The sequence below is a fragment of the Symsagittifera roscoffensis genome, unplaced genomic scaffold, assembly GCF_963678635.1.
Source record: "Symsagittifera roscoffensis unplaced genomic scaffold, txSymRosc1.1 SCAFFOLD_115, whole genome shotgun sequence".
NCBI classification, from domain to species: domain Eukaryota; kingdom Metazoa; phylum Xenacoelomorpha; order Acoela; family Convolutidae; genus Symsagittifera; species Symsagittifera roscoffensis.
This window is the reverse complement of record NW_026971050.1, coordinates 31,151-153,059: the sequence shown is the minus strand read 5'-3', so window position 1 is coordinate 153,059 and position 121,909 is coordinate 31,151. Positions and strand designations below refer to the sequence as shown.

The 121,909-nt window shown below is 38.0% G+C and overlaps 1 protein-coding gene across 1 annotated transcript; it reads right to left on the bottom strand.

The window, feature by feature from the left end:
- Window positions 1-1,234: 1,234 nt before the first annotated feature.
- Window positions 1,235-108,303, bottom strand: LOC134856136 (condensin complex subunit 3-like; the record flags this gene model as incomplete). The annotated part of the gene is made up of 19 exons (XM_063872499.1): window positions 107,853-108,303; window positions 107,498-107,681; window positions 20,305-20,500; window positions 20,014-20,238; window positions 19,667-19,943; window positions 18,914-19,147; window positions 16,686-16,878; window positions 16,207-16,350; window positions 14,973-15,092; window positions 14,323-14,665; window positions 12,128-12,335; window positions 11,201-11,316; window positions 8,897-9,121; window positions 7,447-7,561; window positions 6,908-7,044; window positions 6,574-6,672; window positions 4,976-5,157; window positions 3,486-3,669; window positions 1,235-1,408 (listed from the first exon to the last, which is right to left on the bottom strand). Coding segments are annotated over exons 1-19 (3,807 nt in total), but the record flags the coding sequence as incomplete, so codon positions are not given.
- Window positions 108,304-121,909: the final 13,606 nt, after the last annotated feature.

Here is a 121,909-nt window from a genome sequence, read left to right as displayed (position 1 = left end):
AAAAAAAATTCCTAAGAAAAACACATGACCTCAATAAAGGTCTTCACTACGTTCATTCACACTTAATCACCCGGGATTCAAAACAACAACACAATATTAAAACCAAAAAAAAATTCGTGACCTATCGTCGATTGTTTCAACTCTAAAATCGATACACACCGGAACATTGAGATAACTGAGATATCTATCCGGGTAAAACTTACGGGATCTCAAGCCAATAAAAAAGCCCTCACGATAGACTAGATGCTTACTCGCAAAAATCCTTTCTGGCTACTCAGCCTTGATGAAAAGAAATCGAAACATATAACAACCCCTAAGATGCTATCACGCGCCATAATTGTGATTTAGTTCCACAATGTACAAAATTATTTCAACTACTACTGTTTTTACTAGACCGACCCTTTCTGATCTAATTCAGTATGAACGCTAGCCCATTAATGCAGCTGAACACCTTACGCTGACTAAGCGACTAGCAATCTGAGCTTCACTCAAGAAACATAGCCAATTGACAATGGCAGAGTCAATGAACGTAACTGACTTATTTCAGAAAAATTTTCAATTTTCGAATTTCAAAGTAAAAACTACTTCGCCTTTACCCACTTTGAACTTCAATTCAAGGCAAATATATTGACAGAGTTTTTTTTTATAAAACTAACTCAATTTACGAAAACTGGATCAATAGTCCAAAATTTAATCTTCCGCTGTGAAATAAAAAAAGTAAATTCCACTTAAGAAAATAGTAGTCGTTCAGTTTTTTTTATAACTCAAATTGAAGTCAAGGAAAAAAATACAGATAGCCAGCAGCATTGAATAATATCATGAGCTATGATCAAAACCACTAAATAAACAAAAATCGTACCATTAATCAACTCAAAAAAAACAGCAACAAAAAGACGAAACAGCCAACGCAAATTTGGCAAGTGAGCAAACAGACCAAACATTACTGACTTTTAAAAAAAACTTCATATTTCGAGTTTAGAAAAAAAAATCATTTTTAAGCTCTTCGAAATTCAATCTTTCATTATAATTGAAACTTTTTTCGAAAAAAAAACTGATTAAAATTGAGAAAACGCGATAAACAGGTACGCAATAGCCCCCCCCCTCGAGAAAATCGCAGATCCGCCCCTGTCGAAAACAATACCAAATTTGAGCGTAAATACGGTTAAAAAAACTAAATTAGTGCCTTCAGTTCGTTCATTGACAATTTAAAAATGGTCCCTAGTAGAAAACTAACCAGTTCAATTTGGTTGAGATACTCGCTGAACTCCTGTTGTGTGAATATAGTAGACTCTGGAGTGATCTCCAACTGAGACAGAGCCTTGGCCAGACAGGGAACGTATCTCTCTTCAGGTCTGGTCAAAATCTCCTCGCACAACTGCTTGCCCAGTTGTTCGTGGGCTGCTGCTTGCTGAAACAATTGACCACCAAAAATTATTATTTTTTTAATTTTCAACAAAATAATTAGAGAAACACGCAACAGGTAAGAATAAGTGAAAATTTTCATTTCTTTCAGTAACATTTAATATAACTTCAATTCATTCAATTCAGCGTCCAATTTAAATTTAACAAACCATTTCAATCCTATTGATCACAAATGAACAAAATCAAATTCTCTATATTCAATTTTTTGTACATCACGAGGACTATGGGCCATCTTGGATCGTTTTTTTCACAGATGAGTTCATTCAGAACGAAAAATTATACAGCAAAAAGACAACAGAATATAAACTAAATATCGACATTTTGTCAAGTAAATGTCGTTTGTACCTGGATGTTCTAAAAAAAGCACTGGGGTTTAGTTTATGATGCTTGTACTTGTCTTTGATATCGGCCGAATTAAACTGACAAATATTGATATGTAAAGCAGAATCTTTGTGAAAAAAATATCGAACATTCAACTGCAACTTAAACAGTCAGTTGAAATCCGGATCGAGCCTCAGGTTAGATAGATGTCTTACCGATATAATTTACGCAGAAAATTGTGGACGCGTTAAACACATGACCAGGTCTAGGAAATAATCGAAACAAAAAAATAACTAAAGGAAAGTTGAATTATAGAAGTAAAAGTGACCAAAAAAGACCATTTTTAGTTTCGTGTTTCATTCGCCAAATTACATCGTTGTAAAATTCTAATTTCAAGAAACTTGTGCCTTCGATTTTTTATATGAAATTAACCCAAAAGGTAGCCAGTTAAGCTTGCTCACTCGCTAAAACCTCTCAGCCTGCTCAATCGCTTTTTTGAAGTCTCAGCCTCCTCACTCGCTAAAAAAATTCAATTTTCGAACTTTTGTTTTCCGAAAATTTTCAAAATTTTGAAGTGTTTGATTCCTAAAATGGCGCTAAAAACACCAAAAACTAACTTTCCTTAAGGAAAACAAAATTTTCAAGGCTTAAATTAAGCAATAACATAGAGGCGAAGCTTCGCAAACATTAGCGAGAACACGACAAAAGCAACAGTGCAATAAGAAAAAGTAGAAATAAGCTTCGAACGAGTAAAATTTTGGCTAAAACTCGGATACGATCTACGACAGAGATTATGAGTCTCACGTACTAACCAATCGGCCACGTATGCTTACTTAAGCACAAACACTAGCCACAAATAAAGCTGAGAACAGATGCTTTGAAGTTTGCAATGCTAAAGATCGTGATTATAGCAACAGCGCCGCCGAAGGACCATTTTTAATGAACACTTATTTGCGAGTTAGGTTAGAAAAAAAAGGTTCGTACTAATACGCTATGCGTAAAACTCGAAAATTTCAAACCGGTTTTTCTTGACACTAGGGAAATTTTTTTAATGTCGTTCGATTCACGACTTTACGGGCTTTAAAGTCCGATGATTATTTGTGGTACCTGATTTTGCATGCAAATTAAAAAGCTGAAAAAAACTAAGATACCGACTAAAATGTTCCTCCCCATTTTCAATGATCGCAACAAAAAACTGACTATTCCACCATTTCTTTATCATGCCCGCTGCGATTTGTTTGACAAAGATATCTTACTTTGAGAGTCCAATGGGTTAAAAAATCCTTAAAACAAAAATCAAGCTTCCCAAAAATTAGGAGAGTGAAAAAATGTTTATCAGGAGGACTTAAGAACAGAGGACAAACGGAGCTTCACAACACTCGAAATACAACGCAAGCATAGCATTGCCCGCTCGCGAAAAAAAAGAGAGGGACACCACCAATATAAAAAAGTATAAGGAAACATGTTGAAAAAAACTTCATCTGCAAAAACTTCATTGTATGACTTGTAAGAAATAAAATGAATACTTAAACATGGCGCATGCATAGCTAGCCATCGAAAGAAAAAAGACGGGAACCACTAATTTACGCCAGTATAGCTACGATACAACGCAAGCACAACTAGCTATCGAATGGAAAATGAGACAGAAAACACTTGAAAAAGTTCTCGAAAAAGTTGCAATCAATTATTTTATATTTAAACTATTTTATAATTATTTTACATGTCAGCTGCTCTTCTCTTACCCTGAGAATGTCAACTCCTTCCGGGTTCTGAAGAATGAGTCTTTCATTACATGGAGACATGATGGTGACTAGATACTTGGTCAGCAGCTCACAGTCAATCGAGGCGAGGGGAGAGGTGAGAGGCGCCTTGTAGATTGTCCTCACCACAGGCAGAAATGATTTCCTGATGCAGTCTTGGTGTGCTCTGAAACCAACATTGCTATCCAAGAAAAGAAATTAAAGAAAAATGGCAATCAACTAAAACAAGAAAGTAGCCTTAAAAATTGATGGTATTAAGAGATTTACCTATTGATGGAACGAAAACATAGCCAACAGACAGTTGGAAAAGAGACAATGACTTAGTTGAGTTAACATAGCCAACAGACAGTTGGAAAAGAGACACTGACTTAGTTGAGTTGAAAACATCTCAACTTTCGAATTTCAAAGAAAAAAATAGATGCCCTTTACGCTCTTTGAAATTCTAGAACAATTTATGACCAACTTGAGAAAACTGGATCAATAGGTAAAGTTTTTATTCCGCTGGAAAACTTAAAACTAAATTCATCTTTCGAAACTAGAAATTAGTCACATTTTTTGCGCCATTTCCACGTTCTTATTTGGAGAGTGCTATTTGCGTCACTTTCAGCAGATGAATTTCAATTGCACTCAAAAAGTGCATATACACCTAAGTGCATTCAAAAATGCATCAGTATGTATGAATCCACATCTGTAGTTATTATAGCATTTTAAGACTTTTTCCTGAAAAAAAAAACAAAAAACACAAAGACCTATATAAGAATCTTCACTAGGTTCATTACTCTAAAAAATTTCAAAAATCGGCAAGGAAAAATGATCAATTTCAATTCTGGTGCTTACAACTAAAAGTTTCACCTTTGAGTTGCTATAGAAGATTTACTTTCCATTCAGTGGACAGATTTTTTCAGTCAAAAACCTTGTTTCAAATTTGAATTAACAAAAACAGCCAACATATAGCGAGAACACGACAAAAAGCAGCTGTGTAAAGTGCAATAAGAAAAAGTAGAAAATAGTCTCAATTAGTAAAAATTCGGCTAAGTCTCGGATTCGATCTCCGATCGATCGCAACATAGAGATTGAGTCTCACGCACTAACCAATCACTGAGCCACGGACGCTTCATTAATCACAAACACTAGCCAAAAATAATGCAGAGAACAGATGCTATGGAATTTCTAATGCTACAGATCGTGATTATATCATGAGTGACAAAAGTGAACACTTTTAATGAACATTTTATTTGCGAGTTAGGTTTAAAAAAAGTAGTAAGGTTAGTGCAAATATGTGAAAATGAACTCAAGGAAACCAAAAAATGAGCAATTTTTTGAGAGTATTTAATCAAAATCAAACCGCAAGAAAAAGAAGTTTGAGCGTGAACATCTTTTAAAATTTAACTGAAAAAAAAAACGGAACTAAAAACGGCTTCAACCAGTGTCTTTATTTCGTTTATCGACACTTTAAAAACAAAGGGACTGACTTTGATCCGATGGCGAACAGAGGGAAGAACTGTCCTAGACACTGTTTGAGGTATCCCTCTTGTTTGGAGGTGGGGCTGAACCAGAGAATACACAGGCGGCAGAATATCTCGGGCGACGTGATTCGGTCATGCAACATCAGTTTAGACAGCCCCTCCACAGCCGCACATCTCATCTCAGAATTCTACAAAATAACCGGTTTGTATTTATTTTTTGTAATAAAAAGTATTAAGATTACTGCCATTATTGTTGAATATTCACGATTATCACAATATTTTATTTTCAAAAACATATAAAAAAAGTTGTAAAGCTATATTTGATCTCAACCCACCAAGAAAAAACATAGCAAGCAGGCAGTTCGAAAAGAGTCAGCAACGCAAAGAACTAGAAACTGAAATGTTTTTTGAAAAAACTAAAATTGCGAAAAAAAATATATAGCCACTGGAAGATCGCAATCGGGTCATTCTGTAACAAAAAAAAAGAAAGGTTGAATTTCGAAAAAAAAGATGGCCTTAAAAGCTCTTTGGCCTTAAAGCTCTTTTATGACTGACAATTTTCGATAAAATTAACCCCAATTGAGAAAACTATCAATAAGTAAAATTTTTAATTCGCTGGAAAATTTGATAATTTAATTCTTTTTTTGAAACTAGAAGTCGATCACGTTTTTCGTGACCTTTACTGTTCGATAATGGAATTTGCCATCCTTTTCACAAAGGAAACGAACTAAAGTTAAAAAGAAATCAAATTCAAACCGCGAAAAATCAAAATTGAGCGTGAACAAATTTTAAGACTTTTTAAGAGTATTCACTACGTTTATGACTTTTAAAAAACAAAATTTGAATTTCTTGTCATTAAATCTTTGCTTTTTGTTCCAACCATTTTATGAAGTTGGAAGAAACTATAATATTTAATTCAGTTGATGATTATTACAATACAATATGTATATTTACAATCATCAACAAGGATTGTCTAAAAAGCCTACGGCTTATCTAGTAGACTATGGCGTAAGTGCGTTTGTTATGCCTCAGAGAAAACTCATAGAGGGCCAAGTGTTGAAGCATATTAAAAGCGGTCTATATACATCTCGCCAATCTTCATGAAGAGGATCATTTCACCCCTCACTAACTTGGCATGACATTGGTTATGGGATTTTGTGTAAAAGATAATAGGAGTGAAACATGCATCTAAATTAAAGCCCTAAGCCCTACTTGTATACAACTGACTTATCTTTGTTTGCAATTATAATATAGTGGTGAATACGCGCCACACGCACAGAAAACGGTATGATTAGTCTACCGAGCACACACGGAGAGAGGAGAAAATTTGAACTAATATTTTTTTGTATTCAATTTCAGGAATCTTGAAAATTCGCACGAGATTAAATTAAATCCCTTTGAGTCTAGATTCAGATTTTACTAACGTTTCAAACTTTAAAAATTTCCAGAAAAAACGAGTCTGAATTTTATTCAGAATCATAATTCAGTTTTTCGGAATAATTTATTAAAAATAAACGAGCGTCGGAAAAAGAAACGTTTCAAAATGTTTCCGTTTTCTCAGTAAACTTCAAAAAAAACTAGAAATTATTCTCGCTTGCACTTACAACACTGTCTAGATATTTGACGAGTATATTGATGAGTCGCTTTGAGTTCGGCGAACTCTCATCATCCGCCAACATTCTGTCTCCTGCAGATTCTCCGTCCTAAAAATAAACACTGAATAATTTTTGATAAAGAGTTCAATTTTGATACTGAAAATTTGAAAGATACAGAAACCCGGAAAAATAAACCATTCATATTCAAAGTAGTAGTTAACCCACAAAAAGCTTTCATTGGTAAGACATAGTACAAAATCCGTAGAGTGGAGACAACGACTTTCGGAATTATTCGGGGATTCTGATCCAATTGGCAAATTTCCACACAATCTTAGATTCTGACCTGATCCGAGGCGTGATTGGACCCCGTTGAGCTGTTGAGATCAGGCGAAGTGACTATTCTGTTGTGGTTGTGATTTAGGAAAGTTTCATTCAGTGACGTCATCTCCAACACTCCTCCACTTGTTGTGTCTCCGTCGGCTAAATGAAACACTTATGCTGTATGGGCTCACGGACTCAAAAAAACGCTTATACGAAGATGAAACTCTTAGACGAAATAATAGCATGTTCACAGTGATCGAACTCTTCTTTCACTGCAGCGAAATTTCTTCCCAAGGGCCAAACTGATACCACTTAAACTATTTGAGTGAGAAAAACTTTCAATTCTTTACTGATCCTTCTTTATAAGCTCTAAAATACCATTTCTGAATTTCCATTCGCAAGAGTTTAAACCGCCAATAATTTCTACACACGCCATTAAAAGTGAGGCAACTATACTAAGATGACAGCAGTACTATTGCAGACAAAATTTCTCTACTATTAATAAATGTTTTTTTTTTGAAAAAACTTGAGCATGTAAGTAAGCATTTTGATAAGACAGACTGTTTTGATCGTTGGTGGATGCAGTTACGGCAGACAGTCCATGACGAAGGAGGATATCGAAGAGAACCCGAAAAGCCACAAGCTGCACCTTCTCCTTGCGATCCATGAGAACCACCTAAACACAAACAGAAGGAGACATTTATCCAAGAGTGGAACTATGAACCTAATTTCGTAAATGACACTTCGAATGCATCTGAGACGCCTGAAAACAGGCCTAATTTAGTCTTACGGCGCTCTCTCAAGTGATGTTTTTGTAAAAAAAATTCTTCAATTGTAATTCTGTTCGTGTAATGACTTCACTTGGAAACAATTTTTTATTATTATTATTATTATTATTATTATTATTATTATGATTATTATCATGATTACTTTGAAGACACATATCTAAGTGTCTTATACATTTACATATGCCTTCATTTTGGATCTCTTTTTTATTCTCTTACGGGTTTCTATTGTGCTAAGAGAGATGTCTATTGCAAAGATCTTTACGACAAAATAATCGATAGATGGTTCAATTATTTCCAAAAAATTGACTACTCAAAAAAAGCATGATATTTAGAGCGATTGAAGAACTCGGGGTCACCGATATTTTCATCCAGTTGCTTCAACTCTAATCAGCTAACATAATTATACACAGTCGCCAAGATTCGCTTCGCAAACACTTGCGGGAACACGCAGCTCTTATAAATTAGAAATAATTTTCGAATTAGCAAAAATTCGTCTATCGTTGAGATTGAAACCGGCTACTGTGATTTCCAATACTACAGTGAAACTTTCAAATAATTGCTCACTTTTAATGAACACTTTTATTTCCGAGTGAGGTTAGAAAAAAAGAAGGTTCGTAATAACACACTAAGCTGATCGCAAGTGTAACAAGACTGCTCGTATCAGAGCGAAGCCCTGAAAGTTCCGACTGCCTTTTAACGTTTATGGAGCAGTGATAACAAAAACAACATAAAAAAAATAAATGAAATAATTTTTTTTCTTCTAAAATTTGAAAAATCATCCCCCCACACGCCATATAAGTACAAAACAATAGATTTCGCTCCTAGTAACAAATCAATTATGGCAAATAAGCTTCTTTCCACCAATTTGGAACGATTTCTAAGACGGATCAAATCTCCGTTTACGCGTTAATAGCGCGAATTATATCGCGCGTTAATTGTCCCAAATTGGTCAAAATGGCAATCTTTAAATCCTCATAACTTTACGAAAAATTATCACAGGTGAAATATCTTTAGAATTCAAGCTCAGGACAACAATACCTTTTGAATGATAAAAAAAAATCCGTCAAAAATTGCTAGTTAAAAAGTAGAAATTTGTCTGAAGAAAAAAAAAACCCACCCCGAGCACAAATATTCCGTTACTTTCGTATCGAAAGTCGGAACAATTAACACAGAATGTGGGATAATCCCAAAAGGCGATAAAAATCACAGGGTCAAAAATGCACCTGTACAATCAGTGGCAACATCTGGACTGCATATTCTTTATCAAACACAGAGTACACTCCGATGCACTGGACTGTCTTCAGCCGCACAGCATCCACGGGAGTGGCCAGTCTCTGGACCAGAGTGGTCCTCAGTTGCTGCAGAGCCAGGGGCAGACTGTTGAATCGCACCTGCTGAGGGATCCGGTGGGCGATCGAGAGCCACTGGAAGATCGCAATCGGGTCCTTCTGTAACAAAAAACAGAAACATAGCCAACAGACAGTTGAAAAAAAGTCAATGAGCGCAAGTGCACAAAACAAACTGAATTGTTTATGTAAAAATATCAATTTTCGAAAAAAAAGATGGCCTTAAAGCTTTGGCCATAAAGCTCTTTTATGATTGACACTTTTTGCTAAAATTAACCCCATTTAAGAAAACTGGATCAATAAGTAAAACTTTAATTTCGCTGGGAAATCTGAAAATTAAATTCCACTTTCGAAACTTTTGTCGTTCGATAGTGGAGTTTGCCTTCCTTTTAACAGAGGAAATGAAGTGAACTTAAAATGAAAACGCGAAAAAGTAAATTTGAGCCTGAACAAATTTTAGGACTGTTCTTGAAAAAAATCATCGAGATTTATCTAAGAGTCTGAACTACGTTCATTGACTCTTTAAGAAAAAATCAAATGAAAGCAAAGGATTGACGGAACAAAAATGTTGCCTTATGACATAATTCTTAAGTGACGCATGCCAATTATGACGCATTAGCATGTCAATTAAAAAAAAGAAATTTACCAACTAACAAGCCTTAATTTATAGAGCAGTAACAACATGAAACAATTAAATGTTTAAAAAAAATGAATTTTTTTTAATTTGAGATTTTTAGTGAAAATCATCCCTTCACACGTCATATTAAGTACAAAAAGATAAACTTCGCACCTAGTACAAATCAATTATGGCAAATAAACTTCCTTCAACCAATTTGGAACGATTTCTATGACGGATTAAATCTCCGCTTACGCGTTAATAGCGCGAAATATATCGCGCCTTAATTGTCCCAAATTGGCAATTTATAAACCCTCATAACTTCACGAAAAATGATCACAGGTAAAATATCTTTTCAAATTTAAGCTCAGGACAACAATACTTTGAGAATGATATTTTAAAAAATCTCGTCAAAAATGGCTAGTTAAAAGGTCGCAGATTGTCAAAAGAAAAAAAACCACGCCGAGCACAAATATTCCGTTACTTTCGTAACAGAAATTGGAACAATAATAGTGTGTTAAAATCCCTAGCATTGGCTGTACTTAATAGTTGGTTATTGGTCAAAATGAACACATTTTATCGCAACAATATTTGCAACTTAGGTTGGAAAAAAGATAGTTCATACTATAACACAAGCATTGCTTGTGCAATCAGATAACAATTCTAGTCTTATGGTTTTTAAAAAATGAGCATCGTCTGAAATATGACAAAAATAATTCTAAGCTGCCAATACTTACCGCAAAAGCGCAATTTATTCTTTGAAAAGGAGTGTTTTAAGCCACGCAGTAAGTGTTTTCCATGTCTTTCTGTAAATTTATATTTCACTGCTGGTTCGAAAATCGAACAAGAATGCTCGTATCAGGGCGAAGCCCTGAATGGCCCGACTGCCTTTTAAGGTTTATGGAGCAGAAATAATATACAAAAAACTAATGTAATAAAACAAAATGAAACTTTTTTTTGTATATTTTGAAACTTTTTATGAAAATCATCCCCCCACACGCCATACAAAGTACAAAAGAATAGATTCCGCTTCTTGTAACAAATCAATTATGGCAAAAAAGCTTCATTCAACCAATTTGGAACAATTTCTGAGAATGATTAAATCTCCGCTTACTCGTTAATAGCGCGAAATATATAGCGCGTTAATTGTCCCAAATTGGCAATCTTTAAACCCCCATAACTCTACGAAAAATCATCACAGGTGAAATAACAAACATAAGCTCAACAATACTTTTGGAATGGTATGAAAAAAAAAATCCTTCTAAAATGGCTAGTTAAAAAGTCGAAATTTGTCTCAAGAAAAAAAACCCACCACGAGATCACATATTCCGTTACTTTTGTATCGAAAGTCGGAAAAATAAAAAATTTCTGTTCATGCTCAAATTCTTTTGTTCTGATCTAGTTTCAAATAAGAAGCAAACAAAGATTTCGAAACAAAATATTTAGTATACTAAAAAATTCTTTTGCTATTAGCATTTTTGGGCTACTCACACAAAAAGATTTTATCCAATAGATTTCTAGACGTTTCGATCTTAAACTAGTCAATATATCTGAACAAATCGTACCGTTTCCTCTGTGCTCTCTCGATTCTGACCCGATCTCATCCCATCATTTTCGTGAGAATCACTAGCATCGCCTTCTCCGCACTTTTCTCCGACCTCGTCTTCTTTGTTGTTCTCACCTGTTAAAAATAATTTTGATTAAATAAAATGGGTCCCGAGAAAAATGGATAGTTAAGTATCACAATAAATATTACACGATACACGACAATGAAAATTTCACCCCTTTTACATGCGCAATTTCGTCAACTTAGAACAACGAAAGAGCGTTTTTAATAAATTTTGCGCCCTTAGTTCCGTCACTTTATTTTCAAGAAATCCCCAGGAAGAGCCCATTTTCATAACTTAACAGTCGAAGTTTTCATGACAGCAAGAAAACTAAATATGGAATTTACGCGACTTCGCACCCAGGTTATCTCAATCTGCTAAGCTTCATTATTTTTCGCTGGAAATGACACTTCATCTTTTAAATTTCAGCCAAAATTTTTGAGGTGATTGAATTCTTAACGCTCCGGTACGATAAATTAAATTATAAATGTATTCTAAGGCCAAATAAAATCAAACAAGATTGGTTTGTTGTTTTGCGTTCAGCTCAATTTCTGGATCTACCACCAAAAACACCCTCAACACAAGATAAAAATCTTTTGCATTCATAACTGTCATCGGGTCAAGAGCTGGCAAGCACTTTCTATGCTTCTTGCACAGAATTCAATTACTTTTGAGGATGACACCCCCTCGCCTAGGGGGGCCTTGCAGTGGGCAAATCAGGAAATTTAAAAAAATTTCCCCATGAATGCAAAAGATTTTTTCTTGTGTTGGGGATGTTTTTGGTTGTAGATCCAGAAATTGAGCTGAACGCAAAACAACAAACCAATCTTGTTTGATTTTATTTGGCTTAAACACATTTATAATTTAATTTTTCAATTCGATTACCTTCCTTCTGTTTCTTATTCTTGTCCTTGAGGCCTCTTGTGACCTTGACGTTCTTCAACTCATCTATGCTCTTCTGTATCTCATCCTTCTGCCTCTCCAGCTGAGTGAGAGTCTCCTTCTCCTCCTGTGCCCTCATGAAATCCCTCTCTGCCACAAAAGAATCCATCACATCTCGACACTTTATAATCTCCACGCGCAGTTTGTTCAACTGAAAAAGAAGATTGAGAATACTACTTGAAGCGCAAAAAGTTTCGGTTCTTGTCAGATCTCATCATGGCTCTTTCTGGTCTCTAGAAGATTGCTATGCTTTTATAGGAACGCTCTCCAAATGACGAGGCAAGTTTAAGAGGCAAGGGAATTTAGGGATGTGACAGTTCTTTTTAATTATAGCCCTCACGCCTAGTAAAACACAGATGCAAAGCTGCACTTCACAAACACAAGCAAGAAAACGGCAGCTACAGGTGCTATTACATTGCCAATGCTAAACAGCACCTGATACGTACCACCAAATAAAATTAAAAGTAATTCAATGATACGGATTTAAACCTCGCACCTGTAGATTACACGTATAGCGTCCTCGCATCTGCCGCAAGGTCACTTGTGAAAAAAACTGTGGCCCAGCTGAGGCTATCTATTAGACAAATTTTCCGAAAAAATTCAAAGGCGAAAGGTAAAGCGTAATTTTGCAAATATATAACAAAACTTTCAAAAATGGACACTAAGTCCACAGCAGATTCCCTGTCAAATTTATTGAGAAAAAACCTTTGCAGAGGAGATCTTTAAAACAACTCAATTCGATTGATATCCTATTTGAGAATAGGCACACTACTTTTGGGAAAATTGACTGAAGTCAAAAAATGTCAAAAGGTCAAAGACCATTGCAAATTTCGTACCAAAACTGAGAAAACTTGCAGGCACAAGGGATACCCTTAAAATTTCATCTTTCGATTGAAGTCCATCTCAGATTTGGCACCGAATTTTCAAGAAAATAAAAAAGCCAAAAATGAACAAGGTTTCGAAAAATTGACTTTCGCTAAGTCTAACATTGATTCCTACAAAAAGGGCGTAGCCGCTATGCAGAAAAAGACTAGCGACAATCTTTCGATTGTACCTGTAACCCTCGGCTTACAAGGAGAACCGGTAAACAAGAAGTAGACCTTTTCTAAGTCAAACTTGTTTTTGTAAAAAAAAAAAATCTTTCGATTAAACCCTTAATCTTAGATTTCGCACGGTGGTTCAACAAAAGTCAAAAACTTCTAAACTTTCCGAAAAAAGTCAAAATTCCACAATTAAGACATTTCTTAAGTCAATATCTTTTTCTACACAAAAAGGGCGTATCAGCTTATGCAGAGAAAATTCCATGAACATGTTTTTTAAATGAAGTTTTGGCAGAGTAATTTTTGATGAAATGAAAAATCCAAAAATGGGTTAAAAGTCCCAATCCCCTCCCCACTCGGAGTTTTTAAGGCCGTCGAGTACGGGGTAAAGAGGCTACCGTAATATGCGGCACACAGTTAGTAGTCGGTTTTTTCACCACTTTTGTGAAAATAATGGTTCCACCAAAAGTAGCAACAGTAGTTGCGAATTAGGCTGGAACAAAATGGAGGGTAGTATATTGCGCACGTGTAAAAAATAAAACATAGCCAACAGACTAAGAAAAGAGTCAATAAATGCAATGAAATAGAAAAACTGGCTGTTTTTTGAAAAAAAATTTCAAATTTTGAATTTAAAAGAAAAAACATGGCCTTAAAGCTCTTCGAAGTTCAAGAACAAATTATGATTGACACTGTTTTGATAAGATTCGAGAACTCAATTCGAGAAACACTGAGCGTTAGGTAAAGTTTTTATTCCGCTGGGACATATGAAAAGAAAAACCTCTTTTAAATTAGAAGTCCATCACGATTTTTGTAAAATTTACACTTTTGATGTTCGATATTGGAGCTTCCCTCCGTTTTAACTAAAGAAATGAAATGAAATGCATCATTTCTTAATAGTTATTAACGGATGGAACACATTATTTTTTTCTAAGCAAATATTGAACGCAAGCTCCTTTTTCATTTAAACCATTTTTCATTAATTTGGTGAATAGTCACGAACGAAGACAGCCGCATTGAGGCTCATTCAATGAATCGGTTAAAGCTTACAATAAAAACTTTTACAAATAATCTTAGATTCAAACATTGCTTTAAATGTACCTGAAACTGTTGCTCTCTTAGCATACTGGTTTCCAAATCTACTATCTGCCCACTCGCGTCCAAAGACGATACTGATGATTCATTCGCACTTCCCGCTACTGACTGGTTTCCCATTTCAGTCGCCGACTTATTCATCGCACGGCCTTTCTGCACTTCGAAGTCGTCGCTGCTCGTGCCTCCGAGAGGAAATCGCAACTCGTCGATGGCGTCCAAAGAAGCGTGAATGAATTTCTGTTTCCCGAGTAGCTTATAGAGCAATTTCAACTCTTGTGTCACAAGTCGCGAGTACTCGTTGTTTGAAGCGTTTCTCAGGTTACATTCCAACACTTGCACGAGATTTTTCCTAAAACAAACCCAAGCAACTTCAATCCAGAATATGATATTAAAAAAAAACATTTTTCCATTTTAAATGAAATCCACAACGGATACCCAAAATGACTCTACAAACTGATGCAACTTGATTTTGTGCAATTAAGCAGACTTTTAATCAGTAGACTTATATAATTCAGATTGGAAGATATCCCAGGTAATAAATAAATAATAAATTCTTTTATTTATTTCCTGGGATATCTTCCAATCTGGATAATTTCCACTTGGGATATGTTTCAGATTGAAAGATATCCCAGGAAAAATGAAAACAAAATTCTGACCTTCCCACTTCGTCCATGGACAGATCCAGGAGGTCTGCGATGTCCAGGAACTGCTGCAGCACGAACGTCCGACTGATCAATTCGTCTTCCACGTCCGTCTCGCCAAGTTTCTTCGAGTGGCTGAAAAAGAAGATCATATTAAATAGACATCAGTACAAAAACAAGTCAATGAAGCATTTGAGCAAGTTAAAACAAAAACAAAACACAGGCGTCCAAAGAGTAATTGAGCTGCACATTCGTCAATATCGTTTAAGTAGGTATCAAAGCTGACACAAAAGAGTTTGATCCTGAAAGATTTTCAATTAAATCATCGTCTTAATAAATATTCTCTACTAGAATCAAATGTAAGTCTCATAGAAAAACCGCGATTGATTAAAATTCTAGGATGAAATATATATATTTGATTCAAATATTTCTTAAACGTTGTTTATCAATGTTGCCGGAAGAAGAGAACTGTACCCTTTTATATTCAAAAATAGTAACTAAAAACTTCAGAAAACAAAGGAAACAGATGCTTGGAAGTGTAAGATAACTCAAGGGAACCAAAAACATTGATTAAAATTTTCTGAAATTTGTATTTAAGAAAACATAAATCAAGTTAAAGCTCTTGAAATTTTAAGGTTTAACTTGATTCATATTTTTCCAAATACAAAAAAGTAATTTTTCAATCATTTTTTTCGATTCCCGAAGTAAATTTGAGCCTGAACAAATTTTAAGACTTTTCCTGAAAAAAAATCATCACGACATATTTAAAGAGTGATACTACGTCAGAAGTCAAAAATTAAATTGATCTTTTTATTCAACGAAACAACTTCAATGAACTGAGATTGCCAAACAAGCATTATCAAATTGGTCTCTTTTTCCTTTCCCCCACCCCACCTGCAATTTTTAACTAAAAAAGCTACTGTTGACATTGTCCTATCGTTTTGAAAATTGACATGCGGACTAATTAGGCTGTGCCAAACATATTTGGTCTCCCTAATTAACCTTGTAAAACCACTCGTTACACCATAAAATTGATAGTTGTGTGAGGGGTTGGGTTGGGTTTGGGGGGGGGGGGGGGGGGGTAGCAAAAAGAGCTTTAAATTGAAACCATTTTTTTATATTTCTTTGATTGATTTTTGACGTAGTATCAGACTCTTTAAATATGTCGCGAGGATGCTTGTTTCTCGCAATCGTAATTCATTAAAATGGCCGTTTTAAATTCGTTTCACTGCGTATTATAGATGCTTACTGAGCTAAGAAGTGAGCGAACTCTGAGACATTGGGCGTGTTCTTATCCAGCAGTTCTGTCTGGTGTTGGTCCTTGAGGAACTCCAGCAGTTTGCTCCACTGGAACGCATTCTCAGGAGAACACCACTCCTCGCTCAACAGTTTCCTGCAAAAAGTAACACATTTATATCATTGAGTACATTCATTAGAAATAGTAGGTTAATGACTTACGTCCTGGCGGTTTGAAATTTGAACAAAAACACAATGTATTGATAAATAACCTTAAATTTTGCTGTTTTTACAATATAATTGAAACACTTAAAAAATCTTTGGTTCAAAATCATGTAAAAGAACCTTCTTAAATAAGTTCAAGAAAAGTCCATTGAAAATGATACTTATATTTTAGTGAAAACCCAGATACAGGACAAAATGATTCCATATTGGCACTTAAAATCAACCATTATTCACGAAAGACGTAGAAGAAAACTGCAAAAAAATTACCGCTCGTCTAAAACATCAAAACTGTCCAGAGCCATTTGTGGATTGGGGAGGGAGATACAGATGGTGTGGACCAGTTTGGAGCAGAGAAGAGGATTCAAGACAGGGTCGATGACCTTGAGGAAGTCAGAGATGCCCCCTCCCACCTGGGACAGCCAGCTGTTCAGAAGACTCTTCACCGCAGCTTCCATTGCAGCTGTTAAACAAATCACACAACTTTAGTAGCAAAAAATCTCTATGCCAGTTTGCACCAATATTTGAATTTCGCGTTGTCATATTACAAAGAAAACTTTTATAGCACCATCGTGCATTTAGCCATATTAACACTTGAAACGACTATGACAATAGAAAATTAGAAAGCAAGGAAAAGTGTAAAGAGCCAAAAACGGACGGAGCCAATTTGCAAATAGAATATTATTAGATGAAATTTAGTCCTTGTAATCAATTGATTTTTTTTTCGAGAGTTTTCGGTCTAAAGGAGTTCAAGTTCCTTCTATAATTAGTCAAAGCCGGTGTCAGGAACGATACATTCCTTATTAATAATCAGAAAGACCAAATTTTCTTTCTGCAATATAATATCAGTATATGCAGCTACTTCTGACTGATATAAAATGCACGAACTATTTATCATTTAGCAGTATGCGATAACTATACACCAAGTATTTCCCTTTAGATGCACAACACAGTTTTCAATTCACCCTCAAAACCAGTTAACCTAGAAAATGAGCAGAAAAGGATCGCTCTGATCAAAAACAGACACGCACCAGAAAGTAGTTATAATTGGTTTAGTCTTTTTCGTGGAATGAATATATAATGTGTTCTATGCATCAGTTTAGAAAAATCTCGCCGCAAAAAACTAGACAAATAGAAAATTTCCATGGCAAAGAATAAGTAGGCAGCACTCGAGATATAAAACCTGTCAATTCATCAACATTCTTCAAAACTCAGCCACTATTATGACTTTTGGGTTCTGCTTAGAATCGTGAACAAACAAAACTATTTGAAAACCAAGAACAACGAACCATACTTCACACAGAGGCGAAGCGGAGCTTCGCGCCACTTGCGATTAACACAAACATAAGTAAAAAAACTGAAAAACCAGCTCTGCCAAAAATGAAATTTTCGCATGTCTCGATAAAAGTTCATTCTAGACTAACATACCAGAAATTTGAAAACGACTGCTCGTATAAGGGCAAAGCCTTGAATGTGCCGACTGCCTTTTAAGGCTTATGGAGCAGCAATAACCTAAAAAAAATTAAATGTAATAAAATAAAATGATTTTTTTTTTGAATTTTACATGAAAATCATCCCCCACACGCCATACAAAGAACAAAAGGATAAATTTCGCTCCTTGTAACAAATCAATTATGGCAAATAAGCTTCTTTCAACCAATTTGGAACGATTTTAAGACGGATTAAATCTCGCTGACGCGTTAATAGCGCGAATTATATCGTGCGTTAATTGTCCCAAATTGGCCAAAATGGCAATCTTTAAACCCTCATAACTTTACGAAAAATGATCACAGGTGAAACATCTTTTCAATTTTAAGCTGAGGACAACAATACCTTTTGAATGATATAAAAAAAATTCCGTCAAAAATAGCTAGTTAAAAAGTCGAAATTTGTCTGAAGAAAAAAAAACCCACCCCGAGCACAAATATTCCGTTACTTTCGTATCGAAAGTCGGAACAATTAGAAAGCAAGGAAAAGTGTAAAGAGCCAAAAACGGAGGGAGCTAATTTGCAAATAAAATATTATTAGATGAAATTTAGTCCTTGTAATCAATTGATTTTTTTGGCATGAAAGCATCCTTGAACCAATTTGGAACGATTTCTAAGACGGATTAAATCTCGCTGACGCGTTAATAGCGCGAATTATATCGTGCGTTAATTGTCCCAAATTGGCCAAAATGGCAATCTTTAAACCCTCATAACTTTACGAAAAATGATCACAGGTGAAATATCTTTTCAATTTTAAGCTGAGGACAACAATACCTTTTGAATGATATAAAAAAGTTCCGTCAAAAATGGCTAGTTAAAAAGTCGAAATTTGTCTGAACAAAAAAAACCCACCCCGAGCACAAATATTCCGTTACTTTCGTATCGAAAATCGCAACAATTAGAAACGGAACAAAACTTGCGAAGATTAAATTAAGCCGGCAATCTTTGAGCAGATACAAGTTCTGAAATTTACCATTCGCAAGGGTAGAAGGGAAACAAATATTGGCTTACGATGGGATGAGTTTCTGAACGCAATCGTTAGAACATCCACTCGTTGCTGGAACGAGAGAGCCTTAATGGTAACAAACTGAGACAGCGTCTGAACAGCAATTGCACGACAACCCATGTCCACGTCACGGCAGTGTCGCAGAATACACTTCAACACTGTGTTGTTATTAACCACGAGAGAAGATAGAACCACCTTGCGTATTTCAGCTGATTCAGCTCCCAATAAAAAGGCCAATTCTGAAACGACAAAGTATAGCCTAGTTTGACTCAATTAACTTTGTATAATAGTGTTTTATACTTTGTATTAAGTTTAAACAATTAACAATGTTTTATACTTTGTATAAGGGGGTGCAGATCGCTACGCAAAGTTCAATTGATCGACAACTCCATAAGCGCTATTGTAGAGGAAGGACTTCTAAGATAAATTAACATTACGACGATGCATTTAATGCTGATTTATGACTTTATTGCTGATATATATGCATTTTTATAACGCTGGTATGGCCCTATCCAGCTTGTGCACTTACCGTAACTAAACGGAAGGGCCCCTTTTGTAATTTAGTTTTTTTTAAAATCAAGCTGCCTTTTAAAGAATTGTCCAATTCATAATGTTTGGGTTGAGTAAAAACTGCAAATTAGGAAATCGCGAAAAAAAATAATAAAAGTTCGATACGAGCTTCCATTTAAAGCGTTAAATAGTAAAAACCTCTTTTCACACAATTTTTTAAGCTTCATTCAATTCTGCAAATATCTCACGTTTCACGACAGCATCTTTGTCCAATTCCTGAGTGCGCGTAGCTGCATCGTCTTCCATATCTTCATCATCTAATTGAGGCTGAAAAAACACGAGTGCCTTCACTGCCATCAGTCGCGCCTCCGAGGATTTGTCTCTGCTCCGAACCAGCAGAATATTGCGGAGTTTGTTCCAGAGGTCAACGCTCAGGTCAATTTCTTCGCTCGCGCACAGGGTCATGATATTCAGTATAAGTTGACATGTTTTCAGACGAAACTGTTTTCGCTGATCGTCGTGAAACTAAATGCATTTTCAATGATAGCAGATCTAAACTCTATACAAAACAATATAACAAAAATTGCAGACTAACCTGTTCAATTAGCCATGTTAATTGATCCACAAAAGGCAACTCTTCGCCTATACAGTAGCAAGCAAATGAAGCAAAAAGTTTTAGGCTCTTTTCCACGGGAAACGATTTTTCAGGTATCTCATAATTTTGTACCAAAATTCCACTGATAAAAGTATTGAAATCTTGGATGTTTTCTGCGAAGTCTGGAATATTTTCAATTTCATTCTGACCAGTGACTCCTCTTGCCTAAACATCAGCTAATTTTCATTAATCAACAAAAAATAGTTCAACAAAATGAAAGAAACACTAAACCTTTTCATAATAACGTCTGAGAATCGACACTGCTGTTTCATTGTCTAATTTTCCATTTTGCACTTTATCAAAAAGATTTATCAGTTCATGTTGAAGCTTCTTCTCATTTTGCTTCAACGTGGTGATAGCTTCTTTTCCGTTTCCATTGCCACCAGCTGCGAGAGCTTTTTTGGTACCTTTTTTAGGAGGCATTATTCTGAAAAAAAAACCAACAAAATGGAAATGCCCTACTCATGAAGTTTACTGGGAAATTGATATTTTATATTCCAGCACCAGCTTCGTTCCTCATACTCTAATCAGGCATGCTAGGTACGGATGAAGTCATTGAATGCTGGAATAATTCAGGACTACCAGCTAGTCACAATTATTTAGGGGTAAAGCGGAGCTTCGCAACACTTCCAAAACAATTTATAAAAATGATGATGAAAATTTAATGATGAAATAAAGATGCTGAAAAGAAAAGGAGATTTTAAGAAAAAGTTAAAGGTGCAAAATCTCCTAAGAAATTGAAAAGTACACAAGAAATCGCAGAGCCTTTGGGGTTATTTTTCAAGGATGCGTTATTCTGAAAAAAAATTGACAAAGTGGACAGAGGCGAATCGGAGCTTCGCACAGCTTGCGATACAACACGAAAACATGAAAAAATAAACAGAAATTTTGCATGTCTCGATAAAATATAACAACTAGGGGCCCCAGCTAAAGCTGGAGGTAGGTGTTTTGATAACTTTGTTATACCAATGTGTGATGAATGGGGCAGTTTCAACAAAAAGACTTTGCCCAAAACTGTAACATTCGTCTACTGCAGTCACACATGAGGCTTAAGAAAAATAGGCCCTATAACCACTGGCTCAAGGGTCAGGGACACTATCTCTTGTGTTTTTCTACCTCAAGAACGGTCGGAGCCAGTTCGGTTCGTTTGTGACATGAGACTACGACCCGTTACAGCTTAAAGGCTATGTAACATTCGCCCGGAAGATACATATCGACGGATAACAAAACTAAGTCTTAAGACGACTGGCTAGCGTCTAAACAGAGCTTTGCATGTTTTTCACCGTCTCTACCAAGCCAGTACTTTTCGGTGGTCTTTCTTACATCAGGCTGACAAAAACGTTACTGTTCTCCGGCTTCGACCAGAACGCTCAAATTAACTGAATTACATGCAAAAATAGTGAGCTCATGGCTGGGTCTCAGTATCCCCAGACCACGAGGTCACTCCTAAAAACAGGGCTACTACTTATTATATTACTATTGTTTTTGTTCAGTAGATAAAAATCATCATCTCCATCGAAGATGGATCAACCCTTTCCCCCAACTCCTAGCACCTCATCCTTGTCAAAACTAATCAAAATATCAGTTAAATTCAAGTCAGGACATGACAGGATGCTAAAATTCAATACAAGTTCATAAAAGTTCCCGTCCCGAGACCCTTCCGGATTCTTGAATCCGGCGAATCAAGCTCCTTAACCTCAGGTTCACGCTAACTCGGAGGGCTGGTTTTTACCCTTCACCGTTGTTCGCAACGGCCTTGCAACTATTGTAACAGCACAATAGTTGCAACTCGGAACGTCCTCTGCTCTTCTGTATTTTGTTGTCGTTCTCTAATCTCGATTTTCGCACTGTTCGCAATCGCAGATAAAAGTTGTTCTGTTTCTTCCTGCTATTTTAGCTAAAATGGCCGTCTCTGACGTTTCTCAGAAATATGACGTCATAATTCGAATTTTTAAAAATTAGAATTCCAGAATCTTCTAGCCTTCACCGTTTGGCTAATCGTTCAAATAACGTCCTTATCCGTTCTAAATCGCCAATTCGGAAGGCTTGCTGCTAAAATACCGAATTCTGCAGAGACTGCATTTTGGCCATTCTGGTCGAATGTCACATACTCCCTGGACAGTCCGGTCAATGTCCTCATTGAATCGCGCAATGTTCTAAATGGTTACAGTGTCATCGAACAGAATTTACAAAATGCACGAAATTACTTTTACCTACGTCACATCGACTCACTGCAGAATATAAATGGCATCATACTACATCACTATAGCCTTCAAATTCTTTCATTAATCTGCACATTGAGGATATGACTTAAGATAAAACATATTTTCTGACTTCCAGTGTCAATATCCCGATTGAGACTTTTTCTCCTAGATTTAAAAGGTGTTGGCTTGCAGGACAGTCCTGCCAACCAACAAGCTAAAATTATCCTACTATGCTCCTTCCCTTCGGAAATCTTGCTTGTTTATTGTCCTGAATATTAAAACTAAGAAACTTTGTGGTTAGAAAGAACAATGCAACAACCTCCCTCCTCAAGAAGTTACTCCAGTTTTTCATGTCACCACAAAGTGATCAGTCTTCCTAAGTGATTAAAAACAATCATGCAGGCTGGAATATTTAAATATACTCTTCCCTCAAGCCTTTCTAAATAAATAATAAGTGAGTGTCTCTAAAGCCACTTCAACTAAAACCAAAATGCAAATTTATAAATGCAACAATTTCCAAACTCAACTTAAATGTTTCAGTTTTCAATTACAACTTGGTTGCTTGGTTTCTCACTTGAGTTTTTCACACACATAAAACAATTTTGAGTTTTAACTTTTCTTCATCATCCCTTTGTTCTCTTCTTTTTTCGTCGTTTAGAAGTTCTAAAACTTCTAAATTCTTCTAATTTTCTTTCTTGTTGCCTCTTGTTTTCTCGACCATTCATCAATGCTCCATTTCCTCCTCCTGTGACACTGACTCCGCACTCTCGGTTTCCGTGTCTTGTAGCACGTCATTGACTATCCTGACGCTGTTGGAAGCCGTCCTCCAACACTTCTGCTCTTCCACCCTCTGTTTACAGCAAAGTAGGGGATCCACGTTTGATTCTCTGTTTCTACAGAAGCTGTTGTGGAGACACAACGCCACGTTTCTTTCCAAATCTTCTTTCAGCATCTCTGCCTTCTCATTTCCACTACGCTCGCTCGTCCTGGAAATTCTTTTCACAGCGGTGGTCACTGCATTCCGATGGGTCACGAAAGTTCGCTTGAAAGCTCCTGCCCCAATGTCCAGCTGATATTCACTGTACACTCTGCCATGTTTCGACATATGCTTTTTCGCATACTCGTACAACCATGCAGTCATGTTAGCTCTGAACCATGGCATCAATCGTTTTCGTGCCCATATCTTCTTCACTTCCATCGGAATGTTTAGAACTTTGCACATTGTCTCAAAAAGATCTAAATCTTTTAGACAATCTAATTTCTGCAACTGTTCTCTCGTCGGTGCCTCCTGTCTATTATTTTCTCTCACATGAGCTTCCAGCCATCGTATCGCCATCATAACTCCCACTATCACTATTGTTATGGGCTGTGATGAATCTGGTAAACCCATGGAGAGCAGCTCTCCAGAGTCCCAGATCAACACCAGATTACTACGCTTGGGATACCACCAGGTCTGCAGCAAGCAGTGGCAAGGAAACTCGTCATGTGTCAACATGATGCTCCTCCAATTCCGTTTTCCCGAAGCTTCCAGCAATGGCTCCACTTCCATCATCACTCGGTGGATCTCATCATTCTCATCTACTGCATTGTAATCTGTGACAGTTGATCCTCTCTGTTTCTGTTTTTCAAAGTCACTGAAGTTCCCGCTCACATATCCCATGAACTTCTTTCCTAGTATTGACTCCAACTCCTCTTTGGTTCTTTCTGGGACTGCTGAGAACATCTTACATAGTAACTCGTAAGACTTTTCAGACATTCTCGCCAATCTCACGCACTTTGGCACTGAGAAAGCTTGATCCACGATCGTTCTTGTACTCTTCACGTCCACAGCCACGAAATGTACAGGGTATCTGCTCTTGCACATTGGAGCCAACGTTGAACCCACCAAATATCGTGCTCCTGATGGTCTACAATAAGTTTCGCCGTGTCTGATGTTCATCTCCGTTTCGATTGCTTCCCTCCATTTTCCTATATACTTCTGCTCAGTCTGCAGAACTCCTGGGAATACTTCTACGCTGATGGCTGTGACCATCTCATGTTTCTGTTCTAGATTCAATAGTGACTCTAAAGAACCAAACATGCTGTAGAATCCTAGTGCTGTCACTAGATTCACATCGGTTCCTCCATGGCAATCTGCTATCAGTTCCGTTTCCGTTCTTGCTTTCATCACTACATTTCCAAACAATACCGTCAACTGCTTGTGTTGTTTCTCCAGGGTTTTCACACAGTCTAGACTTCCACAAACGTGACCCTCTAGTCCACAGACTTCCGCCAGACAGCTACCAGGTTTGACCCAGTCTTCTGGTCCCCAGCCAGGCAACTCCACTCCATCTTCTCCGTTGCTCTTAGAGGCTGTTGTCATCACATTATATATGATGTTGAGGTCACACAGGTTACAGTCCACATTCAGTTCCCTCTGTATGTCCTGTGTCGCCCGTAATATCTAGTCAGCGTTGGGACTAGGACACCACGATGGCTTCATCAATTCCCACACTGCCATCAAGCTCGTTCTCAGTAATTCATCTGAGAATCCCAACCCAAATTCCACTCTCTTGTCGGATTTTGGTACTGAAGGTGCAGTCACCTCTTCTTCCAAGACCAATCCCAATTTGGCCTGTGGATTGTTAACGCTCTTAGTCGTCACAATTCTGGACGTCCAGAATCTTAGTAACACCGCCTGCTCATAATCAAAGAAGCAATCACGTATGTCTTCACTCAGGAAAGGATTGTATGCCATCCCTATAATCCCGGATACATAGCTATATGACTTCTTCTTGATCGGTCCACAGTATTCACTGGATTTCGGCAATGCTCCCATAGATTCTTTAGTGAACCTCAACTCCTTGTTTGAGAATCTCCTGATCTCGTCTATCTTTTTCATGGGTTCCAATTCTTCAGGTTCTTTCATGTTCACCCTCATCGGTTTACTTTGCTGCATATCCAGCATTGCTAGTAAGAACATGGCTTTCGTTCGCTCATCGCCTTCCTTCAACATTTTAACACAAGTGCTTAATGCAGGTACTGAGATCTGCTCTATCAGGAATCGAATGAAACAGAGAGCGTCTCTCCGCTTTGCACACGCTACTGCTGCTCCCTCCTCGACTATCAGATCCCTCAGATTCGTCATAAGGAAAACTTTTTCCTCCTTTGATCTCTTCCTTTCTTCTGAATCATATTCTTCGCGAGTCAGTCCCATCATGCACCAGGCGAGCCTGAGTTGTAATTCCGTCCTTACGTAAGGTACTGCCACGAGAGCATGTATTCTTGGCGTAGTCCTCATTTCCTCTTCGAAATACCTCAATACTACTGCTTTCCATGGAAGGCTCACCAACTGCTCGATCGTCTCCGCCTGTATGTCAGACGACGCCAAAGTTCCGTACGCCTTCTGCTTGAGGGTGGTGCCTTGCAACATTGTTTCCAGATAACCCTCCATGGCTTTTTCCTCTTCCAGGGCCATTACATGCCCTCTAGCCGAGTTTCGGTATTCCAACATCTCCATGTATCCACCGGTGGGTTCATCTATCGACACTGTCTCAGACACTGTCAGTCTGTTGTATTCCACTGGTGTTAGTTGTCCTGCAACACTTCCCTTTCCATGATTCATGGGAGATGGCTTGAAGTCCCTCATTTTACTCTCTCCACATTGACTGAGTATTTCCATTTCTAAAGTCGCTCCAGTCAGAGTGCGGTCACTCCTTTTGGATTTATAACCAGTTGACTTTAACCCCGCCATGAGAATGGGTGGCACCATCGCTATATCAGTTAATATTCTATCTGTGCCAGACAATTGGTAATCACCTTGCCCCAAATCCATGACTTCCTCAACTCGTTTTCTTTTCGCTGAGTTACCAGCTTTCATCGATATTTCCGAATCCACTTTCGTCTTTCCAATCCTCCTCGGCATCACTCTGCTGCCTAACTTCATTTTCATCGCATTGATTTTATCAATCACCATTTTCGATCGCATCGTTCCTCTCCTGGTCCTTGACAGGTACACCACCTCTCCTTCATTGTCCTGCGGTGTTATCTTGATGGGAGAATTCGCTTCACTCTCATCAGCGGCTGAGTCGATCAATAACTCACTCAGTCTCCCTTCACACTCATCAAGCTTGTCAAGTACTTCTCTCATCAAGGGTTGATTGAGACCTGTTTTGAGAATGGACTGGGTCCCATAGCTCTGAATCACAGTCCAGACTTCTTCCATGAACGCCACTCTGTCCAGCTTACATCCCGTCCTACTCTCGTGGTCTCGGTGATGTACTTCCCATTCTTCTTCGGGTAGCGTTCCCAAGAAAGGTACTCTGGCTGAGGCCTCTATTCTTCTCCTCCGAGGTGATTCCATGAGGATTCTCTGATCGTTATTTCTTGTATTGCCAGGAGAGCTGCTCTCCGGCAAATTCCGTTTCATTTCCTCAAAGGCTGACGGAGGTTCCAGTGTCGAGATGCCTTCATCCGCTGGCTCAGTCGTTTCCAACGTGTCTGCATTATTCTCAAGATCACTGAAGATATTGAAAACCAGGCTGGATGTTCCTCCTGTCGATGCCCTGTCGTCTTCCCCACCAGCTTGATCTTGTTGCATGGGTTCTTCCGTCTGACGGTTTCCACCCTGTCCGTCATCTCCTTCTGACTTGTCCCCATTCGAGTTCGATGGTCCTTGTTTGTCATCATCAGCTTCTTCCTGGAATCTCGGTATGAGCAATGTACCGGCTGATTTATCTTCCTCTTCTCCATGGACCACTTTAGTTTCTTCGCAGCCGAAGGGTGCTAGGAAAATTCTCGTCTGCAATATTCCCGCAACTTTCATCTCTTTTCTCACACTGGTCAGGATTACTGAGGCTTCAGGCAATTCAGTCCTGCCTCTCATCCTCATTGGAGCTAAGCCTAGTCGTCTCCATTCCTCATCAAATCCTTCAGGCTTGGGAGTAGCGGCGTTGCTTATTCGCCTTCTCGTCGCTTGATCCGTGTACGCAAATCGTGTGTACTGTAACACGGCGGCATTTCTCCCCACGAAGTATGGACCCATCGTCGCCGAGAAATTCCCTACTCTCCTTTCATTGGTTTCGAATGCTCTCAACCTAGGAGTTTGTACTACGGAGACTGCTCCGAGCAACATCCTTCTTATCAGAGGGAATTCAGGGATTGCTTCGGGTAGCTTCTTGTAATCGCCCCAGTCCTTCGTCTCTTCTCTCACCTTGTGATACGCTGCTGTGAGACGAGGCACTCTGGTCATTTCGCCATTCGTTTTGTCATAGGGCCTCAGATTCCAAAGCTTTGGAAACACCTCGATGTGCCCTCTTTCTACTTCTCCCATGCGGTCACAGAAGTGATCGTCAAAATTGATGACTGTCATCTCTGGCTCCGATATTTTCGCAAATAACAGATCTTCACTCATGAGCTCTCGCAATGCGTGCTGCTCACACCAGTTCAGTGTACTACCGTCCACTGCCGATATGAGGTTCAGGTGCAACACCGACCTCCTATACGCTTCCACTTTAACGTCAGGGAACGCAAAGGTGACTGCTGGTCCATAGATCACTGTCACGAACTCCGTGACTCCTCTGATCAGTGCCAAGGGATCGATTCTCATAGCTAAGCTCAAATCTGTTAACAGCGGCATGCCTCCAACATGTCGTCTAACATCTTCCTCTCTTTCAATTGTCTCGTCTTCTCCGGTTCCAAAGCGATTTTGCTGCAAGAGATACTGGATAAGAGTGTGTCTCAGGTCTCTTGTTTTGTTCCACGAGTCTGTGGATTTCTTCATATCCAGATTCCTCACTCTCTCTTTCATCTGCTCTGGACAACGTGCCAGTTTCATCAGCCCTCCCAAGTTTCCGTGGGTTATTGCGATCAACGTCAAAAGTCCATCTAGTCGCAGGTTCTGTATTCCATCCGTAAGCAGTATCACCGGTCCTTTCACGAAATTCTCCGCTCCAAATGTCACAAACAGGGCTATTAATTCCACTATCGATACTTTCACTACCGCTTGGAGGAATTCCTTTATCAAGTAGTGCGAGACTTTCGGGTAGACTTTTGCCAAGAAGGACGCGGTCCATCCGGCTCCCAACCCTTCTAGCATGCTGTCTGTCCTTCCAAATCCCTCCTGTCCTTTCACTTCCTGGGTCCAGAAGGTTTCCAGAGTAATCTGACACATTCTGTTCACGAACTCAGCTGTCTTTTCTCCGGCATTTTCCGCCAGGTTCACCTCCTTCAACAAGTAGGCGTATATCTTAGTGATCATTACTGGGCCTTGCTGAAAAGCATCTGCACCCAATGCCGCTACTCTCGGATTCAGGTGTAGCCACTGGTTTGCTTCCGGCTTGGTTCTCAGCACCATCGCTTCCAGATGAGCTCTCGTCTCCAGTGAATTCTTTCTTCTCGTGTCTTCACTCGCCACTTCCATTGCTCGGAACCACAAGTCGTTGGACATTGCCGTAATCACTCGATGGTCGTCATCTATTCCTGGTTTCAGTTTGAGTTGCCGACTGAAGTTGGACAGTTCCAACCCCAGCACTTCGTCTAACACCAACATGTGTAGCGCGTGGTCCTTGAACCCTCTCATCGCGTTTGAGATATCTGACCATACTGCAGGCAGTTCAGCCTTAAGTGGCCTCAGGTTCTCCATTTCTATCATGCGATTCGGGGCTGATATGATCACATCATATTTTCCCTCCGAAAGTAAGGCTACCATTGCATACACAAATTTCAGTCCATCCGGGAGATATGCATATCCCGGAGACAACGCAAATACTACTCTCAACGTCACTTTGTTGAATGTTCCCTCCTTTGTCGCGTCTACCACTTCACCCATTGACTCCAGGATGTCTTTTATCGCGGGCCATACTGCGTTTTCTGCTGTTGCAGGATCTCTGAGCCTGCTCAGAAAACCTCTACTGTGTAGATGGTCATTGATGCCAGCAAACACAATCGTTATCGGGTTCATTTCTGTCTGCCTTTGTACCCCTATAGCCAATGACACTGATTGCAATAGGTCTAGGTCAACTGCGGCCAGCATTATGACGTCCGGCCAAAACAAAGACTTAGAGGTGTACACGAACTCTGAATTCGCTACTACCATGATCTTGGCCTTTCTCATTTCTGCTTTGTCGTAGGCGGCGAAGATGCTCTCATCTTTCTTTATTGCTGTCAATCCGCCATATCTCTGGGCATCACCATCTTGGTTCACTTGTTTTGGGTATACTCTCTCCTTCACATGACTAGGTGGTGTCGTCAGTTGCCTGAATATCTTCACGTGTTGTCCAATTGGCGCTCTCGCCGTCAGGAATCTTCCTGGCCTTTCCTCACGATTCCTCTCCTCATGGTTCAATCTGACATCCTGCAACGGTCTTGCATTCACAGGTCCCATTGTGTTATTGGAGGGCAGTCCTTCCAAGTCAGCAAATCTTAAGGCTGTCGTGGAGCTGAAATTTATGCTAGCGGCTATCAACCAGTCTACGCCGGTTATTGAGTATAATCTGCTGACGGATAGCGTCGCTCCATTTAGCATCCTCCTTGCATCTTCGATGAAGCTTACTTTCTGCAGGTCCAGCTTCATCAGTTCTTCTTTGTATATGTGCCAGGGAGACGGCATGGGTCTTGACCATAGCAATGAGCCTCTGTTCGGTCTCTCTTCTCGACTGCTACTCGTTGTCTCCGATCTAGTGTCTGATCTGGACGTGCCTGCTACTCCTTCGTTTGGTTGGTTGACGGGTCCTATCCTTCTCCTAGGATGAATTGTCCTCCTCGTCGGTGCTTCTCCCAACCGATCCTGCACGTCAGTTCTTCGACCTGATTCGCTGGAGCTTTGTTGCCGGTAATTTATTGCGGCTGGGACTGTACCCAAACGCGTTTCCAGGTTAGTAGGCACAAAGGTAGTGATCACCGTATCATTCACCGTTCCCTCTTCCTTCAGTACTCCTGTGTCAGAGAGTTCTGCTTCTAACTCGTCCAACCGTTCTTGGAAGACTCGATTCAACCAAGCTTGTCCCTCGATTGTGTCAAAGTGGATGCCATCCGAAGTCAGTCTGGCTTGCTCCATGGCTCTCAATTCGTGTTCAATGTCCATAAGGATCATTCTTCCGGCATTTCGATTTGCTAGGTTTCTTAAGATGTTGTTCCATCTCATGACTCCCTCGTTGTGCCTTCTTCCTGATGCTGTCAGGTTTCTTGCGTTCATTGGCACCGTGCAAACGGTCAGTACCGCGCAACTGAACTTCTGCCAGAGAGTGGTGAACAAACACACCATCATTGATTCCCACTGTGCTTCCTGCTCGTCTGATCCTCTGGAGATATCATTCGTCCCAACTAATATCATCACACTGGGTATCCTCCCGGGATTCATCAGCTCCACCATCCGGTATAATTGGGCAATTGTCGCGCCTCCAAAGGCCATCACCGTGGTGACCCATGAGGTCCTCAAATTCGTTAGCACTCGGACTAAGCTGTCTCCCAATATCAGGTGAGATGTCCCGAGTGGTGGTTGCTGCAGGTTCACAGCCGGGCTCCAGGTAGCTCGATTGAAGCAGGCTCTCGGATCTGTCTCCGGAACTCCCGTGAAATTATACTTTAATTGATTATTCTTCTGCACGTCCATTACACGAGACACTTTCTTCGCTGGCATCTTCCTTACTTTTCTCTCTGTGATCTTCGAACTCCCCCTGAGTGGCGTCACGTCACTTATCCCTTGTCTGATTATTGTCTGGGAGAGTTGTACTCTGCCCGTATCGTCAATCGTTCCATAGGGTGCAGTCACCCCGGAACCTGGTGCATTCTTGTTAGCGACCAATCGTCCAGCGGTCTCTATCAGTTTTCTCACTGTCTGTTCTACGACGGGATCACCCAAGGTGTCACTAGGATCCGGGATTGTTACTCGGTTCGTCTCTGCTGGAAGCCGTGTCTCCGTTGTTTGACTCATTTCTCGAGGTGTCAAGAGCTCCATCGGGGACTGCCCACGAGGAATATCCCTTGCAGGTATCACTTTCTCAATGGACGTCGTCAACGCCACCTGCTCCGATCGCTCTTTGTATTCCTGCCTTAAGCGTTCGATCTCTTGACCCTGCTTTTTGTTGCAGTCTTCAAACAACTTTCTCCACATGTCCCGGTCTTCCTCCATCGCCAGCATGGTCTTCGTCATATCGTCTAACTCCTTCTTCGTACTTCTCAACTGATCGTTCATCTCGTCCAGATCTTGTATGGTTTGGTTCGTCTGAACCTTCTGTGTTACTTTCGCCCCTTTTGGTGGCACAGCTACTCTCAGTGGTGAACCAGAAGAGGTCGCCTCGCTGTTCATCTCCTGATGCATTCTCGTCAGCTCAGGTTTGGGCTTGGAGGGCATTGGCATCTCACCTGGTTGGTAAGTCCTAGAACTTCCCAACCCAGGCTCATTCGCCAAGTCACTCCCTGAGAGAGCCCCGTTTCTCCACCTCATCACTCTCATGTTCGGGCGGTCTAGTACTCCTCTTTCTCCATATGCTGCCATCAACAGGACTTCCGTGGGGCGGTCCCCACGGTTGTCGTGCCCCAAGATGTTAATCAGGGCGGTCAGCAACATGACCACCTCTGGGTCCTCCAGAGCGAAGTCTCGTTCGATCAGCCGACGATAGATCGCATCTACCATCGGTCCTACATATGCCTCTGCCAGGTCCATCAATTCATCCAGGTTGAAATTGTCCATACTGTTCTTTCCAAGTTTGATTTGATTTCGATTTCAAGTTTTGACTCAAGTGAGCAATTAAATGATCAATCAGGATCTAGAAAAAAAATCACGAATGTCACACTTGTCAATTTCACCTTAACATACATCGTTAAAATCTGCTTAAAGACAGTTCAGATAAAAAGATATTTATCCTAAAATTTATTAAAATCAATTGGTTTCTAAAATTTTGGAATTCGACCTAAGATTGGACAGTCCAAACTTTGGATCTATTCCCAAGATCGTCATCTAGTTGTTCATGGTCACTAACCCCTACTTACCCATGATCTTAATAACCTAACACATAACATAACCTAACATAACACACATATCACATATTACATGCAACTTGGTCCTTTGGCCTAACACCCTCTCGCACATCATTCAGCCTATACTTAAGTAATATTTCTTATGTAGATATACTTGTATGTTCGTATCAGAGAATATCACGTGTACAAGCGCGTACAATTCCCGAGGATGCAGTCTTCCTCTATTTGGATCGTACACTGGAAGCGAAAGCTCCTTCACGTCCATTTCCACAAGGAAGTCCCTCAGCCTCGTCAAAGACAAGACTAGATTTTCTGGGTCCACGTGTTGCTTCTCTGTCGCCCTCGTTACCAGGAAGCATAAGTACTTTCCCGGTATTTGCGACACCGCCGGGGGTAAGGCTGCTACGCCCCCTATCCCTGGTCTTTGCTTCCAAAGGAATTCCACGTTTTTATATTCCCTCTTAAAATCTGCCGCTAGCGCCGTCCTAAAACTCATGTCTGCGGTGATAGCTACCGCACATGTTCTGTTTGTGAGTATGAAATCACTGTCTGTTAGTATTATGTTACTAGAATATTCATTTGGTAAATTAAAATATGACTCAACTACCCTGCCTATGTCAGGTTTCTTAGGTTCTTCACCTGTTTCTGCTTCTAAGTTTCCTGTTTCTCTTGCTATTCTCAATTTTTTTATTATCAAGTTTTCAGTGTGGGTAAGTCCTACCCCCACTCCCCGGACAAAAATATCCATCGGCGTCCCCGTCGATCGCATACCGGTTATTAAGTCAAGATTAGAAGCTGGAATGAGAAGTTGTCCTTCCTGGGCAGCCCAGGAAGGATCATCTCGTTCGGTCTTAATGTATTTCGCGCTTTCGCGATCTACGTCTTGAATCGTAACGCTGGTCTTTTCAGGGTCTGATGTCATTTCGTTCAGCCACTCTAAGACACGCAGGTTCGTCAGGTCTTGTTCATTTGACTGCTGTTGCTCATCGTCGAACTCCACCTCGGGTTTCGACCAGTCGTCAACCCACTCATCGTTGTGATCATCGACTATGTCAATGTCCTGTGACACTGTTATTTCCTCTAAACCCACTACTTCCTCCACTATTTTCTTTAGATCTATCCTATCCACTACAAAGTCGTCACCGTAAGGATTGTATTTCTTTCTTAGTCTCGTCCCGTCTTTCTGACGAGTCTGCATCGTGAACGGAAGATCTGGTTCCATGTTCTTGGGAACCTCTGTCTGTTCGGATTCCTGCCAATCTTCCTCTGCGTAGGGCAAGGTTTCATCGTCCACTTCGATCTGTTCGTTTGGATCCAGGTCCAATGGTGTATCCGTACCTTCCTCTACGACTTCGTTTCCATCGTTCTTCTCCCTGGTGCCTTTTTCATTGACCTCACAAGCAGGATCCATCATTAGATAATCCCCTTCTTCCATATCTGCAGGTATACACCAGTCTTCTGTCGATGGATTGTGTGGCTTGATGTTCTCGTAGTGGGCGGCTCGGCCAGTACTCAGTCTATAAAAGCGTCCCTCTTGGTGCACCTCTGTAATCATGAAGGGTCCCCTCCACTTCTTCAGAAGCTTTTTTGTCCCTTTCGGTGGTATAACGTTCTGAAATACCCATACGTAGTCTCCCACCGAGTAAGCCTTTGCACCAGCTGCTTTCTTGTCGAATCTTTTCCTCTGCCTTGCCTGTGCCTGCTGAGTGTTTCGTCTACACAAGTCGTTCAACTCCTGTTGGCGTCTGATCACATCCCTCACGTAGACCTGTGGGGATGTTTTCTTTCCCTCATACTCTGGGTAGAAGAATGTCAAGGGTAAAGATTTCTCGTGTCCCGTCAGCATCATGTGTGGACTGACTCCAGTGGTGGAGTGTTGCGTGCTATTATAAGCTCCCATCACCTGTGGAAGGTATCTGTCCCAATCGGTCATGTACCTGGAACAATATACTCTCAGCATCGATACTAACGTCCTATTCTGTCTTTCCACTAAGCCATTCGTCTGAGGGTGGTATGTCGTGGAGTGAGCCTGAGCGACCTGTGACCGTCTCATAAGCTCTTTCGTAAGCTCGCCTACGAAAGCCGTTCCATTGTCCGATTGAAACGTCATTGGACATCCGTGTCTTGCTATCCACGTATTGATCAGGTGGTCGCATGTCTCTTCCGCTGAGGCAGTTATGCAGGGCACGGCCTCTGCATACTTCGTGAAGTGATCTATCATGACCAAGACTTGGTTGTAACCGCTGTCTGTCATGCATATCTTCTGGTGATCTATCTGCACCACCTCGTTGAATTCAGACGACTCAATTGATTGTAAAGGAAATCGCAACTTCCTAGGATCCTTGACCTGTTGGCATGACAGACATGCTGTCACCCATTTCTCGCATGCCTTTTTCATCCCAGGCCACTCAAAGCGCTTCAGGATCCTGTGATACACTTTGTCGATCCCTTGATGGCCCATCTGATCATGCGACCTGAATAATAGTTCTGTCTGATAGAGTTGCGGCAACACTATCGCGTTATATTTGTATAAGACCTTGTCTTCTTCTCTTCTCCTGCAAGCCACGATCCCGTCCTTGTTCAGATATAATCTCCCCTCCTTCTGCATGAAGTATTGTCTCAGGATCCTATAGCTGTCTTCTTCCAGGTCACCTTTGTCAGGTGCACCGTTTTCTATCCACCTTTTTAGGTTGCTTGTCATGCGATCATTTCTCTGCGCCCTTAGAAGGTCCGAGAGTCTGTATCTCGCCTTCAAGTACGTCTTCATGACTCTCATCTGACTGTTCAGCTCGTTGGGCTGATGTGTGTCTTCTTCCATCTTAACGCACCAAATCTTCGCCAACGGTTGTGTTTCTTGTTGAAACGGCTGAAGATCAGTCCTGACTACCTCTTTCTGCGGCAACAGGCTTATCGAACGTTTCGATACCGCTATCGTTTCTAAGTCATCCGCTGCGTTGTCAAAGACTCTTTCGCTTGGTATTAGGTAGCGATCACTGTCAGGATCCTGGTACACCTCTCTGTCCAGGTTTCTCGCCCGAGTTTCCACTAGTAGCGTGTGTATCGCCAGTTCTGACAGTTCTGATCCCGAGGTCGAATCCCTGTCTGAATAGGTGTTCATTCTCGAGCTTTCTGACTTATCATCCGTCGAAGGTGTTGTGCTGGAGACTGCACGCTCCTCCAGATCATGTCCGTATTTCCTTCGCATCCATCTGAACTCCCCGGACAAAACTTTGTTCTCTAGGTCCTGTTTCTCATCAGGAATTTTCTCGTCTATCTCGGACTCCCCGGACAAATTCACTTGTCCCGGGTGTTGATCTTGTGATTGCTGGTTTTTCTCCTCATCCTTCTCCCCGGACAAATAGTCTTGCAGCAGATTTTGTTCTACCTCTTCACCCTCTTTTTCCCGGTCTACAAAGGTGACGGTTTTCTTTCGCTTGCTGCTCCCCTGTTCTTTCCGTCCGTAAGAAGTACTGGTTAAAATCTCTTGGGGTATTGAGGATACTAGTTGCTGAACTATTGTCCTACAATCCCTCTTGTTCTCTTCGTGCTGTTGTCTGGACGGCATGATCTTCACTTTCTTACTGACTGTTAGCGATGCCACTGCTGCTGTCCACTCGGGGTCATCTCTGGTCACTTCTCTTTCTAACAATCCACCCAGCATCCGCATTACTTGTGGTGTGACTTGCACCGTTTTATCCAATAATGAGAGGCTGTTTATATTCATGCGAGAGAGTTCTTGCTGGACCAGGTTCGAGCGCAGCAACAAATCTAAGGGGACTGGATCCTCCTTGGACAGGATCTTTATCTCAGCTGCTTTCTCTACAGGTAACTCAGGATGCCCTGGAATTGGATGTCCAGACTTATCCAACCATCTCGTTAAGGGAAGCGCTTCATAAGTTTCTTTGTCCAGAAACGAGAATCCCTCCTTTACTTCCGCCTGATTGGCCTGCTTCTGCTCCAATCTTTCATAGAACTCAGTTTTCTTGCTGAGACTGTCAGCATTCTGATGTTTATCACGCATCCTATGTTCGATTATCATATGGTAGCCATCCAGTCTGACTATCCATCTACCAATATAACTCTGATCCATCGAGTAGGTCTTCAACCAGGATAACGCTCTGTTGTCCACGCGTAACTTGAAGGGAGCGCTCCCCAAGTATGCACGGTACTTTTCCACGAAGGTGACTACTGCAAACATTTCTGCTTTCGGTGCGCCATATTTCATCTCTGTGTCACTCAAGACCTTGCTGCCGTATGCAATGGGACGGAGGACTGTTCTTCCGTTCCATTCTTGCTCCTGATGCAATATTCCTGAGATGGCCACCACCGATGCGTCTGTGTCAAGAACATACATGCCCTTTTCTGTAGGCATGCCCAGCACTGGCGCTTCGCACAGTTCCCGCTTTATGTTCTCGAAAGCAACTTGTGCCTCATCGTTCCATTCGAACTTTTTCCCTTTGTTGCGCATCAGCTTCTGCATCGGGTACACCTTGTCCGCGTATCCTTTTATGAATTCTCGGTAGTAATTGGCAAACCCTAGGAAGCTCATGAGCTGTGTGTCCGTTCTAGGAGCTTTCCATGTCAGCACAGCCTCTACTGCTTCTGGATCTGGCCTCACACCATGCCGGTCCACCATTCTTCCCAGGTACTTGATCGAATCCCTAAGGATTTCACATTTCGATGGTTTGCATTTCAAGCCTGCTCTTTTCATACATCCGAAGACCTCATCGAGTCGATCAATGTGATCCTCCAGGGTTGGTGTCGCTATGACTACGTCGTCCACGTAGCACATCAAGAGATTCCCGTACTTTTTGGTCACTCCTGTCAAAGCCTGAGCCATCAGCCTTTGAAAGGTTGCTGTTGCATTGCACAAGCCGAAGGGCATCCTCTTCCACTGGTACAACCCCAATTCGCACGCGAATCCTGTTTTCTCCCTGTCCTTCTTTCGCAGAGGAACCTGCCAGAAGGCAGAACCCAAGTCCAATGTGGTGAAGAACTTTGCATCACCAAGTTTGGATAGGCTCTCGTCTATTCGCGGTATCGGGTACGCATCTTTAATCGTTACCGCGTTCAAGTAACGAAAGTCGCAACAAAATCTAAGCTGCCCCCCTTTCTTTTTCGCCATTACTACTCCGCAAGCCCATGGTGATTTCGAGGGTTCTATCATGTCGTATTCAAGCAACATTTCTATTTCCGCTCGGCACGCTTCCGATTTATGTGGCGTCATTCGCCTTGCGCCTTCCCTATGGGGAACGGCGCCCTCTTCTAGTTCGATTTCGTGTTCGACGAAATTACAGCAACCGATGTCCGCCTTATGTTTTGAAAATACTTCGGCGTTCCGATCTAGGAGGTCCCGCAATTTTTCAAAATCTCCCTCACCTATTTTTCCTTTTAAATGTTCTATTTCTGGCAAAACCGGTTTGTCAGAATCTAGTTCATATGACGAGGGGCGTTCCGGAAAATTCGAGCAGCTTGATAAGCCGTCGTCCGTTTCGGATTTCATTGAAAACAATTTACGAATAGATTTTAATTCATTAATTCTCTTTAAGATTTTATCTTTATTTGCATGATAAGGACAGTCTTTCACACTATATTTCTTCAAGTTTTGTGTCTCTTCATAGTCGGTCCTCATCGGCAATGCGTAACCAAGCTTCTTTCCACGCTGGATTGAAACCGTGGTGTCCAGTGTGTTCAACAACACACTGACACACAGTCCGTTTCGCGTTACCGAGAAGCTCCGGCCTAAAATCACCGAACTCTGACTATTTGGATTCGGTACTAAGCAAACCTGTTTGCTATCACTTAACGAATTTAAATTTCTCATTCTAAAAATTGCTACTACAGCTTGTCCTAGTTGTAACTTTACTTTTCTATCCAAAAAAACTGGTACCTTATTTTCATCTGTTATTATCCTATTAATTGGTCTCTTAACATACTTTCGGTCCGGGTTTCTAATCCGTATTAGACCGTTGTTCAAGTCAATCATCACATCAAAATTCCTGACAAAATCTCTGCCCAAGATGAATTGGTCGGCGTCGTCCAGATTCTCTACCACCAGGAAGCTCATCCAAAGGTTCCGTCCTCCCATGTGAAGGACCGTCACCGGTGTTCTTCCGGCTACGTAGATAGCTCCTCGATTTGCAGCGGCTAGTCGGAGATTCGTAGGAATCAGATCTTCCCGCGTGAAGCCCATTCTCTCCCAGGTTTTTATCGGCATCACACTCACCACCGCGCCTGTGTCCAGAAGCCCTGTGACTCCGATTTTTGTTCCGTTGGTGTCAAGCAGGTGTGCTGTCACATCTGCTTCATATCCAATATGTACCGCGTCTTGTTCCATCATGGCGTCATGGCCTATCCTGCGGACTTTGAGTTCCTCTTCACCCAAATAGATCTGCCCCATTTGGTCATCATCTGTCGTTATGTAAGTCCTGGTGTAGATGCTGATTCCATCCACGTTCAGCATTATTTGATACGGCCCATAGACCTCCAAGTAGCGTCCATGAAGTTTCTTCATGCGAGGGCCACCCGTCGTTAGTAGTGCTCGCACAGCTCTCGACTCAGTGCGTGGCTCCACCTGCCTCAGATAATCTGCATATGTGTCCAAATGCATTAAAGTGAACTCTGATGGTTCACTCAAATTTCTTATTACCTGGTGTCCAGCCACTGAGATTATCGACTGTATCTTCTTTCCTTGCGGCGCCATGCCGAACCTCTTACCGGAGATCACTTTAAGTTTCATATCTAAACTGCTTGGTGTTTTCGTCTCCTCGAACTCCGTTGCTTCGAAGGTATTCAGTTGCTCCTGAAGCTTTTCATTTTCCAGTTCAAGTTTCACTTTTTGTTCGATCTCTTTCGTCACCAGTTCCTGTTGTACTCTATTTAGAGCATCCTTTGCGGCTGCCTTGTAATCGATCTTGAAGTCATCGGCCGCAGTTGCTGGTTCCGGTTCACATGCTTCTCCTGTTACCGCTTGCATTTTCTTTGCCGCCAGCTCTTGAGGTTTGTCCTTCCTGCGTGCCTCTGCTTCGTTTAAAAGTCGAGCCTTGCTTGCTTTCACTCCTGATAAAGCTTCTTCATGCCTTGGATGCTTGATGTCTGCCACTGCATCCCAGAATTGTGGACAGTCTGATTTAAAATGACCTTCCAAGTTGCAAAAGAAAAACCTGGGGCCGAATTTCGCAATTACTCCTCTCATGAAATCCTCATGTTCCAACTCTGACGCATCTTCGTCCTCGAGGCTAAAGCCTATTGCTTTCATGCCTTGTTTATAAGCTGGGCATGCTGACACATGATGGTCTGTTGAACTACAATTAGCACAAGAGCGTCTCTTGTCCATATCGTCCCTCGGTTTGTACCAATTGTTCCCTTGGTTCGCTGGTCCGTTGTTAAAATTGCCATAATTGTTCTTGTAATATCCAGATCTCGAAGGAGGTTTCAGCAATAGATACTCTTTCGATTTGAGTCTCAACTCCTCCGGTGTTGGCGCATTAGTTGATAGTGGTGTGTAATGCGTTGCTAGCATCGTACGAAGTTCATCGTTTTTCACACCATCGATGAATTTTGAGGCTACGGCCAGGTTCATCCTTCGATTTGACTCATCCGGTTGGCTGCGTCTTCTCAGCATTTCCAAATCATCGAGAAACTTGTCTATAGTTTCATCTTCCCGCTGCCTCCGTTTCTCGAAGCGCATCATCGCCTGGTGCCCCTGCACCCCTGATCCGAAACGGTTTAATAAGATTTCGAAGATTTTCTCAGCAGTGTCACGTTGATACTGTTTCTTGGCCATGACACAGTTCAGGGCTGTCCCTTCTAAGTTGCTGGTGAGCGCGCTGCATTCCTGTCTCTCAGACAAGTCTTCTTCCTCGAAATGCAGCTTCATTACCTCTATCCAGGTATCAATACAGCCATCAGATTCGTCTTTGTAGCATCTTGGTTTCTTAAAGACTCTTCTGGACTTTTCACTGCGTTCATTGGTTCTAGATAACCGCGTCAGGAATGTCTCCAAAGACCTGTTCAGGGGTTCAAATGCTGTGGCCATTGCCGTAGCATCCCTTGAGTGTCCCGCCTGAGTGTCCTCACACCTTGTCGAAGGCTCTGTGTGCGGTACATCCCTACAATCCGAATCACCATGAGCGTTTCCCGCTTGGCCCATGTGACTCCTCCTCGGGCTTGTATGCCCCATGTTGCCAGAATCGCTTCTCCCGGTCGCATGTGTGCTTTGCGTTGGTCGTTCGTTCGAGGTTTGTCTGTTCCCCGTTGAACTTGCTCTACTGTTCGGGCCCCATGCTGTATTACCCCTTGTGGCATAGCCTGATGAACTGCCCCTGCCTCTAGTGGATCCATACGTCTTCCTCCTTTGATGTTCATTGAAGTTCACCCTCGGTTCCCTGCTGGGACCTCCCGAGTTCGGCTCTCCTTTTTTTGGTCCACTCTTGCTGCTTAGTAGCCCGTCCAACCTATCCATGATAGCCTGAGTTCGCCTCTCCATCATCGCATCTATCTTTGTGTCAAGAGACCCAAGAGACTGCTCTTGTTGAATTCTTAACTTCTCCATGTCGGCTCTTAAGCGTAACTCCCTCTGTTCCGCTTCTCTTGTCATTCGCGACAAGTTCCTCGTCATATGTTCGTCCGTTCTTTCTTTCAAGCGTTTTTCGCTTCTGTCAACTTCTTGTCTGTTGCGGTTTATTTCTTCCCGCAGACTTTCTCTTTCAATGTGAACTGCTCTTTCTAGTTCACTCATCCTTATCGACATCTGTTCATTTTGTTCTCCTAAACTGCCCACTATGTTGTTTAAGGCTTCCTCTAGTGCTGCCCCGTTATCCATGAGTGGCGTCACTAGTGGTGGTGTAACTCTGTCGGTCCCAGGTAGCTTCGTGCTGGTCGAGATCCGGGCCTTGACTCTCTGTCTTGACGTCTTTTCATTATCTATTTCAGGATCCGCTAACGCGTTGCCAAGCCCTCTGGTTCTACTCTCTTCAGGTTGTGGCTCCGAACTTGTCCTAATCGCGAAGTCCTTCGACTGGCCCGGTGTGTTTGCCTCTTTGCTTATCGTTGTCACTACACCAAATTTATCCATGGTTCCAGTCTCTCTTCCGACGTGTGCCTCACTCTCCTGGATCGAACTATTGAGACTGACTTGAGATCCAAAGTCCCCTTGCTCCTCTTCATCCTCTTCCTCCTGGGACTCCCCATCGTTTCCTGCTCCTCCTCCCATGCTGAATGGAAAGATGTTTCCGAAGGTGTTCTTCATTCTTTCTGAGAACGATGATGAGGTTGTTTGTTTTCCAGTTCCGCTTGCCATCATAGTGTTGTCTGTCGGAGATCTTCTAGTTGCCGTTACTTCAGTTGAGATGTCGGACAGTTCCGACATCTCCTCTCGATCCAACGTCCCGGTGGAAGTGGCAAAATCTTGGCCTTGTTCCACCGGAGTAGATTCACTCGCCAGCCTTCTGCCTCTCCCTTCCAGTCCATTTACTCCCTGGTTGTCGTTCATGGTATGGTCCGTATTGACCTCCACTTCTAATAGTTCTCTTCGCTCTTCTGAGGTCTTCTGACTTCTCGTTTCAACCATTCTGCCTGAAACCGTCCCCCTTTTGTCAGACCGGGATCGCTTGATCCAATCCACAAAAGGATCGGTCATCGTTTTTTCTCTGCTTTTCAGGTATGAACTTCCTAGAGCTATTACCTCGTTTTGGTATCCTCGACTTGTCTAAACTCATTCTTTATTTGTCACTTTCCTATGCCTACTCTTGACTCAATTGCAAGAGACCTTATAGTTTTATTAACAAAAATAATGACACAACACAATAAATTTCACCAGAATCTATTAAATAGTGACTACGAATCCCTGTATGTTGTCAGAGTACAGTTTGTATAAAATTTATTCACACTAGCCGATTATCGGTCCAAAGATCTGGAAACTAGCACAATATGATGTTATCAGTCAATTTAAAAGATAGTGTACTCACTACCCAATCAATCACAGTTTAGGTTGATTTAAAATCAAAAAACAAAAAAAATATATTGACACAATATGAATGTATATATAAAAAAACGTATGTGTCTTGTACTCTTAGTCGGTCGCAGTACAATAGTCGAACATGTCTTTTAAAGAAAAAACTTTCCCTGCTTGGTGCTGCACCAAACAGACAAAACTTTGAAGGCAGTAATTTTCTCAAGTGGGCGTCTATTGCACCCACCGAGTACTGTGTTACCTATCTGCCTTCGGACTGCCCGAGCTAGACCTACTAAAATCCTCAGGGCAGTCACTTTTCCCAAAAACGTATTATGTTTCAATCCACACCAATGAGTCACGCTCTTTCTAATTTAGACTTAGTGTCGCGAATATCCGAGTTCGGACCTGTTTTGTATTAGTCTGGTTCTTTTTGAGAGGCAAGTTACCAGTGCAGTCACTGATACCTAGCCTGTGTATTAATAACCTAATACCTCTCGCTTTTTAGTCTTTCTTTCGTTTACCTAAGTCCTTAATAAAATAATACCCCTCCGGATTGGCACAAATAGGACCCTTCCGGACTGTCAGAATATAGACCCCTCCGGATTGGGACCCCTCCGAGTTAGTTAATAGTAGACCCCTCCGGATTTGGACCCCTCTGACTTCGGAGCCCTTAGCTCTATCAAAGTAGCTTTTTGTAGTTTTCTTAATTTCAGCTTATACCCCTCCGGATACGTTCTGCGTTGCTATTATGCTGTTTGAATTAACTGGGAAGGGTATAGGGTCCTTTCCTAGACCCCTCCGGGTTGAAGTTAAGGCACTTATTTGACAATTCACACTAACGGTGAAGGGTCTTATCACTTGCCTAACTTCAACTCTATTATGGTTGTCTTGTGCCTTCAGCCTTCCCTTTTTGTCTAGAACTGTCCTAAGTTACTTAGTTCAATCGCTATCAACTTTTGGTAGAGGTATAAGGGTTTTTCAGAAAAATTTATAAAACGTGAAGGGTGTACCCCTCCGGATTTGTGTAATTTGCTAAAAACAATCTCAAAAAATTTTCTCGCTCGCTTTTCCGAAAAATTTCTGATCCTATTAGTAAGCTCAGCTAATTTCTGATCTATTGGTACCAAGATCAACTCGATATGATCAGTAGTTCCAAAGTTATTAACCAAAACGTCTTTTTTCCGAACTCAAAAAATTTTCTCTCTTATAGGTTCCGCCTAACTTTTTCCGCAAATCTGGTCCTTTCGACCTAAAAATTATTGATCCGAGCTCAGAAGGCCTATACTCTTCTAGTTCAATGCAAAAGACCCGATCTAAAACGCTATTGTAGAAAAATTTTGCGAAAAACTATGCTACCTGGACCCCTCCGGATTGATGAATCCACCAAATCAAACACGTTATGTTCGATTTCTCTGCAACCCGGAAGGCTTTCGGGTAGCGGATTTTAAGACTTGTAGATTCACTAGTGGACGTTGTCCGAACAACTATTTTTACTGTCCTACCTCAAAAATTTCAAAAAATTTTCTAAATTTTTAGTGTTTCTTACTATCAAAAATTGGGAAAATTCGGTTTTTGGTACCAAACTAGTTCCAACCACTTCCGAACTAAAGTTAACCTGTTCTACTTATTACAGTAGTGCAGTTACGATGTAACACACTAACTTAGCGCTTTTTTCCGTTTAAAAAAAATATCGATATCTCAAAAATCGCGACTTGTGGGGGGATCAAAATATCGCTATTTTGACCCTAAAAACCGGTCTGTTTTCGTTGTTTTTCACTGAAAAACGATATAAGACTATTAATATAGGCTATATGAATAATAATATTAGTAATACTATACCCCTCCGGGTTTGTTTATTATCCGAATTAAGGTGCTTAACTCGGATATTCGCAGTTCGGTGAAGGGTCACTACAGTGCAGCACTGTCGAGCCCCCCACAGATTACTATCTTACTTTTTGTACCAAAAGGGATACAAAACTTGTTAACGATACCCAACAGTCGATTGTTGTTGTCGTTGAGCCCCTTCTTGTTGCTCCTTGTACTGCTTGCCGGATCGGTCTTCACCCAAGACCCTTCCGAATTGAGCGCAAATCAGCTGACCCCTCCGGATTGAGCGCAATTTATCATTAACGTGCTTAAATGCTCAAATAACCCTACAGTACAAGCCTCACAAACGGGCCTCAAAATTGATCGTAACAATCCTGACTGATATAAATGCCTGTAACAACAATATATCTATCAACAACAAACGGGGGGGTTGAATCACATCTTGTCTGGGGGGATGATTTCTACTGATTTTTTACTTTTTTTTTTTACTGTTTTTGGTTTTTTCGGTTATTTTTTATGTTTTTTGTTTTTCTTGGGTACTATACTACTTTTTGTTTGGTTTTGCTTATATCTTTAAGTGTTTTTGGTCACAAACCACTCAGGGGATGAGGAGACGGCCGATCCCCCCACCCTTCCTGGTTCGTGAATTTTCGGTCTTAACTAGGTTAAAAAACTATTCACGGCAATTCGGAAGGCCTCCGCGTTCCGAACTACCCTTCCGCCCCGGCGGTTTAGGCCTATTAAGGGCGTTAATGTGAGCATCCGCTCGGCGCGGAGTGCTCGTTAACGGTTCTGCCGGTCATGATGTTAAAAAAGAATAACACCCAGGAGCGCCATAAAAACATACATGTAACATTCGCCCGGAAGATACATATCGACGGATAACAAAACTAAGTCTTAAGACGACTGGCTAGCGTCTAAACAGAGCTTTGCATGTTTTTCACCGTCTCTACCAAGCCAGTACTTTTCGGTGGTCTTTCTTACATCAGGCTGACAAAAACGTTACTGTTCTCCGGCTTCGACCAGAACGCTCAAATTAACTGAATTACATGCAAAAATAGTGAGCTCATGGCTGGGTCTCAGTATCCCCAGACCACGAGGTCACTCCTAAAAACAGGGCTACTACTTATTATATTACTATTGTTTTTGTTCAGTAGATAAAAATCATCATCTCCATCGAAGATGGATCAACCCTTTCCCCCAACTCCTAGCACCTCATCCTTGTCAAAACTAATCAAAATATCAGTTAAATTCAAGTCAGGACATGACAGGATGCTAAAATTCAATACAAGTTCATAAAAGTTCCCGTCCCGAGACCCTTCCGGATTCTTGAATCCGGCGAATCAAGCTCCTTAACCTCAGGTTCACGCTAACTCGGAGGGCTGGTTTTTACCCTTCACCGTTGTTCGCAACGGCCTTGCAACTATTGTAACAGCACAATAGTTGCAACTCGGAACGTCCTCTGCTCTTCTGTATTTTGTTGTCGTTCTCTAATCTCGATTTTCGCACTGTTCGCAATCGCAGATAAACTTGTTCTGTTTCTTTCTGCTATTTTAGCTAAAATGGCCGTCTCTGACGTTTCTCAGAAATATGACGTCATAATTCGAATTTTTAAAAATTAGAATTCCAGAATCTTCTAGCCTTCACCGTTTGGCTAATCGTTCAAATAACGTCCTTATCCGTTCTAAATCGCCAATTCGGAAGGCTTGCTGCTAAAATACCGAATTCTGCAGAGACTGCATTTTGGCCATTCTGGTCGAATGTCACACTACTACTAAAATATCCCCCCACTCTAGAATTAGAAACGTCCCCATACTTAGGTCTCTAGATACCCAAAATACATGAACGCCGTTAAAAACCGGGTTGGAACAATCCGTTAAGTTGCTTTTTTATTAGACAGTGGAATTTTGATCCATTTCAGATGGATCAACCTAAAACTCGCCTTACCTCAACATAACAATCATAAAACACACTCTAGGAATTTAAATTTGTACTCACATAGTAGCACGCTCAAGAAGTGGGAAATAATCCAGTCGGTAGTTAACTCAAGAATTAAATAACGTAACTAAATGAGTCTAATGTTTTATAGTTTGAACAATGAGAACGAGTTTATACTCTAGACAATAGTTTTCTTGTGAACCATTAGGACACTCAAGCTGTCCACCTTTCCACCGAAGGTTCACTCTAGTCCAGTTCCGAATAATACTCCAGTCGCTATAATCCAATTCGAGGGAATGCTCTCGTCTCTGTCACAGATGGGACAGCTCTACTCTCGATTATTATAGTGATGGAAATTGCGAATAGCAATTTCCTACTGCTTTTTCTTACGACTTTCCCGCGTGTGCGACTCAATTGTTCTGAAATTGTTCTAACTTCTTTTTCTGATTTTCAGTTCTCGCGAGAAAATCGTGCATGACAGGTTCCATTCGAAATTTTGAAAAATTAAATTTCACTCCAAAATCAAGTGTTTTTTGCTCCTCTCAAGGTCAAACTTCCAAATATGACCGTCTGGCACAAACATTAGTTGTTTCTTTCTGATATAAAAGAGAAGGTGCTTTGTTTTTTAGATTGGCTGATGATGAATTTTATGTCGAAAACGTTTCTGGAATTTATTTTACATTGATCTGCCGTTTTTACCACTATAAAAGAGAAGGGTCAAAATAAATGAGAAAATGAGAAATCTTCCCAAAGACAAAACATATCGAGCAAAACAATGAGACGTCGCTTCTATACGAAAAATTCTCTCAACCGGTTCAAAGAAAAGTGAAAAAGTTTCTGAACCGCGGTCAAAAAAATAAAAAAACTTGACTTTCCAAAACTTATAATTTATAAGAATTTTATAATGTTAATTCAAACGTTTTCGCACATTTTGTGCATCATCAGGATTAAAACTTTTTAACAAACTATACAAATCGATCAAAGATCTGAAAAATAAGAAAAATGTCTAAAAATGCTCTTAAATTTTTGACCAATCAATTTTAAACAACTGTAAATACAAAATAAAATGCGTAATCATTTATAACAATTTCCGGTAACTGTCTGAGATTTTTTAGTTTTTTGTTCTTTCATTGTTAAAAATTTTCGATTTAGGAATAATTTCGATTCTGACATGTCAGTTTGTTGAACCTCAGCCATGTTATACATGGATTAAGATTTGAGTGTTAATTCCGGGCTCCTGAATTCATCGAATGTGTTGATTCTCGGCCTGCCCCTACAAATATGCAAAGCCTCTAATGTGAGTAGCTTCTGAGTGTTGGATGTTTGGTCTTTGATCTCTGATTTCAGCTCAGCATTAACGCCTACCTCCTTATTACATTCTATCAAGTGTTACCCTACTGGGTAGTACTCTTTGCGGTATTCAACAACCCTCGTGGCTAAATATCGTACTGTCTGGCCGATATAGGTGGAGTTACATCCATGTAAGCTAATACACGACTTTGGATGACAGTTTAAGAGCGAAGGAAGTTATGAGGGATGGCAAGCATATTTTGATTTTCTTGTTGTAAAAACAGTTTGTCTTGGTCAAAGCCGCGTAAGCAGAGAAAATAATACAAGCCGTGTCTTTCTAGTGATCACTTAGCCTAAAAATTGGCCACTCGGTTATAAGAGGAAGCCGAACATTTCCAAAATACGGTCATTAAATCGAAAAATTTTTGTTTTTCCGAGGAAATTTGGTTTAAGTATGAACTTTTGGGCTTCGTCGTTTTTACAAAAAAATTTAACCCAACAGAGATTTGCTTTCGGTTTTTGTCTCTGTGTCATTCGACCAGAATGCCGCTACAAATAGTTAGTTGTCTGGGGATTTTGACACGCAGCTATGAGCTCACTATAATAAATGGAACTAAGATAATTTGCTAGGTTCGGCCGGTAGCCTTTAAAAAATAATGGATAGTCGAATCGAAGTTATGAGAACCAAATTGAATCGGCCATGGCGGAGACAATTCAAAGCATGTAAAGCTCTGTTTAGACGCTGGCCAGCCATTCTAGAATCTAGCTATATTTTTGTCGGTATGTGCTTCCGAGCGAAGGTTACAGATATTTCTTGACGGCGCTCCTGGGAGTTGTTCATACGGTCATGATCGGCGAAGCCATTATCAGAGACCTCAGTGCTGACCGGATGTTCTAAATCAGGCTCTTAACCATGAGCCACAAGAAAGATTCTTAACTCAAAAGATTCCTAAATCGGAAACCCCGAACTAGCTTTTTCACCTAGTTAAGACGGCAAATTCTCTTAGCGTTAAAGGTGGGGCTCAGGCCTTACCGTCGCTCTTAGTAGTACATGACCAAAAATAATTAGAGATATAGAAAAAAGCAAACAAAAACTAAAATAGAACCTCAGAAAAAACCAAAATACCTCAAAATAACCAAAAAAAAAACAAAAAACAGATTCCTAAATCGGAAACCCCGAACTAGCTTTTTCACCTAGTTAAGACGGCAAATTCTCTTAGCGTGAAAGGTGGGGCTCCGGCCTTACCGTCGCTCTTAGTAGTATATGACCAAAAACAATTAGAGATATAGAAAAAAGCAAACAAAAACTAAAATAGAACCTTAGAAAAAACCAAAATACCTCAAAATAACCAAAAAAAAACAAAAAACAGTAAGAACATAAAATCAGAGAAGAACATTCCCCCAGATGAGATTGAGATGCGATCGACTTTTCCGTTTGTTTTTGTTAAGTATAGTGTTGTTAAGGATGTTTTTAGCAAGCTCGGTTGTTACGATCAACCCTGTAGCTTTTCTGTTGCGCCTTTTTTGTAGAATTATATGAGTATTTGAGCACGTGAATGATAATTTGCACTGAATCCGGAAGGGTCAAGTGATTGCAGTAGAAGAGCATGTACAAGAAGCAGGATGCAGCATGTCGACTTTTAGAAATCATCAAACAAATTGTATCTTTTTCGGTACAGAATACACGATATCAATCTGCTGAGGGCACTGCAGTGACTGCAGTGTAGTGACCCTTCACCGAGTTGTAAGTTGCCTAGTTAAACCCAGGGGCGGATTCAGGGCGAGGAGGGGGGGGGGGGGGCGCCCTGAGGAATTGGACCCCCTGCACACCCAAAAGTTTTCCTTTTTAGTACTCTTTAGGAAATCCATTTTTGACCAATCGACCTTAAATTTTTTCTAATGGCGTCTTGGGCGCCAATATGCACTAATTTTGAAGGGGAACGCGCGCAAAAACAACACGTTTTTTTCCAAAACTCTCAAAAAAGCAGCCAAAAACAAAAGCAAATGCAAACAATTGGCTGCGGCGTTGAAAGTTTGGCCAAAACAGGATCTTTTTGGTTCTAAAGCAGAGCTCGAAAAATCAATCTGGTCGACAAAAAAAGGTCTTCAAACTTTCGAAAAATCCACTCCCTCCAACAAAACCCAAAATTTTGATTGTGAACGGCGCCGGAGGGGGTGTAATTTATTTAGTATTACTACTTATACTACCCGTATTGTTTTTCCTATAACATTTTTCAATGGAATTTACCGTAAGCAGACCAGCTTTTAGGAACAGAATATTGATATTTCGATCGCCCACAAAACGCGATCTTTGGGATAACCATTTTTTTGGCAACAAAAAAGCGCTAAATTAGTGAGTTAAGTAGTAGATGTTGGAGGTGATCAGGGGTGGGGGGAGCAAGGATGACCCCATGTATTAAGATACGTCATAGATTTCCGGTGATCCATGCTATGTTTTAAGATAAGGAATAGAGTCTACAAGGTATTAAGATAGGGAATACCGATGGTAAGGTTTTAGTGTGATGGTAGATATGGTAAGAAAATGTAAATTTTTTGGTTTTTGAGGAGAAACGTCTAGTTTTTTCGCAAAATTTTGGGCGCGTGTTATCTAATTTGTAAATATCAAAGGATAATTACGTGATTGTGTAATGAAGGTCTTTTTTATAGTTTTTTGGAACATGATAAATCAATGGCAAGAGCTTTTGGGTAAAAACGTTGAATTTTTATCGTAAAATTTAAAAAAGTTTTCAAAAAACTTCAAAGCACTGAAAGGTTAATTAAAAATTGACTTACATTATTGAATAATTTACTTTCTATCTACTTGAAGCAAAGCTGAAACCTACTGAAAATTCAAAACCAGTCAAAATTTTAAGAAAAAAAATTAAATTATAAAGAAAATATAAAAATCACTGCATCGTATAGTAAATTTACTGCCATAATTTACACTTACAAAAAAAACTACACACTTACATAAAATTACTAATAAAATTCAAAACATGCTCATCATTTAAATTTATGCTCTGGTAGAATTTTGAAATGAAGAAATGCTGAATAAATTGCGTAAAATCCTTAGAAACTATCAGTATTTTGTAGTTTTCTGGCAACCACTCGCTAATATCTTTTTTACTAGAAAGGAATAAATTGTTCTTTTTCGACCCAAGGAATCAGCAAATTAGTAAATTTGTCCAATCGTGCTATCATGATCCAGTGTTCCCCTCTATCATTGCTTGGGGTTGAGCTAGCAAAAGAGTATTTTAATAGTCGAGGTACTTTATCAGAGGGGTAAGATCCCATGTACTTGTACCTGAGTTCAGGGATTCTTTCAATAATTTGCAGAAGTGAAATTTGATCCATCTTTGCAATTGTTAGCTGCTTTACACCTAAAATCAAAGAAATAGATAGTTTGATAGTGTAATTTGGGATGAAAAAACTAAGATTCATGACTTACACGCATTTAGGTATTGAGTCAACAAAGTCCCATACACAAATCTTATGAACTTGACAAAGATTATTGAACACTGGTTTATAGTCTACTTTGAAGAAATTTTTTGGGTTTTCAAATAAACAGCATTCCTTGTCTATTTTTTTTTGAAATTTAGGTCTGAAGAAAAACAAAACAGATGTTACATACAGAGACAATAACAATGAAAAGTCCCAAAAAATTTACAACCTTTTTTATAGGAACCTGAAAACTCAGAAAAAAAACTAAACATTTTAGCGACTGTTCCAAATTTGTCAATTTGAACATTTAATAGTCTTTCTCCCAAGAATATCACCTCCGTTACTTGCTCCAAGGGAAACTGGAAAAACAGTTCTCATCTCAAGCTTTCTCCACTAAGTTCTGGATAATGAAACTGTTCAGCTGCATCCTGTAGTGATGTCATGTCAAAAACTAGAATGTAGTGATTTTGAAAATCTTTCATAGGAAGAGCTGGAAAAGTTTCATTAAACTGCATTGCTTTCATTGTTGTGACATAAGGACGACAGGGAGAAGTTGTATCTAATGAAACAATTGCTCTTCCACCCCGAATAATTCTAAGCTCTCTCAAATGGAATTTTTGATAGCTGAAAGGGTTTTCCTGAAAAAATCCTGCAACAGCTGAATTTGTATTCATTGCAACAGCTACTCTTCTTATTGGAGCGTTATTGAGTATATTTTGTTGTATGAATTGGTTTTGACAAAATGGATTGATAAAAGTTCTTGCTATAGTTTCCATGTAATTATTTTGAGCAGGTTTTTTCTTTCCAAATTCCATTGCAAGTATTGATGATCAGGTTCAGCAACTATAATTCTTCTAGTAAACAGTGAACAATCAACAATTTTTAGACTGACATTTGGATTATCAGATAGCATGTAAAAACTAGGTCTAGCTCGAATAAGTTTAATTCGTACTTTAGTGTTTGTTAGTAACAATTTTTCGCAAGTAAACAAATCAATGGCGAGTCACCCATAGAGTGAAAAATTTATTCCTGTTCCTAAGGAATTCGCTTTATCAGTGAATTGATGCATATCAAATGAATCAGGATATTCTTCAAAACTGTATCCATGACAAGCAAGTATTCCTTTATTACTCACTACTGACGAGTTGAATTTGTTCGATATTTGTGCCTTATGAGGATATAATCCATTGGCGTTAAATTTGTTTGATATTTGTGCCTTATGAGGATATAATCCATTGGCGTTGTAAACCATTGTATTGTTAAAATAAAACTCACAATTGGAGAATAGTGAATGTAGCAGATTGTTTACATAAGTTAAGCAAATTTGTGGTTCCTCATCTGAGTCATCCTGAGACTTTTTTTTGTTCTGCTTTTTCTTTTGTGTAATTTCATCTACTGCTACAGAGATTCCGTCATATTCAAAAGCTTGAGCACATAGACGTTCTCGAATTTTGCTGTTCAAATTTTTGACCATTCGACCTTAAATTTTTTTCTAATGGCGTCTTGGGCGCCAATATGCACTAATTTTGAAGGGGAACGTGCGCAAAAACAAAACTTTTTTTTCCAAAACTCAAAAACAACGCCCAAAAACAAAGACAAATGCAAAAATTTGGCTGCGGCGTTGAAAGTTTGGTCAAAACATGATGTTTTTGGTGCTATAGCAGAGCTCGAAAAATCAATTTGTTTGACAAAAAATAGTCTTCAAACTTTCGAAAAATCCACCCCCCCCCCCCCCAAAAAAAGTTTTTGCCTAAAAACATGGAATTTTTATCGTAAAAATCGAAAAATTTTCAATAAACTTCAAAACACTATAAGATTAAGTAAAATTCGACTTAAACTATTGAATAATCTACTTTCTATCTACTTGAAGCAAAGCTGAAACCTACTGGATTCAATTCTAAAGAAAATATATAAATCACTGCATCGTATAGTAAATTTACTGCCATAATTTACACTTACAATTAAAAAACTACACATTTACATAAAGTTACTAAAAAAATTAAAACATGCGCATCTTGGATATTGTTCAAGTTTCTCTAGTAAAAATTAAAAAGAAGAAATGCTGAACAAATTGCGTAAAATCCTTACAAATTATCAGTATTTTGTAGTTTTCTGGCAACCATTCGCTAATATTTTTTTACTAGGAAGGAATAAATTGTTCTTTTTCGAACCAAAGAATCAGCAAAGGAGTAATTTTTGTCCAATCGTGCTATCATGATCCATTGTTCCTTTCTATCATTGCTTGGGGCTGAGCTAACAGTTGCAAAAGACTATTTTGTTAGTCGAGGTACTTTATCAGAGGGGTAAGATCCCATGTACTTGTACCTGAGTTCAGGGAGTCTTTCAATAAATTGCAGGAGTGAAAACTTATCCATCTTTGCAATTGTTAGCTGCTTTAACCTAAAATCAAAGAAATAGATAGTTTGATAGTGTAATTTAGGATAAAAAAACTAAATTTCATGACTTACACGCATTTAGGTATTGAGTCAACAAAGTCCCATACACAAATCTTATGAACTTGACAAAGATTATTGAACACTGGTTTATAGTCTAGGTTGAATAAATTTCTCGGGTTTTCAATTAAACAGCATTCATTGTCTACGTTTTCTGGAGACTTAGGTTTGAAGAAAAACAAAACAGATAGTACAGAGTCAATAATAAGGAAAAGTCCCACAAAAGTTACAACATTTTTTTAGGAACCAGAAAACTCAGAAAAAAAACTAAACATTTTTAAGTAAGAAAAATCAGTAAAAGTAGCATCTCTGCAAGTCTTCTCATCAACTTAATTGGATTTGTTTGTTTATAATCGATGAGAAACTGCTGATATTTGAGTAAATAGTCAAGGTCTTTTATTTGGATGTAGATTTGAGAGGATAACTCAAAGTTGATGAATTTTTCACAGCAAATCTCTGGAAATCTGATTCCAAACATGATCATGCAAGAGTTTGAACTTTGAAAATCTTTACAGAAACGGAGGACTAAAGAACTTTGCTGAGGAGTTTTGAGAAATTTGGGAGTTGGGTAGGGAAAAAAAAGAGTATTTGAAATATTATCGTACCACTTTTCTATCAACTTCAAATTTTCTAAATTAAATTAAAAATTTTTTTCTGTCAGGTGTAACTCAGCAGTAAGTTTATAGCTTTGATACGTGATATATGGATCAAAAATAATTTCTTTGAATGATTAAGTTTCCCTAAAGAGACCTTTACTTAGTCGGAGAACTCTATTTTGGTCAACAGAAACGTCCAAAAGTTGTGAAAAAGTAAGAATTTACATCTATTTCATCAAAACGGATATTTTTTTTGTAGAGTAACTCGAAGAAGTTCAAATGTTTTTAATTGACACTTTTCAAAAAAGATTATTTTTGATCCAAAGTTATGTCTAGAAACTGCTTAGTTATGATTGGTTGAAATTTTCTCTGGAAAATTCTAGAAATTTCGAAGGAATGACGTAGGCGATGACGTCATCACCATGAAAGGAAAATTGCTTGGGTGGTGACGTCAATTCCTTTTATAGAATGACGTCATTACCATAACAGGAAAATTGCGTGGACTTTGACGTCACTTCCATTCGAAGAATGACGACAGGAACATAAAAGGATAATTGCGTAGGCGATGGCGTCATTGTTAGTAAAAATACGCTTAATTTGTTGGGTTAAATCATTCATTTTGCTTACCAATCAGAAACAGTCAATTGAATTCTACTTCAAATTATACAATTTGTTACTTCGCGAAAAGAAAAAAGTAAGTATTTTCATTCATTTGGTACTTTAAATTTTTAATCTCGAAACATTTCCAAAGTCCCAAGTTTTTTTAAGATAATGCCTGCCCCTGACCGAAACTAGAAAGTCAAGTGAGAGAAATGTGGTGATGAAAACGGGAGATCTAACGCTGCGAGATATCGAAAAAGATATGAAAATCTGGAGGAACATAATTGTCCAAACTGACATTTTTATACAAAGAGCAAACAGGAGATGGGTTATCGTGTTCAACCAAGTTCGAAGCAGTCGACAGTTTGTCCTTCTTGCGAACAAGAGTTCCTAAGTAACTACTTTCTCCAACAACATTGGAGAAAGTAACAAGGTGCAAAACAACGGAAACATAGTGATACTGTAGCGGACTTGAACAAGATCGTGGAGGAAGAAGGGGAAGATGGTGAAAAGTTTAAATAGGAACTTAGTACTTGTCAACATTTTCTGGTGGATACGGAGATTGAAAATGGGAGACATAAGGTATTAACTTCCAAATGTCCAAGTTAGATACTAAAATAATCAACGAGAAACTTGAAGAAGTCTTCAACAAGCTCGATTCTGACGCTAAAATCAACATTGCTCTAGGTTTTGTTCTGGTGAAAATCGATATTTCTACACCCATGAAAACAATACGTTATTTGAAAAATCCCACTTGCTCTGTACTAAAGCAGACTTGATAATAATCCAAGGAAAAGTGGAAAAATGTGATATTGTGGAGCAATGTACCCAAGAACGTCAAAACACAAAGTGGCCATTCAAATTGATAAGTAACGTCACAATTTTTGCTGATTTGCTCAAAAACATCCCAATGGGATGTCCGGACTCTGTCTTACCCGAACCTCTATTGAAAAACCATTCTATTAACTGTCATTTATCTAACAAAGACACGGAAACTTACAAAGATCATTTGTGTCTTTTCCGCGCATTGGCAATATAAATGAATGGACATATTGATCTCGACTCTCACACTTCTGGATACTTTACTGAATTTAAGTCAAAATCTCTGTGATTATAAAAACTTTCGTGGAGTTTCTGTAGAAGACTTACCTGTTTTCGAGGAAATTGTTCAAAAAAACATCTTTAGATACGATTTCGATATCCAAGAAGGAGAATATGTAGGAGAACTAGCTCGACAAAGTGTTGGAAGATTTGACAAAACAGACAAATTAGTGAGATTTAACAATTATACCACTCATACAAATGATATCGATTCTTTCTTTAAGTGCTTCCGGTGTTCTAGTTGTGATACTTTCTTCAAAAGATCTGAGTGTCTCAACAAACATCTTCTGAGATGCAAGGAAACATTCGAGTGAATCATATTTACCCAAAGAACGTGTATGAGCTTCGAGAATCCTTGTTTGAAAAACTAGAAGGATTTAATCTTCCAGTTTCCGAAGATAACCAACTTGTCAACAATATAGCAATTTTCGAATTGGAGTCGATTTGTGTTCCTACAGAGGAACTAAGAGAAATACAAACTACAACCTGGATCGGAAAACATGTTCCAATTTCAGTCTCTATATCATCAAATTTGATTGATTAACCCATCTTTTTGTACAACAAGGATCCACATAACTTGATTATTGATTTTGTAACCAACCTCGAGATGTTGGCTGAACAAAGTAAGCTAGAGATGAAAACAAAATTTCAAGATATTGAATTAGCTGTAAATGAAAGAATGAAAAAGACCTTTGATCAGCCAAACGAGCAGGTAAAAACTATTTGAGTAACCATTTTGAGTACAAAGATGAATGCATTGAAGATTCGGAAAAAGCAGATATGACAACACAAGTCATGCGAATTCAGAAAAATCAACTCATTGATTTGAAACAACATCTGTAGAGATATGTAAATACTTAACCTGTTGTTGGATTTAACAGTTTTAGATATGATTTGAATTTGATCAAGTCTTACCTAATCCTCTATTTGATTCGCGATAAAGAACAGGAAACATCCGTCATCAAAAAAGCAAATGACCTTATATCTTTCAAGTTTGGAGATGTACAATTTCTCGACATAATGAAGTTTTTGGGGCGGGCAACAACTCTAGAATCCTCTATCAAAGCCTATAAAGCTAGCGAAACGAAAGGAAGTTTTTCCCTTTGAGTGATTTGATAACTCAGACAAACTTGATTTTCCCGAATTGCCACCGTATGAAGCCTTTTTCAGTAAACTTAGAAACAACAATCCTCTAGGCAAAGACTTCATTGATTATGAGAAGCTGAAAAAGAGTGGGCTCGACGAACAACAAGCACTGAAAAGGCTTCAAATTAAGGCTGTTCCTCCATTTGGATTGGATAATTACAATTAAGTACAAGAGACTTGGAAGAAAACGGAATTACAGTGTTCAAAGACTTTTTGAAGTGGTACAACATCAAGGATGTAGTTCCAACCTTGAAGACAATGCAAAAAAAGATTCAGTTTTATCATAGCAAGGGGATAGATATGATGAAATTTTGATGTACTCTTCCAAATCTAGCAAACATATGTCTGCGCAAATCTACAAATTACAAGTTTATCGAATATGCGAAAATGATAAAAATTTGTGTGAAAAAATTCGAGAAGACATGACTGGTGGACCTTCCATTGTATTCACTCGAAAAGCTGTAGTTGTTGAGACATTCATCAGAAACACATCAAATGTTTGTAAATCGAGCAAGAGGTGCCAACAGGACTGTACACGAGATGGGAGTTTGACACTGATATGCAAAAATTCAAGGCTAGACATAATAGAACTCACAACTTTGTGAACATGGTCATGTCTTTTTACCAGGAAACAAGACCAAAATGTAAAATTGAGATCTTTTTTACATCAGGAAAACAGAAAAAAAATCTACTGTTTTAGTGTAGTGTGGACGGTTTCTGTGATCGCTGCAAGACAGTGTTCGAAGCAATGTGAGGTTACTGCCACTTTTGTTTTTGTCAAGAAGCTCGTCCCTCCTGAACCGATCAGGATTTTGAGTGAGGAAACAAGAAGAGAGAGATGGATGATATGAGACGGGAATACATAAAAGAGAAAGGTTACAAAGTTGAAGAAATGTGGGAGTGTGACTGGTGGGAAAGTTTCAAAACCAATGACAAGGTCAAAAATCACGTCAGAACCCACTTTCCCTATGAAAGACTTCTTTCTACAGACTCCCTTCTAGCAAAAATAAAATATGGATCTTTTTTTGGCTACGTTCAGTGCGACTTAGTTGTTCCAGATGAACTGAAATCAAAATTTGCAATTTTTCCTCCAATTTTCAAAAATACTGAAGTTGGAAGAAATGATATTGGAGACTACATGAAAAACTATGCAAAAACTATGGCTTGCAGTGCACCAAAATTTACCGTTTAGTATACTCCGTAGTTACCGTTCAGTATACTCCACAAAAATATTTCATTAATATCATTCAATCAGTGGTTGATGCGAGAAAACAAGGAGATGAAAACCCTCTATCAGGAGTTGTTGCGGAAACAATGAAACTTTTAGGTAATTGCTCCTATGGATATCAGATCATGGATAGATCCAGGCATACAATTACGAATTATATGAACGATGAAAAAACTCATTAAGCGATCAATGAACCATTGTTTAAAAGATTAAATGCAGTCGAAAAAAACTTGTTTGAGATGGAGTTGTTGAAATCAACCATTGAGCACCGAGAACCCATCATTGTTGGTTTTTTCATACTTCAGTATGCAAAACTGAGAATGTTGGAACTCTACTATAACTTCTTCGACAAGTTCTGTGATGTGAATAAATTTGAAGAGTTGCAGATGGACACATACTCACTTTACTTGGCACTTGCCGAAGAAAATTTATACGACTGTATCAAAGCAGATAAGAGAGCTGCTTGGGAAAAAATTAGGGAAAATAACTGTAGAGACTCTTTCAAGGCGGATGCAAAATCTAATTTCTTCCCTCGAACATGTTGCAGTACGCATAAAAAGCATGATAAGCGGAAACCGGGACTTTTTAAAGAAGAATTCAGATGTACAGAAATGCTATGTTTGTGTAGCAAGACATATTGCTGCTATGACAACAAGTCAGATTAGTTCGAATTTAGCAGTAAAGGATTAAATAAACGGGTTCTAGAAGATTCTGGAGACGGTCTCATGTCAAAATACAGGAGAGTTTTTGATGAAGCAATTAATATTACATCTACTAACAGAGGATTCAGAACTATAAATCATATGGTGGCCACATATGTACAGACAAAGAAAGGACTAAGCTATTTTTATCCAAAAAGACAAGTACAAGATGATGGAATTCATACAAAACCACTGAACTTATAAGAACTGATCTGGTCAAGTAAGTTTATTCATGATGTTGTATTATATTGGTTTTATGATGTTAAAATGTAAAATGTTGCGGTAAACTTGTTATACAATGCAGTGATTTATATACTTTTTTTGTAATTTAATTTTTTGTAATTTAATTTTTGTAATTTAATCTAATGACTAGGTAACATATTATAGCTACACCTTATACAACAAGGATAAGAAACAATTAGATAACGCACGCCAAAATTTTTCCAAAAAACTCGAAATTTTTGTCAAAATTTTTCCTAATTTTTTCCCAAAACTCAAATTTTTTCCAAAATTTTTCCAAAAACTCAACCCAAAAACATCGTATCTTAATACATGGGAAACCTATAACCTATCTTAATACATGGGAAATCTATTCCTTATCTTAATTCATAGCATGGAGGACCGGGAAACCTATAACGTATCTTAATACATGGGGTCCTCCATGCACCCCCCCCCCCACACTTCAGCCTCAACATCTACTACTCAGTTAGGGTAAAATGACTGTAGAGACTCTTTCAAGGCGGATGCAAAATCTAATTTCTTTCCTCGAACCTGTTGCAGTATCCATAAAAAGCATGATAAGTGGAATTCGGGCCTTTTCAAAGAAAAATTTAAGTGCACAGAAACGCTATGATCATAAAGCAAAACTTGTTGCTGCTATGACAACAAGTCAGACAAGTTCAAATTCAGCAGTAAAGGTTTGAACAAACGAGTTCTAGAAGATTCTGGCGGTGGATCCAAGGCAAAATACGGGAGACTGCTCGATGAAGCAATCAACCTAACATCTACAAATAGGGGATTCAGAACTATAAATCATATGGTGGCCACATATAAGCAAACAAAGAAAGAACTTAGTTAATTTTATCCAAAAAGACAAGTTCAAGATGATGGAATTCATACAAAATCATTGAAATTATAAGAGCTGATAAAATGTAATAAATTTATAACAAATGATGCAATGTATTAAATTTTTGTACGATGCAGTATTTTGTTGGTGATTTATTACAAAGTTGCGGTAATTTTCGAATACGATGCAGTGTTTTATGCATTTTCTTTGTATTTAGTTGTTTCTCTCAAAAATTAGACTTTTTTCGAGGTTTCAGTAGGTTTCAGCTTTGGTTCAAGTAGATAGAAAGTAGAATATTCAATAAATTAGGTCGAATTATAGCTAGTTTTATCGTCTTTTGAAGTTTTTGAAAATTTTTCATTTTTTTTCCGATAAAAATTCTAAGTTTTTACCCAAAAATTTTTACCATTGACTTACCATGTTCCAAAAAACTAACTAAAAGACCTTCATTACACAATCTACACGTAACTAACTTTTGATATTTACAAACTAGATAACATGCGCCATAAATTTTGCGAAAAACTAGACATTTCCACTCAAAAACCAAAAAAATTACGTTTTCTCACCATTATTTTACCATCACACTGAAACCTTGCCATCGGTATTCCCTAATTCCCTATCTTAATACATTGTAGACTCTATTCCCTATCTTAATACATTGCATGGAAGACCGGAAATCTATAACGTATCTTAATACATTGGGTCATCCATGCCCCCCCCCCTGATCACCTCCAACATCTACTACTGAGTTACATTGTAATTCTTTTTTTTTACTGGAGGAACCGGTTGAGTTTAGTCCGGATATTTTTAGAACAAACTAAGTGTCGAGATCCGACTTTTCGCAACTTTCGGGAAAACGAAACGCCGCAAAAAAAAGAAACTTTGTCGAAATTTTTTTTAGCAAATGAGACAATAATTCTTGTTCGGATAACATATACTAGTGAATCGACATGTCTTAGAACCTGTTTAACGCTAAACTACTTCGTGATCTCAGAGAACTCGGCTTTAACGACTTTGATTTAGTGGTTTCATCAATACGGAAGGGCCCAATTTGCAAGTTTTTCAGCAAATTGTTTCGGATAAAATGTTTTCGATCCGGTTTTTTGCAATAAAATAGAAAATTGTAGGCTTTTTGAGCTCGAATTGATGTTTTTTAGGTCAATAGAACAAGAATTGGGGAAAAGTTAGGCAGAATCTATACGTTTGAAAATGTTTTGAGTTTGAACGGAAGACGTTTCGTTTTATAACTTCAGAACCACCGAACTGATCAGCATAATTGATATTTTTAGATTAGTATTGGACGGAAGACGTTTCGTTTTATAACTTCAAACCACCGAACTGATCAGCATAATTGATATTTTTAGATCAGTAATGAAATAAGCTTGAATTTGAGCAAGTCATTTTTTCAAATAATTAATCACGTAAATTGTTTCAGACAGTTCTTCGCAAAAAGGACAGGTTTTGAAGTTAGACTATTTCCAGTTCATAATTTTTTTCGAAAAGCCCTTGTAACTCTACCAAAAGGTAGTAACGATTCAATAAGACATTTTTGCGTTGTTTTTGACAAAAGGAGGGCTAGGGAACTTCGAAAAAAGCGAGCAAGTCAAAATTAGTTTTGTTAAAAGACCCCTCCCAGCTAAGCGAAATTGTAAAATAAGCAGCTTTGCTTCAAACCGGATGGGTCCATTTTTTGCCAATACGGAAGGGTTTCATTTTTGCCAATCCGGAAGGGTCCCATCTTGCCAATACGGGAGGGCCTCATTTTTGCCATTCCAGAAGGGCATCACTTTTCCCAACGCTGAAGGGTCCCATTTGTACCAATCCGGAAGGGTCTCATTTTGCCAATGCGGGAGGGCCTCATTTTTGCCAATCCGCCAAGGTCCAATTTTGCCAATCCCGAAGGATCTCAATTAGCCAATCCGGAGGGGTCTTAATTTTGCCAATCCGGAATGGCCCATTTTGCCACTCCAGAAGGGTCCCAGTTTTGCCAATTCGATGGATTCTAATTAGTACTGATAGTCAGCACGCCCCAATTGATGATAGTAGTTGCTCGATTGGTGCCCCAATAAGTTTTTTTTACATTTGTAGACATTTGGCCGAACCACATACCTTTTCATGAACAGTTCAGATAGACAATTTAAAAGCTCTCGAATTCCAGAACTATACAGTTTCCTTGTTTTTTCTAAACTTAAACAGTTTCTTTCACACAATTACAACGGTTTCAGCTCTTTTTCCAAAAACTGAATTTCCACAGTTGTTAGTGTCATTCTTTACTTTAGTTTGATTAATACTTACAATGCATAGCTTGTTTGTCTTTCACACCATAATTCAATTTGTTTTCACCTGTAACTTAATGATTTTGATAATTCTCCTCAGTTGCATATAATCACCATGAAGGTTCAACTTCCGAAAAAAATGTTTATGATGGTATATTCCGTCCTCCGAAAAAAGCTATAGAAAAGTAAACGTATATCGCAACACTTTGATGAACTCATGGAACGCACCTGCTTCTTCGGTATCAAACCCTCGAATCAATTGGCAATTGTTTTTTCAGAGCCACAATTAAACCATCCGAGTTATCCTTTGAAAGATGAAAAACTAAATTAGTTAAATGACTACAGTGTTGTTCTACAAAGCGCAAATCGTTTTCGATTGTCAGGAACTCCCAGAAGATAAATGCGTCAAGTTAGCTTTGGATTACATCCTTGACAGTTTGTGTTTTTGAAATTTCTGTTTGTGTGAAGTTTGTTTTCAACTGATAAAACCTTGCAATTCCTGATTCACAATTCCTTGCAATTCCTGCTGTTTTTAAAAAGATTCAATGAACTCAAAGTATGAACAAGGAAAACTGGCTCGATAAACTTTTAAAAATAAACTTTACCTTGAGAACTTCGAATTAAAATTATACTGTTCAGTAAAACTTATACATGCCACTATGCCCTTCTTTCACAGCTTTTTGTATAAATATTTGAGGTGTCCTTTTCAAATATTTGTTGTTCCGACTTTCAATACGAAAGTGACGGAATATTTGTGCTCGGGGTGGGTTTTTTTTCTTCAGACAAGTTTCGACTTTTTAACTAGCCATTTTTGACTAAATTTCTTTATATCATTCGAAAGGTGTCGTTGTCCTGAGCTCAAATTTGAAAAGATATTTCAACTGTGATCATTTTTCGTAAAGTTACGGGGGTTTAAAGATTGCCTTTTTGGCCAATTTTGGACAATTAACGCGCGATATATTTCGCGCTATTAACGCGTAAGCGGAGATTTAATCCGTCTTTTAAATCGTTCCAAATTGATTGAAAGAAGCTTATTTGCCATAATTGTTTTGTTACAATGAGCAAAATTTATTTTTTTAAATTTTATATGGCGTGTGGGGGGATGATTTCATAAAAAAAAAAATTTTAGAAAAAATTTTTTTCATTTTTTTTAAATTATATTTAATTTTTTTATTTTACTACGCTCGATAAGATTGAAAAGGCAGTCGGAACATTCAGGGCTTTGCCCTGATACGAGCAGTCTTGTTCTATTTTACCACAGTTCAATTCAAAATACTAGTTACAGAAACCTGGTGTTTTTACCTTCTACTTGATCTAAAATCTTTACAAAATAGATCTTTGAGTATTTCGAAAGCCAGAATTAGTTTTGATTCCTCATGCAAATAGGTTGCATCATCCCACCAATTCCTTTTCTTAAAATCATTACTCTATTTAAAGCCAGATAGAAACCAAATATTCGTCTTACATGTGATGTTTTTAGTTAAAATAGTAGTTCCTTACTTTTAAACGTTTCAAATGCTCCTCTCGTTTGAGTGCAATTTTCATTCTTACCGGTTTGATAAAACTTTGATTTTGTGTGCGACTAAAATTATGCTTCCTAGTTTATGTCAAAAAAATGTTAAAATCTGTAATCCACCAAACAAAACTTCCTTGTTCTCCCTGATTTAGGAAATAGCTTTTGTTTCATGAGTGTTCAGTGAAAAAAATTTAACAAGACTGCTCGTATCAGGGCGAAGCCCTGAATGTTCCGACTGCCCATTAAGATCTATGGAGCAGTAATATCATTAAAAAATTTGAAAAAATAAAACAAAATGAAATTTTTTTTTCTTCAAAATTTGAAGTTTTTTAAATAAAAATCATCCCCCACACGCCATATAAAGTACAAAAGGATAGATTTCGCTACTTGTAACAAATCAATTATGGCAAATAAGCTTCGTTAAACCAATTTGGAACGATTTCTAAGACGGATTAAATCTCCGCTTACGCGTTAATTGTATTCCGCGTGAAATATATCGCGCGTTAATTGTCCCAAATTGGCCAAAATTGCAATCTTTAAACCCCCATAACTTTACGAAAAATGATCACAGGTGAAACATCTTTTCAAATTTGAGCTCAGGACAACAATACTTTTAGAATGATATAAAAAATTCCGTCAAAAATGGCTAGTTAAAAAGTCGAAATTTGTCTGAAGAAAAAAAAACCCCAACCCCGAGCACAAATATTCCGTTACTTTCGTATCGAAAGTCAGAACAATTGTATTCGTCATCGCAATAATTTTGAAACAATTAGCCGCTGAAAAATTTTCGGGACCAAACGTTCCCTTTGTTTTCTAGGATTGTATCGTTTGCTGGTTTCTTTCATTAATTTGGCGAATTTTTCAAAATAGCGTCTCCCAAATTAGTCTCCAATGATTATTTTGCCTTTTCGTTTTCTGGTATTTTTAACTCCGTTTTTATTTACTCAACTTTTTCTTGGTTTATTGGCGGATCTTTACCGAACGTTTGCTCTTTTAGAGGCTGCGGCACATTTTATAGCTCATTCTTTTCGAAGAAGTGGTGAAAATTTCTTTCGACATCAGCTGTTGGTGCTGGGTTTTTCGTAACCAGCTGTTGTTGCTAGTATCTCGGGAATGGCTGATATGGCTCGGGAAAATTCTTCTGATGAATCGCATATGAGAAATCCGCAACGAACAAAATGTTCTCTTTCGTCTCTGAACCCATGATAACAATTTGTTTGAGCCCTTATTTAATTTCCGGTTTTAGAATTTTTAGACTTGTTCCTTCTTAGAACTGCTACAACCTATATTTTGTCTCTTTTTACGAATAATAATGACAATCAGCCCTTATTTAATTTCCGGTTTTAGAGTTTTTAGACTTGTTCCTTCTTAGAACTGCTACAACCTATATTTTGTCTCTTTTTACGGATAATAATGACAATCAGCCCTTATTTAATTTCCGGTTTTAGAATTTTTAGACTTGTTCCTTCTTAGAACTGCTACAACCTATATTTTGTCTCTTTTTACGAATCCTAATGACAATCAGCCCTTATCTAATTTCCGGTTTTAGAATTTTTAGACTTGTTCCTTCTTGGAACTGCTACAACCTTTATTTTGTCTCTTTTTACGAACAATAATGACAATCAGCCCTTATTTAATTTCCGTTTTTAGAGTTTTTAGACTTGTTCCTTCTTAGAACTGCTACAACCTATATTTTGTCTCTTTTTACGAATAATAATGACAATCAGCCCTTATTTAATTTCCGGTTTTAGAATTTTTAGACTTGTTCCTTCTTAGAACTGCTACAACCTATATTTTGTCTCTTTTTACGAATAATAATGACAATCAGCCCTTATTTAATTTCCGGTTTTAGAGTTTTTAGACTTGTTCCTTCTTAGAACTGATACAACCTATATTTTGTCTCTTTTTACAAATCATAATGACAATCAGCCCTTATTTAATTTCCGGTTTTAGAATTTTTAGACTTGTTCCTTCTTAGAACTGCTACAACCTATATTTTGTCTCTTTTTACGAATAATAATGACAATCAGCCCTTATTTAATTTCCGGTTTTAGAGTTTCTAGACTTGTTCCTTCTTAGAACTGCTACAACGTATATTTTGTCTCTTTTTACGAATAAAAATGACAATCAGCCCTTATTGAATTTCCGGTTTTAGAGTTTTTAGACTTGTTCCTTCTTAGAACTGCTACAAACTATATTTTGTCTCTTTTTACGAATAATAATGACAATCAGCCCTTATTTAATTTCCGGTTTTACAGTTTTTAGACTTGTTCCTTCTTAGAACTGCTACAACCTATATTTTGTCTCTTTTTACGGATAATAATGACAATCAGCCCTTATTTAATTTCCGGTTTTAGAATTTTTAGACTTGTTCCTTCTTAGAACTGCTACAACCTATATTTTGTCTCTTTTTACGAATCCTAATGACAATCAGCCCTTATCTAAATTCCGGTTTTAGAATTTTTAGACTTGTTCCTTCTTGGAACTGCTACAACCTTTATTTTGTCTCTTTTTACGAACAATAATGACAATCAGCCCTTATTTAATTTCCGGTTTTAGAGTTTTTAGACTTGTTCCTTCTTAGAACTGCTACAACCTATATTTTGTCTCTTTTTACGAATAATAATGACAATCAACCCTTATTTAATTTCCGGTTTTAGAATTTTTAGACTTGTTCCTTCTTAGAACTGCTACAACCTATATTTTGTCTCTTTTTACGAATAATAATGACAATCAGCCCTTATTTAATTTCCGGTTTTAGAGTTTTTAGACTTGTTCCTTCTTAGAACTGATACAACCTATATTTTGTCTCTTTTTACAAATCATAATGACAATCAGCCCTTATTTAATTTCCGGTTTTAGAATTTTTAGACTTGTTCCTTCTTAGAACTGCTACAACCTATATTTTGTCTCTTTTTACGAATAATAATGACAATCAGCCCTTATTTAATTTCCGGTTTTAGAGTTTCTAGACTTGTTCCTTCTTAGAACTGCTACAACGTATATTTTGTCTCTTTTTACGAATAAAAATGACAATCAGCCCTTATTGAATTTCCGGTTTTAGAGTTTTTAGACTTGTTCCTTCTTAGAACTGCTACAAACTATATTTTGTCTCTTTTTACGAATAATAATGACAATCAGCCCTTATTTAATTTCCGGTTTTAGAGTTTTTAGGCTTGTTCCTTCTTAGAACTGCTACAACCTATATTTAGTCTCTTTTTACGAATAATAATGACAATCAGCCCTTATTTAATTTCCGGTTTTAGAATTTTTAGACTTGTTCCTTCTTAGAACTGCTACAACCTATTTTTTGTCTCTTTTTACGAATAATAATGACAATCAGCCCTTATTGAATTTCCCGTTTTAGAATTTTTAGACTTGTTCCTTCTTAGAACTGCTACAACCTATATTTTGTCTCTTTTTACGAATAATAATGACAATCAGCCCTTATTTAATTTCCGGTTTTAGAATTTTTAGACTTGTTCCTTCTTGGAACTGCTACAACGTTTATTTTGTCTCTTTTTACGAATAATAATGACAATCAGCCCTTATTTAATTTCCGGTTTTAGAGTTTATAGACTTGTTCCTTCTTAGAACTGCTACAACCTATATTTTGTCTCTTTTTACGAATAATAATGACAATCAGCCCTTTTTTAATTTCCGGCTTTAGAGTTTTTAGACTTGTTCCTTCTTAGAACTGCTACATACTATAATTTGTCTCTTTTTACGAATAATAATGACAATCAGCCCTTATTTAATTTCCGGTTTTAGAGTTTTTAGACTTGTTCCTTCTTAGAACTGCTACAACTTATATTTTGTCTCTTTTTACGAATAATAATGACAATCAGCCCTTATTTAATTTCCGGGTTTAGAGTTTTTAGGCTTGTTCCTTCTTAGAACTGCTACAACCTATATTTTGTCTTTTTTTACGAATAATAATGACAATCAGCCCTTATTTAATGTCCGATTTTAGAGTTTTTAGACTTGTTCCTTCTTAGAACTGCTACAACCTATATTTTGTCTCTTTTTACGAATCATAATGACAATCAGCCCTTATCTAATTTCCGGTTTTAGAATTTTTAGACTTGTTCCTTCTTGGAACTGCTACAACCTTTATTTTGTCTCTTTTTACAAATAATAATGACAATCAGCCCTTATTTAATTTCCGGTTTTAGAGTTTTTAGACTTGTTCCTTCTTAGAACTGCTACAACCTATATTTTGTCTCTTTTTACGAATAATAATGACAATCAGCCCTTATTTAATTTCCGGTTTTAGAATTTTTAGACTTGTTCCTTCTTAGAACTGCTACAACCTATATTTTGTCTCTTTTTACGAATAATAATGACAATCAGCCCTTATTTAGTTTCCGGTTTTAGAGTTTTTAGACTTGCTCCTTCTTAGAACTGATACAACCTATATTTTGTCTCATTTTACGAATAATAATGACAATCAGCCCTTATTTAATTTCCGGTTTTAGAATTTTTAGACTTGTTCCTTCTTAGAACTGCTACAACCTATATTTTGTCTCTTTTTACGAATCATAATGACAATCAGCCCTTATTTAATTTCCGGTTTTAGAGTTTTTAGACTTGTTCCTTCTTAGAACTGCTACAACCTATATTTTGTCTCTTTTTACGAATAAAAATGACAATCAGCCCTTATTTAATTTCCGGTTTTAGAATTTTTAGACTTGTTCCTTCTTAGAACTGCTACAACCTATATTTTGTCTCTTTTTACGAATAACAATGACAACCAGCCCTTATTTAATTTCCGGTTTTAGAGTTTTTAGGCTTGTTCCTTCTTAGAACTGCTACAACCTATATTTAGTCTCTTTTTACGAATAATAATGACAATCAGCCCTTATCTAATTTCCGGTTTTAGAATTTTTAGACTTGTTCCTTCTTAGAACTGCTACAAGCTATATTTTGTCTCTTTTTACGAATAATAATGACAATCAGCCCTTATTGAATTTCCGGTTTTAAAATTTTTAGACTTGTTCCTTCTTAGAACTGCTACAACCTATATTTTGTCTCTTTTTACGAATAATAATGACAATCAGCCCTTATTTAATTTCCGGTTTTAGAATTTTTAGATTTGTTCCTTCTTGGAACTGCTACAACCTTTATTTTGTCTCTTTTTACGAATAATAATGACAATCAGCCCTTATTTAATTTCCGGTTTTAGAATTTTTAGACTTGTTATTTCTTAGAACTGCTACAACCTATATTTTGTCTCTTTTTACGAATAATAATGACAATCAGCCCTTATTTAATTTCCGGTTTTAGAGTTCTTAGACTTGTTCCTTCTTAGAACTGATACAACCTATATTTTGTCTCTTTTTACGAATCATAATCACAATCAGCCCTTATTTAATTTCCGGTTTTAGAATTTTTAGACTTGTTCCTACTTAGAACTGCTACAACCTAAATTTTGTCTCTTTTTACGAATAGTAATGACAATCAGCCCTTATTTAATTTCCGGTTTTAGAGTTTTTAGACTTGTTCCTTCTTAGAACTGCTACAGCCTATATTTTGTCTCTTTTTACGAATAATAATGACAATCAGCCCTTTTTTAATTTCCGGCTTTAGAGTTTTTAGACTTGTTCCTTCTTAGAACTGCTACATACTATAATTTGTCTCTTTTTACGAATAATAATGACAATCAGCCCTTATTTAATTTCCGGTTTTAGAGTTTTTAGACTTGTTCCTTCTTAGAACTGCTACAACTTATATTTTGTCTCTTTTTACGAATAATAATGACAATCAGCCCTTATTTAATTTCCGGTTTTAGAGTTGTTAGGCTTGTTCCTTCTTAGAACTGCTACAACCTATATTTTGTCTTTTTTTACGAATAATAATGACAATCAGCCCTTATTTAATTTCCGATTTTAGAGTTTTTAGACTTGTTCCTTCTTAGAACTGCTACAACCTATATTTTGTCTCTTTTTACGAATCATAATGACAATCAGCCCTTATTTAATTTCCGGTTTTAGAGTTGTTAGGCTTGTTCCTTCTTAGAACTGCTACACCTATATTTTGTCTCTTTTTACGAATCATAATGACAATCAGCCCTTATTTAATTTCCGGCTTTAGAGTTTTTAGACTTGTTCCTTCTTAGAACTGCTACATACTATAATTTGTCTCTTTTTACGAATCATAATGACAATCAGCCCTTATTTAATTTCCGGTTTTAGAATTTTTAGACTTGTTCCTACTTAGAACTGCTACAACCTAAATTTTGTCTCTTTTTACGAATAGTAATGACAATCAGCCCTTATTTAATTTCCGGTTTTAGTGTTTTTAGACTTGTTCCTTCTTAGAACTGCTACAACCTATATTTTGTCTCTTTTTACGAATAATAATGACAATCAGCCCTTTTTTAATTTCCGGCTTTAGAGTTTTTAGACTTGTTCCTTCTTAGAACTGCTACATACTATAATTTGTCTCTTTTTACGAATAATAATGACAATCAGCCCTTATTTAATTTCCGGTTTTAGAGTTTTTAGACTTTTTCCTTCTTAGAACTGCTACAACTTATATTTTGTCTCTTTTTACGAATAATAATGACAATCAGCCCTTATTTAATTTCCGGTTTTAGAGTTGTTAGGCTTGTTCCTTCTTAGAACTGCTACAACCTATATTTTGTCTTTTTTTACGAATAATAATGACAATCAGCCCTTATTTAATTTCCGATTTTAGAGTTTTTAGACTTGTTCCTTCTTAGAACTGCTACAACCTATATTTTGTCTCTTTTTACGAATCATAATGACAATCAGCCCTTATTTAATTTCCGGTTTTAGAGTTGTTAGGCTTGTTCCTTCTTAGAACTGCTACAACCTATATTTTGTCTCTTTTTACGAATCATAATGACAATCAGCCCTTATCTAATTTCCGGTTTTAGAATTTTTAGACTTGTTCCTTCTTGGAACTGCTACAACATTTATTTTGTCTCTTTTTACAAATAATAATGACAATCAGCCCTTATTTAATTTCCGGTTTTAGAGTTTTTAGACTTGTTCCTTCTTAGAACTGCTACAACCTATATTTTGTCTCTTTTTACGAATAATAATGACATTCAGCCCTTATCTAATTTCCGGTTTTAGAATTTTTAGACTTGTTCCTTCTTAGAACTGCTACAAGCTATATTTTGTCTCTTTTTACGAATAATAATGACAATCAGCCCTTATTGAATTTCCGGTTTTAGAATTTTAAGACTTGTTCCTTCTTAGAACTGCTACAACCTATATTTTGTCTCTTTTTACGAATAATAATGACAATCAGCCCTTATTTAATTTCCGGTTTTAGAGTTCTTAGACTTGTTCCTTCTTAGAACTGATACAACCTATATTTTGTCTCTTTTTACGAATCATAATGACAATCAGCCCTTATTTAATTTCCGGTTTTAGAATTTTTAGACTTGTTCCTACTTAGAACTGCTACAACCTAAATTTTGTCTCTTTTTACGAATAGTAATGACAATCAGCCCTTATTTAATTTCCGGTTTTAGAGTTTTTAGACTTGTTCCTTCTTAGAACTGCTACAACCTATATTTTGTCTCTTTTTACGAATAATAATGACAATCAGCCCTTTTTTAATTTCCGGCTTTAGAGTTTTTAGACTTGTTCCTTCTTAGAACTGCTACATACTATAATTTGTCTCTTTTTACGAATAATAATGACAATCAGCCCTTATTTAATTTCCGGTTTTAGAGTTTTTAGACTTGTTCCTTCTTAGAACTGCTACAACTTATATTTTGTCTCTTTTTACGAATAATAATGACAATCAGCCCTTATTTAATTTCCGGTTTTAGAGTTTTTAGGCGTGTTCCTTCTTAGAACTGCTACAACCTAAATTTTGTCTTTTTTTACGAATAATAATGACAATCAGCCCTTATTTAATTTCCGATTTTAGAGTTTTTAGACTTGTTCCTTCTTAGAACTGCTACAACCTATATTTTGTCTCTTTTTACGAATCATAATGACAATCAGCCCTTATCTAATTTCCTGTTTTAGAATTTTTAGACTTGTTCCTTCTTGGAACTGCTACAACCTTTATTTTGTCTCTTTTTACAAATAATAATGACAATCAGCCCTTATTTAATTTCCGGTTTTAGAGTTTTTAGACTTGTTCCTTCTTAGAACTGCTACAACCTATATTTTGTCTCTTTTTACGAATAATAATGACAATCAGCCCTTATTTAATTTCCGGTTTTAGAATTTTTAGACTTGTTCCTTCTTAGAACTGCTACAACCTATATTTTGTCTCTTTTTACGAATAATAATGACAATCAGCCCTTATTTAATTTCCGGTTTTAGAATTTTTAGACTTGTTCCTTCTTCGAACTGCTACAACCTATATTTTGTCTCTTTTTACGAATCATAATGACAATCAGCCCTTATTTAGTTTCCGGTTTTAGAGTTTTTAGACTTGTTCCTTCTTAGAACTGCTACAACCTATATTTTGTCTCTTTTTACGAATAAAAATGACAATCAGCCCTTATTTAATTTCCGGTTTTAGAATTTTTAGACTTGTTCCTTCTTAGAACTGCTACAACCTATATTTTGTCTCTTTTTACGAATAACAATGACAACCAGCCCTTATTTAATTTCCGGTTTTAGAGTTTTTAGGCTTGTTCCTTCTTAGAACTGCTACAACCTATATTTAGTCTCTTTTTACGAATAATAATGACAATCAGCCCTTATCTAATTTCCGGTTTTAGAATTTTTAGACTTGTTCCTTCTTAGAACTGCTACAACCTATATTTTGTCTCTTTTTACGAATAATAATGACAATCAGCCCTTATTGAATTTCCGGTTTTAGAATTTTTAGACTTGTTCCTTCTTAGAACTGCTACAACCTATATTTTGTCTCTTTTTACGAATAATAATGACAATCAGCCCTTATTTAATTTCCGGTTTTAGAATTTTTAGACTTGTTCCTTCTTGGAACTGCTACAACATTTATTTTGTCTCTTGTTACGAATAATAATGACAATCAGCCCTTATTTAATTTCCGGTTTTACAATTTTTAGACTTGTTCCTTCTTAGAACTGCTACAACCTATATTTTGTCTCTTTTTACGAATAATAATGACAATCAGCCCTTATTTAATTTCCGGTTTTAGAGTTTTTAGACTTGTTCCTTCTTAGAACTGATACAACCTATATTTTGTCTCTTTTTACGAGTCATAATGACAATCAGCCCTTATTTAATTTCCGGTTTTAGAATTTTTAGACTTGTTCCTACTTAGAACTGCTAAAACCTAAATTTTGTCTCTTTTTACGAATAGTAATGACAATCAGCCCTTATTTAATTTCCGGTTTTAGAGTTTTTAGACTTGTTCCTTCTTAGAACTGCTACAACCTATATTTTGTCTCTTTTTACGAATAAAAATGACAATCAGCCCTTATTTAATTTCCGGTTTTAGAGTTTTTAGACTTGTTCCTTCTTAGAACTGCTACAACCTATATTTTGTCTCTTTTTACGAATAATAATGACAATCAGCCCTTATTTAATTTCCGGTTTTAGAGTTTTTAGGCTTGTTCCTTCTTAGAACTGCTACAACCTATAATTAGTCTCTTTTTACGAATAATAATGACAATCAGCCCTTATTTAGTTTCCGGTTTTAGAATTTTTAGACTTGTTCCTTCTTAGAACTGCTACAACCTATATTTTGTCTCTTTTTACGAGTCATAATGACAATCAGCCCTTATTTAATTTCCGGTTTTAGAATTTTTAGACTTGTTCCTACTTAGAACTGCTACAACCTAAATTTTGTCTCTTTTTACGAATAGTAATGACAATCAGCCCTTATTTAATTTCCGGTTTTAGAGTTTTTAGACTTGTTCCTTCTTAGAACTGCTACAACCTATATTTTGTCTCTTTTTACGAATAAAAATGACAATCAGCCCTTATTTAATTTCCGGTTTTAGAGTTTTTAGGCTTGTTCCTTCTTAGAACTGCTACAACCAATAATTAGTCTCTTTTTACGAATAATAATGACAATCAGCCCTTATTTAGTTTCCGGTTTTAGAATTTTTAGACTTGTTCCTACTTAGAACTGCTACAACCTAAATTTTGTCTCTTTTTACGAATAGAAATGACAATCAGCCCTTATTTAATTTCCGGTTTTAGAGTTTTTAGACTTGTTCCTTCTTAGAACTGCTCCAACCTATATTTTGTCTCTTTTTACGAATAATAATGACAATCAGCCCTTATTTAATTTCCGGTTTTAGAGTTTTTAGGCTTGTTCCTTCTTAGAACTGCTAAAACCAATAATTAGTCTCTTTTTACGAATAGTAATGACAATCAGCCCTTATTTAGTTTCCGGTTTTAGAATTTTTAGACTTGTTCCTTCTTAGAACTGCTACAACCTAAATTTTGTCTCTTTTTACGAATAGTAATGACAATCAGCCCTTATTTAATTTCCGGTTTTAGAGATTTTAGACTTGTTCCTTCTTAGAACTGCTACAACCTATATTTTGTCTCTTTTTACGAATAAAAATGACAATCAGCCCTTATTTAATTTCCGGTTTTAGAGTTTTTAGACTTGTTCCTTCTTAGAACTGCTACAACCTATATTTTGTCTCTTTTTACGAATAATAATGACAATCAGCCCTTATTTAATTTCCGGTTTTAGAGTTTTTAGGCTTGTTCCTTCTTAGAACTGCTACAACCTATAATTAGTCTCTTTTTACGAATAATAATGACAATCAGCCCTTATTTAGTTTCCGGTTTTAGAGTTTTTAGACTTGTTCCTTCTTAGAACTGCTACAACCTATATTTTGTCTCTTTTTACGAATAAAAATGACAATCAGCCCTTATTTAATTTCCGGTTTTAGAGTTTTTAGGCTTGTTCCTTCTTAGAACTGCTACAACCAATAATTAGTCTCTTTTTACGAATAATAATGACAATCAGCCCTTATTTAGTTTCCGGTTTTAGAATTTTTAGACTTGTTCCTACTTAGAACTGCTACAACCTAAATTTTGTCTCTTTTTACGAATAATAATGACAATCAGCCCTTATTTAGTTTCCGGTTTTAGAATTTTTAGACTTGTTCCTACTTAGAACTGCTACAACCTAAATTTTGTCTCTTTTTACGAATAGTAATGACAATCAGCCCTTATTTAATTTCCGGTTTTAGAGTTTTTAGACTTGTTCCTTCTTAGAACTGCTACAACCTATATTTTGTCTCTTTTTACGAATAATAATGACAACCAGCCCTTATTTAATTTCCGGTTTTAGAGTTTTTAGACTTGTTCCTTCTTAGAACTGCTACAACCTATATTTTGTCTCTTTTTACGAATAATAATGACAATCAGCCCTTATTTAATTTCCGGTTTTAGAGTTTTTAGGCTTGTTCCTTCTTAGAACTGCTACAACCAATAATTAGTCTCTTTTTACGAATCATAATGACAATCAGCCCTTATTTAGTTTCCGGTTTTAGAATTTTTAGACTTGTTCCTTCTTAGAACTGCTACAACCTATATTTTGTCTCTTTTTACGAATCATAATGACAATCAGCCCTTATTGAATTTCCGGTTTTAGAATTTTTAGACTTGTTCCTTCTTAGAACTGCTACAACCTATATTTTGTCTCTTTTTACGAATAATAATGACAATCAGCCCTTATTGAATTTCCGGTTTTAGAATTTTTAGACTTGTTCCTTCTTAGAACTGCTACAACCTATATTTTGTCTCTTTTTACGAATAATAATGACAATCAGCCCTTATTTAATTTCCGGTTTTAGAATTTTTAGACTTGTTCCTTCTTAGAACTGCTACAACCTATATTTTGTCTCTTTTTACGAATCATGATGACAATCAACCCTTATTTAATATCCGGTTTTAGAGTTTTTAGACTTGTTCCTTCTTAGAACTGCTACAACCTATATTTTGTCTCTTTTTACGAATAATAATGACAATCAGCCCTTATTTAATTTCCGGTTTTAGAATTTTTAGACTTGTTCCTTCTTAGAACTGCTACAACCTATATTTTGTCTCTTTTTACAAATAATAATGACAATCAGCCCTTATTTAATTTCCTGTGTTAGAGTTTTTAGACTTGTTCCTTCTTAGAACTGCTACAACCTAGATTTTGTCTCTTTTTACGAATAAAAATGACAATCAGCCCTTATTTAATTTCCGGTTTTAGAGTTTTTAAACTTGTTCCTTCTTAGAACTGCTACAACCTATATTTTGTCTCTTTTTACGAATAATAATGACAATCAGCCCTTATTTAATTTCCGGTTTTAGAGTTTTTAGGCTTGTTCCTTCTTAGAACTGCTACAACCTATATTTAGTCTCTTTTTACGAATAATAATGACAATCAGCCCTTATTTACCTTCCGGTTCTAGAGTTTTTAGACATGTTCCTTCTTAGAACTGCTACAACCTATATTTTGTCTCTTTTTACGAATAATAATGACAATCAGCCCTTATTTAATTTCCGGTTTTAGAATTTTTAGACTTGTTCCTTCTTAGAACTGCTACAACCTATATTTTGTCTCTTTTTACGAATAATAATGACAATCAGCCCTTATTTAGTTTCCGGTTTTAGAATTTTTAGACTTGTTCCTTCTTAGAACTGCTACAACCTATATTTTGTCTCTTTTTACGAATAATAATGACAATCAGCCCTTATTTAATTTCCGGTTTTAGAGTTTTTAGACTTGTTCCTTCTTAGAACTGCTACAACCTATATTTCGTCTCTTTTTACGAATAATAATGACAATCAACCCTTATTTAATTTCCGGTTTTAGAATTTTTAGACTTGTTCCTTCTTAGAACTGCTACAACCTATATTTTGTCTCTTTTTACAAATAATAATGACAATCAGCCCTTATTTAGTTTCCGGTTTTAGAGTTTTTAGACTTGTTCCTTCTTAGAACTGCTACAACCTATATTTTGTCTCTTTTTACGAATAATAATGACAATCAGCCCTTATTTAATTTCCGGTTTTAGAGTTTTTAGACTTGTTCCTTCTTAGAACTACTGCAACCTATATTTTGTCTCTTTTTACGACTAATAATGACAATCAGCCCTTATTTAATTTCCGGTTTTAGAGTTTTTAGACTTGTTCCTTCTTAGAACTGCTACAACCTATATTTTGTCTCTTTTTACGAATAATAATGACAATCAGCCCTTATTTAATTTCCGGTTTTAGAATTTTTAGACTTGTTCCTTCTTGGAACTGCTACAACCTTTATTTTGTCTCTTTTTACGAATAATAATGACAATCAGCCCTTATTTAATTTCCGGTTTTAGAGTTTATAGACTTGTTCCTTCTTAGAACTGCTACAACCTATATTTTGTCTCTTTTTACGAATAATAATGACAATCAGCCCTTATTTAATTTCCGGTTTTAGAATTTTTAGACTTGTTCCTTCTTAGAACTGCTACAACCTATATTTTGTCTCTTTTTACGAATAATAATGACAATCAGCCCTTATTTAATTTCCGGTTTTAGAATTTTTAGACTTGTTCCTTCTTGGAACTGCTACAACCTTTATTTTGTCTCTTTTTACGAATAATAATGACAATCAGCCCTTATTTAATTTCCGGTTTTAGAGTTTATAGACTTGTTCCTTCTTAGAACTGCTACAACCTATATTTTGTCTCTTTTTACGAATAATAATGACAATCAGCCCTTATTTAATTTCCGGTTTTAGAATTTTTAGACTTGTTCCTTCTTAGAACTGCTACAACCTATATTTTGTCTCTTTTTACGAATCATGATGACAATCAACCCTTATTTAATATCCGGTTTTAGAGTTTTTAGACTTGTTCCTTCTTAGAACTGCTACAACCTATATTTTGTCTCTTTTTACGAATAACAATGACAATCAGCCCTTATTTAATTTCCGGTTTTAGAATTTTTAGACTTGTTCCTTCTTAGAACTGCTACAACCTATATTTTGTCTCTTTTTACAAATAATAATGACAATCAGCCCTTATTTAATTTCCTGTTTTAGAGTTTTTAGACTTGTTCCTTCTTAGAACTGCTACAACCTATATTTTGTCTCTTTTTACGAATAAAAATGACAATCAGCCCTTATTTAATTTCCGGTTTTAGAGTTTTTAGACTTGTTCCTTCTTAGAACTGCTACAACCTATATTTTGTCTCTTTTTACGAATAATAATGACAATCAGCCCTTATTTAATTTCCGGTTTTAGAGTTTTTAGGCTTGTTCCTTCTTAGAACTGCTACAACCTATATTTAGTCTCTTTTTACGAATAATAATGACAATCAGCCCTTATTTACCTTCCGGTTCTAGAGTTTTTAGACATGTTCCTTCTTAGAACTGCTACAACCTATATTTTGTCTCTTTTTACGAATAATAATGACAATCAGCCCTTATTTAATTTCCGGTTTTAGAATTTTTAGACTTGTTCCTTCTTAGAACTGCTACAACCTATATTTTGTCTCTTTTTACGAATAATAATGACAATCAGCCCTTATTTAGTTTCCGGTTTTAGAATTTTTAGACTTGTTCCTTCTTAGAACTGCTACAACCTATATTTTGTCTCTTTTTACGAATAATAATGACAATCAGCCCTTATTTAATTTCCGGTTTTAGAGTTTTTAGACTTGTTCCTTCTTAGAACTGCTACAACCTATATTTTGTCTCTTTTTACGAATAATAATGACAATCAGCCCTTATTTAATTTCCGGTTTTAGAGTTTTTAGACTTGTTCCTTCTTAGAACTGCTACATCCTATATTTCGTCTCTTTTTACGAATAATAATGACAATCAACCCTTATTTAATTTCCGGTTTTAGAATTTTTAGACTTGTTCCTTCTTAGAACTGCTACAACCTATATTTTGTCTCTTTTTACAAATAATAATGACAATCAGCCCTTATTTAGTTTCCGGTTTTAGAGTTTTTAGACTTGTTCCTTCTTAGAACTGCTACAACCTATATTTTGTCTCTTTTTACGAATAATAATGACAATCGGCCCTTATTTAATTTCCGGTTTTAGAGTTTTTAGACTTGTTCCTTCTTAGAACTACTGCAACCTATATTTTGTCTCTTTTTACGACTAATAATGACAATCAGCCCTTATTTAATTTCTGGTTTTAGAGTTTTTAGACTTGTTCCTTCTTAGAACTGCTACAACCTATATTTTGTCTCTTTTTACGAATAATAATGACAATCAGCCCTTATTTAATTTCCGGTTTTAGAATTTTTAGACTTGTTCCTTCTTAGAACTGCTACAACCTATATTTTGTCTCTTTTTACGAATAATAATGACAATCAGCCCTTATTTAATTTCCGGTTTTAGAGTTTTTAGACTTGTACCTTCTTAGAACTGCTACAACCTATATTTTGTCTCTTTTTACGAATAATAATGACAATCAGCCCTTTTTTAATTTCCGGTTTTACAGTTTTTAGACTTGTTCTTTCTTAGAACTGCTGTAACCTATATTTTGTCTCTTTTTACGAAAAAAATGACAATCAACCCTTATTTAATTTCCGGTTTTAGAATTTTTAGACTTGTTCCTTCTTAGAACTGCTACAACCTATATTTTGTCTCTTTTTACAATTAATAATGACAATCAGCCCTTATTTAGTTTCCGGTTTTAGAGTTTTTAGACTTGTTCCTCCTTAGAACTGCTACAACCTATATTTTGACTCTTTTTACGAATAATAATGACAATCAGCCCTTATTTAATTTCCGGTTTTAGAGTTTTTGGACTTGTTCCTTCTTAGAACTGCTACAACCTATATTTTGTCTCTTTTTACGAATAATAATGACAATCAGCCCTTATTTAGTTTCCGGTTTTAGAGTTTTTAGACTTGTTCCTTCTTAGAACTGCTACAACCTATATTTTGTCTCTTTTTACGACTAATAATGACAATCAGCCCTTATTTAATTTCCGGTTTTAGAGTTTTTAGACTTGTTCCTTCTTAGAACTGCTACAACCTATATTTTGTCTCTTTTTACGAATAATAATGACAATCAGCCCTTATTTAATTTCCGGTTTTAGAATTTTTAGACTTGTTCCTTCTTAGAACTGCTACAACCTATATTTTGTCTCTTTTTACGAATAATAATGACAATCAGCCCTTATTTAATTTCCGGTTTTAGAGTTTTTAGACTTGTTCCTTCTTAGAACTGCTACAACCTATATTTTGTCTCTTTTTACGGATAATAATGACAATCAGCCCTTATTTAATTTCCGGTTTTAGAGTTTTTAGGCTTGTTCCTTCTTAGAACTGCTACAACTTATATTTTTGTCTCTTTTTACGAATAATAATGACAATCAGCACTTATTTAATTTCCGGTTTTAGAGTTTTTAGACTTGTTCCTTCTTAGAACTGCTACAACCTATATTTTGTCTCATTTACGGATAATAATGACAATCAGCCCTTATTTAATTTCCGGTTTTAGAGTTTTTAGGCTTGATCCTTCTTAGAACTGCTACAACCTATATTCTTGTCTCTTTTTACGAATAATAATGACAATCAGCACTTATTTAATTTCCGGTTTTAGAGTTTCTAGACTTGTTTCTTCTTAGAACTGCTACAACCTATATTTTGTCTCTTTTTACGAATAATAATGACAATCAGCCCTTATTTAATTTCCGGTTTTAGAGTTTTTAGACTTGTTCCTTCTTAGAACTGCTACAACCTATATTTTGTCTCTTTTTACGAATAATAATGACAATCAGTCCTTATTTAATTTCCGGTTTTAGAATTTTTACACTTGTTCCTTCTTAGAACTGCTACAACCTATATTTTGTCTCTTTTTACGAATAATAACGATAATCAGTCCTTATTTAGTTTCCGGTTTTTGAATTTTTAGACTTGTTCCTTCTTAGAACTGCTAAAACCTATATTTTGTCTCTTTTTACGAATAATAATGACAATCAGCCCTTATTTAATTTCCGGTTTTAGAGTTTTTAGACTTGTTCCTTCTAAGAACTGCTACAACCTATGTTTTGTCTCTTTTTACGAATAAGAATGACAATCAGTCCTTATTTAATTTCCGGTTTTAGAGTTTTTAGACTTGTTTCTTCTTAGAACTGCAAAACCTATATTTTGTCTCTTTTTATGAATAATAAGGACAATCAGCCCTTATTTAATTTCCGGTTTTAGCATTTTTAGACTTGTTCCTTCTTAGAACTGCTACAACCTATATTTTGTCTCTTTTTACGAATAATAATGACAATCATACCTTATTTAATTTCCGGTTTTAGAGTTTTCAGACTTGTTCCTTCTTAGAACTGCTACAACCTATATTTTGTCTCTTTTTACGAATAATAATGACAATCAGCCCTTATTTAATTTCCGGTTTTAGAGTTTTTAGACTTGTTCCTTCTTAGAACTGCTACAACTTATTTTTTGTCTCTTTTTACGAATAAAAATGACAATCAGCCCTTATTTAATTTCCGGTTTTAGAGTTTTTAGACTTGTTCCTTCTTAGTACTGCTACAACCTATATTTTGTCTCTTTTTACGAATAATAATGATAATCAGCCCTTATTTAGTTTCCGGTTTTAGAGTTTTTAGTTTTGTTCCTTCTTCGAACTGCTACAACCTATGTTTTGTCTCTTTTTACGAATAATAATGACAATCAGCCCTTATTTAGTTTTCGGTTTTAGAATTTTTAGACTTGTTCCTTCTTAGAACTGCTACAACCTATATTTTGTCTCTTTTTACGAATCATAATGACAATCAGCCCTTATTTAATTTCCGGTTTTAGAGTTTTTAGACTTGTTCCTTCTTAGAACTGCTACAACCTATATTTTGTCTCTTCTTACGAATAATAATGACAATCAGCCCTTATTTAATTTCCGGTTTTAGAGTTTTTAGACTTGTTCCTTCTTAGAACTGCTACAACCTATTTTTTGTCTCTTTTTACGAATAAAAATGACAATCAGCCCTTATTTAATTTCCGGTTTTAGAGTTTTTAGACTTGTTCCTTCTTAGAACTGCTACAACCTATATTTTGTCTCTTTTTACGGATAATAATGACAATCAGCCCTTATTTAATTTCCGGTTTTAGAGTTTTTAGGCTTGTTCCTTCTTAGAACTGCTACAACTTATATTTTTGTCTCTTTTTACGAATAATAATGACAATCAGCACTTATTTAATTTCCGGTTTTAGAGTTTTTAGACTTGTTCCTTCTTAGAACTGCTACAACCTATATTTTGTCTCATTTTACGGATAATAATGACAATCAGCCCTTATTTAATTTCCGGTTTTAGAGTTTTTAGGCTTGATCCTTCTTAGAACTGCTACAACCTATATTTTTGTCTCTATTTACGAATAATAATGACAATCAGCACTTATTTAATTTCCGGTTTTAGAGTTTCTAGACTTGTTTCTTCTTAGAACTGCTACAACCTATATTTTGTCTCTTTTTACGAATAATAATGACAATCAGCCCTTATTTAATTTCCGGTTTTAGAGTTTTTAGGCTTGTTCCTTCTTAGAACTGCTACAACCTATCTTTTTGTCTCTTTTTACGAATAATAATGACAATCAGCACTTATTTAATTTCCGGTTTTAGAGTTTTTAGACTTGTTCCTTCTTAGATCTGCTACAACCTATATTTTGTCTCTTTTTACGGATAATAATGACAATCAGCCCTTATTTAATTTCCGGTTTTAGAGTTTTTAGGCTTGTTCCTTCTTAGAACTGCTACAACCTATATTTTGTCTCTTTTTTTACGATTAATAATGACAATCAGCCCTTATTTAATTTCCGGTTTTAGAATTTATAGACTTGTTCCTTCTTAGAACTGCTACAACCTATATTTTGTCTCTTTTTACGAATAATAATGACAATCAGCCCTTATTTAATTTCCGGTTTTAGAGTTTTTAGACTTGTTCCTTCTTAGAACTGCTACAACCTATATTTTGTCTCTTTTTACGAATAATAATGACAATCAGCCCTTATTTAATTTCCGGTTTTAGAGTTTTTAGACTTGTTCCTTCTTAGAACTGCTACAACCTACTTTTTGTCTCTTTTTACGAATAAAAATGACAATCAGCCCTTATTTAATTTCCGGTTTTAGAGTTTTTAGACTTGTTCCTTCTTAGAACTGCTACAACCTATATTTTGTCTCTTTTTACGGATAATAATGACAATCAGCCCTTATTTAATTTCCGGTTTTAGAGTTTTTAGGCTTGTTCCTTCTTAGAACTGCTACAACCTATTTTTTGTCTCTTTTTACGAATAATAATGACAATCAGCACTTATTTAATTTCCGGTTTTAGAGTTTTTAGACTTGTTCCTTCTTAGAACTGCTACAACCTATATTTTGTCTCTTTTTACGAATAATAATGACAATCAGCCCTTGTTTAATTTCCGGTTTTAGAGTTTTTAGGCTTGTTCCTTCATAGAACTGCTACAACCTATAATTTGTCTCTTTTTACGAATAATAATGACAATCAGCCCTTATTTAATTTCCGGATTTAGAGTTTTTAGACTTGTTCCTTCTTAGAACTGCTACAACCTATATTTTGTCTCTTTTTACGAATCATAATGACAATCAGCCCTTATTTAGTTTCCGGTCTTAGAGTTTTTAGACTTGTTCCTTCTTAGAACTGCTACAACCTATATTTTGTCTCTTTTTACGAATAATAATGACAATCAGCCCTTATTTAATTTCCGGTTTTAGAATTTTTAGACTTGTTCCTTCTTAGAACTGCTACAACCTATATTTTGTCTCTTTTTACGAATCATGATGACAATCAGCCCTTGTTTAATTTCCGGTTTTAGAGTTTTTAGGCTTGTTCCTTCATAGAACTGCTACAACCTATAATTTGTCTCTTTTTACGAATAATAATGACAATCAGCCCTTATTTAATTTCCGGTTTAAGAGTTTTTAGACTTGTTCCTTCTTAGAACTGCTACAACCTATATTTTGTCTCTTTTTACGAATAAAAATGACAATCAGCCCTTATTTAATTTCCGGTTTTAGAATTTTTAGACTTGTTCCTTCTTAGAACTGCTACAACCTATATTTTGTCTCTTTTTACGAATAATAATGACAATCAGCCCTTATTTAATTTCCGGATTTAGAGTTTTTAGACTTGTTCCTTCTTAGAACTGCTACAACCTATATTTTGTCTCTTTTTACGAATCATAATGACAATCAGCCCTTATTTGGTTTCCGGTCTTAGAGTTTTTAGACTTGTTCCTTCATAGAACTGCTACAACCTATAATTTGTCTCTTTTTACGAATAATAATGACAATCAGCCCTTATTTAATTTCCGGATTTAGAGTTTTTAGACTTGTTCCTTCTTAGAACTGCTACAACCTATATTTTGTCTCTTTTTACGAATAATAATGACAATCAGCCCTTATTTAATTTCCGGTTTTAGAATTTTTAGACTTGTTCCTTCTTAGAACTGCTACAACCTATATTTTGTCTCTTTTTACGAATAATAATGACAATCAGCCCTTATTTAATTTCCGGATTTAGAGTTTTTAGACTTGTTCCTTCTTAGAACTGCTACAACCTATATTTTGTCTCTTTTTACGAATCATAATGACAATCAGCCCTTATTTAGTTTCCGGTCTTAGAGTTTTTAGACTTGTTCCTTCTTAGAACTGCTACAACCTATATTTTGTCTCTTTTTACGAATAATAATGACAATCAGCCCTTATTTAATTTCCGGTTTTAGAATTTTTAGACTTGTTCCTTCATAGAACTGCTACAACTTATAATTTGTCTCTTTTTACGAATAATAATGACAATCAGCCCTTATTTAATTTCCGGATTTAGAGTTTTTAGACTTGTTCCTTCTTAGAACTGCTACAACCTATATTTTGTCTCTTTTTACGAATAATAATGACAATCAGCCCTTATTTAATTTCCGGTTTTAGAATTTTTAGACTTGTTCCTTCATAGAACTGCTACAACCTATAATTTGTCTCTTTTTACGAATAATAATGACAATCAGCCCTTATTTAATTTCCGGATTTAGAGTTTTTAGACTTGTTCCTTCTTAGAACTGCTACAACCTATATTTTGTCTCTTTTTACGAATCATAATGACAATCAGCCCTTATTTAGTTTCCGGTCTTAGAGTTTTTAGACTTGTTCCTTCTTAGAACTGCTACAACCTATATTTTGTCTCTTTTTACGAATAATAATGACAATCAGCCCTTATTTAATTTCCGGTTTTAGAATTTTTAGACTTGTTCCTTCTTAGAACTGCTACAACCTATATTTTCTCTCTTTTTACGAATCATGATGACAATCAGCCCTTATTTAATTTCCGGTTTTAGAGTTTTTAGACTTGTTCCTTCTTAGAACTGCTACAACCTATATTTTGTCTCTTTTTACGAATAATAATGACAATCAGCCCTTATTTAATTTCCGGTTTTAGAGTTTTTAGACTTGTTCCTTCTTAGAACTGCTACAACCTATATTTTGTCTCTTTTTACGAATAATAATGACAATCAGCCCTTATTTATTTTCCGGTTTTAGAATTTGTAGACTTGTTCCTTCTTAGAACTGCTACAACCTATATTTTGTCTCTTTTTACGAATAATAATGACAATCAGCCCTTATTTAATTTCCGGTTTTAGAGTTTTTAGACTTGTTCCTTCTTAGAACTGCTACAACCTATATTTTGTCTCTTTTTACGAATAATAATGACAATCAGCCCTTATTTAATTTCCGGTTTAAGAGTTTTTAGACTTGTTCCTTCTTAGAACTGCTACAACCTATATTTTGTCTCTTTTTACGAATAAAAATGACAATCAGCCCTTAATTAATTTCCGGTTTTAGAGTTTTTAGACTTGTTCCTTCTTAGAACTGCTACAACCTATATTTTGTCTCTTTTTACGAATAATAATGACAATCAGCCCTTATTTAATTTCCGGTTTTAGAGTTTTTAGACTTGTTCCTTCTTAGAACTGCTACAACCTATATTTTGTCTCTTTTTACGAATAATAATGACAATCAGCCCTTATTTAATTTCCGGTTTTAGAGTTTTTAGACTTGTTCCTTCTTAGAACTGCTGCAACCTAAATTTTGATTCTTTTTACGAATAATAATGACATTCAGCCCTTATTTATTTTCCGGTTTTAGAATTTTTAGACTTGTTCCTCCTTAGAACTGCTACAACCTATATTTTGTCTCTTTTTACGAATCATAATGACAATCAGCCCTTATTTAGTTTCCGGTTTTAGAGTTTTTAGACTTATTCCTTCTTAGAACTGCTACAACCTATATTTTGTCTCTTTCTACGAATAATAATGACAATCAGCCCTTATTTAATTTCCGGTTTTAGAGTTTTTAGACTTGTTCCTTCTTAGAACTGCTACAACCTATATTTTGTCTCTTTTTACGAAACATAATGACAATCAGCCCTTATTTAAATTCCGGTTTTAGAGTTTTTAGACTTGTTCCTTTTTAGAACTGCTACAACCTATATTTTGTATCTTTTTACGAATCATAATGACAATCAGGTCTTATTTAATTTCCGGTTTTAGACTTTTTAGACTTGTTCCTTCTTAGAACTGCTACAACCTATATTTTGTCTCTTTTTACGAATAATAATGACAATCAGCCCTTATTTAATTTCCGGTTTTAGAATTTTTAGACTTGTTTCTTCTTAGAACTGCTACAACCTATATTTTTGTCTCTTTTTACGAATAATAATGACAATCAGCCCTTATTTAATTTCCGGTTTTAGAGTTTTTAGACTTGTTCCTTCTTAGAACTGCTACAACCTATATTTTGTCTCTTTTTACGAATAATCATGACAATCAGCCCTTATTTAATTTCCGGTTTTAGAGTTTTTAGACTTGTTCCTTCTTAGAACTGCTACAACCTATATTTTGTCTCTTTTTACGAATAATAATGACAATCAGCCCTTATTTAATTTCCGGTTTTAGAGTTTTTAGGCTTGTTCCTTCTTAGAACTGCTACAAACTATATTTTGTCTCTTTTAACGAATCATAATGACAATCAGCCCTTATTTAATTTCCGGTTTTAGAGTTTTTAGACTTGTTCCTTCTTAGAACTGCTACAACCTATATTTTGTCTCTTTTTACAAATAATAATGACAATCAGACCTTATTTAATTTCCGGTTTTAGAGTTTTTAGACTTGTTCCTTCTTAGAACTGCTACAACCTATATTTTGTCTCTTTTTACGAATAATAATGACAATCAGCCCTTATTTAATTTCCGGTTTTAGAGTTTTTAGGCTTGTTCCTTCTTAGAACTGCTACAACCTATATTTTGTCTCTTTTTACGAATAATAATGACAATCAGCCCTTATTTAATTTCCGGTTTTAGAGTTTTTAGACTTGTTCCTTCTTAGAACTGCTACAACCTATATTTTGTCTCTTTTTACGAATAAAAATGACAATCAGCCCTTATTTAATTTCCGGTTTTAGAGTTTTTAGACTTGTTCCTTCTTAGAACTGATACAACCTATATTTTGTCTCTTTTTACGAATAATAATGACAATCAGCCCTTATTTAATTTCCGGTTTTAGAATTTTTAGACTTGTTCCTTCGTAGAACTGCTACAACTTATATTTTGTCTCTTTTTACGAATAATAATGACAATCAGTCCTTATTTAGTTTCCGGTTTTAGAGTTTTTAGACTTGTTCCTTCTTAGAACTGCTACAACCTATATTTTGTCTCTTTTTACGAATAAAAATGACAATCAGCCCTTATTTAATTTCCGGTTTTAGAGTTTTTAGACTTGTGCCTTCTTAGAACTGCTACAACCTATATTTTGTCTCTTTTTACAAATAATAATGACAATCAGCCCTTATTTAATTTCCGGTTTTAGAGTTTTTAGACTTGTTCCTTCTTAGAACTGCTACAACCTATATTTTGTCTCTTTTTACGAATAATAATGACAATCAGCACTTATTTAATTTCCGGTTTTACATTTTTTAGACTTGTTACTTCTTAGAACTGCTACAACCTATATTTTGTCTCTTTTTACGAATAAAAATGACAATCAGCCCTTATTTAATTTCCGGTTTTAGAGTTTTTAGACTTGTTCCTTCTTAGAACTGCTACAACATATATTTTGTCTCTTTTTACGAATAATAATGACAACCAGCCCTTATTTAATTTCCGGTTTTAGAGTTTTTAGGCTTGTTCCTTCTTAGAACTGCTACAACCTATATTTTGTCTCTTTTTACGAATAATAATGACAATCAGCCCTTATTTAATTTCCGGTTTTAGAGTTTTTAGACTTGTTCCTTCTTAGAACTGCTACAACTTATATTTTGTCTCTTTTTACGAATAATAATGACAATCAGCCCTTATTTAATTTCCGGTTTTAGAGTTTTTAGACTTGTTCCTTCTTAGAACTGCTACAGACTATATTTTGTCTCTTTTTACGAATAATTATGACAATCAGCCCTTATTTAAATTCCAATTTTAGAGTTTTTAGACTTGTTCCTTCTTAGAACTGCTACAACCTATATTTTGTCTCTTTTTACGAATAATAATGACAATCAGCCCTTATTTATTTCCGGTTTTAGAGTTTTTAGACTTGTTCCTTCTTAGAACTGCTACAACCTATATTTTGTCTCTTTTTACAAATAATAATGACAATCAGCCTTATTTAATTTCCGGTTTTATAATTTTTAGACTTGTTCCTTCTTAGAACTGCTACAACCTATATTTTGTCTCTTTTTACGAATCATAATGACAATCAGCCCTTATTTAATTTCCGGTTTTAGAGTTTTTAGACTTGTTCCTTCTTAAAACTGCTACAACCTATATTTTGTCTCTTTTTACGAATAATTATGACAATCAGCCCTTATTTAATTTCCGGTTTTAGAGTTTTTAGACATGTTCCTTCTTAGAACTGCTACAACCTATATTTTGTCTCTTTTTACGAATAAAAATGACAATCAGCCCTTATTTAATTTCCGGTTTTAGAGTTTTTAGACTTGTTCCTTCTTAGAACTGCTACAACCTATATTTTGTCTCTTTTTACGAATCATAATGACAATCAGCCCTTATTTAATTTCCGATTTTAGAGTTTTTAGGCTTGTTCCTTCTTAGAACTGCTACAACCTATATTTTGTCTCTTGTTACGAATAATAATGACAATCAGCCCTTATTTAATTTCCGGTTTTAGAGTTTTTAGACTTGTTCCTTCTTAGAACTGCTACAACCTATATTTTGTCTCTTTTTACGAATTATAATGACAATCAGCCCTTATTTAATTTCCGGTTTTAGAGTTTTTAGACTTGTTCCTTCTTAGAACTGCTACAACCTATATTTTGTCTCTTTTTACGAATAATAATGACAATCAGCCCTTATTTAGTTTCCGGTTTTAGAGTTTTTAGACTTGTTCCTTCTTAGAACTGCTACAACCTTATTTTGTCTCTTTTTACGAATAATAATGACAATCAGCCCTTATTTAATTTCCGGTTTTAGAGTTTTTAGACTTGTTCCTTCTTAGAACTGCTACAACCTATATTTTGTCTCTTTTTACGAATAATAATGACAACCAGCCCTTATTTAATTTCCGGTTCTCGAGTTTTTAGACTTGTTCCTTCTTAGAACTGCTACAACCTATATTTTGTTTCTTTTTACGAATAATAATGACAACCAGCCCTCATTTAATTTCCGGTTTTAGAGTTTTTAGACTTGTTCCTTCTTAGAACTGCTACAACCTATATTTTGTCTCTTTTTACGAATAGTAATGACAATCAGCCCTTATTTAATTTCCGGTTTTAGAGTTTTTAGACTTGTTCCTTCTCAGAACTGCTACAACCTATATTTTGTCTCTTTTTACGAAGAATAATGACAATCAGCCCTTATTTAATTTCCGTTTTTAGAATTTTTAGACTTGTTCCTTCTTAGAACTGCTACAACCTATATTGTGTCTCTTTTTACGAATAATAATGACAATCAGCACTTATTTAATTTCCGGTTTTAGAGTTTTTAGACTTGTTCCTTCTTAGAACTGCTACAACCTATATTTTGTCTCTTTTTACGAATAATAATGACAATCAGCCCTTATTTAATTTCCGGTTTTAGAGTTTTTAGGCTTGTTTCTTCTTAGAACTGCTACAACCTATATTTTGTCTCTTTTTACGAATAATAATGACAATCAGCCCTTATTTAGTTTCCGGTTTTAGAGTTTTTAGACTTGTTCCTTCTTAGAACTGCTACAATCTATATTTTGTCTCTTTCTACGAATAATAATGACGATCAGCCCTTATTTAATTTCCGATTTTAAAATTTTTAGACTTGTTCCTTCTTAGAACTGCTACAACCTATATTGTGTCTCTTTTTACGAATAATAATGACAATCAGCACTTATTTAATTTCCGGTTTTAGAGTTTTTAGACTTGTTCCTTCTTAGAACTGCTACAACCTATATTTTGTCTCTTTTTACGAATAATAATGACAACCAGCCCTTATTTAATTTCCGGTTCTCGAGTTTTTAGACTTGTTCCTTCTTAGAACTGCTACAACCTATATTTTGTTTCTTTTTACGAATAATAATGACAACCAGCCCTCATTTAATTTCCGGTTTTAGAGTTTTTAGACTTGTTCCTTCTTAGAACTGCTACAACCTATATTTTGTCTCTTTTTACGAATAGTAATGACAATCAGCCCTTATTTAATTTCCGGTTTTAGAGTTTTTAGACTTGTTCCTTCTCAGAACTGCTACAACCTATATTTTGTCTCTTTTTACGAAGAATAATGACAATCAGCCCTTATTTAATTTCCGTTTTTAGAATTTTTAGACTTGTTCCTTCTTAGAACTGCTACAACCTATATTGTGTCTCTTTTTACGAATAATAATGACAATCAGCACTTATTTAATTTCCGGTTTTAGAGTTTTTAGACTTGTTCCTTCTTAGAACTGCTACAACCTATATTTTGTCTCTTTTTACGAATAATAATGACAATCAGCCCTTATTTAATTTCCGGTTTTAGAGTTTTTAGGCTTGTTTCTTCTTAGAACTGCTACAACCTATATTTTGTCTCTTTTTACGAATAATAATGACAATCAGCCCTTATTTAGTTTCCGGTTTTAGAGTTTTTAGACTTGTTCCTTCTTAGAACTGCTACAATCTATATTTTGTCTCTTTCTACGAATAATAATGACAATCAGCCCTTATTTAATTTCCGATTTTAAAATTTTTAGACTTGTTCCTTCTTAGAACTGCTACAACCTATATTGTGTCTCTTTTTACGAATAATAATGACAATCAGCACTTATTTAATTTCCGGTTTTAGAGTTTTTAGACTTGTTCCTTCTTAGAACTGCTACAACCTATATTTTGTCTCTTTTTACGAATAATAATGACAATCAGCCCTTATTTAATTTCCGGTTTTAGAGTTTTTAGGCGTGTTTCTTCTTAGAACTGCTACAACCTATATTTTGTCTCTTTTTACGAATAATAAAGACAATCAGCCCTTATTTAATTTCCGGTTTTAGAGTTTTTAGACTTGTTCCTTCTCAGAACTGCTACAACCTATATTTTGTCTCTTTTTACGAAGAATAATGACAATCAGCCCTTATTTAATTTCCGTTTTTAGAATTTTTAGACTTGTTCCTTCTTAGAACTGCTACAACCTATATTGTGTCTCTTTTTACGAATAATAATGACAATCAGCACTTATTTAATTTCCGGTTTTAGAGTTTTTAGACTTGTTCCTTCTTAGAACTGCTACAACCTATATTTTGTCTCTTTTTACGAATAATAATGACAATCAGCCCTTATTTAATTTCCGGTTTTAGAGTTTTTAGACTTGTTCCTTCTTAGAACTGCTACAACCTATATTTTGTCTCTTTTTACGAATAATAATGACAACCAGCCCTTATTTAATTTCCGGTTCTCGAGTTTTTAGACTTGTTCCTTCTTAGAACTGCTACAACCTATATTTTGTTTCTTTTTACGAATAATAATGACAACCAGCCCTCATTTAATTTCCGGTTTTAGAGTTTTTAGACTTGTTCCTTCTTAGAACTGCTACAACCTATATTTTGTCTCTTTTTACGAATAGTAATGACAATCAGCCCTTATTTAATTTCCGGTTTTAGAGTTTTTAGACTTGTTCCTTCTCAGAACTGCTACAACCTATATTTTGTCTCTTTTTACGAAGAATAATGACAATCAGCCCTTATTTAATTTCCGTTTTTAGAATTTTTAGACTTGTTCCTTCTTAGAACTGCTACAACCTATATTGTGTCTCTTTTTACGAATAATAATGACAATCAGCACTTATTTAATTTCCGGTTTTAGAGTTTTTAGACTTGTTCCTTCTTAGAACTGCTACAACCTATATTTTGTCTCTTTTTACGAATAATAATGACAATCAGCCCTTATTTAATTTCCGGTTTTAGAGTTTTTAGGCTTGTTTCTTCTTAGAACTGCTACAACCTATATTTTGTCTCTTTTTACGAATAATAATGACAATCAGCCCTTATTTAGTTTCCGGTTTTAGAGTTTTTAGACTTGTTCCTTCTTAGAACTGCTACAATCTATATTTTGTCTCTTTCTACGAATAATAATGACGATCAGCCCTTATTTAATTTCCGATTTTAAAATTTTTAGACTTGTTCCTTCTTAGAACTGCTACAACCTAAATTTTGTCTCTTTTTACGAATAATAATGACAATCAGCCCTTATTTAGTTTCCGGTTTTAGAGTTTTTAGACTTGTTCCTTCTTAGAACTGCTACAACCTATATTTTGTCTCTTTTTACGAACAATAATGACAATCAGCCCTTATTTAATTTCCGGTTTTAGAGTTTTTAGACTTGTTCCTTCTTAGAACTGCTACAACCTATATTTTGTCTCTTTTTACGAATAATAATGACAATCAGCCCTTATTTAATTTCCGGTTTTAGAGTTTTTAGACTTGTTCCTTCTTAGAACTGCTACAACCTATATTTTGTCTGTTTTTACGAATAATAATGACAATCAGCCCTTATTTAATTTCCGGTTTTAGAGTTTTTAGGCTTGTTCCTTCTTAGAACTGCTACAACCTATATTTGTCTCTTTTTACAAATAAAAACGACAATCAGCCCTTATTTAATTTCCGGTTTTAGAGTTTTTAGACTTGTTCCTTCTTAGAACTGCTAGAACCTATATTTTGTCTCTTTTTACGAATCATAATGACAATCAGCCCTTATTTAATTTCCGGTTTTAGAGTTTTTAGACTTGTTCCTTCTTAGAACTGCTACAACCTATATTTTGTCTCTTTTTACAAATAATAATGACAATCAGCCCTTATTTAATTTCCGGTTTTAGAGTTTTTAGACTTGTTCCTTCTTAGAACTGCTACAACCAATTTTTTGTCTCTTTTTACGAATAATAATGACAATCAGCCCTTATTTAATTTCCGGTTTTAGAGTTTTTAGACTTGTTCCTTCTTAGAACTGCTACAACCTATATTTTGTCTCTTTTTACAAATAATAATGACAATCAGCCCTTGTTTAATTTCCGGTTTTAGAGTTTTTAGACTTGTTCCTTCTTAGAACTGCTACAACCTATACTTTGTCTCTTTTTACGAATAATAATGACAATCAGCCCTTATTTAATTTCCGGTTTTAGAGTTTTTCGACTTGTTCCTTCTTAGAACTGCTACAACCTATATTTTGTCTGTTTTTACGATTATTAATGACAATCAGCCCTGATTTAATTTCCGGTTTTAGAGTTTTTAGACTTGTTCCTTCTTAGAACTGCTACAACCAATTTTTTGTCTCTTTTTACGAATAATAATGACAATCAGCCCTTATTTAATTTCCGGTTTTAGAGTTTTTAGACTTGTTCCTTCTTAGAACTGCTACAACCTATATTTTGTCTCTTTTTACAAATAATAATGACAATCAGCCCTTGTTTAATTTCCGGTTTTAGAGTTTTTAGACTTGTTCCTTCTTAGAACTGCTACAACCTATACTTTGTCTCTTTTTACGAATAATAATGACAATCAGCCCTTATTTAATTTCCGGTTTTAGAGTTTTTAGACTTGTTAGTTCTTAGAACTGCTACAACCTATATTTTGTCTGTTTTTACGATTATTAATGACAATCAGCCCTGATTTAATTTCCGGTTTTAGAGTTTTTAGACTTGTTCCTTCTTAGAACTGCTACAACCTATATTTTGTCTCTTTTTACGAATAATAATGACAATCAGCCCTTATTTAATTTCCGGTTTTAGAGTTTTTAGACTTGTTCCTTCTTAGAACTGCTACAACCTATATTTTGTCTCTTTTTACGAATCATAATGACAATCAGCCCTTATTTAATTTCCGGTTTTAGAGTTTTTAGACTTGTTCCTTCTTAGAACTGCTACAACCTATATTTTGTCTCTTTTTACAAATAATAATGACAATCAGCCCTTATTTAATTTCCGGTTTTAGAGTTTTTAGACTTGTTCTTTCTTAGAACTGCTACAACCTATTTTTTGTCTCTTTTTACGAATAATAATGACAATCAGCCCTTATTTATTTTCCGGTTTTAGAGTTTTTAGACTTGTTCCTTCTTAGAACTGCTACAACCTATATTTTGTCTCTTTTTACAAATAATAATGACAATCAGCCCTTATTTAATTTCCGGTTTTAGAGTTTTTAGACTTGTTCCTTCTTAGAACTGCTACAACCTATACTATGTCTCTTTTTACGAATAATAATGACAATCAGCCCTTATTTAATTTCCGGTTTTAGAGTTTTTAGACTTGTTCCTTCTTAGAACTGCTACAACCTATATTTTGTCTGTTTTTACGATTATTAATGACAATCAGCCCTGATTTAATTTCCGGTTTTAGAGTTTTTAGACTTGTTCCTTCTTAGAACTGCTACAACCTATATTTTGTCTCTTTTTACGAATAATAATGACAATCAGCCTTTATTTAATTTCCGGTTTTAGAGTTTTTAGGCTTGTTCCTTCTTAGAACTGCTACAACCTATATTTTGTCTCTTTTTACGAATAATAATGACAATCAGCCCTTATTTAATTTCCGGTTTTAGAGTTCTTAGACTTGTTCCTTCTTAGAACTGCTACAACCTATATTTTGTCTCTTTTTACGAATAATAATGACAATCAGCCCTCATTTAATTTCCGGTTTTAGAATTTTTAGACTTGTTCCTTCTTAGAACTGCTACAACCTATATTTTGTCTCTTTTTACGAATAATAATGACAATCAACCCTTATTTAGTTTCCGGTTTTAGATTTTTTAGACTTGTTCCTTCTTAGAACTGCTACAACCTATATTTTGTCTCTTTTTACGAATAATAATGACAATCAGCCCTTATTTAGTTTCCGGTTTTAGATTTTTTAGACTTGTTCCTTCTTAGAACTGCTACAACCTATATTTTGTTTCTTTTTACAAATAATAATGACAAAAAGCCCTTATTTAGTTTCCGCTTTTAGAGTTTTTAGACTTGTTCCTTCTTAGAACTGCTACAACCTACATTTTGTCTCTTTTTACGAATAATAATGACAATCAGCCCTTATTTAATTTCCGGTTTTAGAGTTTTTAGACTTGTTCCTTCTTAGAAATGCTACAACCTATATTTTGTCTCTTTTTACGAATAATAATGACAATCAGCCGTTATTTAATTTCCGGTTTTAGAGTTTTTAGACTTGTTCCTTCTTAGAACTGCTACAACCTATATTTTGTCTCTTTTTACGAATAATAATGACAATCAGCACTTATTTAATTTCCGGATTTAGAATTTTTAGACTTGTTCCTTCTTAGAACTGCTACAACCTAAATTTTGTCTCTTTTTACGAATAAAAATGACAATCAGCACTTATTTAATTTCCGGTTTTAGAGTTTTTAGACTTGTTCCTTCTTAGAACTGCTACAACCTATATTTTGTCTCTTTTTACGAATAATAATGACAATCAGCCCTAATTTAATTTCCGGTTTTAGAGTTTTTAGACTTGTTCCTTCTTAGAACTGCTACAACCTATATTTTGTCTCTTTTTACGAATAAAAATGACAATCAGCCCTTATTTAATTTCCGGTTTTAGAGTTTTTAGACTTGTTCCTTCTTAGAACTGCTACAACCTATATTTTGTCTCTTTTTACGAATAATAATGACAATCAGCCCTTATTTAGTTTCCGGTTGTAGAGTTTTTAGACTTGTTCCTTCTTAGAACTGCTACAACCTATATTTTGTCTCTTTTTACGAATAATAATGACAATCAGCCCTTATTCAATTTCCGGTTTTAGAGTTTTTAGGCTTGTTCCTTCTTAGAACTGCTACAACCTATATTTTGTCTCTTTTTACGATTAATAATGACACTCAGCCCTTATTTAGTTTCCGGTTTTAGAGTTTTTAGACTTGTTCCTTCTTAGAACTGCTACAACCTATATTTTGTCTCTTTTTACGAATAATAATGACAATCAGCCTTTATTTAATTTCCGGTTTTAGAGTTTTTAGACTTGTTCCTTCTTAGAACTGCTACAACCTATGTTTTGTCTCTTTTTACGAATAATAATGACAATCAGCCCTTATTTAATTTCCGGTTTTAGAATTTTTAGACTTGTTCCTTCTTAGAACTGCTACAACCTATATTTTGTCTCTTTTTACGAATAATAATGACAATCAGCACTTATTTAATTTCCGGTTTTAGAGTTTTTAGACTTGTTCCTTCTTAGAACTGCTACAACCTATTATTTGTCTCTTTTTACGAATAATAATGACAATCAGCCCTTATTTAATTTCCGGTTTTAGAGTTTTTAGACTTGTTCCTTCTTAGAACTGCTACAACCTATATTTTGTCTCTTTTTACGAATAAAAATGACAATCAGCCCTTATTTAACTTCCGGTTTTAGAGTTTTTAGACTTGTTCCTTCTTAGAACTGCTACAACCTATACTTTGTCTCTTTTTACGAATAATAATGACAATCAGCCCTTATTTAATTTCCGGTTTTAGAATTTTTAGACTTGTTCCTTCTTAGAACTGCTACAACCTATATTTTGTCTCTTTTTACGAATAAAAATGACAATCAGCCCTTATTTAACTTCCGGTTTTAGAGTTTTTAGACTTGTTCCTTCTTAGAACTGCTACAACCTATACTTTGTCTCTTTTTACGAATAATAATGACAATCAGCCCTTATTTAATTTCCGGTTTTAGAGTTTTTAGACTTGTTCCTTCTTAGAACTGCTACAACCTATATTTTGTCTCTTTTTACGAATAATAATGACAATCAGCACTTATTTAATTTCCGGATTTAGAATTTTTAGACTTGTTCCTTCTTAGAACTGCTACAACCTATTTTTTGTCTCTTTTTACGAATAATAATGACAATCAGCACTTATTTAATTTCCGGTTTTAGAGTTTTTAGACTTGTTCCTTCTTAGAACTGCTACAACCTATATTTTGTCTCTTTTTACGAATAATAATGACAATCAGCACTTATTTAATTTCCGGATTTAGAATTTTTAGACTTGTTCCTTCTTAGAACTGCTACAACCTATATTTTGTCTCTTTTTACGAATAATAATGACAATCAGCACTTATTTAATTTCCGGTTTTAGAGTTTTTAGACTTGTTCCTTCTTAGAACTGCTACAACCTATATTTTGTCTCTTTTTACGAATAATAATGACAATCAGCCCTAATTTAATTTCCGGTTTTAGAGTTTTTAGACTTGTTTCTTCTTAGAACTGCTACAACCTATTTTTTGTCTCTTTTTACGAATAAAAATGACAATCAGCCCTTATTTAATTTCCGGTTTTAGAGTTTTTAGACTTGTTCCTTCTTAGAACTGCTACAACCTATATTTTGTCTCTTTTTACGAATAATAATGACAATCAGCCCTTATTTAATTTCCGGTTTTAGAGTTTTTAGGCTTGTTCCTTCTTAGAACTGCTACAACCTATTATTTGTCTCTTTTTACGAATAATAATGACAATCAGCCCTTATTTAATTTCCAGTTTTAGAGTTTTTAGACTTGTTCCTTCTTATAACTGCTACAACCTATATTTTGTCTCTTTTTACGAATAAAAATGACAATCAGCCCTTATTTAACTTCCGGTTTTAGAGTTTTTAGACTTGTTCCTTCTTAGAACTGCTACAACCTATACTTTGTCTCTTTTTACGAATCATAATGACAATCAGCCCTTATTTAATTTCCGGTTTTAGAGTTTTTAGGCTTGTTCCTTCTTAGAACTGCTACAACCTATATTTTGTCTCTTTTTACGAATAATAATGACAATCAGCCCTTATTTAGTTTCCGGTTTTAGAGTTTTTAGACTTGTTCCTTCTTAGAACTGCTAAAATCTATATTTTGTCTCTTTTTACGAATAATAATGACAACCAGCCCTTATTTAATTTCCGGTTTTAGAGTTTTTAGACTTGTTCCTTCTTAGAACTGCTACAACCTATATTTTGTCTCTTTTTACGAATAATAATGACAATCAGCCCTTATTTAGTTTCCGGTTTTAGAGTTTTTAGACTTGTTCCTTCTTAGAACTGCTACAACCTATATTTTGTCTCTTTTTACGAACAATAATGACAATCAGCCCTTATTTAATTTCCGGTTTTAGAATTTTTAGACTTGTTCCTTCTTAGAACTGCTACAACCTATATTTTGTCTCTTTTTACGAATAATAATGACAATCAGCCTTATTTAATTTCCGGTTTTAGAGTTTTTAGACTTGTTCCTTCTTAGAACTGCTACAACCTATATTTTGTCTCTTTTTACGAATAATAATGACAATCAGCCCTTTTTTAATTTCCGGTTTTAGAGTTTTTAGACTTGTTCCTTCTTAGAACTGCTACAACCTATATTTTGTCTCTTTTTACGAATAATAATGACAATCAGCCCTTATTTAATTTCCGGTTTTAGAATTTTTAGACTTGTTCCTTCTTTGAACTGCTACAACCTATATTTTGTCTCTTTTTACGAATAATAATGACAATCAGCCCTTATTTAATTTCCGGTTTTACAGTTTTTAGACTTGTTCCTTCTTAGAACTGCTACAACCTATATTTTGTCTCTTTTTACGAATAATAATGACAATCAGCCCTTATTTAATTTCCGGTTTTACAGTTTTTAGACTTGTTACTTCTTAGAACTGCTACTGTCTATATTTTGTCTCTTTTTACGAATAAAAATGACAATCAGCCCTTATTTATTTTCCGGTTTTAGAGTTTTTAGACTTGTTCCTTCTTAGAACTGCTACAACCTATATTTTGTCTCTTTTTACGAATAATAATGACAATCAGCCCTTATTTAATTTCCGGTTTTGGAGTTTTTAGGCTTGTTCCTTCTTAGAACTGCTACAACCTATATTTTGTCTCTTTTTACGAATAATAATGACAATCAGCCCTTATTTAATTTCCGGTTTTACAGTTTTTAGACTTGTTCCTTCTTAGAACTGCTACAACCTATCTTTTGTCTCTTTTTACGAATAATAATGACAATCAGCCCTTATTTAATTTCCGGTTTTAGAGTTTTTAGGCTTGTTCCTTCTTAGAACTGCTACAACCTATATTTTGTCTCTTTTTACGAATAATAATGACAATCAGCCCTTATTTAATTTCCGGTTTTAGAGTTTTTAGACTTGTTCCTTCTTAGAACTGCTACAACCTATGTTTTGTTTCTTTTTACGAATAATAATGACAATCAGCCCTTATTTAATTTCCGGTTTTAGAGTTTTTAGACTTGTTCCTTCTTAGAACTGCTACAACCTATATTTTGTCTCTTTTTACGAATAATAATGACAATCAGCACTTATTTAATTTCCGGTTTTAGAGTTTTTAGACTTGTTCCTTCTTAGAACTGCTACAGACTATTATTTGTCTCTTTTTACGAATAATAATGACAATCAGCCCTTATTTAATTTCCGGTTTTAGAGTTTTTAGACTTGTTCCTTCTTAGAACTGCTACAACCTATATTTTGTCTCTTTTTACGAATAAAAATGACAATCAGCCCTTATTTAACTTCCGGTTTTAGAGTTTTTAGACTTGTTCCTTCTTAGAACTGCTACAACCTATACTTTGTCTCTTTTTACGAATCATAATGACAATCAGCCCTTATTTAATTTCCGGTTTTAGAGTTTTTAGGCTTGTTCCTTCTTAGAACTGCTACAACCTATATTTTGTCTCTTTTTACGAATAATAATGACAATCAGCCCTTATTTAGTTTCCGGTTTTAAAGTTTTTAGACTTGTTCCTTCTTAGAACTGCTACAATCTATATTTTGTCTCTTTTTACGAATAATAATGACAACCAGCCCTTATTTAATTTCCGGTTTTAGAGTTTTTAGACTTGTTCCTTCTTAGAACTGCTACAACCTATATTTTGTCTCTTTTTACGAACAATAATGACAATCAGCCCTTATTTAATTTCCGGTTTTAGAATTTTTAGACTTGTTCCTTCTTAGAGCTGCTACAATCTATATTTTGTCTCTTTTTACGAATAATAATGACAACCAGCCCTTATTTAATTTCCGGTTTTAGAGTTTTTAGACTTGTTCCTTCTTAGAACTGCTACAACCTATATTTTGTCTCTTTTTACGAACAATAATGACAATCAGCCCTTATTTAATTTCCGGTTTTAGAATTTTTAGACTTGTTCCTTCTTAGAACTGCTACAACCTATAGTTTGTCTCTTTTTACGAATAATAATGACAATCAGCCTTATTTAATTTCCGGTTTTAGAGTTTTTAGACTTGTTCCTTCTTAGAACTGCTACAACCTATATTTTGTCTCTTTTTACGAATAATAATGAGAATCAGCCCTTTTTTAATTTCCGGTTTTAGAGTTTTTAGTATTGTTCCTTCTTAGAACTGCTACAACCTATATTTTGTCTCTTTTTACGAATAATAATGACAATCAGCCCTTATTTAATTTCCGGTTTTAGAATTTTTAGACTTGTTCCTTCTTTGAACTGCTACAACCTATATTTTGTCTCTTTTTACGAATAATAATGACAATCAGCCCTTATTTAATTTCCGGTTTTACAGTTTTTAGACTTGTTCCTTCTTAGAACTGCTACAACCTATATTTTGTCTCTTTTTACGAATAATAATGACAATCAGCCCTTATTTAATTTCCGGTTTTACAGTTTTTAGACTTGTTACTTCTTAGAACTGCTACTACCTATATTTTGTCTCTTTTTACGAATAAAAATGACATTCAGCCCTTATTTATTTTCCGGTTTTAAAGTTTTTAGACTTGTTCCTTCTTAGAACTGCTACAACCTATATTTTGTCTCTTTTTACGAATAATAATGACAATCAGCCCTTATTTAATTTCCGGTTTTGGAGTTTTTAGGCTTGTTCCTTCTTAGAACTGCTACAACCTATATTTTGTCTCTTTTTACGAATAATAATGACAATCAGCCCTTATTTAATTTCCGGTTTTACAGTTTTTAGACTTGTTCCTTCTTAGAACTGCTACAACCTATATTTTGTCTCTTTTTACGAATAATAATGACAATCAGCCCTTATTTAATTTCCGGTTTTAGAGTTTTTAGGCTTGTTCCTTCTTAGAACTGCTACAACCTATATTTTGTCTCTTTTTACGAATAATAATGACAATCAGCCCTTATTTAGTTTCCGGTTTTAGAGTTTTTAGACTTGTTCCTTCTTAGAACTGCTACAACCTATATTTTGTCTCTTTTTACGAATAATAATGACAATCAGCCCTTATTTAATTTCCGGTTTTAGAGTTTTTAGACTTGTTCCTTCTTAGAACTGCTACAACCTATGTTTTGTTTCTTTTTACGAATAATAATGACAATCAGCCCTTATTTAATTTCCGGTTTTCGAATTTTTAGACTTGTTCCTTCTTAGAACTGCTACAACCTATATTTTGTCTCTTTTTACGAATAATAATGACAATCAGCACTTATTTAATTTCCGGTTTTAGAGTTTTTAGACTTGTTACTTCTTAGAACTGCTACTACCTATATTTTGTCTCTTTTTACGAATAAAAATGACAATCAGCCCTTATTTATTTTCCGGTTTTAGAGTTTTTAGACTTGTTCCTTCTTAGAACTGCTACAACCTATATTTTGTCTCTTTTTACGAATAAAAATGACAATCAGCCCTTATTTAACTTCCGGTTTTAGAGTTTTTAGACTTGTTCCTTCTTAGAACTGCTACAACCTATACTTTGTCTCTTTTTACGAATCATAATGACAATCAGCCCTTATTTAATTTCCGGTTTTAGAGTTTTAGGCTTGTTCCTTCTTAGAACTGCTACAACCTATATTGTGTCTCTTTTTACGAATAATAATGACAATCAGCCCTTATTTAGTTTCCGGTTTTAAAGTTTTTAGACTTGTTCCTTCTTAGAACTGCTACAATCTATATTTTGTCTCTTTTTACGAATAATAATGACAACCAGCCCTTATTTATTTTCCGGTTTTAGAGTTTTTAGACTTGTTCCTTCTTAGAACTGCTACAACCTATATTTTGTCTCTTTTTACGAATAATAATGACAATCAGCCCTTATTTAGTTTCCGGTTTTAGAGTTTTTAGACTTGTTCCTTCTTAGAACTGCTACAACCTATATTTTGTCTCTTTTTACGAACAATAATGACAATCAGCCCTTATTTAATTTCCGGTTTTAGAATTTTTAGACTTGTTCCTTCTTAGAACTGCTACAACCTATATTTTGTCTCTTTTTACGAATAATAATGACAATCAGCCTTATTTAATTTCCGGTTTTAGAGTTTTTAGACTTGTTATTTCTTAGAACTGCTACAACCTATATTTTGTCTCTTTTTACGAATAATAATGACAATCAGCCCTTTTTTAATTTCCGGTTGTAGAGTTTTTAGACTTGTTCCTTCTTAGAACTGCTACAACCTATATTTTGTCTCTTTTTACGAATAATAATGACAATCAGCCCTTATTTAATTTCCGGTTTTAGAATTTTTAGACTTGTTCCTTCTTTGAACTGCTACAACCTATATTTTGTCTCTTTTTACAAATAATAATGACAATCAGCCCTTAATTAATTTCCGGTTTTACAGTTTGTAGACTTGTTCCTTCTTAGAACTGCTACAACCTATATTTTGTCTCTTTTTACGAATAATAATGACAATCAGCCCTTATTTAATTTCCGGTTTTACAGTTTTTAGACTTGTTACTTCTTAGAACTGCTACTACCTATATTTTGTCTCTTTTTACGAATAAAAATGACAATCAGCCCTTATTTATTTTCCCGTTTTAGAGTTTTTAGACTTGTTCCTTCTTAGAACTGCTACAACCTATATTTTGTCTCTTTTCACGAATAATAATGACAATCAGCCCTTATTTAATATCCGGTTTTAGAGTTTTTAGGCTTGTTCCTTCTTAGAACTGCTACAACCTATATTTTGTCTCTTTTTACGAATAATAATGACAATCAGCCCTTATTTAATTTCCGGTTTTAGAGTTTTTAGACTTGTTCCTTCTTAGAATTGCTACAACCTATATTTTGTCTCTTTTTACGAATCATAATGTCAATCAGCCCTTATTTAATTTCCGGTTTTAGAGTTTTTAGACTTGTTCCTTCTTAGAACTGCTACAACCTATATTTTGTCTCTTTTTACGAATAATAATGTGTAACATTCGCCCAAATATCACACAGCGACGGAGCGTAGAAAAAGTACCTATTAACGACTGGCAGGCGTCAGTTACCTTAATTCTACTCGTTTTTCACCGTCTCGACCTTGCCAGTTGATTTTCTGGTCTGTTTAGGGCAAAGTAAAAAGTTACCATTTTTAGGCCATCAGTCAAACGACTTTTGATCAGCTTTCGTTTACATGCGAACACAACCACATAGCTGAGTCTCGGATCCTCAGACTACGTAATTGTCATTAAAAACCCGGCTCGAACAACCTATTTTATTATGTTTTTGTGTGACAGTTCTATATTAAATCCATTGGAGATGGATTGACCCTTTCCCTTTTCTAGCTACTCATGCTCTGAAATATTAAATAATAACGGTGATAATTAAGATCTATGACATTATAGCAGCTATACAGTCAGTCTATACAGTCCCTTCACATAGACAGTCTCTGGGGGACCAAGCCTCCGCTCCCGTAATATTCTTGATATAACACTCTTATCTCTTATAATTCGTGTCCCGGGAGGGTTCCGTGGTACATTTCTTCCCCCACTGAAGCCTCCTTCTCCACAAATATCCGTCGCTAAGGTTCTTATCGTGTGTTATTGCCACGATAAGAGGCTTCGTAATTTTCCTGTCTCTGGTACGACTGTTCTTCACAAAATATGGCGTCGTTCTGATTTCCCGTCTTTTTAAGTCAAAATGACCGTCTTTTTCTTTTTCTCAGAAATGTTCACTCTTCAATCGAAATTTTAAAAATAAAAATTCTAGAACATTCTGACCCTCCTTCGCAACACTTTTTTGTTCATAAGGCCCTTAGTCATTTTTTTTTACGTCGCCGGAAGGTTGTGCTGTGTCATCTGGCAGAATGACATATACTCCCCGGACAAGTCTCCATTAATGTCCCTATTGATCGCATAACACCGGGTTATCGTCAAGTAGTTATCCAGTTTTCTGTAATCAATCTAACAAATCGCATAAGAAAATGAAACTTATCTACTCCACCTCAACTCACTACGTGTTCACAAATGGCATCGTACTACATCTCACTGCCTTTCAACATTTTCACAAAATTTGCACCATGAGGAGTGTCCTAGATAAAATTTCTTTTCTGACTACTTACGTCGTCTTGCCATAAAACTTCTTTTCGCTCTTTGTGATTAAAAAGTGGGACGTGGCACGGCCACACACCCGTTAAGATTAACTTAACTTCACTCACCAAGTATAATCAGTCATCTATGCGGTCCTTTCAATATTAAAACTAAGAAACTCTGTGGCTAGGAAAGTTCTTGAGTTACCCACCCTTCTCGAGCGAGTTTACTCAAACTTACCATGTCGCCACACAGTGAATTTGTGTCTTACACAGGTTAAAAACTTCAGTCGTGAATAAATAGGTAAATATACTCACCTAGTCCTCATATACATACACAAATAGCCATAACTAAAATCAAGAATTTCAACAATTTTAACAATTGCAACATTTTCAAAGTTTGGTCTGACCAAACTAGATCAAAACAAAAAGTTTAACAAGTTCAATAATCAAAACTTGGTTGGTTGGTTTAAATTTTAGCGCACAAATACAATCAAGTTTTCTCTCCTTTTCTTCTCTTCTCTGGTCATCTTCACTCCATCACTTCTCCATCCTGATCTTCGCTGTCTTCCAACACTTTCTCCAGCATGTCCATGGAGTTGCGGGCCGTGCCCCAACTCTCCTGTTCCAACAGCCTCGGTTTGCAGCAAGGTAGCAAGTCCACATTCACCTTCTGCTCCCGGTTCCTGCAAAAGCTGTTGTGAAGACATAGGCTCACGTTTCGTTCTAGGTCAGCTTTTAAGACCTCTTTCTTCTCCTCTTCAGTAACACAAGGCGCTCCAGCTACCCGCTTCACCGCTGTGGTGACCGCGTTTCTGTGCGTCAGGAATGCTCGTTTATAGGCTCCTGGTCATATATCTAGCTGGAAAGATTGATAGGCTTCCGTGTTCCTTGACATGTGACGCTTCGCGCGTTCATACATCCAAGATGTCATCACCGCACGGAACCAAGGCATCAATCTTTGCCTTGACCATATTCTTTCAATGGCTTTAGGTATCCTCAGAACCTTGCAGGTGGTTCTGAAAAGATCCAATTCACGACTCATCTTCACGTTGCTCAGCTGCTCAGGAGTCGGCACGGCCGTCTCCTGCTGACTTGTGTCCGCGTTAGCCTCCAGCCATCTCACTGCTAGCATGGCGCTAACCACCACGATTGACACTTGTTGATTCTGATCGGACAACCCCGTGGAGTACAACGGGCCAAGCCCAAGCAGTGGCAAGGATACTCCCCATGGGTTCTCACTATGTTCCTTCGGGTCCGATACCCTGAGGCTCCCAGAAACGGTTCCACCTCCATCAGAATTCTGTGTAAGTCGTCTTTTTCTTCTATTGTGGGGAATTCAGTGGGTAAGGCTCCACTCGCTTTCTGTTTCTGGAATTCACTCACATTGCCTTCGTTCAGTCTCATGAACTCTTCACCCACAACGTCTTGCAACTCGCTTTCGGATCTCTTCGGGACTGCCCGAAAGATCTTTGCCAACAAATCATGTGACCTTTCCGACATCCTGGCCAACCTCACGCACTTTGGCACAGAGAAAAGTTGGTCAACCAACACTTGTTGCGTCCTCGCATCCATTACCACCATGTGCGTAGGATACTTGCTATTACAGTATGGTGCGGAGCTTGAACCCACCATATATTTTGAACCAGTAGGTCTGTGATAGGCTTCACTATCCTTCAGATTCATTTCATTTTCTAGAGCTTCTCGCCAGCCTCCAATCTTCTGCTCTGTCTGTAACGCTCCAGGGAATATCTCCACGCTGAGGGACGTCACTAGCTCATGGGCACGCTCTAGGCGCTCAAGCGATTCTATCGTACTCGTCATGCTACAAAATCCCAAGGCTGTGATCAAGTTTACGTCTTTCACCCCATGGCAGTCTGCGACCAACTCCATGGCACTCTTATCTGACATGCTCAATCTTCCGTACAATCAGGCCAGTTGTCGATGCTGCTCGCTCAGCGTAATCAGGCAGTGTCCCAAGTTGCAAACATGCCCTTCCATCCTACTTTGTTGAGCCAAGCATGTGCCTTGCTTCAACCAATCGCTCGATGGACTTTCCTCAGGCAGCTCCGTGGATGGATTGCTCTTCCGATTCGTCGACTTCATGGCCAGCAGATGGTGTATCATGGCCAGATCATGTAAACTCGCGTCATCATCTAGGTCTAACGTGATATCCGCCGTCATGTCCCAGATTAAACCGGCATTAGGATGAGGGCACCAAGAAGGCTTCATGAGTTCCCACATCGTCACTAGACTGGTTTTTAAGGGACCGTCCCAAGAACCACAATCAAAACTCACTTGCCCCTTTAGCTCGGGAACCGAGGGTTCGACCACTCGTTCTTCCAAAAGAATTCCCAGCTTGGGTTGTTCCACCATCAGCATTCCAGTTTCTTTAATACGTTCGACCCAGAAATTGAGTACTATGACTTGCTCATAGTCGAAGTATGCTTCCCTAGCTTCTTCATTCACGAAGGGATTATACGCCATCCCCGGTATGCCAGACACATATTGGAACGACTTCAGTTTCCCTAGTGTTGCAAACTCTTTTTGTCCTCTGACCGCTTCAATCAACTCCCGGCTCACTTTCAATTCTTTGTTGGAATATCTTCTCACCTCTTCCAACTTGCGATAGCTTTCCATGTCATTCGACTCCTTGCTTGGCACAGTCAATGGCATGTCCTGGTATAGTTCCAGGAGTGCCCTAAGGAAGTTCCTTTCACAATCAACTCCCTTTTGCCGAATGATCTTTATGCATTCTCCCAAAACAGGAGTGGGGATACGATCCACCACAAACCTGACAAAGCAAAGGGCATCCTTACGCTTAGCCCATGCTATCGCAGAATCGTCTTTCGAAATCAACGCTCGCAGAGCTTCCATCAACTCCAGTTCCTGTTCCCGTGATTTCGAATCATTACTGGCTTCATACTCCGCTTTCCTGATGCCCATCAAGCACCAAGCCAACCGTACTTGCAGATCAGTTCTCACGCAAGGATGAGCCAGGTATGCCGCCACCGTAGCAGGTGCATGCATCGCCTCGTCGAAGTATCTCTGGAGGGCCGCCCTCCAAGAAATCTCTAGCAGTTTTTCCAATCCAATTTCGTTCGCTTCTGATGACATTACCGTGCCATACTCTTTTCGATTGAAGTTAGAGTTCTCCGTAAGCCCTTTCAGGTATTCTTGCATGGCTCGCTTCTCGCTCCAAGCCATCAGGTGCCCTCTCGCGGAGTTCCTCGCTTTCAACATCTCCACATAACCCCCTGCCGGATCTCCCATGTGGACCGATTCCGGCACAGTTATTCGACTGTACTCGACCACGTCGAGTTGTCCTTCCAGTTTCAACTTGGCCATGTTGATTCGCGAGGGCCTATAATCTTCAAGTCCTCCAGATCCACATTGACTGATGATTTCCATTTCTAACTTAGTGTCTGCCAGGGTTCGCGCCGTCTTCTTCGACCTTGTGGCGGTTACGGTCAGACCTGCCAAGAGCATAGGGGGTATCAGGTTTTCTTTTTCTCCCCCTGCTGGTGTCGCACCATCTCCTTGCCCGCTCTCGCCTGACCGACCGGTACTAATCAGAGAGGTCACCACGGTCTTGGCTTTTGACTTCACCACCTTCTGGTTCACGACTCGACTCCCTGACTTTCCTTTCAGTCTCTTCAGCCCTTTTCTGGCTCGTCTAACAAGTAATTTCTTTGTGCCCTGCTGATCATCGGCACTGTCTTCGGTAACTGACTCGGTCACAACATCCGACTCCATGGAGTTCACTATTTTCTCCAGGACCTCACGCATGATGGGTTGATTCAATCCCACCTTCATTATGGATTGTGTCCCATATCGTCGTATCACGTCCCACGATTTTTCCATGAAGTTCACTCGGCTCCAGGTTGCTCCTGTCTTGCCTTCCAGCTCCATTTGATATCTTTCCCATTCCTCTTCTGGTAACGTACTGAGGAACGATATCTTCATCGACTCTTCAATTTTCCTCCTCCTCGGTGATTCATGAAGCAGTTTCTGCGGATCCCTGCTTCGGCACTCTCTAGCCTGGCTTATTGGGTCCATCGGAGATAGATCGGCCGACGCCTCCTTTGTAGGAGACATGAAGGAAGATGGTGCCATCAGCAATAAACTCCCATCGACTTCCCCATCGTCGTCTTCACTGAACCGGTATTCTAGCAAGTCCCTTTCCAACGCTCCTAGATCGGTCTCTCCCGGTTTCTCCGTCTTACTTCCGGTCCCGTCATCGTTATCGTCTTCTTCTTCTAGGCGTTCGGCTCGTTCGAGCCATGCCCTCTCCCCCTGCATCTGTCTGTGTGTTTGGCCATGTTTGTCGCCGACAGTGTCCTGTTGCATTTGCTACATTCCTTCTTTTTTGCTATGTATTTTCTGGGTTTTTCAGCTTCTTGAGGGTTACAGACTTTGACGTGATTTTTGTATGGACCTTCTGTCTTCCATGTTTTCTGGCAACGACTGCACGTGAAAGAGTGCGAGGCTTCGGTGTGCATTCTCTTTATGTGAATCTTTAGTCCCCCTACCGATTTGCAAACCTTTTCACATATGTCACACTGTAAGTTCGTCGGGGGGAGATCGAAATTCCTCTTCTCTAACTTTTCTTCCCCATCATGGCGATTCCCTTGTTGGTACTCCCATTTCTCCAAGTGGTCCATGCGTATCTTGATTCTTCTTTTCCATTCTTTTCGGTCTAAGGCAAATTTAGGGGCTTCGGTCCAGTTGATTCCGGCCTCCTTGAGCAACTTCCTCCAGTAGAAAATGGTTTTCCGTTTGTAACCTGGTCGCTTCTGGATTTCCTCGAGGCTGCCCAGCCACCCTAACACCGCCATTTTAACCGTCCTTGCGTTGCTCATTCTTAATATGTGGCCTATCCGCTCTAATGTACGTTTCTCGATCTTCCATCTCAATGATCTTATGTCGTACATGTTCCGGATGTCCTGCATATTAACCCCCTCAAAATGCATTTGTTTCAGCGGTGGACCCTTTTTATTACTCCAGAGATATCTATACCTTTTATCTATCCACGACTGAATATTATTGATCTCTTGGTTATACCACGGCCGAGTAGCGCAATCGAATAGGAGCCCACTTTCGACACATGCTTGCACCACTTGTGCTTGTTTCTTTCTGGGAAGTTTACTTTTCAGAAGTTGCGAGCGGCATTTTGCCCATAGGTATCCAGCTCGCTTTTTTCTATTCATTAGGTCTTTTTTGGGACCTAGCCAACAACCCAACATGCGTATTTCTTCTGCTTCTTCTGATCCAAATAAAGCCTTTTCTTCTTTGTCTGTGTTGTTCTTTTCCTCAAATTTCTCCATGACTTCTTTGATAATGTTAACGCCCTCTTCCAGCTCTTTTTGCTCGCCGATGATAGTGGTATCATCTGCGAACAAGGATATGGTTATGTTAACAGTTTGCGTCTCGCTGTTTGACTTTTCGATCTTGTTTATATCCGGTATATTGCTGCCTGGTATCCATCGCCATTTTATGCCCGTCTGTCCATGTTTCGCGTCTGATATCTTTTTCCGTTCATTCTCCGCTATGCGCATTACCACTTGGTGATAGATATTGAATAGACATGGCGATGTCGAGCAACCCTCCCTGAGACCCCGTTCTGGGATCCATTCCTCGCTATCTCCCTCCTTCCCTTTCACTTGGTAACTGGTTGCCTCGTGTAAATCTGCTAGGGATTCTAGGAAGGGTCCTTTCATCCCGTAGTTTCGCAGGATTTCCCAAAGAGCTGGTTTGTTCACTCTGGGATACGCTTTACGTAGGTCCAAAAGCCTTGCTTCGGGGTCAGTATGTTCAATTTGAGGCAGGTTCCAGATTGCTCGCCTCTTCTTTAGATCGTCTGCGTCTTCTGTTATTCTGACCAGGATTTGTGTTGCATCCGCAGTCGACCTTCCGGTCCTGAAGCCGCTTTGATTGTCATCTAGAATATTTAGGCGTTCTGTCCACTTTCTTAGTCTTTTGGACAGAATTCTTGCCAGGATCCTGCTGCCCATGGCCAATAGGCAGACTCCTCTATAGTTGTTTACATCATTTTTTCCGCCCTTCTTATGTAGGGGTACTATTTGTCCGTTTTTTAGGATTTCGTCCCATGTCGGGGCGCGGAATAAGAACATCTTTTTAACCATGGCCACTATTGCTGATTTAATATGTGGGCTGGCCAATTTGATGTACTTTATGCGGACATTGTCTTTTCCGGGCGCGGACTCCCTTATTTCACTGATGCAGTCCTGTATTTCCTCATCCGATGGGGTCTCATTTAGCAGGTTATTTTCTTCGATATACTTCTTTTCCGCTCTGTGATCCCCCATACGTGCAACAGTATCCATTAGAAGCTGAGGGCTGATTTCATATCGGTTTTTCGATACTCCTTCGAAGTGGGCTTTGAATTCATCAGTTGTGAGTGTTGTGCCAGTATCCGGTTTCCTATCTCTGCCGCCTAATTGGCGTAGTGTTCGGTACATGGTGCCCATATCTCCTTTGATGTTGGCCTGTTGGCATTCGTCTAGGATTTTATCCCACCATTCACGTTCTAATTCTTTCAGCTTCCCCTTCATTTTAGCCCTTGCTTTCCTAAGGTTGTCCCTATTACGCAGTATATCTTGGAGTGGACGGTCTTGCTCTAAGGATTCGTTTCTATCCCTCACGGCCGAAGCTATGGAATTATGGAGCTGTGACAGCTCATCTTCGTGGCCGATCGTCCACGGATTCGCTATCTGCCTGGTTCTCTTTCCACATACCTTTAATGCAGCTTGCGTTAGCGCTGTCGCTATTTCGCTCCATGAGCTATCCTCGTCCACCTCCTTTGTCTCGGTCTCCTTTTGGAATTTTAGAGCTGTCTGCTCAGTACTCAATTTCTCCCAGTTTATTGCTGGTTTCCGTGCTACTCTTGTTGGTCTGGACCTCTTTGGGATTTTTAGGTGGAGGGATACCGGCTTGTGGTCCGATAGCGTTAGCTCCTCGGTAATTTGTATCCTTTTTGCATGCCTGTGCCTTTCTCCTCGCCTCATTATAAATCCGTCCAGCTCATACCATCTGCGGTGGCTGTGGTTAAACCAAGTTCCCCTTTTCCTAAGGTTAGAGAAAGAGTTTATCCATTGGAGATCGTGCGCTACACACCAATCGAGGAGGTCTCCTCCTGCTTCGGTTGTTGGCGTGGTTAGACCATACCTTCCATTTGTTTCACAGGCTCTCTCCCTTCCAATGTGAGCATTATGGTCCCCTCCAATTATTAATACCTTGGTCTTGGGGGTTCGGGCTACTTCATTTTCTAGGCAGTGTCTATATTCTTCTATTCCTTCGACCCCGTTACTCCAAAGTGGTTGGTAAACTGATATAATTTTCATACCATGTACCTCTATGGCGGTAGTGCGCTCCGAGAAACTTTTCTTTTGGCCTTCGCTGATCCAGGACTTGAGGGCCTCGCCACTGAGAACTATACCGCTACGTTGGGAGTGTATAACAGCTGTTTGTTCACTATCTTCACCTAGCCATATCACTCCTTTCGATTTTGATCGAAGCTCTGATATTAAGATTATTTCCCATCTTTTGCCTTGTGCATACGTAATTACTCTCTTCAGTCGGTTTCTGTTTCTTTCGTGGACTGATAACCCTTGTAGGTTCCATGCAGTTACCGTAACACTCGGCTGTCCCTCGGGGGGAGTGGGTAATCTTCTTTGTTTTCTCTTCTGTCTGCGAGCTTCCCGGTGTTCTTCAGTGGGGCGTCTCATTTTTCCTCTCCTTGTTTTCTCCCCTTTGTCCGAGTCTTTTTGCCGCAGAAGATGTTGCGCGGGGTTTTCGCAACTGTCTATGCCCCTGGTTTCTTCTTCTTCAGGCTCCTGTCCGGGATGGAGGCAGGGACTCTTCGGTTCCTCTCTTTGCGGGAGCTCGTTTGTCAGTGTTGGGCCCTGCGCGGGGTTGTCGCAGGTATTTGTTCCCCTCGGTTCACCCTCTGCTGACTCCTGGTCGAGGTGGGGCCAGGGAGCTTGTTCCCTTGGTACCCTTGTGTCTGTTCCGTTTGCTTCCTTTGGCTCCTGCGCGGGGTTTTCGCAGGGTTTTTCTCCCCTCGTTTCAACCTCGGGAAACTCTCTGTTAGGGTTCGACAGAGCGGAACTGCATTTGGTGCACTCAAATGCATATCTGTTGGCTTTAGCTAGCTGTTGGATCTCTTGCCGGGATAGACCGCTACATCCTTGGTGTATCCATTGTTCGCACCATGTGCATTTCACGCTGTTGCTTGTTACTTTCTTCCTGCATTCTCCGCACAGCGTGGGTCCCGGATTCTTCTCAACGTCTCCGGCCCTCGTTATTAGCTGACCCAGATGGGCTAGTCCCGAGTCAGCGACAAAAAACCCGACACACTCGAACCTGGGGGAGGTTCTGGCCACAATGTTGTTGTAAGAGGTGCTCTGACTGGCTGGGTCTTCGCCACTCTGTTGGTATTCCGGGGGGTTTTGGGTCCTCGCCGTTCCCGGTTTGTTCCCTTCCGTTCCGAAAACCCTGTGTGTTCTTTGCCGCACAGATAACTCGTGCGTTTCCCGCTTGTCCCGCTCGGAGGGCACACACACACAAGCATCGTTATCGTCCTGATCCATCAATTCATCGTCGTCCGCATCAGGTTTTGGCTTGGGTCCCGAGGGTCCTTGTCGTGCGTCTGTGCCCGAATCCGGCCGAGCCGGTACGGCCATGTCTCCTGCGTGATAAAACAATTCATCATCCACCAGGAACTCTACAGACTCCTCGCCATATGGTGCTAGGTCCTCTATCGTTATATATGAGCCCCCTCTGCTCTCCCTTGCCACCTCCAGCATCACTACTTTCGCTTCTCCTGACCACTTCAGTCTCGATAAGTCATCCGCGGGAGAATACACTTCGTTCCACGTTTCAGCCGAGACCTCTGGTCTCCTGGAGGGTAGTGCCTTGATCTTTTTCCTGCTCCAAGCATCAGGGAATGAGAAGTCAAACGTGTGCGCGGCGGCAGCGTTCCAGCTGATGAAGCGCGGCTCCATCCCTTCACTCCACTTCAACATTCTCTTTTCTGCATCACGAGCTGCTCCGATGCGAGGGGCAATGATGGGAGATGTGACTCCCAACAACATCCTCCTTATCGGTGGATATCGAGGGCATTGGTCCGGCAGCGGCCTGGACCCAGGAAGCCATGTTTGCTGATTCTCTTTCGCGTGGGTGTAGGCTCCTGGTAATTGAGGTACTCCCACAGCCTCTCCTGTATCTTTCACCACTGGTCTCAAATTCCAAAGTTTTGGGTTAAACTGGATGTGGGACAGATCCTCACGGCCCATTCGGCACTTGAAGTGGTTGTTGAAGTCCATCAACACCCAGCCTGGCTCTGCTATTCTTCCGAACAGCCTATCGTTGCTAGCCAGCCTTCTCAGTTCACTCTGCTCTACCCAATTCAGCACGGAACAATCCACGACTGAGACCAGGTTGACGTACAACACCGAATTCCTGTACGCTTTAACTTGCCCATCCGGGAACGCAAAAGACATCACCGGTCCATACACCACTGTGACGAATTCCCTCAGCCCGTGGACCAGAGCCAACGGATCAATCCGCATCATGGCAGCTAAGTCCGTTAGTAAGGGCATGCCACAATACTGCTTACATTCGCCTGCGTTCGTCGCAACTTTGTCTTCTCCCGTGACGCTTCTGTTCTGTTGCAAGAGGTATTGAAGCAGGAGACTCCTCCAGTCTTTCATCTTCTTGAGCGAGGCGGTTTCCAACTGTGCATTGAACTCACGACTGGGTCCCTGTAGTTGTTCAGGGTAACGCAACAGCACAAGCAAGTCACCCAGTCGACCGTAGGTCATGGCAATCAGAGTCAGGAGTCCATCCAATCTCAAATCTGCCAACGCTTGGGTAAAGAGGTTTGCCGGTCCTTTCACAAAGTTTTCATGACCAAATGTCACGTATAAGGCTAGCACTAGGCCAATCGACAACTTCCTGATGTCCTTGACGAAACTCGCGATCAGGTTCCTAGATGCCTTCGGATAGCACGTCGATAGGAAAGATGGCGTCCATCCCACTCCCATTCCACCCAAGATAGCATCTGATCGTTCATACTGTGCCTTCGTGGCCAGCACGTCAGCTTGGAACTTGTCCAGCGACATCGTGTTTACGTCTTGCATCAGTTTCAACATCTTGCCTCCAGCTAACTCCCGGGCATCAAATAGATTCTTTAGATACGCGTGTATCTCTTTAATTATTGCCGGCGCATGCTCAAACGCGTCCTCACCCAAGGTGCACAGCCTCGGTGACAAATACAACCATACGTTGTTGTGCGGCTTTGTGCGCAAAGCCATTGCCATGAGGTCCTCCTCCGCTGACGTCATGTTCTTTCTGATCATCCTTCCCTGCTCATTCTCTGCCTGATCCATCTGTCTGAACCAGAGATCATCAGCCACCTGTTGTACTAACAGATGATCGTCATATACCCCTGGTCTTATCTTCAGTAATCTGGCGAAGTTGGACAGCTCCAACCCCAGAACTTCATCTAGCACCAACCGAGTTGTGCTACAATCTTTGAGCCCTTGTATGGCATTGGAAATGTCAGCCCAAACAGCGGGAAGCTCAGATCGGGATGGGTAGTAATTATCTGGGTCTACTACTCTGTTCGGGGCAGGAATTATCACGTTGAATATCCCCTCTGCTATCGTTGTGACCATTGTGTACACAAATTGAAGGGGTTCTGGCAACGCAGCGTAGCCTGGTGACAATACAAAGATCACCTTCACCACATTCATGGTGAAGCGTTGTCTTGCTGCTGCCTCTACCTCGGCCATCGCCGAGAGCAGTGTCATTATCGCCTCCTCTATGACCTCGTTACTCGGGATCGACCCATCCGTCAGACGTGACAACAAGCCCCTGCTTTGCAGATGATCATTTGAGCCTGCAACCACTATTACCTGCGGCTCCATACTGACCACCCTTCGCACACTTATCATCATGCCGATTGCTTGTCCCCAGTCCAATTTAGGTGCCGTCAAGAAAATCACATCAGGCCAGAAGAGAGAACGGGGCGTGTAGAGATAATCGGAGCCGGCCACAATCAGATACTTGGCAGCCTTCATGTCCAAGGGATCATAAGCTGCAAAAAGGCCATCGCCTATTGGGGCCTTCAGTTTCCCAAATCTCTTATCGTCTCCAACCACCGTTGTCGTTCGGGGGTAGTCCCTTGAATACTCGCCAGGCGTCTGACCGGGTGGTTTAGCAAACTGCCTGTACATCTTGTGATGCTTGTTATTGGGCTTGTTCTCTGTCTGGAATTTGCCCTTGCGAGCAGGTGGTGTCCTTTCCCGGGTCCTATCTCGAACATCGGTGAGCGACCGGGTGTTCAAAGGTCCAAAGGTATTGTCATGAGGCAATCCATTCAAGTCTACATGTCGGAGTGAGGTCGAGGAGCTGAATTTCTCCTGCTCTGCTAGCAGCCAATCCACGCCCGGTATCCGATAAAGTCGCGATACTGTGGGACTTTCTCCGCCAGTCATTCTCATTGCGTCCTCCCGACACGTCAAGGTATTCATGTTCAACTTCGCCGACATGTCCGTCTTATACTGACCCCAATGACTAGGATCTGATCTATTCCAAAGCAGCCTGCTGCCTGATTCGATTCCCTCCGCTGGCACGGTACTTGTAGACGGTCCTGCTGTCGAAGCAGGATTTGTCGTGGCAGGCGGATCGTTCCTCCTAGACGCGGTCTGGGAGTTATTCCTGTTGTTCTGTTCCACTGATCTCCCGAGTCGGCTTCCAATCGATTGCGGCCTGGGAGGAGGAGCAGTCCCTAGCCTGTCTCTCACGTTTGAGCTCAGAGTAACGGTTGCGGCTGCAACCGTCTCTGTTGCCAAGGGCCCCAGACGGTTGAGGAGGGATTCGGGCACGGTTGTCCTTATTCTACTTCCTCCGGTCGAACTGGTCCGAGCCAGAGGACCGGTCGCCCTCGACTCTTGCTCCGCTTCCCTCAATTGCGTCTGAAACACATCATTAATCCAATGCCTCCCTCGTTGGGTATTGAAGTGTACTCCATCTCTAGTGAGCGCGATGTGATCAATCATGCGCAGCATGTTCTCGAGATCCAGGAGTCGCAACTCGCCAGGGTTGTTTCTCACCAGACTGCGGGTCATTTCATTCCACCGCGTTACGTTGCCATTCATGAAGTCTGCAACTATGGTGCCCACCAAAGGATTTGGTGGTATCGTGCACAAGATCACAAGCTTGGGTCTGTACTTTTCTTTCAATTCGTTCAAGAGACGCACCAATAGAGGCTCCCACTTGCTCTCCGGAGTCACGGGGGCTCTCGAGACGTCATTGGTCCCCAGCATTATCATTAATGTATCCAGGTGATCCTCGCTCTGGAACTCCATCATTTTGATGACCTGAGCCACTGAGGCTCCTCCAAAGGACAGAATGGTAGTCTGACCATTGACGAAGATCTCATTCAGATCTCTCACCAAACTGTCTCCAATGATCAAATGGCGACTCCCTGGGGGAATTACCTGGTCGTTCGTGGCGGGGTTCCAGCTCATGTCATTCAGGCAGGCTCGAGGATGCTCGGCTGGCACTTGCGTGAACTGATGACGTGCCATCACATTCTTCCTAATGTCTACTACGCGAGACTTCTGAAAGACTCCACCAGGCGCTGACCTCGAGGACGCTATCGTGTGGGGTGCTCGCTCCGAGCTATTTGATGACTGATCACGACGCTGGGAAGGAACGATCCTACCCAATGTCCGTCCAGTTGTCCGGTTGATCTCCTCCATTGTCGCTCGGGCCACTTGGTTGAACGATTCTTGGAACTGAGGGGCGAGGTAAGTGTCAGAAGGGTCTGGTATCGTGAACCTTTGACTAGAAGCAGACGGTCGTGTCTGCTGAGGAGTCTCGGGCTCTCTCGATGCACGCAAATCCAGAACTTCGGTCCCTCTCGATACACACAGCTCCTGAGCCGTCGTTGGATCCCTCCGAGGATCGTGTGTCGTTGGGCGTGTGTCGTTGGATCCCTCCGAGGATCTCATGCTCGCCAGGACTTCCGGTGACACTTGGCTCACCTTCGCCATATACAGCTCCTTCAGGTGCTTTATTTCATCCTCCTTATAAGCCACCTGTAGATCTTCGTATTTCTTTTCCATTCGTCCCTTTCTCGAGCTAATGCCCTATACTCCTGGAGTTTGGCACACAGCTCGCTCTGATCTTTCTCCTTCTTTTCCAGCGTCTCGATCGTCTCCGACGTCTGGATCTCTATCTCACTCACCCTCACTTTCTTCAAAGGAGGAGCGGCTGTAGGAGAGTCGACCGAATGTGACGGGCCTGGCCCATCACGTTGTCTTTTCGCTCCGATGAGTGGCTGCGCCGGTTGGACTGGCAAGGGCATCTCACCTAGCCGGTGGTCCCTCTGCTCACCTAGTCCTGGCTCAAGAGCCAGGTCGTGGCCAGACATTTCTCCACGCCTCCATCTCATCAATCGGTTTCGGCTTCTCTCGGCGGTCCCGGACTCACCGAAGGCCAACATCAACACGACTTCCGTAAGGCGATTCCCTCGACCCTCTCGTCCTAGTGCATTGAGGAGTGCGACCACAAACATCGCCAACCCCGGGTCTTCTCGTGTGAAATCACAATCGATCAGCCGCTGATAGATCTCGTCTAGAGTCGCTCCTAGACTCGCTGAGAGGAATTCCATGAGTTCGTTCGTGTCACCCATTTCTTATCGTGTTGATTCTTCTTGTCGTGTCGTGTAATTTCTTCGTTTGATTCAATGAATTCAATAAACAATCTTCGATCAATCAAGATCTAAAAAACAAGTCGCGACTTAGAACCATCATTTTTGGATACAACATCATTCAATTCTTTAAAACTCTCCATTGAAATTCTTTTTTCAATTCTGAGTTAAAAATTTAGCACCAAGGTGGATCGTCCACCTTTACCTTTGTCAGAGTAGCACGAATGTGCGCTGTCACCTTGATGACCTGGAGTGCCCCAGGTCTTTTATGACACAAACATAAAACATATCATAACAATAACATAACATAAACACATAAACATCACACATCTATACTATCACTTAAAAACATAAATCTTAATCCTAATCTAAGCTTAATCCTAATCTCTATCAAGTTGACTTAATAAAAATCACTTACCGCTGAATGCATTTCCTAGCATATACTCAGATAGTATTTCTTATGTAAGTAAACTTCTATGTCAGTTTCTGAAAATATCACATGCACAAGAGCGTACATCTCTCTCGGGTGTAGCTTCCCTCTATTGGGATCATAAACTGGTAACGAGAGAGAGGTCACACCTCTCTCAACCAGGAAATCCCTAGGTCGAGTCAAGGCCAATACCAAGCTCTCCGGATTCACGTGTTGCCTATCAGTAGCTTTCGTAACCAAAAAACACAAATATTTCCCTGGTATCTGTGATGCAACAGGGGGCAGCGCTATCATCCCTCCCACACCAGGCCTCTGTTTCCACAAAAACTCGATATTTTTAAACTCTCTCTTGAAGTCAGCCGCTAGTGCTGTTTTGAAGCTTACGTCCGCGGTTATCGCTATGGCGCACGTGCGTTCCGTGAGTATGAAATCGCTGTCCGTTATGACGATATTGTTCGAATAATGGTTCGGTAGATCAAAATACGATTCAAAGATTCGTCCAAAAGGTGGTTTTTTAGCATTCTCGCCCTCTGTCTCTAGTTCTCCGGTTTCTCTTGCCGATTTCAATTTTTTTATTATCAGATTTTCGGTGTGGGTGAGTCCTACCCCCACTCCCCGGACAAAAATATCCATCGACGTCCCCGTCGATCGCCCAAAGTCTAGGAGATCGAGGTTGGATTGTGGAACACGTAGAGGACCGTCTGGGGCGACCCAGTTGGACTCGGTATTGTCATGACTGATGTATTTGACGCCGTCTCTATCGACGTCCTGAATCGTCAGGATCGTCTCTTTTGTATCTGTCGGCAGATCATGGAGCCATTCAAGCACGCGCAAGTTTGTTAGTTCTTGCTCATGAGTCTGTTCCGCTTCTGGTTCGAACTCCACTTCTGGTTCTGATCGATCGTCGATCCAATCTTGATCCATATCGTTCACAAGGTCGATTTCTTCTAGCATCGCTACTTCGTCCAGTGCCACCAGCGAGTCTATGACATCACTCACTACTATCCTGTCTACAACGAAGTCCTCGCCGTACGGATTGTACTTCTTCTGGTTTTTTCCTCTCTTGCTTTGGCGTGTTTCCATAGTGAGAAGAAAGTCAGGCTGTATTCCTTTGTCAATTTCGGTTTGTTCCGGGCAGTCCCAGTCCTCTTCGGCATAAGGTAGAGTTTCATCGTCCACCTCTACTCGCTCGGTCAACTCGAGATCCAGTGGTAGATCGCAACCATCCACCACCTCATTCCCGTCGTTCTTGTCGCGAGTACCCCTTTCATTCACTTCACAAGCAGGATCCACTATCAAATAGTCTCCCTCTTGCATGTCCGCTGGGATGCACCAATCCTCTGACGAGGCATTGTGTGGTTTGATATTCTCGTAATGAGCTGCTCTTCCAGTGCTCAATCGATAAAAATGACCTCCTTGGTGCACCTCTGTTATCTGAAAAGGACCACGCCATTTCTTTAATAATTTCTTGGTTCCTTTTGGTGGAACCACTTCCAGGAACACCCAGACGTAGTCGCCAACTGAGTAGGCTTTCGCATCAGCTGTCCTTTTGTCAAACCTCCTTTTTTGTCTAATTTGCGCCTGTTGCGTATTCCTCCTGCATAAGTCATTGAGGTCCTGCTGTCTCATAATAACATCCCGCACGTAAGTCTGCGGTGCTGTCCTCTTCCCCTCATATTCAGGGTAGAAAAACGTCAACGGGAGCGCTTTTTCATGACCCGTTAACATCATGTGCGGACTTATTCCCGTGGTGGAATGCTCCGTGCTGTTGTAAGCACCCATCACTTGCGGCAGGTGCTTGTCCCAGTCATCCAGAATCTCAGCATGGATACCAGTGTGCGATTTTGCCTCTCGACTAGGCCATTCGTTTGCGGGTGATAAGTGGTCGAGTGGGCCTGCGCTACCTGCTACTTTTTCATCAACTCCTTCGTGAGATCGCCCACGAATGCTTTGCCATTGTCCGATTGGAACGTGATGGGGCAGCTATCCACACATTTATCAAATGATCGCATGTTTCTTCCGCCGATGCTGTCATGCAGGGTGCTGCCTCCGCATACTTCGTAAAATGGTCGATCATTACCAGCACCTGATTATAGCCCGTTGCTGTCATACAGATTTTCTGATGATCAATTTGCACCACTTCGTTGAAACCTGACGACTCTATTGACTGTAGGGGGAACCTTAGCTTCCTGGGATCCTTCGCCTGCTGACATGACAGGCATGCTGCGATCCACTTCTCACAAGCCTTCTTCAATCCCGGCCATTCGAATCGCTTCTGTATCCTGTTATACACTTTGTCCACGCCTTGATGGCCCATCTGATCATGTGAGCGAAAGAGCAATTCGGTCTGGTACAACTGTGGTAACACTATTGAATTGTATTTATAGAGGACTTTGTCCTCCTCTTTTCGTTTGCAGGCTACGATTCCGTCCTTGTTCAAGTACAACAAGTCGTTTCGCTTCAGATAGAATTGCTTCAGGATTTTGTAGCTGTCTTCTTCCAAATCTCCCTTGTCTGGTGCTCCATTCTCGATCCATCTCTTCAGACTGCTCGTCATTCTGTCATTTCGTTGAGCCCTTAGGAGATCCGACAGCCTGTACCTGGCTTTCAAATACGTCTTCACCACGTTCATTTGCCCACTCATTATCTCCGGAGCATGAGCATCGTCCATCAACTTGACACACCATATCTTTTTCAAAGGCGTCGCTTCCTGCACAGATGGTTCCAGATTGGTACGGACGACCGTACCATGTGGCAGCAATCTGGTTGGGCGTTTCGAAACTGCTATCACCTCGAGCTCGTCCGCGGCATTATCTACCACAGTGCCCTCTTCATCTGAGGTGTATCTGTCCCTGTCTGGATCCTGATGTGTTTCCCGGTCCAGCCCACGCTGCTTCCAGTCTACCAATAAGGAGTGGATCGCGATTTCTGACATATCGGAATTGGAAGTTGTTTCAGACGTGTTGTCCCAGGACTGGGGTCCCGAGTCAACACTTGAGTCGACTGATTCTCCAACATCATATTCCAAGTTGTTTGAGATGTTTCTCGACTCCCCGGACAAAACTCTGTCCATCGGTCGCTTTGAACCCGACTCCCCGGACAAAATTCTGCCCCTAGGTGGTCTAGTCAACCTCTCCCCGGACAAGTCGTCCTGCACGGGCTCAAAGGTGTCCGACTCCTCAGACGAGTCGTCCTTAACTGGCTCGAAGGTATCAGACTCCCCGGACATTGCCTCGTCCACGGACGAACAATCTGGGCTCGGCTCGTATTCCTCTTTTGTATCCGTGAAGTGCACTCTCCTCGTGAAGCTAGATTTCGACCTGATCCTGACTTCCTCAGTAGTTTGGTTCTGATTCAGTGTTCCATATTCAGTGAACGAAGTTCTCAACAAGACTTCCTTCGGCATCGAGCTCACCAGCTGGTTGACAATCGACCTGCAATCCCGTTCAACGCCTCGGCTGCGAATGGACATTGGCCTCTTCTCTGTTCTCTTGGTGACAGTCAACCGCTGCATGGTCTCCATCCATTCACGATCATGCCTATCCACTTCCCTGTCCAACAAGTCACGGAGTTTTCCCATGACGTCCGGCGCCACGTTCACCGTACTGTTCAATAGAGCCATCCTGTTTATACCCAGCCTGGTTAGTTCTTGCTGTACCAAGTTGGATCGGACTAGCAGATCCAACGGAACGGGCTCGCCTCTGGCTAAAAGCTTTATCTCCGCGGCCGTCTCCACTGGAAGGTCAGGGTGTCCAGGTATAGGATGTCCTGACTTGTCTAAC